Below are 105,112 nucleotides of genomic sequence, written 5' to 3'. Positions count from 1 at the left end.
GATGGCGGCCCTGAGCTTCCATAATGAAAGCGACTTAGGGATAACAACACACAAGAAGGATTTGGGAATTGTTATAGACAACAAACTATGCAAAAATGTGCAATCAGCAGTGGCTAAGGCCAGTAAGGTATTGTCATGCATGAAAAAGGGCATTAATTCTCAGGATAAGAATATAATTTTGCCTCTTTATTAATCACTGGTAAGACCACATCTTGAATATGCTGTGCAATTTTGGGCACTTGTTCTAAAGAAGGATATTATTAATAAAAGTAATATTTTAGCTATGAACAAAGGTTAACTAATTTAAACCTCTTTAGTTTAGAAAAACGTCGCCATAAAGGGGATATGATAACATTTTACAAATATATCTGGGGCCAATACAAACCATTGTGTGGAAATCTATTCATAAACATAAGACACAAGGTGATACGTTTAGACTGGAAGAAAGAAGCAATTTTGCCTAAGGCAAAGAAAAGGTAAGAACAATGAACAGCAACTAGATGCATACTTGCAAAAACATAATATTCCATGATATAATTTTTCAACTGTAGGCTAATAGTTTCTTGATCCAAGGATAAATCTGACTGCCATTCTAGGGTCAAGATTTCCCCCCCTAGTTTGTTGCAAAATTGGAAGTGCTTAAAACTGTTTTTTGTTATGTCTTCCTCTGGATCAACAGCAAAAAACAAATGCGAGGAAGGCTAAACTTTATGGACACATGTCTATTTTCTGCCTATGTAACTAATTATTAAAAAAAAGCACACACATCCAGCAGCTACTGGACCACCAAATAAACTCCATTAAGTCTCCTGAAGTTTGTGGTAATGCTGTATCTACTGTTAAGCCTATTCTCATTGCAAATATAATAAAGGAACTACTTTTCCATGAGTCCCCACTGCACTCAATCCCTACTAAATATCAAATTGCAGACTATAACAACAGAAACATTATTTATGCCTAAATTTTGCAATTCCGTTTTTAGTAAATAAACCAACTTTTCAAGATCCTGAAATTGAACAGGTTAGTTAAATGGATTGCAGCTTCAGGCATAGCCCTTGCACACCAGAATGAGTTTTGACAACTCAGGAGTCTCTTATTCTGGGCTATGGGAATGATCATGATCCTCTTATCGTTCTACCAGACTTCATATTTTCTCGATTTCTTGTGTTAGTTCAATGCAATAGATATGTCACATCTTTGCACATCTGGATTTGGGTAGTTTGCTATTCATCTCTGCAGATCCTTTCAAACTCTGTCAGGGTGGATGTCTAAAGCCATTTTCTGGTATCTCCAGAGTAGTTTGATTACGTTTGGGATCTAGGTGGGCCACTGAAGGACATCGACAGACTCGTCCATAAGCCTCTCTTATCTTGGCTGTGTGTTTATGGTCAGTATCTTGTTGGAAGGTGAACCATAGCCCAGTCTGAGGTCCTGAGTGCTCTGGATCAAAGTTGAGGGAATTCAGCTTTCCCTCAGCTTTGACCAGTCTCCTGGTACATTTAAAACATGCATTACCGTTGGGATAGTATTGCACAGGTTAAGAGCAATGCCTGGTTTTCTCCAGACATGATGCTTGGAATTGAGGTCAAACAGTCCAATCTTTGATTCATCAGACCGGAAAATCTTGTTTCTCAAAGTCTAAGAATTCTTTACATGCTTTTTTTTTTTTTTGCAAATTCCAATCAAGTTTTCATGTGCCTTGTAGTGAAGAGAAGCTTGTATCTGGCCCGTCTGCCATTAAGTTTGGCCATACGGTCAGCTCTAGGAAGAGTCCTGATTATTCCAAGCTTCCTTTTACTGATTATGGAGATATGTGCTCTTGGGACCCTTTAATGCAGGGACAATTTTTTTGCAGCCTCCTGTCTTTGAGCTCTGCAGGCAATTCCTCCGACTTCATGCAGTGGCAGAACTAATGTAGAGAGGGCCCTGGTGCAAGAACATTTTTTGGGACCTTCTCCAGTGCAAGAATGGCAAAAAGATAGATCCCCATCGGTTGTACAACTCCCACAATGCTATGCCAGTTGGGAATATACCATTTGCCATCCTTGCAGGGTTGTTTTTGTGAGCAGTGTTTGTGCATTTGAATGTAAGTGTGTTTCTGTGTAGAGTAAGCAGGACCGCCATCAGGGGGTGACAACCATGACGGTTGTCACGGGCCCGGCGGCCCTGGGGGGCCCGGACTGCTCTGGCAGTCCTGGGCCCCACTTTCCCTCCCTGCACACATAGATAGCGAATATCGCAATCTATGTGTGCAGCCGCGGGCCCCCTGGCTTCCCTGTTACCGCAGAGGGGGCCCAGGCAGCACACTGCCTCTTCTCTTCTCGTCTCTGCTAATAACTCTCGCGAGACCCGGTTGCCATGGCAATGCTCCGCGGGTCTCGCAAGAGTTATTGGAGGAGAGAAGAGGCAGTGTGCTGCCTGGGCCCCCTCTGCAGTAACAGAGAACCCGGGGGGCCCCACCATGCCACCGGACCACCAGGGATGGAATCTCCCCCCTCCCTAGACACAGGTAAGCAGGGAGGGGGGAGAAACTATTTAATTAATTTTTTTTTTATTATGTTAAAATGCCCCCCACACACACACACTACATACACTGACACAAAACACACACACTACATACACTGACACAACACACACACACTACATACACTGACACACACACACACTGCATACACTGACACAACACACACACTGCATACACTGACACAACACACACTACATACACTGACACAACACACACACTGCATACACTAACACAACACACACACTACATACACTAACACAACACACACACACTACATACACTGACACAACACACACACTGCACACACTGACACAACACACACACTACATACACTGACACAACACACACACACTACATATACTGACACAACACACACACACTACATACACTGACACAACACACACACTGCATACACTGACACAACACACACTGCATACACTGACACAACACACACTACATACACTGACACAACACACACTGCATACACTGACACAACACACACTATATACACTAACACAACACACACACTACATACACTAACACAACACACACACACACACTACATACACTGACACAACACACACACTGCACACACTGACACAACACACACACTACATACACTGACACAACACACACACACTACATACACTGACACAACACACACACTGCATACACTGACACAACACACACACTGCATACACTGACACAACACACATTACATACACTGACACAACACACACACTTCATACAATGACACAACACACACACTACATACACTAACACAACACACACACACACTACATACACTGACACAGCACACACACTGCACACACTGACAAAACACACTACATACACTGACACAACACACACACTGCACACTCTGACACAACAAACACACACTACATACACTGACACAACACACACACACACACTACATACACTGACACAACACACACACTGCATACACTGACACAACACACACACTGCATACACTGACACAACACACACTACATACACTGACACAACACACACACTGCATACACTGACACAACACACACACACTATATACACTAACACAACACACACACTACATACACTAACACAACACACACACACTACATACACTGACACAACACACACACACACACTACATACACTGACACAACACACACACTGCATACACTAACACAACACACACACTACATACACTAACACAACACACACACTACATACACTGACACAACACACACACTGCACACACTGACACAACACACACACTACATACACTGACACAACACACACACACTACATATACTGACACAACACACACACTGCATACACTGACACAACACACACACTGCATACACTGACACAACACACACTGCATACACTGACACAGCACACACTACATACACTGACACAACACACACTGCATACACTGACACAACACACACTATATACACTAACACAACACACACACTACATACACTAACACAACACACACACACACACTACATACACTGACACAACACACACACACACTGCACACACTGACACAACACACACACACACACTACATACACTGACACAACACACACACACTGCATACACTGACACAACACACTGCATACACTGACACAACACACACACTGCATACACTGACACAACACACATTACATACACTGACACAACACACACACTGCATACAATGACACAACACACACACTACATACACTAACACAACACACACACACTACATACACTGACACAGCACACACACTGCACACACTGACACAACACACACTACATACACTGACACAACACACACACTGCACACTCTGACACAACAAACACACACTACATACACTGATACAACACACACACACTACATACACTGACACAACACACACACACACACACTACATACACTGACACAACACACACACTGCATACACTGACACAACACACACACTGCATACACTGACACAACACACACTACATACACTGACACAACACACACACTGCATACACTGACACAACACACACACACTATATACACTAACACAACACACACACTACATACACTAACACAACACACACACACTACATACACTGACACAACACACACACTGCACACACTGACACAACACACACACTACATACACTGACACAACACACACACACTACATACACTGACACAACACACACACACTACATACACTGACACAACACACACACTGCATACACTGACACAACACACACTGCATACACTGACACAACACACACTACATACACTGACACAACACACACTGCATACACTGACACAACACACACACACACACTACATACACTGACACAACACACACACTGCATACACTGACACAACACACACACTGCATACACTAACACAACACACACTACATACACTGACACAACACACACACTGCATACACTGACACAACACACACACTATATACACTAACACAACACACACACTACATACACTAACACAACACACACACACACTACATACACTGACACAACACACACACACACACACACTGCATACACTGACACAACACACACACACACACACACTGCATACACTGACACAACACACACACACATTACATACACTGACACAACACACACACACTACATACACTGACACAACACACACACTGCACACACTGACACAACACACACACACACTACATACACTGACACAACACACACACACTACATACACTGACACAACACACACACTGCATACACTGACACAACACACACACTACATACACTGACACAACACACACACACACTGCATATACTGACACAACACACACACACACACTATATACACTAACACAACACACACACACTGCATACACTGGCACAACACACACACACTACATACACTGACACAACACACACACACACACACTATATACACTAACACAACACACACTCTGCATACACTGACACAACACACACTCTGCATACACTGACACAACACACTCTGCATACACTAACACAGCACACACACACTGCATACACTAACACAACACACACTGCATACACTAACACAACACACACTCTACATACACTGACACAACACACACTGCATACACTAACACGGCACACACACTGCATACACTAACACAACACACACTGCATACACTAACACAACACACACTGCATACACTAACACAACACACACTCTGCATACACTGACACAACACACACTGCATACACTAACACAGCACACACACACTGCATACACTAACACAACACACACTCTGCATACACTAACACAACACACACTGCATACACTAACACAACACACACTCTGCATACACTGACACAACACACACTGCATACACTAATACAACATGCACTCTGCATACACTACACACTAACACACTCACTGCATCCACTATACTGACACACTCTCTGCATTCACTACACATTAACACACTCTGCATTCGCTACACTAACACACACTCTGCATCCGCTACACACTAACACACTCTCTGCCTTCACTACACATTAACACACTCTCTGCATTCACTACACTAACACACTTTCTGCATTCACTATACTAACACACTATCTGCATTTACTACACATTAACACACACTCTGCATTCACTACAAATTTACACACACACTACATTCATTACACTGACATACTCTGCATTCACTACACCCTAACACACACTCTGCATTTATTACACACTAACACAAACTCTGCATTCACTAAACTATGCACACACTCTGCATTCACTACACTAACATACACTCTGCATCAACTGTACACACAGCATCCACTACACAAACATCCTGTATTCACAGTACACACACTACATCCACCACAAATTGAAACACTCTGCATTCACTATACACAGACACTGCGTCTAATACACACACTACATCCACTACAGACACTGCATCCACTAAACACATTTCATCTAGTACATACAAACACTACATCCACTACACAAACACACACTACATCACTGTACACACACTACATCCACTACTCAAACACTCTCTGCATTCACTACACATTAACACTCTGCATTCACTGTACACAGACACTGTGTCTAATACACACACTACATCCACTACAGACACTGCACCCACTAAACACATTTCATCTAGTACATACAAACACTACATCCACTACACAAACACACACTACATCACTGTACACACACTACATCCACTACTCAAACACTCTCTGCATTCACTAAACATTAACACTCTGCATTCACTACACTAACACACACTCTGCATCCGCTACACACTAACACACTCTCTGCATTCACTACACATTAACACACACTCTGCATCTGCTACACACTAACACACCCTCTGCATTCACTACACATTAACACACTGCATACACTGACACAACATACACACTGCATACACTGACACAACACACACTACATACACTGACACAACACACACACTGCATACACTAACACAACACACACACACTACATACACTAACACAACACACACACACTACATACACTGACACAACACACACACTGCACACACTGACACAACACACACACTACATACACTGACACAACACACACACACTACATATACTGACACAACACACACACACTACATACATTGACACAACACACACACTGCATACACTGACACAACACACACTGCATACACTGACACAACACACACTACATACACTGACACAACACACACTGCATACACTGACACAACACACACTATATACACTAACACAACACACACACTACATACACTAACACAACACACACACACACTACATACACTGACACAACACACACACTGCACACACTGACACAACACACACACACTACATACACTGACACAACACACACACTGCATACACTGACACAACACACACACTGCATACACTGACACAACACACATTACATACACTAACACAACACACACACTTCATACAATGACACAACACACACACTACATACACTAACACAACACACACACACACTACATACACTGACACAGCACACACACTGCACACACTGACACAACACACACTACATACACTGACACAACACACACACACACACTACATACACTGACACAACACACACACTGCATACACTGACACAACACACACACTGCATACACTGACACAACACACACTACATACACTGACACAACACACACACTGCATACACTGACACAACACACACACACTATATACACTAACACAACACACACACTACATACACTAACACTACACACACACACTACATACACTGACACAACACACACACACACACACTACATACACTGACACAACACACACACTGCATACACTGACACAACACACACACTGCATACACTGACACAACACACACTACATACACTGACACAACACACACACTGCATACACTGACACAACACACACACACTATATACACTAACACAACACACACACTACATACACTAACACATCACACACACACACTACATACACTGACACAGCACACACACACACACACACTACATACACTGAGACAACACACACACACACACACTACATACACTGACACAACACATTCACTAGACTAACACACACTCTGCATGCGCTACACACTAACACACTCTCTGCATTCACTACACATTAACACACACTCTTCATTCACTACACATTTACACACACTCTGCATTCACTGCACTAACACACACACTGCATTCATTACACTGACACACTCTGCATTCACTACACACTAACACACACTCTGCATTCATTACACACTAACACACACTCTGCATTCACTAAACTATGCACACACTCTGGATTCACTATACTGACACACACTCTGCATTAACTGTACACACAGCATCCACTACACAAACATCCTGTATTCACAGTACACACACTACATCCACCACAAATTGAAACACTCTGCATTATACACAGACACTGCGTCTCACAGACACACACTATACACAGACACTGCATCTAATACACACACTACATCCACTACAGACACTGCATCAACTAAACACATTTCATCTAGTACATACAAACACTACATCCACTACACAAATACACACTACATCACTGTACACACACTACATCCACTACTCAAACACACTCTGCGTTCACTGTACACACTGCATCCGCTACACAAACACACACTCTGCATTCACTGCACAAACAGTATCTAATACACACAAACACTACATCCATTACACATATTCTAATTCACTTCCACTATACACACCACATTCAGTCCCGCATCATTGTCAGCGGACTAGGTAGGGCGTGGGCGGGCCCGGGAGGGAGGGGGGGGGGCAGACCTTGTGCTTTGTCAGGGGCCCCAAAATTTCTGATGGCAGCCCTGAGAGTAAGTGTGTGCATATAGGGTGTATTTTGTATGTACTGTTGCCATTGGAATGCAGTCATGTACTTGTGTGTAGTGTCTGCGATTGAATTCCAGATTTATGTTTGTATTAAATGTAGGTGTGCTTTTGTATGTGGAGTTGGTGTTTCTTAACATAATTTAAGTTCTTTATACAAATGTAGTATATTTTAAATGTGGATGTACACTGTGTGTAGTATTAGTGTTTGAGTGAAGGGATGTGTTTGTATATCATTTTGGAGTATGAATTCAGTGGTTTATTTGTATGTAATGTACAAACATTACATACAAATACACCACTGAATCCATACTCCAAAATGTTTGCAAGGGTATGTTTGCATGTTTTGTTGGTGTTTGTATGTTGGGATGCAAGCAAATATATAAGTACACAGATATAAATACACACTGACACAAATATACACACATAGAGATACACACTGACACACAGATACACACACTGGAGCACACACACATCCAGCTACACACACACACTAACATAAAAAAGACACAGATCATGATTTTTATATTTGCAGCCACTCTCCTACATATGTTGAGGAGGGTGACTTTTTTGGGTTGTTGCTGGCTGAGGCTGATGTGGGTCTGCAGCAGCACACTGCTCGTTGCCTCCTCCTCCCTCCCGCATGCTGGTCTCTCCTTATATCTGGAAAGAAGAGACAGGCTGTCATTTCCTCCCATACGGCCGATACTACAGGCGCCTGGTCGAAGTCTTAGAGGGCCGCGACACCTGACCGGGCCCCTGTTTTGTGGTACCTGTGACGAAGTGCCCTTCGCTACTTGGTCCTGGAGAAGCCTGCTTGCCAGCCTCCTCCCCTGTGACTATGACTCTTTGATGTATTTGGCTTTAAAGCCCCTATTCTACCTTCAGACAGACTATTTATGTAGGTTGCTTTATTTCTCTTATGTTTTAGTCACCCTGTACCCATTATAGGTGCAGGGTGTGTGTAATGTAATTGTTTATAGTGTGTGTGTGTGTGTGTGTACTGTGAAATGTATTGCCTGCTCTCCTGTACTGCTGAGGTTTGCTACCAACTAGGTGGATTTGGCTATGGAGCTTGTCTAGTGCCCTCTGTTGGTAGCAACAGCAATATGCACTACCTGAATAGCAAGACTGGTTCATTTGCATATTCGGGTAGATTTGCATATTGCTAATTCTGCAGGCACGTGAGATATTTTCTGTTAAATATTGTCTCCCCCACCCCTTTAAAAATATGCCATTGTGTTATAATAAGTCACTGTATGTTGCATGCTATGATTTGACTGTTTGTAATTTTATTGAGTTTTCACAGCAATGTTAATGTAGTGACCATATCGGCTAGTACCAAGTAAAATATAGTTTTAGACTGTAGTGATGTCCCGAACTGTTCACTGGCGAATAGTTCCTGGCGAACATCGCTTGTTCGCGTTCACCACAAACGGCGAACACATGCTCTGTTCAGTCCGCCCCCTATTCGTCATCATTAAGTAAACTTTGACCCTGGCCTGTACCTTACAGTCAGCAGACACATTCCAGCCGTTCAGCAGCAGACCCTCCCTCCCAGACACTCCCACCTCCTGGACAGAATCCATTTTAAATTCATTGTGAAGCTGCATTCTTAGTGAGAGTGGGGACAGTGTAGCTGCTGCTGATTTGATAGGGAAATTGATAGCTAGGCTAGTGTATTCAGTGTCCACTACAGTCCTGAAGGAATCATCTGATCTCTGCTGTAAGGACAGCACCCCAAAAATCCCTTTTTAGGGCTAGAACATCAGTCTGCTTCTTTTTTTTTTTTTTTTGCTGTGTAATGTAATTGCAGTTGCCTGCCTGCCAGCCAGCCTGTGTGTCAGGCTCACAGCATATACTGTGCCCACTTGCCCAGTGCCACCACTCACTCACTGGTGTCACAATAGCTTGCATTTAAACAAAAAAATTTTTTTTTAATGTAGTATAATAGCAGTCAGTTTCCTTCACTAGTGTGCGTTTCAGGGCCTGCCCAGTGCCACCACTCACTCACTGGTGTCACAATAGCTTGCATTTAACAAAAAAAAAACTTTTTGGACTGTAATAGCAGTCAGTTTCCTTCACGAGTGTGCGTTTCAGGGCCTGCCAGGGCACAGTGTCACACCAGTGCAACTCATATCTGGTGTAACAGTAGTGTACATTTAAAAAAAAAAATTTTTTTGACTGTAATAGATTGAATAGCAGTTAGTTGTCTGCCAGCGTGTGTGTCAGGCTCGCAGCGTATACTGTGCCCACTTGCCCAGTGCCAGCACTCATATCTGGTGTCACAATAGCTTGCATTTAACAAAAAAAAACCTTTTTGGACTGTAATAGCAGTCAGTTTCCTTCACGAGTGTGCGTTTCAGGGCCTGCCCAGTGCCACCACTCACTCATATCTGGTGTCCCAATAGCTTGCATTTAATAAAAAATAAACTTTTTGGACTGTAATATAATAGCAGTCAGTTTCCTTCACGAGTGTGCGTTTCAGGGCCTGCCAGGGCACAGTGTCATACCAGTGCCACTCATATCTGTTGTCACAGTAGCTTGCACGCATAGTACCACTAATGGAAAAAAAAATGACAGGCAGAGGCAGGCCACCCCGCAGGGGCCGTCGTGGTCGTGGTTCTGTGATTCCCTTTGGCCCTAGAATAATGCCCAGTGTTCAGAGGCCACGTACCCTGAACTTGAAAAGTTCTGAGGACATAGTTGACTGGCTAACACAGGACACCCAATCTTCTACAGCTTCCGCTCGGAACCTCGACGCACCATCCTCCTCCAGCTTTGCTTCGGGCACCTCTTAAGTTACCACTCGCCCGCCTGCCGCCACCACCAACATTAGCACCACAGCCGCTTCACTTGGTATGTCAGAGGAGTTATTTACACATCAGTTGGAAGGAAATGAGTGATGCGCAACCATTATTGCCAGAGCATGTGGATAACAGGGATATGTCTCAGTCAGGCAGCATTACACACGTACGGTGTGATAATGATGATGTTGTACCCACTGCTGCTTCCTTTGCTGAGTTGTCAGATACAAGTGAAGCGGTTGATGATGAAGATGCATCCGTGGATATCACGTGGGTGCCCGCTAAAAGAGAAGAAGAACAGGGGGAAAGTTCAGATTGGGAGACAGAGAGGAGGAGGAGGAGGAGACGAGTTGGAAGCAGGAGGAGGTCATCGCAAGGAGCTAGTGGCACAGTCAGAACTAAGAAAATTATTTTAAAAATCTTATTTTCTCCCATTTTTTTTATATTTTATTCATATTAATATTTATCTAAATATTTGATGTTAAATGAAAGCCGTGTTTCCCCTGAATACAATTTATATATAATAAGTGGGGGTGCATTTAATATGAAAGAGGTGAATTACGGTTGGACAGACATATAGCGCAAATGCCAGGTTTCGTTTACGTTTTGTTTTGATCACAACTTGTACATTTGGCTCAGTCCTTAAGGGGTTAAAAAAACAGATGTTTGCTTTCTCACTATGGAGCATTGAGTTTAGGTAGATGTGAAACATTGTTTTAAAACAATTATAGCATAAGGCTGCAACATTAAAAAAGTGAAGAAAATGATTGCATTGCATTTTCCTCCTGTGTTTTCAAACCTTGCCTCCTCTAAAATTTTAAATCTAGCTCAAATAACACTGTTCAACAATAACATTGTTTCCCTTTAAACATTTGTAATTTGTCTCTTATTTGCTACTATACACCACATTAGTATTGTAGAGTGCTGCAAAATATAAATGCATATGAACTTGTTAGTCAATTTAAAGCTGTTGGAGCAAAAATACACTGATATAGTTCTTACTCATAAATTCTGTGACAGGAAGCTTGTAATAAATTGTAGGCCAGGTCTAATATGGAGTACTTTATCATACTTCTGTACTAATTAGGCTATGGGACCTGAATGCAGATCTAATACAGGTGTCGTGCCCAGTGGCGTACACACAATCCATGGGGCCCCGGTGCGAAACTGGTCCGTGGGCCCTCCCCTCCCCTCTCTCCCCCGATCCGTGCCCCCTCATCCCCCCTGACACATAAATACATACAGACACACACACAAACATACAGACAGCCACACACACATACATCCCTCGACAGACACATACATACAGACACACATACATATATACATACAGAGACACAGGCACACACACATAGGCACAGACACACACACATACAGAGACACAGACACATACATACAGGGCCCCATGGATTGTGTGTACACCACTGCATACATAGACACACACACATACAGAGACACACACATACATACAGAGACACACATACAGACTGACACACATACAGAGACACAGACAGACACGCATACATAGACACACACACACACATACTGAGACACAAACACACACAGACATAGACACAGACACACATACAGAGACACACACACACATACATACATACAGAGAAACACACACACATACAAAAAAATCTTCCTACCTTGTTACTTTCCCTGGGGTCCAGTGGTGGCTCAGCCTCCTCCTCCTTCCTCCCGCGCGGGCTCTCTGTATGCTGGGAGGAGTGACGTGCGGTCACTTCCTCCCAGCTCTGATTTAATCACAAGGGGCCCGGTCGCGCTGTTAAAGTGCCCAGCGCTGACCATGTCCCCTCACAATCCATATCCATCGGGTGGCCCTGACAGCATGGGCCACCCGATGGACCCCTCCATATGCGGCTCCAGCGGTTTGACGCACGGGCCGGGGCCGCAAAATGTAGTAGCAGGCCTGGTACCCGGTCGCAGGGGTCCACAGGGCGGCCGGGCCCCCTGCGACTGCGGTATGTAAGCCGCTGGTCGTGCCTATTAATTAGGGTGTGGTCTGTTGCAGGCAGGGTTTAAATATGAATACAAAAAGAGAAGTCCTGCGCTTAGTCCCATTACTGCTGGGCCAGCAGCAACGACTACAATACACATCAGCCCCAATATATAGTAAAAACCACAAAAAAGAAAATGTTACTTGCGCTTTCTCCTTAATCCCTATGTATATTTAGACAAATGGAGGTCATTTAGTTGCTCCAATGGCCATTGGAGGGAATGCCCGCCTGCCAACGTCAAGGCAGACCCCCCTAAGCGGGTCCTAACACTGACCCTTCACCTTGCTTCCTTGAGCTTCTGGCAAAGATATCTCTAATGAGACAGAAAGGGGTATTTTTTATATACACCCCTATACTTATTAACCCTTAATAGGGAACACATGGGATGGGCAGCAGCATTGTAACCAGGCTGTGTGATACAAAGTAAATACAAATACAAAAAGAGAAGTCCTGCGCTTAGTCCCATTACTGCTGGGCCAGCAGCAACGACTACAATACACATCAGCCCCAATATATAGTAAAAACCACAAAAAAGAAAATGTTACTTGCGCTTTCTCGTTAATCCCTATGTATATTTAGACAAATGGAGGTCATTTAGTTGCTCCAATGGCCATTGGAGGGAATGCCCGCCTGCCAACGTCAAGGCAGACCCCCCTAAGCGGGTCCTAACACTGACCCTTCACCTTGCTTCCTTGAGCTTCTGGCAAAGATATCTCTAATGAGACAGAAAGGGGTATTTTTTTATATACACCCCTATACTTATTAACCCTTAATAGGGAACACATGGGATGGGCAGCAGCATTGTAACCAGGCTGTGTGATACAAAGTAAATACAAATACAAAAAGAGAAGTCCTGCGCTTAGTCCCATTACTGCTGGGCCAGCAGCAACGACTACAATACACATCAGCCCCAATATATAGTAAAAACCACAAAAAAGAAAATGTTACTTGCGCTTTCTCCTTAATCCCTATGTATATTTAGACAAATGGAGGTCATTTAGTTGCTCCAATGGCCATTGGAGGGAATGCCCGCCTGCCAACGTCAAGGCAGACCCCCCTAAGCGGGTCCTAACACTGACCCTTCACCTTGCTTCCTTGAGCTTCTGGCAAAGATATATCTAATGAGACAGAAAGGGGTATTTTTTATATACACCCCTATACTTATTAACCCTTAATAGGGAACACATGGGATGGGCAGCAGCATTGTAACCAGGCTGTGTGATACAAAGTAAATACAAATACAAAAAGAGAAGTCCTGCGCTTAGTCCCATTACTGCTGGGCCAGCAGCAACGACTACAATACACATCAGCCCCAATATATAGTAAAAACCACAAAAAAGAAAATGTTACTTGCGCTTTCTCCTTAATCCCTATGTATATTTAGACAAATGGAGGTCATTTAGTTGCTCCAATGGCCATTGGAGGGAATGCCCGCCTGCCAACGTCAAGGCAGACCCCCCTAAGCGGGTCCTAACACTGACCCTTCACCTTGCTTCCTTGAGCTTCTGGCAAAGATATATCTAATGAGACAGAAAGGGGTATTTTTTATATACACCCCTATACTTATTAACCCTTAATAGGGAACACATGGGATGGGCAGCAGCATTGTAACCAGGCTGTGTGATACAAAGTAAATACAAATACAAAAAGAGAAGTCCTGCGCTTAGTCCCATTACTGCTGGGCCAGCAGCAACGACTACAATACACATCAGCCCCAATATATAGTAAAAACCACAAAAAAGAAAATGTTACTTGCGCTTTCTCCTTAATCCCTATGTATATTTAGACAAATGGAGGTCATTTAGTTGCTCCAATGGCCATTGGAGGGAATGCCCGCCTGCCAACGTCAAGGCAGACCCCCCTAAGCGGGTCCTAACACTGACCCTTCACCTTGCTTCCTTGAGCTTCTGGCAAAGATATCTCTAATGAGACAGAAAGGGGTATTTTTTATATACACCCCTATACTTATTAACCCTTAATAGGGAACACATGGGATGGGCAGCAGCATTGTAACCAGGCTGTGTGATACAAAGTAAATACAAATACAAAAAGAGAAGTCCTGCGCTTAGTCCCATTACTGCTGGGCCAGCAGCAACGACTACAATACACATCAGCCCCAATATATAGTAAAAACCACAAAAAAGAAAATGTTACTTGCGCTTTCTCCTTAATCCCTATGTATATTTAGACAAATGGAGGTCATTTAGTTGCTCCAATGGCCATTGGAGGGAATGCCCGCCTGCCAACGTCAAGGCAGACCCCCCTAAGCGGGTCCTAACACTGACCCTTCACCTTGCTTCCTTGAGCTTCTGGCAAAGATATCTCTAATGAGACAGAAAGGGGTATTTTTTATATACACCCCTATACTTATTAACCCTTAATAGGGAACACATGGGATGGGCAGCAGCATTGTAACCAGGCTGTGTGATACAAAGTAAATACAAATACAAAAAGAGAAGTCCTGCGCTTAGTCCCATTACTGCTGGGCCAGCAGCAACGACTACAATACACATCAGCCCCAATATATAGTAAAAACCACAAAAAAGAAAATGTTACTTGCGCTTTCTCCTTAATCCCTATGTATATTTAGACAAATGGAGGTCATTTAGTTGCTCCAATGGCCATTGGAGGGAATGCCCGCCTGCCAACGTCAAGGCAGACCCCCCTAAGCGGGTCCTAACACTGACCCTTCACCTTGCTTCCTTGAGCTTCTGGCAAAGATATCTCTAATGAGACAGAAAGGGGTATTTTTTATATACACCCCTATACTTATTAACCCTTAATAGGGAACACATGGGATGGGCAGCAGCATTGTAACCAGGCTGTGTGATACAAAGTAAATACAAATACAAAAAGAGAAGTCCTGCGCTTAGTCCCATTACTGCTGGGCCAGCAGCAACGACTACAATACACATCAGCCCCAATATATAGTAAAAACCACAAAAAAGAAAATGTAGTCGTTGCTGCTGGCCCAGCAGTAATGGGACTAAGCGCAGGACTTCTCTTTTTGTATTTGTATTTACTTTGTATCACACAGCCTGGTTACAATGCTGCTGCCCATCCCATGTGTTCCCTATTAAGGGTTAATAAGTATAGGGGTATATATAAAAAATACCCCTTTCTGTCTCATTAGAGATATCTTTGCCAGAAGCTCAAGGAAGCAAGGTGAAGGGTCAGTGTTAGGACCCGCTTAGGGGGGTCTGCCTTGACGTTGGCAGGCGGGCATTCCCTATAATGGCCATTGGAGCAACTAAATGACCTCCATTTGTCTAAATATACATAGGGATTAAGGAGAAAGCGCAAGTAACATTTTCTTTTTAGGGTTTAAATATGTGCTGTTTTCTTTGCACAGGCAAATTTGAGCCAGTCAGGATGACTGATTGCAGGGAGAGGAGGCCTGCATACCAAGAAGATGCAATTTTGCTTATTTGCTGTGGAGTTTTGTTGTGGAGTCTGCTGTGTGAAGGTGAAGGGATTTGCTATTTTGGTCAGGAGCACGTAGATGGGAAAGTCATTCTGATGTGGACTACTGTTTGCTGTAAATACCAGTGTGGAAAAATAAAGACATTTCAAGCACATTGTGATGAGCCTGAGTGACATTACAGAAGGGGCGTGGCTGGGCGAGCTGTCATTTTTCAAATGCCGGATGCTGAAGATGGTGTCCCGCCTCAAGTTAAGCTCTGCAAAAAAGACCTGTTGAAACCAGCTCACCGGGTTATATGCATTTCAGCTTGCAATTTTGCCCTAGAGAACAGTGGCTTAAAAGATTTATGTCACACGTTATATCCAGCTTCTAAATAAACCATTAGATATCACTCTTTCTTTTTATCCACAACCATGTCAGATGCTTGAAAACGTTTACCAGAGACAAACGTTAATCCTTCAAAAGCCTTTTTGTGCTGTCAGTTCCAGAAAAGTTTAATAAATGCTTATATTATAGACAAGATACATTCTGCTCAAGGGCTTAGTCAAGAGTAATTTCAACTTTGCAAGCAGTAATATGTTCACCTTTACACTTATTCCTAAATGGCTTGAAATTCCCAATTAAGGGGGCACTATAGTCATAAGAACCACTACAGCTTAATTACATAGTTACATAGCTGAAAAGAGACTTGCGTCCATCAAGTTCAGCCTTCCTCACATTTGTTTTTTGCTGTTGATTCAAAAGAAGGCAAAAAACCCAGTTCGAAGCACTTTTTTTTAAATTCGTTATTTTTCGCAGGCAAGTTAGTGTTAGACATTACTTATATCATATTATATCATAAACATCAGAGAAAAACATTCCGGATATCAATTTACATGCTTTTGTTGAGGTATCATTGTTGACTGCGGGTTTTATTTTTAATAGTAAAGTAGCTTGTCGCCGCTGTGTAAATGTCATAGGTGTATACGTTAATATCTGTAGGTTTCTAAGGCGTATATGGCCTTGTGTTAACAATAAAAAAGTGGTTAAGTGGGTTGTAACTTGATCAAACTGAACGCTATGTGATTACAGCTCCACAGATTGGAGTGAATGTATGTTGGTATTAGCATGGAGCTGGGGTGGGAGGGGGTAGTAGGTAGTAGAGTAGGAGCTTGTGTACCCGGGGTTATCCCGGTCAAGGCCCGCCCTAAGGCCTATGGGCGCCTTGTGCGAAAAATCTTTACAGATATTTACAGCGCCCCCCCCTTCCCGTACCCCCCTCTTCCCCCTTCCCACACACCCTGTCACACACACACACAGACATAGAAACATAGAATGTGACAGCAGATAAGAACCATTCGGCCCATCTAGTCTGCCCAGACAGTCACACATAGGCAGTCACACACAAAAGGCAGACAGCCACACACAAACACACAGGCAGACAGTCACAAATAGGCAGTCACACACACAGAGGCAGACAGCCACACACAGACAGCCACACACAAAAACACAGGCAGACAGCCACACACAAAAACACAGGCAGAAAGCCACACACAAACACAGAGGCAGACAGCCACACAATGACAGCCACACACAGCCACATACAAACACAGAGGCAGACAGCCACATACAAACACAGAGGCAGACAGCCACACACACACACAGGCAGATAGTCTGACACACAGGCAGACAGTCAGACACAGACATTCACACACACAAAAAAGGGCAGACAGTAACACACAGGCAGACAGTCACACACACACACACAGGCAGACAGTCACACATAGTTACCTCTGTTCCTTGTGGAGGCAGACAGGCAGTGCAGCTCCTGTATTCTGGTTGTTGGGGGAAGTGGGGACTCCTTCCTGCTTCCCCAGCAGCAGTTACATGGCACTTTTAGCCGCACGGTAAACCCCGCCCCCGCCACAAATGTTTTTTTTTCTTTATCCTGGCCGGCCATGTGTGAGCTGAGTCGCCGCACGGCGCCCCCTGCTTCATGGCGCCCTGTGCAGCTGCACACCCCTAAGGCCGGCCCTGCTAGTGTCCTATGTCCGGTTTGCAAATTGATTTCTACATAATGGTTTGTATTGGCCGCGAATATATTTGTATAATGTTATCATATCCCCTCTCAGGCAAAGTTTTTCTAAACTAAAGAGGTTTAAATTTGTTAACCTTTCTTCATAGCTGATATTTTCAATTCCTTTTATCAATTTTGTAGCCCGCCTCTGCACTTTTTCTAGTGCTATAGTATCCTTCTTTAGAACAGGTGCCCAAAATTGCACAGCATATTCAATATGTGGTCTTACCAGTGATTTATAAAGAGGCAAAATGATATTCCGAGAATGAATGCATGACAATACCTTACTGGCCTTAGCCACTGCTGATTGACATTGCACATTGTTTCATAGTTTGTTGTTAATGTAGTGATTCTGGTGTCTATAGCCTGTTCCTGCAGACATTTCAATGTACACATTGATTTTTCAGAGAAAAGGCAGTGTTTACATTACTGCCTAGTAATTGATTGGCCTAGATGCTGATTAGTATGGCATTATTCAATGTCTAATCCAAAAATAGGTGCGGTATGGTTTAAAAGCTGTCAAAATATAATATTCACACAATAAGTGCAAGTGATAAATGTAATTTGCAATTATAAAAGGTGCACGGTGCAACCTTGCAAACATTCAAAGTGCAAAAATGCAAAGGTACATTTATATACAGGGAGTGCAGAATTATTAGGCAAGTTGTATTTTTGAGGATTAATTTTATTATTGAACAACAACCATGTTCTCAATGAACCCAAAAAACTCATTAATATCAAAGCTGAATATTTTTGGAAGTAGTTTTTAGTTTGTTTTTAGTTATAGCTATTTTAGGGGGATATCTGTGTGTGCAGGTGACTATTACTGTGCATAATTATTAGGCAACTTAACAAAAAACAAATATATACCCATTTAAATTATTTATTTTTACCAGTGAAACCAATATAACATCTCAACATTCACAAATATACATTTCTGACATTTAAAAACATAACAAAAACAAATCAGTGACCAATATAGCCACCTTTCTTTGCAAGGACACTCAAAAGCCTGCCATCCATGGATTCTGTCAGTGTTTTGATCTGTTCACCATCAACATTGCGTGCAGCAGCAACCACAGCCTCCCAGACACTGTTCAGAGAGGTGTACTGTTTTCCCTCCTTGTAAATCTCACATTTGATGATGGACCACAGGTTCTCAATGGGGTTCAGATCAGGTGAACAAGGAGGCCATGTCATTAGATTTTCTTCTTTTATACCCTTTCTTGCCAGCCACGCTGTGGAGTACTTGGACGCGTGTGATGGAGCATTGTCCTGCATGAAAATCATGTTTTTCTTGAAGGATGCAGACTTCTTCCTGTACCACTGCTTGAAGAAGGTGTCTTCCAGAAACTGGGAGTTGAGCTTGACTCCATTCTCAACCCGAAAAGGCCCCACAAGCTCATCTTTGATGATACCAGCCCAAACCAGTACTCCACCTCCACCTTGCTGGCGTCTGGAGTTGGACAGGAGCTCTCTGCCCTTTACCAATCCATCCATCTGGCCCATCAAGACTCACTCTCATTTCATCAGTCCATAAAACCTTAGAAAAATCAGTCTTGAGATATTTCTTGGCCCAGTCTTGACGTTTCAGCTTGTGTGTCTTGTTCAGTGGTGGTCGTCTTTCAGCCTTTCTTACCTTGGCCATGTCTCTGAGTATTGCACACCTTGTGCTTTCGGGCACTCCAGTGATGTTGCAGCTCTGAAATATGGCCAAACTGGTGGCAAGTGGCATCTTGGCAGCTGCACGCTTGACTTTTCTCAGTTCATGGACAGTTATTTTGTGCCTTGGTTTCTCCACACGCTTCTTGCGACCCTGTTGACTATTTTGAATGAAACGCTTGATTGTTCGATGATCACGCTTCAGAAGCTTTGCAATTTTAAGAGTGCTGCATCCCTCTGCAAGATATCTCACTATTTTTAACTTTTCTGAGCCTGTCAAGTCCTTCTTTTGACCCATTTTGCCAAAGGAAAGGAGGTTGCCTAATAATTATGCACACCTGATATAGGGTGTTGATGTCATTAGACCACACCCCTTCTCATTACAGAGATGCACATCACCTAATATGCTTAATTGGTAGTAGGCTTTCGAGCCTATACAGCTTGGAGTAAGACAACATGCATAAAGAGGATGATGTGGTCAAAATACTCATTTGCCTAATAATTCTGCACGCAGTGTATAAACCAAAGTGCAATGTACACTGTGCAAAAGTGTAAAGTGCATCAAGTGAGCAGGTGAAAAACAAAACTTACTCTAACCCTTTAAAGAAAAGGTATTGGAACTTCACATGAATGATAGGTAAGTATTTCTTCCAAAATTATACATTATATGATATCATAAGGAAAAACAGAAAAAGACAAAACATAATAGTGTAAAACAGAAAATTGGAAAATCCACTCACAAGCAGGGTTAAGATACAATAGCTCCTATAAGTGTGGTTCATAAAAATATTTGTAAATACAGGTGATACTCGAAAAATTAGAATATTGTGCAAAAGTTCATTTATTTCAGTAATGCGACGTAAAAGGGGAAACTGATATATATGAGATAGACGCATTACATGCAAAGCAAGATAGTTCAAGCCGTGATTTGTCATAAGTGCGATGATTATGGCTTACAGCTCATAAAACCCCCAAATCCACAATCTCAGTAAATTAGAATATTACATGCAATCAATAAAATAAGGAGTGTACATAGAACAATATCAGACCTCTGAGAAGTATAAGCATGTATATGGACTCAGTACTTGGTTTGGGCCCCTTTTGCAGCAATTACTGCCTCAATGCGGCGTGGCATGCCTGTGGCACTGCTGAGGTGTTATGGAAGACCAGGATGCTTCAATAGCGGCCTTCAGCTCTTCTTCATTGTTCGGTATCATGTCTCTCATCTTTCTCTTGGCAATGCCCCATTGATTCTCTATTGGGTTCAGGTCAAGTGAGTTTGCTGGTCAATCAAGCACAGTAATCCCACGGCCATTGAACCAGGCTTTGGTGCTTTGGGCAGTGTGAGCGGGTGCCAAGTCCTCCTGAAAAATGAAGTCAGCATATAGCTCGTCTGCGGAAGGAAGCATGAAGAGCTCCAAAATCTCCTAGTAGACGGCTGCACTGACCCTGGACTTAATGAAGCACAGTGGACCAACACCAGCAGATGACATGGCTCCCCAAATCAACACAGACTGTGGAAACTTCAAGCATCTTGCAGTGTGTGCCTCTCCATTCTTCCTCCAGACTCTGTGTCCTTGGTTTCCAAATGAGATGCAAAAGTTGCTCTCATCAGAAAAGAGGACTCTGGACCACTGAGCAACAAACCAGGTCTTTCTTTAGCCCAGGTAAGACGCTTCTGACGTTGTTTGTTGTTCAGGAGCGGCTTGACGTCATATTCCGGCTCCCGCGGCATCAGTAGACAGCCTGTGAGGGAGCAGAGACAGGTTAGAGCTCCCTCGCCGCCTCTCATTAGAACACTGCCTCCCGCCGTCCAGCAGCCCCACTGGACCCCAGGGACGGATCCACGCCAGCTCTCCAGGTAGGAAGGCTGGGTGGATATTATTAATAATTTGTGTGTGTCTGAAAGTGTATGTGTATGTGTTTGTCTGTATATGTGTTTGTCTGTGAGTGTGTGTGTCTGTGTTTGTCTGTGAGTGTGTGTGTCTGTGTGTGTATGTGTTTGTCTGTGAGTGTGTGTGTCTGTGTTTGTCTGTGAGTGTGTGTGTCTGTGAATGTGTTTGTCTGTGAGTAACTGTGAGTAACTGTGTTTGTCTGTGAGTAAATGTGTTTGTCTGTGAGTGTGTGTGTCTGTGTATGTGTGTGCCTGTGTATGTGTGTGTCTGTGTGTGTGTCTGTGAGTGTCTGTGTTTGTCTGTGAGTGTGTGTCTGTTTTTGTCTGTGAGTGTGTGTGTCTGTGTATGTGTTTGTCTGTGAGTGTCTGTGTTTGTCTGTGAGTGTGTGTGTCTGTGAGTGTCTGTGTTTGTCTGTGAGTGTGTGTGTATGTGAGTGTCTGTGTTTGTCTGTGAGTGTGTGTGTCTGTGAGTGTCTGTGTTTGTCTGTGAGTGTCTGTGTTTGTCTATGAGTGTGTGTGTCTGTGAGTGTGTGTCTGTGTATGTGTTTGTCTGTGTATGTGTTTGTCTGTGAGTGTGTGTCTGTGTATGTGTGAGTGTGTTTGTCTGTAAGTGTGCGTGTGTTTATGCATTTGTGAGTGTGTGTCTGTGAATGATTGTATGAATGTGTGTGTCTGTCAGTGTATGAGTGTGTTTTGTCAGTGTGAGTGTGTCTATCAGTGTGTGTTTGTGAGTGTCTGTCAAATCAGTGAGAGTATGTTTGTGATTGATTGTCAGATCAGTGAGTCTGTGTCTGTCAGTGACGTCTGTGTGTTTGTCATTGAGTGTGTGTGACTGTTAGTGTGTATACACCACTGAGTGTAGCGTGGCGGAGCGGAGCGCAGTACAGGAGCTTCTGTTTCCTGTACCCGGCCAGACTGACAGGAAGTGCTCACTGAGAGAGCACTTCCTGTCAGTCCAGCCAGGTACAGAAAACTGAAGCTCCTGTAGAGGATCTGCTCCGCAACGCTACAAGACAGGTAGGAGGCACACCAGGAAGGGGAGAAACACCAAGGGACATAGAAAAGACGGGGGAGGGGAGAGGAACACTAAGGGACAGGGAAGAGGGAGGGGCTAGTTAGGAGGCACATAGGTGAAGATGTTAATTTTAGAGGGGGGGCGGAAAAATGCATCTTCGCCTATGTACCCAAAAATCCTTGCATTGGCCCTGCTGCCGCTTGTGCACCTTTTTCTTCCACACTTTTCCCTTCCACATAACTTTCTATTAATGTGCTTTGATACAGCACTTTGGGAACATCCAACCTCCTTCGCAATGACCTTTTGAGGCTTTCCCTCCTTATGGAGGGTGTCAATGATGGTTTTCTGCACAACTGTCAGGTCAGCAGTCTTTCCCATGATTGTGATTCCTACTGAACCAGCCTGAGAGACCATTTAAAGGCTCAGAAACTCTTTGCAGGTGTTATGGGGTACTTAGCTGATTAGAGTGGGACACTGTGAGCCTAGAATATTGCACCTCTTCACAATATTCTAATTTACTGAGACTGTGGGTTTAGGGTTTTCATGAGCTGTAAGCAGGGCCGCCATCAGGGCATGACAACCGAAACGGTTGTCATGGGCCCGGCGGTCCTGGGGGGCCCGGACTGCTCAGGTCGTCCGGGCCCCACATTCAGTGGGAACATACCGGGTCGCAGGGGGCCCTGCGACCCCGGTATGTTCCCACTGGGCCAGCCTCTTCTCCTGGGGGGCCCAGCAGCCGGTCACCTCAGGGCCCCCCAGAGGCTGGCCCTGCTGACACCCGGCGCCGGCGGGCGCGCGAGGGAGCACTCTCCTCTGAGTGCTTCCTCTTCAGCTCCCTCGCGCACCGTACTGATGCCGGAGCCGGAAGATGACGTCATCTTCCGACTCCGGCATCAGTACGCGGCGCGCGAGGGAGCTGAAGAGGAAGCACTCAGAGGAGAGTGCTCCCTCGCGCGCCCGCCGGGTCACCGGGCGTCAGGAAATTTGAGTGGGTGGGGGTGGCGGGGGGGAATTTGAATGAGTGGGGGGGGGAGAGGGAAGGCAGGAAATTTGAGGGAGGGGGGAGGGAGGAAATATGAATGAGTGGGGGGGAGAGGAGGAAATTTGAGGGAGTGGGGGGGGGGGGGAGAGGGAGGAAATTTGAATGAGTGGGGGGAGAGGGAGGGAAGGGAGGAAATTTGAGGAGTGGGGGGGAGAGGGAGGGAGGAAATTTGGGGGGGGGTGAGGAAGGGAGGAAATTTGAGGGAGGGGGGGAGGGAGGAAATATGAATGGGGGGGAGAGGGAGGGAAGGGAGGAAATTTGAGGAGTGGGGGGGAGAGGGAGGGAGGAAATTTGGGGGGGGGGGTGAGGAAGGGAGGAAATTTGAGGGAGGGGGGGAGGGAGGAAATATGAATGGGGGGGAGAGGGAGGGAAGGGAGGAAATTTGAGGGAGTGGGGGGGAGAGGGAGGAAATTTGAATGAGTGGGGGGAGAGGGAGGGAAGGGAGGACATTTGAGGAGTGGGGGGGAGAGGGAGGAAATTTGGGGGGGAGAGGAAGGGAGGAAATTTGATGGGGGGAGAGGAAGGAAATTTGGGGGGAGAGGAAGGAAATTTGGGGGGGAGAGGAAGGAAATTTGAGGGAGGGGAGGGAGAGGTAGAAATTTGAGGGGGGAGAGGAAGGGAGGAAATTTGAGGGAGGGGGAGAGGAAGGGAGGAAATTTGAGGGAGGGGGAGAGGAAGGGAGGAAATTTGAGAAAGGGGGGAGAGGAAGGGAGGAAATTTGAGGGAGGGGGAGAGGAAATTTGAGGGAGGGGGGAGAGGAAGGGAGAAAATTTGAGGGGGGAGAGGAAGGGAGGAAATTTGAGGGAGGGGGAGAGGAAGGGAGGGCATTTGAGGGGGGAGAGGAAGGGAGGACATTTGAGGGGGGGAGAGGTAGGGAGAAATTTGAGGGGGGAGAGGAAGGAAATTTGAGGGAGGGGGGAGGAAGGAAATTTGAGGGGGGGGAGAGAAGAAATTTGAGGGAGGGGGGAGAGGAAGGAAATTTGAGGTGGGGGGAGAGGAAGGAATTTGAGGGGGGAGGGAGGAATGAAATTGAGGGGGGAGGGAGGAGAATTGGAGGGGGGGGAGAAGGAAGGAATTTGGAGGGGGGGGAGAAGGCAATGAGAGGGAGGGGGAGAAGAAGGAAATGAGAGGGAGGGGGAGAAGAAGGAAATGAGAGGGAGGGGGAGAAGAAGGAAATGAGAGGGAGGGGGAGAAGAAGGAAATTGGAGGGGGGGAGAAGAAGGAAATTGACGGGGGTAGGGGGAGAGATTGACATCCATCACACACACACACACAATGCACCCCTTGCACACAGAAAAACACAATGCATTACACACAGACACACATACACAAGCAATGCATCCCTTACACACAGCAACACACAATGCACCCCTTCCACACACTCAGTGCATCCCTTACAGACACACACACTGCATCCCATACATACACAAACTCACCTTGCAGCCCTTACACATACAAACACAGATTCACACAATGCATTCCTTACACACACAATGCATTCCCCCCCCCCCCCCCCCCCACACCCCTGTGAACAAACTCATTGGTAGAACATGAAGGTGGACCCTGGGACCCAGACCTTGAGCTGTGTAAAGGGCCCTCAAAAAATGGAGCTGCTTCTCCCAGAACATTGATTTTTGTGACCACAGTTACAAACCGCCTCCAGAGAGCCTGTTCTACACCAGACCAGTGGAGCCAGACGGCAGCTGAAGCCCATCATCATCCTCATCTGGTTGTAAGTAGGCAATCTAGTATATTATTCGTGGCACTAATCTCTAATTTACCTCACATTAAAGGGACACTATAGTCCCCAGAACCACTGCAGCTTAAAGGGAAACTCCAGTGCCAGGAAAACAATCCGTTTTCCTGGCACTGGAGGGTCCCTCTCCCTCCCACCCCCCAATCCCCAGTTGCTGAAGGGGTGAAAACCCCTTCAGTGACTTACCAGGGGCAGCGACAGGTCCCTCGTCGCTGCTTCCTCCTCCCCCGCCGCTCCTCCTTCTGCTTACGTCGGCCGGTGAGCGAGACTGATCTCGCCAGCCGGCCGAGGAGACCTAATGCGCATGCGCGGCAATGCCGCGCATGCGCATTAGCACACACCATAGGAACGCATTGAAAATGAATTTCAATGCTTCCCTATGGGGAATAGAGCGACGCTGGAGGTCCTCACACAGCGTGAGGACGTCCAGCGACGCTCTAGCATAGAAAACCTGTGCTATAGAGCAGGAAGTGTCCTCTAGTGGCTGTCTAATAGACAGCCACTAGGGGAGGACTTAACCCTGCAAGGTAAATATTGCAGTTTAAAAAAAACTGCAATAATTACACTTGCAGGGTTAAGGGTAGTGGGAGTTGGCACCCAAACCACTCCAATGAGCCAAAGTGGTCTGGGTGCCTGGAGTGTCCCTTTAATGTAGTGGTTCTGGTGTCTATAGCCTGTCCCTGCAGGCCTTTTATTGTAAACACGGCGGCACTGCAGCACTGTTAGTTAACATAGCAGATCATATGGGTGGGGCACTGTGATGTCACATGGGGGGGTGGCAAACTTTACTTTTGCCTAGGGCGGCAAAAATCCTTGCACCGGCCCTGCAGACACTGCATCCCTGTGGGCGGACTCGGGGGGGTGGGGGGACTCGGGGGGGGGGGGGGGACTCGGGTGCAGGCGCCGGGGGGCCCAGACCTTGAGCTGTGTCAGGGGCCCCAAAATTTCTGATGGCAGCCCTGGCTGTAAGCCATAATCATCGCACAAATCACGGCTTGAACTATCTTGCTTTGTATGTAATGCGTCTATCTCATATATTAGTTTCCCCTTTTACGTTGCATTACTGAAATAAATGAACTTTTGCACGATATTCTAATTTTTCCAGTATCACCTGTATGTTATTCAAAGTCAAACATTTGATTCTAAAGTTACTGGCAAGACATATTCGATAAAAACATATCAATTGCAATATAAGATTTGTAATTTATTTGATTACTTGAACACTATGTACAGTACGCAGGAAGACTTAGAGGATAGGATTAGAGAACATTCTTATGATATGGAAACCAGCCACATGTCCTCTACGGTTGGTAAACATTTAGACTATTGCAATGATGGATGTATGGGCATTTTCACGTATAGTAACAGATAAGAAAGGATAAAACAGCCCTTAAGAGATGGTGATCTTCAACAGAAGTTGTCCATGCATGAAATGTTCTAGATATTTACTTTGTCAACTAGGACACCTTGGGATTAAATGTTGAATGTGATCTCTAACCATCTTATTAAATTCAACTGCTTTCAGGCCCCATTGGGTAGTGTAGTATGATTATTTACATGTAATTATCCTAGAAATCCAATTCATGCTATTTCTGTAGCATGCCACTGTAGTACATATCCTGAAAAAAAAAACATCGCTTCACCCATCCTCCCCCTCTATCGTCCAATATCCCTGCTCCCTTTTTCTTCAGCTACTGGAAAGTCTTTACCCATATGTCTCACTTCCTCAATTCCAACTCTCTCCTTGACCTTCTTCAATCTGGCTTCCGCCCTCTCCACTCTTCTGAGACTGCTCTTATCAAAGTTACTAACGACCTAATCGCAGCTAAATCCAAAGGCCACTACTCCATACTAATTCTTCTTGACCTCTCCTTCTTCAAACTCTTAAATCACCCATTGTACAGCGCTACGGAATTTGTTGGCGCTATATAAATAAAAAAATAATAATAGTCACTCGGTCTCTTTGACTCTGACTCTTGTGGTTTTCCTCTAATCTCTCCCAACGCTCATTCAGTGTCTCCTTTTCTAATGATACTTCCTCCCCTCGTCCTGTCTCGGTTAGAGTCCCCTAAGGCTCTGTCCTTGGTCCCCTTCTATTTTCCCTTTTTACTGCCTCTCTAGGCAAACTTATTATCTCATTTGGATTCCACTACCACCTGTATGCTGATGACACCCAGATATATCTCTCCTCCCCGGACCTCTCCCCTGCTGTCCTGCAACGTGTCACTGCTTGCCTTTCTTCCATCTCTGACTGGATGTCCTCCCGCTTTCTGAAACTCAATCTCTCTAAAACTGAGCTCCTTGTCTTCCCTCCTCCTAATACTGATCCTCCTCTTTCGCTCTCCCTTTATGTTAGTGGTATCCACATAAGTCCATCCTTGCAAGCGCACTGTCTTGGCGTCATATTTGATTCTTGACTCACCTTTGAGCCTCACATCCGGTATGTTGCCAAATCCTGTAAAATTACATCTTAAAAACATAGCCCGCATCTGCCCCTTTCTTAAGCATGATGCTACCAAGGAGCTTGTCCATGCTCTAGTAATTTCCTGCATGGACTATTGTAACCCTCTCCTAATTGGTCTTCCCAAAAGCCTTATGGCTCCACTACAGTCTGTAATGAATGCTGCCGTCAGACTGATTTTCCTCTCTAGTTGGTCCTCTCATACCTCTGTCAGTCTTTACATTGGCTTCCTGTCTCCTATAGGAGTCAATTCAAAGTGCTAACCCATAACTATAAAGCACTGAACAATTCTAGCTCCTCATATCTCTTCACAGATCCATAGGTATGCCCCGTCTCGGTCTCTCCGCTCTGCCCATGACCTTCTCCTGTCCGATGCTCGCACCCGTACAGCCAACTTATGCTTTCAGGATGTCTCGCGGGTGGCTCTCTTCCTCTGGAATAGCCTGCCTACTGCCATGAGACTCTCCCGTAGTCTTCAATTGTTTAAGACGCTTATGGCCTCCCAGAGTAACCTCTACCTCACATACCTGTCTCTTGCTCTCTCCTTCACTCCCACCTTATTTGATTGTGATTTCCTGTCCTAATGTGTTTTATACCCCACTTCCTATAGACTGTAAGCTCGTTTGAGCAGGGTCCTCTTCAACCTATCGTTTCTGTAAGTTTTCTAGTAATTGTCCTATTTATAGTTAAATCACCCCCTCTCATAATATTGTAAAGCACTACGGAATCTGTTGGCGCTATATAAATGGCAATAATAATAATGTAGGTTTGGAAGAAGGTCAGTTTTTTTTGTTTTTCTTCATGAGAAGAGATTCGTTTATCCACTCAAAGTGTGTTACATAACTGTGAGTTAGGTTACTATATGATTTCAAGGAGAGATGGTGCATGAAGGACTTAAGATTGTCTAGTTTATTCAGATTTTTTTGCTTGGGCAACATGGATTCATCTCTAGTGCATTTGGATTTACTTTGGTTTATATTGTACAGGAGCCTTACATTGTGAAAATGTTATTTTTACGTTCTTGTAACAAACTGCTTCTGACCTTTTGATGTGGGTTCTAATTTAGCTTCTTGAGTCTGGACCCTATTAGGTGAATCCTGACTCGCCCATGTGGTAAGCGATTGAACTGGAGTTCTCCCTGTATATTGTCAATCTACCTCCGTAATATTCTATATGGTGTTATAAATTGTATGTAAATCATATCTCCATTGTTTTTAAACTGACATGTTGAGTTGTAGGTTATAATTGACTCACAGTTTACAATAAGATTTATTCATTTGTTTGTATTTTTATATATTTACAAGTGTGAGGAAATGTTTGCTATTTCTGTTACATGCTGTGATTTACTCATTATATATATATATATATATATGGCTGTTTTTTCTTTGTGTATTACCAAAACTTAAAATGAATGACAAAAAAAAAATCAAAAAGTTGATAGGCTAGCTGGATATTTATAATCACCTTGGATAATGGTATAAATTAACATGAAAAAAAAATATTTGGCCTTTTGTACTTTCATTTCATATATATTATGAACTTGATGTATTTGCTTTATTCTGTTTTTTTGCTACGCATGAGAGCAAAATTTAGAAGAGGTTCCCTTTAATCTTTAATTGCTGCTGAATGGAGAATCCATTCCAGAGCTTTATGAGAACTGAAATGAAGCTCTGATTTTAAGGTGTTGTGGATACCTTGTTTGCTATGCTATATGAGGGAAGGAAACAGGGGCTCTAGGAGAATCTTGATAAAGTCATTAGATACACAACATGATGAATGCACGTGTATGTATGACAGGGAAGCTAACCAGTGTTTTACCATGATAACCAATTTTCTATCTCCTGCTATAAACGGCAGATCCCCAATTCCCTCAGTGGCATCCAGATTTTGAAATTGACTTTCAGGTTGCAGACTGGCTTGGGCAGTCGCCAGAACCTCTATGCCAATCAGTAGCTCCACATTCAATGTACGTGTTCTTCCTGTATATAGAACTAAACACCGGTTGCATTTTCAAGGATCTCAAATATTTTCTTTTGGTTAGAGGACTAATTTTGGTAAATTTGTTGCCCTCACCTGGATTTTTTGTTGTTTTGAGACCAAAAATACGTGCAGTGTTTCTAATTCTGTTATGTTATATTTGTTTGGGGGCTGCATTTTCTTATCATATGAAGAAGTGTGTGTTTTTTTTTTTTACCTGTTTACTAAGGAAGAGATGCCTTGGGTGTAGAACAGGCATAGGCAACCTTCAGCACTCCAGATGTTTTGGACTACACCTCCCATGATTCTTTGCCAGCATTATGGGGGATGTAGTCCCAGCATCTGGAGTGCTAAAGGTTGCCTATGCTTAGTGTAGAACATACTCTTGGAGAAAGTCTACTTATTTGTTCCGAATTCCTTCTCCTAATTATAAAGGTTAGGCGGCTTCTTTTTCCAAGTGCAACAGATAAACGATGTTCACCTTTTCTAAGGCCTTTAGTAACCAGATGATGCCAGTAATTCCAAGAAGTACATTCTGCAAAAGCACTTTTCTACTCATGGAAAGTTTGTAAAGTAGATACCTGGATGTCATCCGAACCGTTTTTCCAGCATTAAAGCTTGGACATTGAAGCTTCCACAAACTCAGGGTTTGGTCACAATGTGATTGAGGCGGTTTTTAGTCAATTTAATGTAACACATTTTTAATTTCTGCGGTAATTTATGTATTCTATCCTTTTATTCCCTCCCATTCAAGTTAGCTAGGGTATATACCGATTGTGATGCTGCCATGTTTAAATAAAATTCAATGTAAATTTTTGGGGGGGTAAACCAAGGTTCATTATGATGTATCACACATAGTCATTTGCTTTTACCCATTTATTAACTTACCCCTGATTTTTGTAAAAATGCCTACAAAAGCAGATTGTTCAAAACAAAGAATACTGTGACAAGTAACAGTGACATCACTAAAATACAGATCTGCTTTGTAACAAAAACCAAAAGGCTTTAATATAAAAACAAAAATCCTTTCACAGGTTGATTAACACAAATCAAAAATATGACTGGAAAACAGAGCACTTTAAAAAGACATAAGGTTAACCAAAATAATTTTTGCCATGTTTTATGTATGGTTCGATCTGAAGGTATTTTTTCTTACATGCTCCGGTTTCACCCATGCTTCAGAGTCAAGTCTAGCAGGGTTATTTACTAAGCAGGGAGAACTCAATTTCAAAGTCAAGGTAAAAATAGCCAAACTGGTCAGCTATTCTTTCAATTTGGCTACTTTGGCCTTAAATTTTAAATTCTCATTTTAGTGAATAACCCCCACAGGATTTAAGATGCCAATTCCCAACAAATAATAGAGAGACTGCATTGCTCATGATGTTCCATACATCACAAAGGCTAAATTTCCACACGGACAAGTTTATTCACAAAAGTGCGTATCATGAGGCATTCATAGAGAAATATGCCAAAATAGCCACTTTGAATTTCAAACAATTCATACTTTAGTGAATAAACTTGAGCGAAATTAACAAAAATGGCTGAAAGAGTATGAGGAAGTCAAACAAATCAACAGTGAAAAGTTGAGCAAAAGCAAATACGAAACCTATTTGGCAAGATAACTAAACAATTTCACAGAAACGGCTTAATTATTCCTAATCAAAAGGTTTATATTTTTATGTGCATTAACTCCTCAGGGTCAAGTAAAAATGAGACATTTGAGACTGAATGCCGGGAATAACCAACTATCGATCAGGACGTGCCATGCCAGGCCTAGACTGGAGCATCATGGGACGAGAAGGAGGCCGCATCATAGGGGGTCCAGGCATCATAGGCATGTGAGCTCCCATTGGGGGTCTCATTCCAGGACCTGAGGAGGCAATAAGAATAGAAGACAAAGCTTTTAAAACAGAGAATATTACCAAAAAGTGTCAATAAATAAATGCTACATTTTGGGGTCAATCTTTTCCCTGTAGTTCATATGTCAAAATTTAATGCTTCACTTATTAGGTTTTGGCAGCTTTAACGACCCTTACAGTAAGCATTTGTGTAGGTCCTTAATCCCTTAAGAATGCAGGTGATTGTACACGTCCTAAACAAAAACAAAACCTTGAATTTGAGCTATAGATTTGATCCGTTAAATCAGCGTAACAAGTTCAGCTTATGAGAAGGAATTCAAAATAAATTGGTTTATGCTGATCTACAAAGTACGTAATAAGTCTAGGATTTAACTTTATTTTAGGTAGGTACAAGTCACAAAATACTAGGCATAAATGGAGACAATTACTATTCTTTACTACAATGTCAGGGGGCTCAACCTACCAGAAAAGTGATGGTTATGAGGGACATTTATAAGTCTGGGGCAGACATATTCCTGCAGGAGACTCACTTCGAGACCCTCAGCTCCAAATGTTACCATAAAAAATTCCCTACCATCTACTACAACAACTACTTTGCAAGCAAATTAAGGGAAGTGTGGCTATTCTTATTTGGACAAATGTTCCCTTTACATAGAAAAATGAATAAATACAGACAAATAAGGTTGATTTATGATTCTAACTGGTCTCATGGGTTCAAGGCAAATTACCCTGGTCAATTGGGACCGACCCAATAGACCCCAAAGTGGCTCTTCTAGGCGTATTTTAAAAAAACACTGAGGGAGAATTGATCATTGGAGGTGACCTCAATATTTCACTAGACTTGGGAAAAGATAGCACAGCCTTAAAGGAACACTAGTCACCGAAACAACATTAGCTTAATGAAGCAGTTTTGGTGTATAAAACATGCCCCATGCAGTCTCACTGCTCAATTTTCTGCCATTTAGGAGTTAAATCACTTTGCTTATGAACCCTAGTCACACCTCCCTGCGTGTGACTTGCACAGCCTTCCTAAACACTTCCTGTAAAGAGAAAGTTTATCCTTTATTACAAGTTCTGTTTAATTTGGATTTTCTTATCCCCTGCCATGTTAATAGCTTGCTAGAGCCTGCAAGAGCCTCCTGTATGTGATTAAAGTTAAATTTACAGAGCAAGAGATAAAATTGTTTAAGGTAAATTGCATCTGATTGAAAGTGAGACCAGTCCCCCCCCCCCCCCCCCCCCCCCATGCAGGCTGTGACAATCATAGCCAGGGGAGGTGTGGCAAGGGGCTGCATAAAAAGAAAAAAATATTTACCTCCTAAATGGCAGTGAGTTTAGCAGTAAAACCTGAGAGACTTGATCTATACACTAAAACTGCTTCAACTAAGCTAAAGTTGTTTAGGCGACTATAGTGTTCTTTTAAATCCCAAGTACCTGTCTGCAGCAAAAACACAAATGCATAAAGTACTCACTCTAAACCAACTGATCGATTGCTGGAGAGTCCTTAACCCATCAGCAAAATACTATACTTTTCTCTAAACTTACTAACACTTACACTAGGATAGACATGATGTTGCTGGCTCATCACTCTCTCAACTTACTCCAATCAGCAACCATTGGTAACATCACATGGTCGGATCATGCTCCGATCTCCATTAAATGATTGATTCCTACCAACCCTAGAAGGCAAACCCACTGGAGGTTAATCCCCCATATTATACAAAACGACACAGTTAAGCAATCCATCTCCCAACATATCCAGCAATATTTTCAGGACAATGGTACACCTTACACTTATGTACAGCAGGAGGCGAACACATATGTCTCAAGGGGTAAACTTATAAAATGGGGCTCTCACCAGGGAAAGATATAGAGCGCGTAGAAAATTACTTTAACAAATCAGACTAGAGGCAAACACAAATCTACCCTATTAGACGCTTGAGTATTAAACATTACTCTCCTGGCGCTCTGACCGTAAAATTTACTAAAATAAGTGTAAAAACATTTAGTTAACATAACTGGTATAGAGGTATGCATGGGTTCGTTGCGAAAAGGAAGCTCCCGCTATATTAGTCGCCATCCCGAGCAGCAGTCACATTATGTACTCATTTAATCAGATATTTAGTTAGCCTGTGTTCTGGCTCTCCTCTGGGTGCAGGTGTCAGTCTCTTTATGGTCATAGTGCCAGTTGCCTTGTCATAGATACAGTGCTCCGGTTCCACCGGTACATCTTTGGGCAGAGGGGTCTCTTGCTGCTGCCGTGTCGTCAGACCTGCAAGTTGCAAGAAGCTGTCAGGGTCATCTGTTGAGGTGAGTGTGTGGCTTTCCCCTTTGATGGCAGGTTAGCGTCTCTCAATTTCTTGGCTATAGGTGCCAATTTCCGTTTTTCTATTAGTGCTGAGAACGGTGTGTCAGGGTACACTGCCACTCTGTGACCTTCGTGAGTAACCGTTCCCAGTTCCCTTGATCGGGTCATTATGGCGGCCTGCACGGAGATGTCCCTGGTAACAATAATAACGTCTCTTGGTGCTTCTTTGGGTGCTGCTGCGGATTTCCGCACCCTGAAAGCTGTGGTGATTTGTGCCCTGTCTGTAAGGCCTTTAATGCACATGGCTGTCGTGAGGTCATGGACATAGGGTAGGAGCTGTGCGTCTTCTATGGTTTCGGGAACACCTCTGAGGCGCAGGTTTTTTCGCCTGTGCCTTGCCTCCATAGTAGACACCGAGCGCCTCAGGTCTCATACCTGTGATGTGAGCTCCTGTAGGCTCTGATCTGTATCACAGAGTTTCTTGTCCCTGGCTGTCTCCCGTGTCTCTAGGTCGCGGACTGTGCGGCGCACGTCCTCAACTTCTGTCTGGACCTTCTGGAGGTCCTCTCTCCAAATCTGCCTTAGGTCGATCAAGAGCCTTTTTATATCCCCCTTTTTGGCTGGGGTCTCGTCTGCTTCAGGGTCCGACGAGCTGTCTCGGACCTCTGAGCGAGGTGAGGGCAGTGAGTCATCTTTTTCTGCGGAGGCTTCGGGAGAGTAGTAGGCCTCAGGCGCCAACTTGGGTCTCCGTGGGGGCTCAAAGGAGAGTCTGATATTGGGTTGCCTAGGCATAGCTGAGCCCTGATTCTTTTTTTTTTTTCTTCCCCATGGTCTCTGCTCGGGGGTATTCCTTGTCTCGGGTGTATTCTTTTATGTTTTCCCGTGGATTTGGACTTTTATGTCTATGATTCCGAGCGGAGCTCTGCGAAGAGACGCCCGTTCGGTTCAGCTGCTGGCCACGCCCCCTACTGTGATTATTTTGTATTTGGGCAGTAGAGTTTCCCTTGGGCATCAACATCACCCAAAACGTCTCAGAACTATATCTCATTCTATTATTGTCTGATATCTGGAAAGACCTTGGCAGATGGAACAAACACCATTTCATATGGTTGGGGAGAGTGAATATTATCACAATGAATACTCTCTGATAACTTCTTTTCAATAATCTGTTTGGCGTGTCCCTCTATCATTAATCTCTGGTGACTTCACTGGGACAGAGGCTTAACACACACGGTCAGCCACAGTAATGTAAAAAGCTTTACGCAGCACCCACTTTGAGCACTGCATACAGCTCAACGTTCAGTCTGGAGCCACAAAATTACAGAATTATTCTGTGTACTTAAGGCTGAATAATTCAGTCATGCTTCCTAAAGGGTTTAAAAGGGGAGGCTAACATTGAAGAAAAATTGGCAAACTGTACAATCTTTATTTTGAATATCAATGATCAGACAAGAGGGTCCACAATAGATCAAGAGTTTATATATCACGTAAACAGTTGGAATGACCTACTCATAGCTTATGCTAGTTTATACATACATATTAATTAGAGTTAAGGGCCTAAAATATATTTGTACAGCACAGCCCTATGCTATCTGACACTTAAATGATCATTCTATGGGCATGTTCTGGTGCAGTAGTCAAACAGTTTTGGTCCCACAACTAGTGTTCTACTGGGCACCTGCAATCCTTGCTGCCGATCTCTTCCAGAAGAATCCAGCTCTACAAAACTAAGCAGGGTCACACTTATGACAGTGTAAACTGAATGCTCTAAGCCAAGGAGTGCAATCTTGCATGTGTTTTATTATATGGAGAAACCTTGCTTCTTCTGCAGCCAAGAGCATTTAACCATGGTGCTAGCACTCAGGCTACCAGGCAAGTTGCCAAATGGTACTAAAAACGTTCTACATATCGTGGGATGGTGCCATAGCACTCCTAGTGGTTATGGTACTTAAAGTTTTCATTTAAAACAAAAACAAAAAGAATAAAGCAATTAAAAGGTGTATTGACTACACTAATTGAGACATTGAGCAAAAATAGCAAAATTGATATAAAAAAAAAATCTCTAGCTTGGCCAACTGGGTCTAAAATGAGCAGTTTCTTAGTTATTACACTATTTATCGACTAAATTAGTTGGTGATTTGTTGCATAGAAAGTTTTTTTTTAACTTCACATACTTATGAGTTTTCTGGCTCTAGCAGGTCAAAAGGATCCTGCCTTCACATGATTAAGAAATGGGTGAAAAGGTTTGTCATCAGGGCTTGAGGAGGAAACAAGCATTGTCTAGGTGAAAAGGTTAGATATACTGTGTAATAGTCCTCTTGCACGCAGGTATGTCGATATTAAAGTAAAAGAAGGCAGTTTTATAATTATAGTGTTTCAACAGATAAGAAGTCAGAAAAAAAAAATCTGTGTATCAATTAAGGTTGTAACAGGGTGTACACAGATGCCATTGTCATTTTCCTGTGAGGGGTGAAATAACTGCTAGATTAAGTAGTGTATACTTTGTTATATTACGGCATTTGTAGCAAATAGTACAGGGAATGCTGCCATGGTGTTCATGTTTTGTCATGTTAGTGATTGTGATGACATCAGTTTTGCCACTGATGAATTTATTACTTGTGAAAACATCTACAGACAAGAAACAAACAAAATCTTACCATGCCCGACTGGCATCATTCCAGGAGGAGGTGGCCCCATCATTGGCATCATAGGGGGGCCAGCCATGGGTGGAGCTGCCATCATTCCAGGACGAGGTGGTCCACCTATGCATAAAGTTACATGGAAACATGTTTTTTTTTTATAAATAAACTAAAATGCATTAATCTCTCAATGTTACTAAATCATTTAACTGGATTGAATTTACATCTTGGCTTCATTAGGATAATTGTTTTGTTGTTGCTCACTCCATGTCACAAGACACCATTATTAATTTTTGGTTGTTGCCAAGCCTCTAGTCCTCATTCTGGGAATAATAACTTTCTGATTCTAGATCATATGTTTTTCATGTGAGCCATTCCACAATTCCACCTGCTGCCAAATCTCAGTTAATTACCGTATTTTTCGGACCATAAGGCGCACCGGGTTATAAGGCGCAATATCATTGATCGACTGCCAACGGGTTTATTTTCATACATAAGGCACACCGGGTTATAAGGCGCACGCATCAAATGAAACAAAATGAAATGATTGGAGACTGTGCAGGGAGACTGACAGGTCTCCCTGCAGCTGCTGGCAGCCACACCAGCTCCTCCCTCCCCTCGGACTGACAGGCTGGCACAGTCCGAGGGGAGGATTTATTATAATAATCATTAGGGCTGTCAGCCCGGCCCCAGCTTAATGCGGCCCAACGGGAAATTTCCCAGTATCCTGGTGGGCCAATCTGGCCCTGCAAGCAGTGCAGCTTCGTAGCTTACCAAGGCCGTGCTCAAACATGTTGACAGATTTTTGAGCGCCGTGTACCACATAAAATCGGTTCTAGGACAGAGAGCACAACCATACATTAGGCGCACCGCATTATAAGGCGCACTGTCGATTTTTGAGAAAATGAAAGGATTTTAAGTGCGCCTTATGGTCTGAAAAATACGGTACTACAGATGCCTATAAAACCAAAATTTTTCTGCATTGTAATCCAACTTTATTTCTCCTCTGTTATTCTGTGGCTAAGCATATATAACAGTTTTACATTTTTCTTAGCAGCAATTATACATACCTAGACTAGGTGGTGGCGGAAGCATAGTACCTCCAGCTGGTGGAGCAGCAAAAGGCGTTGGTGGTATCTTTCCTTGTTGAAATGCAGCCGCTGTAATAAGAAATTGCATGAATTTGCAATCCATACATTATGGGAGGAAGACAAAATATATTTTGCAATATTTTAGAGCGGGTCTAAGTAAAAGCTGTCAACTAACCAGATTACAGATATCTAAACGTAAATTGGATAGTATTTTTTTGGAAAGCTGAATGCCTAAAAATGCCTCCAAAATAACCCCATAAAGTAAAAGTTGTCTAAAAGCAAGAATTGTAACATAAGAGAGGGGCAGGGCAATGACAACAGACACTCTGCTTCAGTGCTGTTATTCAATACAAAGCTAAAGGTGAAGGCAGGTATTTGGCAATGAAAATGTACATTTAGCTGGTGTTCAGAAAGGATTAAAGCAGAATATCCATTCTCTCAAATCACAAGTTTATTGCGTGAACTCTTAAGCAAAGCCAAAATAAGTATGCTACGTTCTGAATCCAAATTGGTGGAGAGTGGCAAGTGAAAGGAGCATTTAGAATAGTCATATACCATAACCAAAAACCAAAGTAATCAATAGATTATATTCCATATACATCTGTGAGTTTAACAAAAGGATCATCAGTTAGTATGTCTCATCCATAAATTAATATGGTGCTTCTCCCACTCACTGGTTTTGTCAATCAGGCTTTGTGCCTGCTCTTCCATCCATTTCTGATAGTAATCTTTCACATTCTCCTTGTGCTTCCTTCCACTGCAGTGAGTCTTGCGAACTGAAGGCTAGAAGACAAAAATGATTTACTTGAACAAAATTACTTTCAAGATAAAATAGACTGGTCAGATTTTTGTGTTTACATAATACAGTACACAATAATATAATGGACATGGAAGCTCCTGTGCCACCGCCTAATGGACAGGCATAAAAGCTACCCTCCTGCCCACAGACTTAAATGATATATAGGATATGGGGTTACACTGTGTTAATGATGAGCTGGATGAAAGCTATTATGTTAAAGCTGTTGTGCAGTTAGTTTGTGCTGAAACCAGACTCCCAGGCCACTTATTTGTGACTTCTCATGCCTTACAGAGTAGCTCTGCTGGCGGTCCCAGCTTCAAAGAGGAATTTACGTTGTAAGCCCTGAGATCCCATACAATCAAATTAACCCCTTTTGAAATTGACAATACCACCTCTACCAGTCACGAACATAACTTTAGTTTTACCGATTCGGACGCTTTTTGGATATGTTGTGTGCTCAGATCGGGGCTATTCGGGAATATATTTTTTGTGGGGGTTCCAATGCGGTTGTCATACATTTTGTGATAAGAAAACTTACACACAATTTTTACATATGTGAGAGAATTGGATTAGCTTAATGTGAGCTCAATTATCTTTGAAACACAATGGCTTGTGGGAAGGAAACCCCTGTGATTTTGTATTTTAATAGACATCTGTTTCTGTTCTTAATTATGCTTTCCTTTTTAATATTCCCTTTATTGTTTAACAATAACTATTCTTCATGGACTGATATCGGAGAATTAGACCGAACAGGATGCAGAACCATGTCTGTATACATGGAAAACGGAACGCATGCGTTCCACTGTTGGAACGCATATGCCGAAACCGGAAATGACTGTATCAATGCGTTCCACTCGTGGAGCGCGGAAGTAAAAACACCACGATTGAATAAATTAAGCCGGGAAAACGGCGCGAAATTTGTACTACAAATGAAGAACACCCATAGCAAGAATCTACAGCAACTGAGGAAGCCTCATCAAGAGGAGAAACGCGTTTTGCTACTAGAGACTCTCTCTATAAGACTGCCTACAACTGTAAGGTCTTATTTTTTATATTTTACTTGTGCACTTTATTAATAAAGCACTTTATACTACTTGTACCAACCAGTGAGAGGACATCATTCTATTTATCACCTCCTGTACTAACCTGTGAGAGGACATATTATTCATCACCTTCTGGCAGCATAAAGAAGGGAGTGGGAACCTTAATGCCACAACGCTGAAAGATTGAGCCTTATTCCATAGGCTCCTGCTTTGTGAGTTTATTTTCACACATTTCCCTGATATTTATAGAACATCCAGACAATATTGCACTATGATGTGTCCTCCTGTTTTTTATCTTTAGGGTACCCATTTCTAACAAGAAGAAATCCCATTTTAAATTGTTATCTATTGTAAACAAGAAGAAACTCCACCTTATATTGTATGTATATTTCGTTTATTGTGAGGGCGAAGGGTACTCACTAAGGTGTATGAGGAGCTCTTGGTTTATTTCTATATATGTGTATTCCACTGGTTTTACTGTATTTCTTTATATTCCCCCAAATTATGCTCAGCTAAGTCTTCTGAGTAAAAGGACACCCCCATTGTATGTCTATGGCACTATTTTGTGAAGCTACAGTGCCATATAGGAGACCAAGCCATATCAGTTTTGACCGAACTTTGAATTTTGACGCCGGGCCTATGTGCAATTTCCAAGCATCTTTGCAGGTTTTAAATTCAAACTACCCCACAAAGGCCTACCATTTCTTAAAGTAGACACCCCAGGGTATTTCAAAAGGCATATTTTGAACCTTAGCGTGGGATCATTTTTCCGCTCGCTTGTACCAGGTGTAGTGGTAATAAGCGTTTTTTCTGCCTTTTTGACACACAAAGTGAGTTTGCACAGTATATTTTGCAAACCTTATGTGTACTACCACTGTATAATACTTCATATGTTGCTCAGCTATGTCTGCTGAGTACAAAAATACCTCCGTATGTACCTTTGCCAGGTATATGTGGACATCGGAGGGGCACATTTGGGACACAGCCATTCCATTTTTTTTCAAATTTTGAATTTTTACGCTGTGCCCATGTCCCATTTTAGAGTATTTTACCAGGCTATATAAACCAAATAACCCATAAAGCCATACCATTTCTTAAAGAAGACATCCCAGGGTATTTCAAAAGGCATATTTTGAACCTTAGCGTGGGATCATTTTTCCGCTAGCTTGTACCAGGTGTAGTGGTAATGAGCGTTATTAAATGTATTTTTTTACTTTTTAAAACTATTTTTTTAAACTTTTGTTTTGCTTATTAATTTTTTTAAAGTTTCCTAAACTTTTGTAAAACTTTTTTTTTTTACAGATTTAACATTTTTCTAAGCTTTTTTTTTACGTTAACCCCTAACTAGCAGTAAGCAGCACTAACAGTAAATTCCCAATTTTCCCATAACTCCCACCCACCCTAGCTAGCAAAATATTTAATTAAACAATATTTAAATTAGTTAATTAAATAAATTTAACCCCTGAGGGTTAAAAAATAAATAAAAGTTAATCGTCAGGGGTTAAAAAAAAATTAGATCACAGTATAATACTGTGATCTGTATTTTGATCACTGTAGGCAGTGATCGACTGGCAGGGAAGGGGTTAATTTTTTATTAAAATGGGTAAAGGGAGGGTAAAGGGGGGTGGGATTTTAAATAAACTTTATTTTTTTTGTCACCAGGGGGTAGGATCAACACTGATCCGTCTCCCTGCACTTCACACTGAACCCGGAAGTGCAGGGAGGCGGAGGTGAGTATACACAGCACATGTGCCCGCTCTGGCATGCTGTCAGAGCGGGCACATGTACTGGGGCAGCCGTATCCGGTGCTCCCGGTCTGCCTCTAATGCAGAGGCAGACCGGAGCACCATTAACCCCACGATCGCGGCGATCTGGGGTTAATTTTAACGGGCGACGGACAAGGTCCGTCACTCGTCATTAACGCATTCCCGAGTGACGGACCTTGTCCGTCACTCGTCGTTAAGGGGTTAATTTAAATGTTTTATAATTATATATTTTGCTAGCTGGGGTGGGTGGGAGTTATGGGAAAATGGGGAATTTACGGTTAGTGCTGCTTACTGCTAGTTAGGGGTTAACGGTAAAAAAAAAAAAAAAAGCTTAGAAAAAAATGTTAAATCTGTAAAAAAAAAAAAAAAAACTTTTAAGGAAGTTTAAAAAAAAAAATAATAAGGAAAACAAAAGTTTAAAAACTAGTTTTAAAAAGTTTAAAAAGAGTAAAAAAATACATTAAAAAAATGCTAATTACCACTACACCTGGAACAAACTAGAGGAAAAATGATCCCACTTGAAGGTTCAAAATATGCCTTTTGAATTACCCCAGGGTGTATTCTTTAATAAATAGTATGTGTTTGTGGGGAAGTTTCAATAACCAACCATCTAAACTACTCCAAATTGGAACATGGACACAGCGTAAAACTTCAAAGTAAGAAAAAAAACTGAATGGCTGAGTCTCAAATGTGCCCCTTTAACATCCACATATACCTAGCAAAGGTACATACCGGGGTATTGCTGTACTCAGACGACATAGCTGAGGAACATATGAAGTATTATACACTCATAGCACACATAAGGTTTGCAAAATATACTGCGCAAACTCACTTTGTGTGTCAATAAGGCAGAAAAAATGCTTATTACCACTACACTTGGTACACGTTAGCGGAAAAATGATCCCATGCTAAGGTTCAAAATATACAAATTGAAATACCCTGGGAGGTCTTCTTTAAGAAATGGTGTATTTGGATTATATAGCCTGGTAAAATACTCTAAAATGGGACATGGGCACAGCGCAAAAATTTTAAGTTTGAAAAAAAACTGGAATGGCTATGTCCCAAATGTGCCCCTCGAATGTCCACATTTACCTGGCAAAGGTACATACTGGGGTATTGCTGTACTCAGCCGATATAGCTGAGCAACATATGAAGTATTATGCAGTCGTAGCGCACACAAGGTTTGCAAAATATACTGTGAAAACTCACTTTGTGTGTCAATAAGGCAGAAAAAAATGCTTATTACCACTACACTTGGTACAAGCTAGCAGAAAAATGATCCCACGCTAAGGTTCAAAATATGCCTTTTGAAATACCCTGGGATGTGTTCTTTAAGAAATGGTATGCCTTTATGGTGTAGTTGTAATATGTAGCCTGCTCAAGTGCTCCAAAGTGGAACACGGACGCATCAAAACCCTCCATGAAAATTCACACTTAAAAACGTAAACTTGCCACGTCTCTTTTACAGCACTGTAACATCACTAAATATTGCCAAAGACATACAATGGGAGTGTCATTTTACTCAGAAGACTTAGCTGAGCATAATTTGGGGTGTTTGAACTTAGTGGCACATATGAAATATACAAAATGCCCAGCAAAAATGTAATCCGTATGTAAAAAATGCCCAAAATATTTTTTTACCACATACTTTGGCATATATTGGTGAAAAAAATGGGGGCATGTTAAGGCACAATATGCACCATATGAGATACCCTGGAGTGTCTACTTTTACAAATGGTAGGCCTTTGTGGTTTTTTTTTGAGAAGTCAAACAGTTATAATACCCCAAATGGAAGCATAGGCTCATTAAATCCGTCTCTCAAAATTCTACTGTGAATACTGAAAAGGACAGGTCTCATATATGGCACTGTAGCTTCATGAAATAGTGCCAAAGACATACAAAGCGGGTGTCATTTTACTCAGCAGATGTAACTGAACACAAAATAAAACTTTGTACAGGAATAGCACACACCAACTTTACAAAATACACATGAGAAGTTCTTTGTTATAAGTTTGTGTGCCAAACACCAAAAAAAAAAAAAAACACAATGTTACTCCAATATTTAGCAGAGGTTGGCGGTGAAATGACTACGTAGAAAGTGTCAAAACAACCTTAGGTAAATAGCCTGTGATGTCTACTTTATATAAATATATACTTTTGTGTGGCAATTTTGTTTTCTTTTATGGCTATTAAGCTTACAAGACAAACATACCAAATTCTAAAATTGCTCCACATTAAAAGTTTATTTTACTCCTTGTGCTTTGTGATCTGTAACTCCCCCCCCCCCCCAAAAAAAAAAAAACTTAAAATCCCAGACACATTATATATTCTGTAAATCAGAACAACTAAATTAATTTATTTTTAATTACTTTCTTTAACCTGCACTAATTATGCACACATTATTATTGCAAAAACTGTAAAAATAAAATATTTTTTTTTTTTGCATTTTTCTGTATTTTTTTGAGATATATATTTATTTATATATATATATATATATATATATATATATATATATATATATATATATATATTACATCAAATTAAAGCCCTTTCTGTCCTTTAAAAAACAGTATATAATATGTGTCGGTGCAATAAATGAGAGAGATGCAAATTGCAGTTGAACACAAACAGCAAGAAAATGCAAAAATTGCTTGTGTCATTAAGCGCAAGACAACTTCTGAAGCTGTGTCCTTAAGGGGTTAAACCAAGTCTACATTGCTATTCATAACCAAGACAATTTACCAAATAAACCATGTATGACTGATATGTATCCACTAATAATACACGACATATGTAGCTACTACATATAGGGCTAACAAAATATAAATCAACAGAAGATTGAGAGTTGCCAGGGAGACCGGGATGACCCCCACTGGTCCAGAGGAGTGGGAGAGCACCAACAACAGCTCCAGATCGAGAGATTGGCGTCCCGCATTCACGGCATAAAAACCCAATAAACGTAAAAAGGGTCTTACAGCTCCCTAAGTTACTGAGACATAGGCGGAATAACCATACATAACACATGAAAAGAAGATAAAGACACGAAATCCAATCTCCTAGTAAGGAGATCCACAGAAGAAATGTATTAGGAAGAAGAGTCAACATGCCTAATGAACAGCAAATACACATGGGAAAAGTAGTAAGGAGAGTAGTTGCAATAATTTGAACTAGAGCAGAGATCCTTGGTTGTATGTGGATGGAAAGGTTGCAAATATACCCCAAATACACACACGGAAACATCACAACACTTTTTCCCAGCTTTAAAAGTTGCAAGAATAAAACAGACATCACCCACCAAAACAAAGGGTTACAAGAGTATTTAGGGTTATTTTGACACTTCATTTGGCCAGAAATAATATCCCCACCACAAAAAAGTATACCTTTCAAAGAATTTACTAAAGTTACATACAGAGCATGCAAGGCCTGATCTGGGTCATTAAAATTTGACCTCAACTGACAGAGGTTAACACAGGCATCAACAACAGATACCTGCATCTACTACCTAGAGAGACCTGGCGCATGATGATGACCAAAAGAACATATTGTAAGTAATATGAAGCCATTTTTCTCATCACATACCAGTATGTGCAACTGGCCAAAAACTAGGGATCGACCAATTGTCGGTTTTACAGATATTATCGGCTGATATTCGGTATTTTCTGCAATATCGGTATCGCCCAATAAAGATACCGATATTGCCGATAATACCTCCCAGGACCGCCGGGCTCATTACAAAATAAACCATACATAAATATTAAAAATAAAATTAAAAATGCCTCCTAATTTTACACAAATCACATCCCTTCAGGAACACACACTGCACACTCTGTATATAATGCAGAGTGTGTATATAATACACACTACACAGTCACTGCATTATATACACACACACTACACAAATACACACGGTTCCCCTGTCTTAACACGCTGCATCCACTGCATGTGGCATGTATATTTTGTGCATTTACATTTAGAAATAGTTTATTTTTTCAAAATGGTAAATGCATAGAATATCGGCAAGTTATTGTCTATAGGCCTGAAAGTTCACAGATTATCGGCTCTAAAAAATCAATATCGGTCGATCCCTACCAAAAACTACTATGCTCACAAAACAAGGCTCATGTTTACACAATAAAACAGTGTTTTATTATTGCCAACAGCTGAACAAAGGTTCCATGATATCATATTGATATTCTAATAAGCTGCAGTATTTTATATTGCATGGTTAAAATGACAGAACCACTGCACCAAGACCATTTAATTAAAATTGCATCCTAGGAACACCTCTCGTGGTTGTCATTTATTCCATGGTGCGGTCAATATGTGCAGGACTGGTGTAGGGGTGTCTTCACACTCTAGCAGTTTGAGCAGGGTCCTCTTCAACCTTTCGTTCCTGTAAGTTTTCTTGTAATTGTCCTATTTCTAGCTAAATCCCCCCCTCTCATAATATTGTAAAGCGCTACGGAATCTGTTGGTGCTATATAAATGGCGATAATAATACACAAAGACGCTCCCCGTAGCGATGTATTTAGCCAATATATCTCTAGGAAGAGATGTGGATTGGCGCAGTAGTCCCCACAATATTTTTCTATGGGGAAGCAACATAATGGTCAATCATGTTCTCAGCTGGGATGATGCTGCACATGGATGGAGACCAACAAGGCAAAGGACAAACAACAAGTCAAAATACTGTATTTTACCTCTCATACCCAAAAAGATAGAAAAACACTCTGAGGTTAGAAATATAAGTTTGTTGTGCAAACATTAGAGAGTGTTCATTTAGACCACTTTGTTTATGCAGCACCAGCTGCACTTTCCATGACTGACAGGGTTAATTTTTACCACAATGTGTTTACTTTAGATGTTCTTAAGTCCTACTCTGCTAACGTTAATCACACGCAGGAGGTTGTTTCAGTCTCTAGCAGGCAATAAATAATTCTAAAACTGAACACACTGGACTATGAAGCAATTTAAAACATTTGAACTCTTCTTCCAGTTAGTCTATAGGGTGGCTGTGTAAGCCAAAGCCATAGAAGGTGTGGCTAGGACTGGATAAACCGACACAAAAGTGATTTAACGTCTAAATAGCGGGAAATTGAGCAGTGAATGGGACATGATCTATACACTATAAACGCTTCATTAAAGCACTACTCCTTTATACCGCAACTGAACATGATTAATTCTTTTCAAGTTTCCCTCCCCTTCCCAACCCTTATTACAATGTTTTTATAATTTGCTGTAAACTTACAAAAAAAAAAAAAAACCTATCTGAAAATAATTCCTTTCATTCATTGCACTAGATGTGGATACAAGATTGGCAGGTACTTACGGAATCATGAGTGAGGTAGGTGTCACAGTAGTCACAATAAAACCTGCAAACAAAGACAACACAATTAATCAGTGATCAGATATTTGATTTTTAAAGAAGCTCTACTTTACTATTCGTGCATCGAGCACTAGTCACCGCACCACTTACACCACATACTGTAAATTAAATACGCTCACAATTGCCAACAAACTATAAAAAGAAACGCTCACTCATAAACAATCTATTCGATCATATTTTATAAAAATCTAAAACTCACTTAGGCATGGTTACGATGGCGGCCTCCTCTCTATTGTCGCAGCCGGAAGTGACGTTTGTTTTAAGAGACCGCCGCAGGTATAATTTTAGCTCTCTATTGTCGCAGCCGGAAGTGACGTTATTTTTAGAGACCGCCGCAGTTGTAATATTATCTGGCAGGAAGTGACGTCAATAAACAGGAAGATTCGTTATTATACGCCATTTTTAGTTTGGGTACATCACTTCTGGCAATGCCACATATGTGTGGAATCAAACTAATTGGAAATACACATCTAATTTTGTGCAACCACATTTTACTGACTGTTAGAAAGACAGACTGATTTCTTTTCTTTTAAATTACAAAAAAAACAAACGCTGGTTTCCTCGACGTACGTGTGTTGCTAGGGGTGGAGCAACACGTACCGTGAGTTTTCAGCCGTCTGTCGTGTGACGTCATGACGCAGTGCAGTGCTGAGGAAGCGGGGAGGCCCCGAGCGGCCTGCTGCGGAGCCGGAGACCGGGGCCTGGCGTGACGGGCCCGGCTTCTGTTAACGTGGTGCGTGGGTATAGCAAACCGGGACAAAAAATAAAAAAAATCGCAGGACTAATGAAGACCACCTTCCTCTGGGTCAAAAGTCACACACAGGTGGGGGTAGAGGGGGAGTAGCTCAAAGGTCAACAGCAGCCCATCATAGCCAAGTTAATGGCAGGAGAGGGTGAGGCAGTGACAAGCAGCTTGGTGACAGTGTTCAGTTCCACAGGGTCTCCTCTATTGATTGGTAGAATAAGGTGTGTGAGGCTGGGTTACAGGTATGACCTATCCATACAGTGGGTTTTATGATGTTTGTGTTCAATGCATTTGCCAGAAGTGTTGATGGTCTCTGTATTGTCCTAGGTCAGTGTTGTCATGGAGGGGATGGACGTTGATCTGGACCCTGAACTCTTACAAAAGTTCAGTTGTTTAGGAACCACAGATAAAGATGTTCTGATCTCAGAGTTCCAGAGGCTCCTGGGCTTCCAGCTCAACCCGGCTGGCTGTGCATTCTTCCTGGACATGACCAACTGGTATGTTTTTGTTGTTGTGTTTTTTTCCCCTTTGTTTTTGTAATTATGCAAGGGGACACACATTCAGTTACATATTTAAACATTTATGAAACCAAAAAAAATAGCAGTTTCTCCGAAGTATTCTAGTTATAGATACAAAGAGGCTGCTTTTTTCCCCCAGATACTTTTTCTGATGGTTTGTTTTGCTGTTGCAGAGCTATGTATGAGGGTGCTGCTCTACTCGCTACCTTGTTGTAGTTTGAAATAGTTTGTCAAAGCTCCACTGTCACTTGTAGAAACTGTGCGAAGACCTCCGTGGTGGCATGTTAGTGTCAAAGATATGCTTACCTGATACACCCACCAACTCAGCATTACCATCTTCAGCTCCTTGGAGCTTCGTTTGCTAGAAGCCAGTGTCATTGCTATACTCTTTCATCAATGCAAGAGGATACAAATTGAGAATCTATGAGAGATCCTTCATAGGTGTTTTTATTTATTTTTTAGTTTTAAATTGACATATCAACGATAAGATGCCCGGAGTTCCCATCAGCCATTGCAAGTTATGACTGATGGGAAATAGAAAGATGTGGCTGCTGACTCCACTCATTTTAAAGGAACACTAATGCACTAGGAATACAATTGTTTAGATGACCAGTTCCCTGCTGCCCTCAGGGTTAAAAAGGTGACTTTCATTTTCATTTTCTCCCTTACAGTGCTGGTTTCCTCAGGGAAGCTCCACCTGATTGTCAGTCTCAACGATCACAGCCAATCTCAGCAATTTTAATGGTTTATCAGACGAAAACATTGTGGGGCTTGTGTGCATGTGCGGCAAAATGCTGCACCAATCAGATAGTCTCAAAGAGACTATCTGATTGAAATAGTGGAGTTTTACCCCACTCTTTCATAGAAGCTTCATACTGTGAGCCACTAGAGGCAGGTTAATTCTGCAATGAAAATATTGTCATTTCTGCAGAACAGCAATGTTTTCTACTGCATTGTTAAAATTGGGTAATCATGTCATCCAGACTATTTTATTGAGATGAAGTTGTCTGGGTTACTATTTAATCGCTTTAGTATTTTGCCAAAATGTTTCTCCTGCCTAAGAAAATGTAGATTCTGCTTCGTTTCATGTGCATTTTCTGATTGAAAATACTGCCAGGTAGTGTCACTAATTCTCAGAAAAGTGGATATAAACATAGAGAAAGGCGAATGCTACAAATGTAATAAATTATGCTTGTGTTTGGAGATATGGGAAGAAATGATGGACTATTGGTCACCAGTTAGCTATAATTGTATTCACTGGTTGCATTTAATTTTCTCTTATTTTGGGGGCTTAAAACGTAAAACAATGGAATGAATCTTGATGGGGAAATGAAGAATGGCATGGTCTTGGGTCTACATTGTGATTGGCCTTGGTTTCAAACCACGGGGAGAGGTTGAATGATGAGGTATAGATTCAGGTTGTGTGATGTTTGTAGTAGAGAATTATGTGATCTTACCTTCTACCTGAATTCGGAGCAGATAAGAGAGAATAACGGAGTAGGTCTAGATTTTTAGAGCAATGAAAAATAATAGTATGGAATTGGGGATCTGGTTTTAGCTCAAATGGGAAATTATGGTGTGAGTAAGGGTCCTGATTGATGTGGGGTTAAATTGGAGAGGAATGAACAAAGAGACACTAAGCACCAAAACAACCTTAGCGTAATAAAGTGGTTTAGGTGTATATATCATGCCTCTGCAGTCTCGCTGCTCATTTTTATTTGCTATTTAGAAGTTAAATCACTTTGTTTATGCAGCTCTAGTCACACTTCAGAACCTACAGAGTCTCCCAACACATTTCCTGTAAAGATAGATGTTTAAAGGAACACTAAAGGGTCAGGAACACAAACATGTATTCCCAACCCTACATGGTAAAAACACTATCTAACCCCCCTTGCTTCCCTCCCCCCAATATATTAAAGGAACACTATAGTCACCTAAATTACTTTAGCTAAATAAAGCAGTTTTAGTGTATAGATCATTCCCCTGCAATTTCACTGCTCAATTCACTGTCATTTAGGAGTTAAATCACTTTGTTTCTGTTTATGCAGCCCTAGCCACACCTCCCTTGGCTATGATTGACAGAGCCTGCATGAAAAAAAAAACTGGTTTCACTTTCAAACAGATGTAATTTACCTTTAAATAATTGTATCTCAATCTCTAAATTGAACTTTAATCACATACAGCAGGGTCTAGCAAACTATTAACATACCATGTTTCCCCGAAAATAAGACCTACCCCAAAAATAAGCCCTAGCTGAATTTTCGGGGTGGGCTGCAATATAAGATATAAAAGCCCTACCCCGAAAATAAGACCTAGGCATTTTACCTTTGCGGCCCGGCGGGACTTCCTTCTTCGCTGAGGAGGAGGGGGAGGAGCGTTGCGGGCCGCGGCATCGCGCAGCGTGATGACAACGTGCGCAGCGGCGTCAATCTGCCTTCACGGATCTTCAGCGGAAGGATCCATTCCGGGCGGTGAGGCACCCAGTGGTCGGACTCTTTGAACTGTGAGTAGATCCCGGTATTTTATGTCTGGGACTTAATTAATTAAAGGGGGGGTCGATTAATTAAAGGGGGTGGATTAATTAAAGGGGGGGTGGATTAATTAAAGGGGGGGTGGATTAATTAAAGGGGGGGTGGATTAATTAAAGGGGGGGTGGATTAATTAAAGGGGGGGTGGATTAATTAAAGGGATGGTGGATTAATTGGAGGAGGTGGATTAATTGGAGGGGGGTGGATTAATTGGAGGGGGTGGATTAATTAGAGGGGTGGATTAATTAAAGGGGGTGGATTAATTAAAGGGGGGGTGGATTAATTAAAGTGGGGGTGGATTAATTAAAGTGGGGGTGGATTAATTAAAGTGGGGGTGGATTAATTAAAGTGGGGGTGGATTAATTAAAGTGGGGGTGGGTTAATTAAAGGGGGGTGGGTTAATTAAAGGGGGGTGGGTTAATTAAAGGGGGGTGGATTAATTAAAGAGGGGGTGGATTAATTAAAGGGGGGGTGGATTAATTAAAGGGGGGTGGATTAATTAAAGGGGGGGTGGATTAATTAAAGGGGGGGTGGATTAATTAAAGGGGGGTGGATTAATTAAAGGGGGGTGGAATAATTAAAGGGGGGGTGGATTAATTAGAGGGGGGTGGATTAATTAGAGGGGGGTGGATTAATTAGAGGGGGGTGGATTAATTAGAGGGGGGTGGATTAATTAGAGGGGGGTGGATTAATTAGAGGGGGGTGGATTAATTAAAGGGGGGTGGATTAATTAAAGTGGGGGTGGATTAATTAAAGGGACGGTGGGTTAATTAAAGGGGGGTGGGTTAATTAAAGGGGGGGTGGGTTAATTAAAGGGGGGTGGGTTAATTAAAGGGGGGTGGATTAATTAAAGGGGGGGTGGATTAATTAAAGGGGGGTGGATTAATTAAAGGGGGGGTGGATTAATTAAAGGGGGGGTGGATTAATTAAAGGGGGGGTGGATTAATTAAAGGGGGGGTGGATTAATTAAAGGGGGGGTGGATTAATTAAAGGGATGGTGGATTAATTGGAGGGGGGTGGATTAATTGGAGGGGGTGGATTAATTGGAGGGGGGTGGATTAATTGGAGGGGGGTGGATTAATTGGAGGGGGGTGGATTAATTGGAGGGGGGTGGATTAATTGGAGGGGGGTGGATTAATTGGAGGGGGGTGGATTAATTGGAGGGGGGTGGATTAATTGGAGGGGGTGGATTAATTGGAGGGGGGTGGATTAATTGGAGGGGGGTGGATTAATTGGAGGGGGGTGGATTAATTGGAGGGGGTGGATTAATTGGAGGGGGTGGATTAATTGGAGGGGGTGGATTAATTGGAGGGGGTGGATTAATTGGAGGGGGTGGATTAATTGGAGGGGGTGGATTAATTGGGGGGGGTGGATTAATTAAAGGGATGGTAGATTAATTGGAGGGGGTGGATTAATTGGAGGGGGGTGGATTAATTGGAGGGGGGTGGATTAATTGGAGGGGGTGGATTAATTGGAGGGGGTGGATTAATTGGAGAGGGGTGGATTAATTGGAGGGGGGTGGATTAATTGGAGAGGGGTGGATTAATTGGAGGGGGGTGGATTAATTGGAGAGGGGTGGATTAATTGGAGGGGGGTGGATTAATTGGAGGGGGTGGATTAATTGGAGGGGGTGGATTAATTGGAGGGGGTGGATTAATTGGAGGGGGGTGGATTAATTGGAGGGGGGTGGATTAATTGGAGGGGGGTGGATTAATTGGAGGGGGGTGGATTAATTGGAGGGGGGTGGATTAATTGGAGGGGGGTGGATTAATTGGAGGGGGTGGATTAATTGGAGGGGGTGGATTAATTGGAGGGGGTGGATTAATTGGAGGGGGTGGATTAATTGGAGGGGGGTGGATTAATTGGAGGGGGGTGGATTAATTGGAGGGGGGTGGATTAATTGGAGGGGGGTGGATTAATTGGAGGGGGGTGGATTAATTGGAGGGGGGTGGATTAATTGGAGGGGGGTGGATTAATTGGAGGGGGGTGGATTAATTGGAGGGGGGTGGATTAATTGGAGGGGGTGGATTAATTGGAGGGGGTGGATTAATTGGAGGGGGTGGATTAATTGGGGGGGTGGATTAATTGGGGGGGGTGGATTAATTAAAGGGATGGTAGATTAATTGGAGGGGGTGGATTAATTGGAGGGGGGTGGATTAATTGGAGGGGGGTGGATTAATTGGAGGGGGGTGGATTAATTGGAGGGGGTGGATTAATTGGAGGGGGTGGATTAATTGGAGGGGGTGGATTAATTGGAGAGGGGTGGATTAATTGGAGGGGGGTGGATTAATTGGAGGGGGGTGGATTAATTGGAGAGGGGTGGATTAATTGGAGGGGGGTGGATTAATTGGAGAGGGGTGGATTAATTGGAGGGGGGTGGATTAATTGGAGGGGGTGGATTAATTGGAGGGGGTGGATTAATTGGAGGGGGTGGATTAATTGGAGGGGGGTGGATTAATTGGAGGGGGGTGGATTAATTGGAGGGGGGTGGATTAATTGGAGGGGGGTGGATTAATTGGAGGGGGGTGGATTAATTGGAGGGGGTGGATTAATTGGAGGGGGGTGGATTAATTGGAGGGGGGTGGATTAATTGGAGGGGGGTGGATTAATTGGAGGGGGGTGGATTAATTGGAGGGGGGTGGATTAATTGGAGGGGGGTGGATTAATTGGAGGGGGGTGGATTAATTGGAGGGGGGTGGATTAATTGGAGGGGGGTGGATTAATTGGAGGGGGGTGGATTAATTGGAGGGGGGTGGATTAATTGGAGGGGGGTGGATTAATTGGAGGGGGGTGGATTAATTGGAGGGGGGTGGATTAATTGGAGGGGGGTGGATTAATTGGAGGGGGGTGGATTAATTGGAGGGGGGTGGATTAATTGGAGGGGGGTGGATTAATTGGAGGGGGGTGGATTAATTGGAGGGGGGTGGATTAATTGGAGGGGGGTGGATTAATTGGAGGGGGGTGGATTAATTGGAGGGGGGTGGATTAATTGGAGGGGGGTGGATTAATTGGAGGGGGGTGGATTAATTGGAGGGGGGTGGATTAATTGGAGGGGGGTGGATTAATTGGAGGGGGGTGGATTAATTGGAGGGGGGTGGATTAATTGGAGGGGGGTGGATTAATTGGAGGGGGGTGGATTAATTGGAGGCGGGTGGATTAATTGGAGGCGGGTGGATTAATTAGAGGGGGTGGATTTATTAAAGGGGGGGGGTTCAATGTACATACCAGTACTGTAAATAAATAAGCCCTAGTGTGTTTTTTGTGACTAAAATTAATATAAGACCCGGTCTTATTTTCGGAGAAACACGGTAGCAGGGGATAAGAAAACCTTAATTAAACAGAACTTGCAATAAAGAAAGCCTAAATAGGGCTCTCTTTACAGTAAGTGTTTATGGAAGGCTGTGCAAGTCACATGCAGGGAGGTGTGACTAGGGTTCATAAACAAAGGGATTTAACTCCTAAATGGCAGAGGATTGAGCAGTGAGGCTGCAGGGGCATGTTCTATACACCAAAACTGCTTCATTAAGCTAAAGTTGTTCAGATGACTATAGTGTCCCTTTAAAAACTCACCCTTATTCCAGTCTTCTGGTGTTGGCTCTGCCCTTCATCTGCTTTCTTGGCTGACATCAGAAGTGTATCTGAAAAGACATTGATTACTGCAAAAAGCCTGCAGGGACATAATATATTCACCACAACAATTACATTAAGCTGTAGTTCTGGTGAGTATACTGTGCCTTTAAACTTCCTTTATTGCACAGTCTGTTTAATTTAGAATTTCTAATATCCTGCTTTGTTAAAGGGTCACTTTAACCTTTTTATCCAATTAGCCTTTTTAGACTTGCTATACCCTTTGGTGCATTGCTATTAGCTCCCACTCTCTTGAAATTAAAAAAAAATAAAAATAGTTTTAAAACTCACCTGTAATCCAGCACTGGGCAAACTCCCGGTGTTGATCCCTCTCCTCCAGCTGACGGAATTGGGAGGGGGAACAAGGGATTTTGGGAGGGAATTCTAATTTGAAAAAAAACAAACAACCTGAATACAAGCAACGGAGGGAGGCAGGAGAGAGGGTGGGGAAAGGAAGAGCGCCTGCAAGGGAGGAGATTACATCTGTTGCTAATTCACTGTGAGCACTGACGACAGACACATTGTGACACCCGGACCTCAGTGACATTGTCACCTTCAGGGGTCTTTGTAAATTCTGTGAAGTCCCCAGATGGTGACAGTGCCTCTTTAACCCCTTAAGGACACATGACATGTGTGACATGTCATGATTCCCTTTTATTCCAGAAGTTTGGTCCTTAAGGGGTTAGAAAAACTATATATAAGGGTAGTAAACCACTACCATGTAGCACCTAGCAAAATTGGCGTTACCGGTATAGGTAAACTTACCCAGTACCTAGTGGAGACTCCAGAGGTCTCCAAGGGCCTAACCCCAGGTTATATAATGGAGAAAAGGAGAAACACAGAGAACCGCTGCAAAAAGCAGATGTATCAAACTGCATAAATCTGGAGATAATGAAGTAGTCCAACAAAAGAAAATATATACAGTCAAAAAATAGTGTAAATCTCCCTGTAACAATAAAATTAAAAAATAGACAAAATATATTATCAAAGATATCAAATACCCCTAATATTTAAATATGAGGATATATAAACAGAATAATACACCAAAATGAGCTTTAATAGATCATGCTCTAAGTGTACTCTATCTTAAATAAGAAAAAAAGGGGGAATGGTATATGAATACCAATTAACTACCACTAAATGAATCCTCTAAATAGTAGAAATGCCATATATAATATGGGCTACTATAATAGTATCAAAAATATATACATATCATATAAGAAAAATTAGGAAAGAGGATATAGATATCGTGGAGTTTAGAGTGCCCATGGCATATCTATAGACAGAGCAGATAGAGTGGATATGCAGGAGAAAAGTAGCAAAAAGCTGCTTAACAGACTAGTAGCAGTCTAAATAGCAACAATGTTAATAATTGTATATAATAAGCTGGCTACATCCACTTGGCTATCTAATAATGGTAGAGAAAAGAATCTATCTATTTAAACAAAAGTAATACATTATAGTGCCATACTGTGAAATATGTGGGCAAAAAGTGATGTCCAAAAAGCGGACAGTGTAACGCTTGACGCGCGTTTCAGTGCTCTTACTAGCACCTTCGTCAGAGGAAAAAGACGAAGCCCATATTATATATGGCATTTCTACTATTTAGAGGATTCATATAGTGGTAGTTTATTGGTATTCATATACCATTCCCCCCTTTTTTCTTATTTAAGATAGAGCTACTATATATAACAGAGTACACTTAGAGCATGATCTATTAAAGCTCATTTTGGTGTATTATTCTGTTTATATATACTCATATTTAAATATTAGGGGTATTTGATATTTTTGATAATATATTTTGTCTATTTTTTTGTTTTATTGTCACATGGAGATTTACACTATTTTTTGACTGTATATATTTTCTTTTGTTGGACTACTTCATGATCTCCAGATTTATGCAGTTTGATACATCTGCTTTTTTCAGCTGTTGTGTTTCTCTCTCCTTTTCTCCTTAAGGGGTTAATATACTTTATTTTCAGTAAGGGTGGTCAATAGGCCGAAGTTGTGAATACATTGAGTTTGTTGCAAAAATGTTTGTGAACGTTGAAGAATTTCTAATGTATGATAGTGTGACTGTAACTACGAATTACTTGTTTTTTCTGGTAAACATAGCCTTCTGGGATTTACAAATAAATGCATATATAAAAATGCATATAGTTAGAAATAAATGTTGATGAAGGTCAAGTGTTAAGCTCATGTTTCATGTGTAAGTAAAATGGAAATATAGGATATGGGATGGCCTTGGGGGGGGGGGGGGGGGGTGGGTGTTTTTTCTAAAATTCATTTATTTATTCCTCCCCAAAAGCTATTGTTTTTTTAAAAAAATAAAAAAAATGGAGTAAGATTTTTTTTTTTTTGACAACAGATAAGTGAATACTATATTAACCCCTTCCCGCCGTTACGGCGTTCTATGCCGTCCCGCTTTAAGTGGGCTTTAAAGCCGTTGCGGCTGCATAGAACGCCGTAATGGCTTTGAGCCCTGGAGCGCCCGGTATACTTATCTTACCGGCGCTCCGCTTCGGGAGGACTGCCTCACAGCCCAGGCAGCCCCCCCACGGCAAAAGAAGCCCCCGGGGGCCATGTGATCGTTCTCAAAGAGCGATCACATGGCACCCTATAGCTGGCTGTGGATCTGCCAGCAGGGGGACTGTCTGAAATATCAGACAGTTCCCCTGCTGGTGGGATCTGTAAAAAAAAAAAAAAAAAAATATTAGACGTGTAAAATTTAAATAAATATATTTATTTATTTATATATATATATATATATATATATATATATTGTATTTTAATACTAATATAAGTACATATGTTTGTATTAAAATACACTTAGAATGACGTTACATATATATAATATATATATATAAATACGTATAATTACAATAAAAAATAAAATATTGAAACAAAATTTTATATAAATTATATATACATATGTAATTTCATTCTAACTGTATTTTGTTATATATATATATATATATATATATATATATATATATATATACACATATATATATATATATATATATATGTAACAAAAAACACTTAGAATGACATTCTATATATATCTATCTATATATACAATGCAAATAACCGCAAATCTCTCTCTCTCTCTATATATATATATATCTATATAAATACATATAATTACATTAGTATACACGTAGAATTTAAATACCTATAAATGCATATATATTAAAATTCTACGTGTATATTTAAGTAATCTTTTAACATAATTAGGTGATTTGATTAATTAAAGGACCACTCTAGTGCCAGGAAAACATAGAGTGCCCTGAGGGTGCCCCCACCCTCAGGGACCCCCTCCCGCCCGGCTCTGGAAAGGGGGAAAAGGGTTAAAACTTACCTTTTTCCAGCGCTGGGCGGGGAGCTCTCCGCCTCCGTTCCGCCCCGTCGGCTGAATGCGCACGCGCGGCAAGAGCTGCGCGCGCATTCAGCCGGTCGCATAGGAAAGCATTTACAATGCTTTCCTATGGACGCTTGCGTGCTCTCACTGTGATTTTCACAGTGAGAATCACGCAAGCGCCTCTAGCGGCTGTCAATGAGACAGCCACTAGAGGATTAGGGGGAAGGCTTAAGCCATTAATAAACATAGCAGTTTCTCTGAAACTGCTATGTTTATAAAAAAATGGGTTAACCCTAGCTGGACCTGGCACCCAGACCACTTCATTAAGCTGAAGTGGTCTGGGTGCCTAGAGTGGTCCTTTAAAATTTGATTGACATACCTGACAACACAGGGAGAAAGTGCAGAGAATTTAATTCGCAAGCACTATATTTGACCCTGTAACTCTCCAAGACACCATAAAACCTTTACATGGGGGGTACTGTTTTACTTGGGAGACTTCGCTGAACTCAAATATTAGTGTTTCAAACTGGTAAATTGTATTACAACGATGATATTTTAAGTAAAAGTGACGTTTTTTGCAATTTTTTTTTACAAACGAACGGCACTTTTATGGACTATATTATTGTTGTAATATGTTTTACTGTTTTAAAACACTAATATTTGTGTTTAGTGAAGTCTCCCGAGAATAACAGTACCCCCCATGTACAGGTTTCATGGTGTTTTGGAAAGTTAGAGAGTCACATATAAGGCTTGCATTTCATTTTTTTGACATTGAAATTTGCCAGATTGGTTATGTTGCCTTTGAGAGCGTATGGTAGCCCAGGAATGAGAATTACCCCCATGATGGCATACCATTTGCAAAAGTAGACAACCCAAGGTATTGCAAGTGGGGTATGTCCAGTCTTTCTTAGTAGCCACTTAGTCACAAACACTGGCCAAATATTAATTTTTTTGTTTTTTTAACACAAAAACAAATATGAACGCTAACTTTGGACGTTTTATATTTGACCCTGTAACTTTCCAAAACACCATAAAACCTGTTAATGGGGGGTACTGTTATACTCGTGAGACATCGCTGATTACAAATATGTGCATTTTTGTGCAGTAAAACCTAACAGTATTATGACATTCACAGCTAAAATGTCAGACGGAAATACAAATTAAAAAAAAATATCTTATTTTCTCACATTTTTTTTCATTTTATTCATAATGAATTATGTTCCATATATGAATAGTTAATGATAAATTAAAGCCCTGTTTCTCCTGAACAAAATGATATATTATAAGTGTGGGTGCATATAATATGAAAGAGGGGAACTACGGGTGAACAGACATATAGCGCAAATTCCAGTTTTTGTTAACGTTTTGTTTTGATCAGAACGTGCACTATTGACTCTGTCCTGAAGGGGTTAACATGTTCAGTATTAAAAAAACAAAACAAAATCGATATAACATGAATACTTTTATGAAGGCTTACAAGACTTTATCTATCTGCAATTCCTGTACCATTAAGTCAAGCAAATCCTGGTATACAATTCAGATATTAATAGGGTTCTATCACTGAGAATTCAAAATAAAAATAGGCAAACGGGAAACATTTGCAAAGTCAGCTGTACTTTCACTTTTCAAATTTAATTGTTACATTGGCCTTAAAATAGAGAAACATGCATTTCTGTCTCTAGGAGTACTGCAGGGAAAATGTTTCTGTGTATTTTGCTTCTGATCTCCAACTTGTTGGTATAGTAGTTGATTGAGTTGTTTCTGTTATGTGCGAGGCCTTAAAGGGACACTTTAGGCATACAGATGACCACAATTAAGTGGTCTTGGTGCAGTGCTCCTGTCATTTTAGCCTTGTTTTCATTGCAGGGCTAAACATACCTCTAGTGGCTAACAGGAAGATGGCTATATATATATATATATATATATATATATATAGCCATCTTCCTGTTAGCCACTAGAGGTATGTTTAGCCCTGCAATGAAATGTACACAAATGAATCCACCTCTCTATGATAACTAGAGGTATATGGTAAAGGTGTCCCTAGTCTCAAGACCCTAAATCTCCTGTAAACACCTTCGTGGGTGTTCTGTGCTTATACTCCGTCTAGGGTGATGTCCCCCTCAAGGTCTCAATCGCTGTCTAAGCTCCCTATTTCAATTCAGTGCCCTCTCTAAATGAGATTTAAACCAAAAAAAAAAAAAAAAAAATATATATATATATATATATATATATATATATATATTTTTTTTTTTTGTTTAAATCTCATTTAGAGAGGGCACTGAATTGAAATAGGGAGCTTAGACAGCGATTGAGACCTTGAGGGGGACATCACCCTAGACGGAGTATAAGCACAGAACACCCACAAAGGTGTTTACAGGAGATTTAGGGTCTTGAGACTAGGGACACCTTTACCATATACCTCTAGTTATCATAGAGAGGTGGATTCATTTGTGTACATCCCTATCACCTATCTACTTGTGTATATATACCCTTCACTTTATATTTTTCTTGTGCTTATCTCTCACTGTTTAGCAAATCTCTTACTATTCCTTTTGTGTTCTGATTTTTGCCTCTGGGTGACTACACTAGGCTCTGTTGTAGCCAGCTTGTATACACTTCCATGAGGGCTTATAAACACAAAGGCGGAGATTGCTACTTTTTCTGTTCGTTTTTGTTATTGTTACATTTGTATCCTCTGGAATCAATGTGGCATACTTAAAGGATCACTATAGTGTCAGGAAAACAAAGCGGTTATCCTGACACTTTAGTGCCCTGAGGGTGCCCCCTCCCGTGGCGCTGAAGGTGTTAAAACTCCTTCAGCAGCTTACCTCAATCCAGCGCCAGGCTCCCTCGGTGCTGGTGACCTCTCCTCCCACTCCGACGTCAACTCCCCCGTCTGACGTCACTGGAGCCGCATGCGTGGCAAGTGCCGCGCGTGCATTAGAAGTGTCCATAGGAAAGCATTTTTTTAATGCTTTCCAATGGTCGCTCTGCGCGATGGAGGCAAACTATGCCTCCAGCGTCGCAGATGCGCCTCTAGTGGCTGTCCGGAAGTCAGACACTAGAAGCTGGATTAACCCCAAATGTAAACATAGTAGTTTATTATCTGTGCTGTAGAGGGGTCGGATAACGCAGACCTGAAGGGATTGACTTGTTGGTATGCAAAGCCACTGTGTCAGGTTGATACAGAGATTCACCTATTATAAGTATAATACCATTATATTTCTTGTACCTCCCTATTCTCTTGTTTTTTTTTTACCAAATGATGAATATCAGAGAGGTGCATTAATTTGTTTATATTCCTATTACCTATCTCTTTGTATATACCCTTTTATTTTATTATTTCTGTGTGCTTTTTTCCTTACTATTTAGCATATCTCTCACAATTCCTTTTATGTTTTATGTTTTGTTTCTGGAGGACCACACTAGGCTCTGCTGTAGCCAGTGCTCTTTACACTTCCATGAGGGCTTTTAAACATAAAGGGGGAGATTGCTACTTCTTCAGTTAGTTCTCATATTACCAATCCGTATCCGTTTGTTATGCTTTACTATTGACTACCAATTATTGAGCATCTCACTTAGGGTTGTTTTCCCTTTTATCAGGCTACACTGTTTAATTTGTCCTAGTACCTTTTAGAGTTACTAATAAAGTTCTTTTGTTATTTATTGTATTTTTTTCTTAAGATCTTATTGGAGTGAATTGCAAATTTAACCTTGTGGTCACTTTTTTTTTTTTAAAATATATAATCTTTTTCTTTATTTTTCAAAAACAGATACAAATACAGGTCAGGACACAATATACAATAATTATTTCTGTATACATCCTTAACCTGTTACTCAAATTAGTTCCAATCCAAACCAACAATACATCTTAAAATGCCCCGTGTGCATTATTCAGCATGACAATCTATGCAAAACTTGTGAATATATATCTTATATATAAAAAAAATAGACAACAATAAACGAACAAACGTAAATTACAACGCAAACATGGCCATGCAGATTCTTGAAAGAGAAGATTTGCAATATACAACATATCTTTCCAATTACTTTCCCTTCCTTTCTTCAGCTTCGTTCTGAGGGAGGGGACCTAAGGGAGAGGCTCATAGGGCAAGACCCCCTTCGTCTTACCTGGGGGATTCCCCCATGACACTTTAATAAGAGAAGAGCTATGAATGTTTATAGTCTTATAAAGTTTCTATCCTCTTTAACCAGCTATTCCATTTCTCATAGGTTAATCTTGATACACCTCTTTCCATTTTTAGTTGAAATTTAACGATAAGCCAGGTTGGGGTATTAAGCCCTTTCCAATTCCTAGCTTTAGAGATTTTAGCGTCTAACAGTAAGTGTATCACGAAAGGGGTGTCAGAGCCAAACATCTGTAAAGTATTAATTTTTAGTAAAAAGAGGGCTGAGGTAAAGTTACCAGGCTTGTTCGTCAGTATTGGCAACTTGTTTTTTTTTATCATGTCCCAGAAATTATATAGCGGTGGACAATTCCACCACATAAGTAAATAATCCCCTTTCTGGTCCCCACCTCTCCAACAGGTGAAAATACTGTCTGGAATTTTTTTTGACAATCTAGATGGAACTAAATACCAACAGTTCGAAAGTTTTATATTGACATTCCGCCAAGTTAAGACAATGGATATTACTATAGGTTTCGTTCCAAGCATTTCTCCAATCTTCCCCATTAATTGTAGTATTTAGTTTTAAGGCCCATTTCTCAATAATAGGTTTAATGAGTAGTTCCGCATCTCTGGTACCCAGCTCCATACATCCAGCCAACAACCTCTTTAAAGATGTTCTTTCCGTTAATTTTCCCAGAACCTTCAGTCTTTCTGAATTTGGGGCTAGATATTTAATCAGAAACCCTTTTATTCATAGGTAATTAAAAACCTTGTTGTAGCCTTAAATGTATTCATTATTCAATGTTTGGAAATCTTTAATATTATTATCACTCATCAGATTTCCTATTTTGGAAATGACCCTCTCAGTCCAGTTCTTTAAAGAACCACTATAGTGCCAGGAAAACATACTCGTTTTCCTGGCACTATAGTGCCCTGAGGGTGCCCCCACCCTCAGGGTCCCCCTCCTGCCGTGCTGGATGGAGAGGAACTTGCCTATTTCTCCAGCGCCGGGCGGGGGACTTTCCTCCTCCTCGGCTGAATGCGCATGCGCGGCAGGAGCCGCGCACACATTCAGCCAGTCCATAGGAAAGCATTCTCAATGCTTTCCTATGGACGCTGGCGTCTTCTCACTGTGAAAATCACATTGAGAAGCGCGGAAGCGCCTCTAGCGGCTGTCAATGAGACAGCCACTAGAGGCTGGATTAACCCTATTATAAACATGTTTATAGAAAAAAGGGTTAAACCTAGCTGGAGCTGGCACCCAGACCACTTCATTAAGCTGAAGTGGTCTGGGTGCCTATAGTGGTCCTTTAAAGCTAGATCCTCTATATTAGCTGCGATATACTTTAAGGAAAGACGTGGGATCAACTTATTTTGAATTTTTTGATTTATCTTACATTTTTTCCATTGCTTCAATATATCTTGCAAGATTTTACTTTCTATTTGCACATAGGGGGAGGCCCTCTGGTTTCATCTGACTTGCCAAAATAGTATACTCATATAATTTTTATACAAGTGACACATTTGGTTCTTTACGATTTATTAGTTAATGTTCATAACCTTTTTCTAAATGATTACTTGATTCCTATTAATTCTCTGCTGTGGTGCAACCATTCCACAGCCATTGCTGCATATTCGCAAATCTGAACCCCTCATAGGCGTCCGCATGGCACCCGGGGGTGGAGGGTCCCATCTTTGAGGACACATGATGGAGATTTTCTGTCATGCTTTCCTTTTATGTCTGAAGCTGTGTCCTTAAGTCAGGTCTGTCATACCTGCGGCTCCCCAGGTGTTGCTGAACTACAACTCCCATGATTCCCTGGCTATTTGATCATTGAAAGAATCATGGGAGTTGTAGTTCAGCAACACCTGGGGAGCCGCAGGTATGACAGACCTGACTTAAACGTAAGATGGCCCCAGGAGATTAATTGAGATTAAGTTGTCATGGTAAACCAGATGATTCCTTTAAAGGGTAAGTATAAGCACCATAACCACTACATGTTGTGGTTTTGGTGCTATTCCCCGGTCCTAGGTCAAACAGTTTTTAAGCTGTTTGACCAAAACACCTACAACTTGAACCCTGCCCACTAGATTGCTAACGTGGAATTTTTGGACTAGGGTATGATTTCTATAATGTTTTCCCATGATGTTCTTGAACTTAGTATAAGATTTTGCTTGAAGTTGGAAGTTACCTACGTTGCATGCATTGAACATATTTAACTCCTACAAGTAAAACTTAACTTATATTTTATCTGTCCCAGACTTTTCTAGTGTTGTTTGTTTTTGGTAAATCTCTTCACACAGCAATTTATATTGTTACAGATTCAAAGGAATGCTTCACTTCTCCAAAGTTTTTATTTAATATGCTTGACTATACTGTAATGACGCATAACTTACATTTAGGTGTTATGAAAACTAGATGGGGTGGGGGGAAACTGTGGCTAGAACCTGAAAGAACTCATATCAGATACAAAATGTATACTGCTGAGCCCCTTTTGGTATTCACAGTCCATGATCTCTGTCTGCTCACCCTCTGTTCCTTAGTTGTCCTGTAACCTGTTTCCTCTGGTAGTTGTATAAACTTAATTAACTTTTTACCACTAGGAATCTTCAGGCTGCTATTGGAGCATATTACGACTTTGAAAGTCCAAGTGTAACTGTTCCTTGCATGTCATTTGTGGAGGATGTTACAATTGGGGAAGGAGAATCTGTGCCACCAGACACACAATTCACCAAGACCTGGAGGATCCAGAACACGGGTAAATATTGTCTGTCTATCCATTTTGTCTTGTGTATCAGGCTTATTCACAAAAGTCTGAATGGCGCCATGCTCTACAGTGCCGATCAGAATGAAAAAAACAGACATTGTTCATGCTATTCAAAAATGTTTGAGTTTTGCAGAGAAGGCTCAGAATAAGCCTGATTATGGTCTGGATTTCAGCTGGATTGAACCCTGCTGGATGGCTGAACTGCAGACCTGGCTTGTAAATATATTTTAAAAACCAAACCATTTGCTCGCTGACAGTGCTAGCAGTCAGCGGGTAAAAATTCTATACAAAATGTTTGTGGATTACCGTATATACTCGAGTATAAGCAGAGTTTTTCAGCACATTTTTTGTGCTGAAAAACCCCAACTCGGCTTATACTCGAGTCACTGTCTGTATTATGGCAATTTGCATTGCCATAATACAGACTGGGGGCTGTGGGGGCTGCAGAGCTCTTACTTACCTCTCCTGCAGCTCCTGTCAGCTCTCTCCTCCTCCACGCCGGTCCGTTCAGCACCTCGGTCAGCTCCCAGTGTAAGTCTCGCGAGAGCCGCGGGGTCATAGTGCGGCTCTCGCGAGACTTACAGTGTGAGCTGACAGAGGAGCTGCACGGACCGGCGTGGAGGAAGAGGGAACTGACAGGAGCTGCAGGAGAGGTAAGTAAGAGCTCTGCCAGACCCCCTCCTACACAGTGCTCATTCACTGGACCACCAGGGAGTGAGAGCCCCCCTCCCTGCCATGTATCAAGCAGGGAGGGGGGACGAAAAAAAAATAATATATTAATATAATAAAATAAAATAAAAAATATTAAAATAATAATTTAAAAATAAATAATAATAATTAATAATATAATATAATACATATTAATAATAATTAATTAATAAAAACAATAATCAAAATGCCCATCCCCCCACCAACACATACACACACACACACACACACACACTGCATCACACACACTCACACTTCATTCATATACGCACACTGCACACACACACACACACTGCACACACACACACACACACACTGCATCCATACACACACACTGCACTCATACACACACACTGCACTCATACACACACACTGCACTCACACACACACACACTGCACTCACACACACACACTGCACTCACACACACACACACACACTGCACTCACACACACACTGCACTCACACTGCACTCACACACACACTGCACTCACACACACACTGCACTCACACACACACTGCACTCACACACACACACACACTGCACTCATACACCCACACTGCACTCACACACACACACACTGCACTCATACACACACACTGCACTCATACGCACACACTGCATTCATACACACACACACTGTAAATAAATATTCAATTAACAATTTCCCACCTGCTGCATTTCTAGTCTTATCCTAGTCTTATACTCGAGTCAATAAGTTTTCCCAGTTTTTTGGGGTAAAATTAGGGGCCTCGGCTTATATTCGGGTCGGCTTATACTTGAGTATATACGGTATATAAGAAATCCCAAATGCAATTTTTTTTTTTTTTATTCTTTATATTTGTAGTGCAGTGACACATACATGTTTCAATAATGATATAAGACATGAGAAGCAAGCAGCATATATAAACAAGAGGTCATGATGGACTGCAATTTTTATTAAAATAATAGCTCTGTCATAGTATGTCAGCAATAGTGATAGTGGAGGCTGTATAAACTGACATTATGGTCACACAAGATAAGAAGAGGTAAACAAACCAGCAAATCTAACATGCCTAGGGTTGCATCAAATTATATGAACTAATGCAATTAGAGTATGCTAGACATACAAGATGCAGGTAGTTGGTGCAACAGAGGTTATATAATAGACAGTGTAGTCTCAGCGTAGTAATGCGTAGGTCATTATGTCTTCAGTAGTTACATGTTTGAGTCACACACATTGTTAGAGGAGTTACCACTGGGTATGGATATCACATCAATATAAGAGCATTGTGTGCCTCATGATGTTACATAAGGTAAGACAACAGGTCAAAAGCAAATAAAAAACCAAACATGAGAGCGAGACGTATACTACTTAGGCATGACAGTGGTAGGCCTTTTGCAAGTGAGAGTCCCCAGTCATCCTATGCCCAATATTGGGAAGCAGCTGGAACAGGAGGGTTAATTTCCCCCAAATGCAATTTTTAATAATCATCAATACCCTTCTCCGCAGTACTTCTCACTTTCTTTTCCTTTTAATCTTAGGATCAGAAGCATGGCCCCCTGGGGTGTGCCTACGATATGTTGGTGGGGATCAGTTTGGTCATGTAAATATGGTTTTAGTGCGTTCTCTAGATGCCCAGGAAATTACAGATGTCAGTGTGCCAATGTGCAGCCCAAGCCAGGCTGGCATGTACCAGGGACAATGGAGAATGTGTACAGCTACAGGCCTATACTTTGGAGGTGAGTGGTAGAATGTGTGTTTTTATTTTTTTTTATCTTCTTGTAATTGTTGGTAAGAAGAAATACATGGACGAGATTCTTGTGTTTCTCTTTTTCCTCTGTTTGTTTTCCTTTTTCTTGTTTCTAGTTTCCTTCATCGTCTCTTTAAAGTAAAGGGATGGAGAAGGTGGAAAATATTTAATTGCAACAGAACACAAGGATACATCTCTAACCTCTTTTGATACACCACTGTTTGCTCATTTCACTTAAAGAGTCCCTCCAAGCTCTGTACCCACTACAGCATGCGTTCTAAAATGATTTGACTACATTCAATGGGAGGGCAGTGAGCATAAGTGGTTATGGTGTTTTCAGTATTCCTTTAGCCCCTTAAAGATCAGAGCCTCAACGCCGGCGGGCGGCATAGAACGTCCCTGCCGGCCACCCCACAGTCCCAGGTCTGTGGGGACTGTCTGGCAGCCCAGACAGTCCCCCCTCAGCAAATTAGGCCCCTTGCGGGCCATGTGATCGATCTGTTTTATTGCCAACGGTTTAGACATTAATGGCTGTGTGTTGAGTTATTTTGAGGGGACAGCAAATTTACACTGTTCTGCAGGCTGTACACTTACTACTTTACATTGTAGAAGATTGTCATTTCTTCAGTGTTGTCACATGAAAAGATTCTAATAAAATGTTTACAAAAATGTGAGGGTTTGTGAGATACTGTGTGTGTGTGTATATATATCATAAATAACGTCATAAATATACACGTAGACTTCAAATATATAAATGTGTGTGTGTGTGTGTGTGTATATATATTTAAATTCTACGTGCATATTTAGGTAATTTTATTAATTGCAATTACAAACCTGCCTGACAACCCAGGCAGAAAGTCCAACAAATTAAATTTGCTAGCACTATATTTGACCCTGTAACTTTCCAAGACACCCTAAAACCTGTACATGAGTGGTACTGTTTTACTCGTGTCTCTTTGCTGAATACAAATATTAGTATTTCAAACCAGTAAAACATATCACTGTGATCATATTGTCAGTGAAAGTGACTTTTTTTTGCATTTTTCACACACAAATTGCACTTTCACTGATATCATTGTTGTGATATGTACTGATATTTACTGTTTTGAAACACTAATATTTGTGTTCAGAGAAGTCTCCCGAGTATAACAGTACCCCCATGTACAGGTTTTATAGTGTTTTTGAAAGTTACATAATCAAAAATAAGGCTTGCATTTCCGTTTTTTTCAAATTGAAATTGGTCAGATTGGTTATGTTTTCTTTGAGTGCGTATGGTAGCACAGGGTATTTAACCCTGTAACTTTCCAAAACACAATAAAACCTGTACATGGGGGGTACTGTTGTACTCATGAGACTTTGCTGAATAGAAATATGTGCATTTTATAGCCGTAAAAACGAACGGTATTATGACATTCATAGTTAAAATGCCACGCAGAACTAAAGAAATGTTAGGTTAGAGCTACCCTGCGTGATCGTGAATGTTGGAGCTGAAATGTCCATGCAGCTAGAAGAACATGGGTTGGTCGATACCACCGTAGTCTGTCATTTGTTACGGCTTAGGTATCATGCCCTGCACGATAGAATCAAGAGAATCTGGAAATGAACACACCTACAGAAGTAAGCCAGCCCATTAACCATGAAACAGGAATAGTTAAAAAGAAAAAGTGAAAAGGACATAACTCCATATACCCTTAAGTAATAGATGGTAGGCGTATCTAGATTGTAAAGGAAGAGCCTGACTGTGACTCATCAGTAATATATTATACGTGAACTATATAAAACCGAATATCTATAACCAGAGGTACAAAATAAGAGAATACAGTATACCTGTGAAGATTAAGGACAACAAGTCACCAAATTCAGCTTGCCTGAGTGTGGTGAAGAACCTCTAAACAGAAGTAACAGATAATGTGAGAGAAGTATGTTAAAAAAAAAAAAAAAAAAAAGCGGGGAGCGGAGCCTGGCAGCCATCCTGTACAGACGCCATCTAAACCTGCTCTCCCGAACCCGGAGATAATCTGCCAAAAATCCCCCAAACAAAGCCCCATCGAGACTCGACGGGTACCCGGCACTGACCAGCGATACATACCGCACCGATTGATGCCTTTTTTCCAGGCACCCAAGCAGCTCAGGCAGAGGCGCAAATCCGCGGCCTACCGCGCATAGCCAACCCAAGGCCTAGAGGCCTACCTCGGCGGAAGCCTCCTAGAACATTACGCATCAAACCCGGACACGGGTACCACTACCATGGGCCGCCGCTCACACAAAGCCACAGCTGGCCCCAACACGCAAGGCAGAGATATAGGGGAGATGTGGCTTCGGACTGCGCAACCAGAGTCAGCGCACACCACGCATCGACCCCCAGCCGGCCCGGCACCCGAACCCGACCAAGGTGAGCCAGCCACGACAACGGCCCTCCCGGCGGAACACCCGCTGACACCTGAATCCCAAGATGACTCAGCCCCCACTACTAAAGGGGACCTAAAGGCCCTCCTGATCAACATCCAAAAATTGCTAGCGGCGGATGTCGCGATGGTCAAGGCTGACATACAAAGCGTAACAGAAAGGGTTAGAAATGTGGAGGCAGACCTCACCAACGTACAGGACACAGTGTCCACCCTCAAGGACTCGGTCCAACGACTCCAAGCAGAGCAACATGTACTAGCTGGGCAGATTGCCTCCCTGGAGGACAAACAACGTCGAACGCATATAAAAATCAGGGGTGTTCCAGCCGCGGTCACGACCACTACACACGGCGGCTGCTCACAACAATGCTATCGCAGACAACCGCAAAGAAAATAACTCTGGACGGGATTTACAGAGTGACGAGCTCCGCACACCTACCACCCAACACGCCCAGAGATGTTATCCTGCGCTTACTGACAGTGTCTGACAAGATACTGATAATGACCGCCATAAAAGGCAAAACACCGCTGACATTTGAGGGCGCTCAGCTCTCCTTTTTCCAGGACGTTACTAGAGCCACATTGCTGAGGAGAAAGACCTTTGGATCCGTGACAACTGCGCTGCGCAAAGCAGGCACAGGTGGGGGAACACAGGCGCACTGCTTGTCCATCACAATGGGACTGAGCACCACCTTGCATCCCCATCCGGGACCCCCACCTTCCTGAGGGCACTGGGACTACAACCTTCCACGGCCGTAAGCCAACCGGAGAGCTGGGACCCAGAGGGCAGCTCCAATCCAGGACAGTTACTATGTAACCCACAACCTTTACCCACCTGACCTTGCACAAGGACTGAGCCCAGAGACAATACGCACGGCGTGGTCACAACCGCCTAAGAGAAGATCCAGACCTCCTGTGATGAGGGTAGTTCCAGAGACCACCAACTCTATTGTTTTACCTTTTATTTCTTGGTTGTACTGCTGCAACTCACTCATCACACATTGCATCGCACACATGTCTCTGTGCTCCTCTCCCTCTCTCTTTTTCTCTTTTTTTTTTTTCTTCTCTCCTTCACCACAATGCAACCACGGCCTTGGCGCCCCCGCTCTCACAAGAGCTGCAGACAGCCTCCCACGCACGATAGAACATCGGCGCCCACTCTGGTTTAACACCACTCCGCCCACCCCCGCCACCCCCAGGGATGGGGGATACAGATGCCACACAGGGTACGACGCATACCGGAGCGCCCAACACATGTCAGCCCAATTCGCATGGAACTACTAAGAGCTCCACAGGCAAGTACACATAGGCATCCAAACCCACACACCTGAACCTTCCTGCAACACATATACACCTGCTCCCACACACACCGACACACAAGAGCCCGAACTAGGGAGCATCTTCACACTCTCACACTTGTAGTACACCAGGGGAATAACATACATGTCACCATGCCTGTCACAACCTTGTCGACCCCGGGTATGTCACCCAACTTGCTTGCTATATAAAAATGTGCTTACTACCTTGTCATCAATGTTAACACTATTTCGTTGTTCCGCTCAAAATGTCATACCATTGTTTCCGTGAGATTCTGTTAACTTGCTAAACCAAGCACGCATAAAAAAAAAAGCGTAAATGTACATGAATCGTAATTAATGAAAACTATTGAACGTATGCATAAGGTGGACCATGCGTGAATCAAGCATAAAGCGCCATGCCCCTTGTCAACCCAGGAGTAAGGGGCGCATAAACGAGTAAACGTGTAGGTTTTAGTGCGTACCCAATAGGGGTAATATGGCTGCGTGATGCCTTGATCGATTGAACGAACATATCAGGATAAACATAAAAGCAAAGAAGGACCACTTACCTGTAACAGTAATAATAATAATGATCAGAGAGACTTGGTGTCACGAGAGTCGTACCCCAACACAAGGGAAAGAGGAAGCCCACAAAAGGTGGATCCGGAAGACATATTACCGAGCCTTAGAATGGCCGGACTTAATGTAATATATAACAAGAAACTGGGCCAAGATAAATCAAGGACAGCAATAACAGGACTACTCCAGACAAAGCCAGGTTAGGATACCAGAAATCACAAGTCAAATATGAAGCCGAGGTCAGGGTACCAGATATCTCAAGTCAAATACGGGAAATCACAAGGGAATCACAAGCACTAAACGATGATCTAATAGAAACCAATCGGAAATGAATGGAGGTTAAAACAAGCCTTAAATAGGCTCAAAAGAGTTCCCATTGGTCCACGTCATCTCTGCAAACCCAAACAGCATTGGGTCGCCTAGGTGATGTGATACCTCTTTAAGGTAACAACGTTGTGGCAAAACCAACCTCGCCACTGGGCCATGGAGAAGCCTGTTTGCTAGCCTCCTACCTGCTGACTATGGCCCCTGGGTTATTTGGGGCATATTGTACTTTATATTGCTGCAACTGGCCCTTTTAAAATCATCGATGGACATATTGGGACTTTTTGGGATTGTGGCGAAACCGACCTCGCCACGTGTCCTTGGAGGGGGCCGATTGCCCGCCTCTTGCCATTGGACTATGGACCAGACTTTATGGGAATGTGATGCCCCAGATAGCTATACCATGGAGCCTATTCATAATTAAAGACTATGGGAAAGACTTTAGCTCCTGTTGTACTGTGTGAGTAGGATCTGCGCGCTATTCGGTAGTTTTGTGCGCGCAGATCCCAGCTATCTGGGGATAGGTGAAATGTCTGTGTGTTATGTGTAAAAGGTGAATTTATGTATTTTAAAGTGTTTTACTGTCTTTGTGTCCCCATGTGCTTAATGGAGTCTGTCTCTGTGCTGGGAGATAATTGGATTACTTCTCCAGCACAGAGAAGGCCCTGGAAAGCTAGGGGTTTTAAAAGATACTTTTAGTAACTTTTTAACCCCTGGTCTGATCCATGCCATGTTTTAATATGTTGTTCCCCTGAATGGATTGATTGTGGATATGTAATTTTGTGTGAATGTGATGTATGGTTTTGAAGTTATAAATATTGTGTAAAAAGTATATTTTAAACTGTATGAATAATGGGATTATGTGTCACACTAAGGGGAGGGGATGTGTGGGAGGTAACATCTATGTCATTGGTTCTTTTATGCCTCCCCCTGGGTGTGGCCTGTATGTGTGAGTTGGAAATAAAAGCCAGGCTGGATGAGCCAGTCCAGAGTTCCTGTTTTTACCCTCAAAGTGATGTGTCGTCTCATTATTGGGGGGGAGGATTTATTGCATGCTGTTCCAGTTGACTGCTAGGAGTGCAAGACTATTCGTATGGTTCCTATTCAACGGTCTACAGCATTCCTATGCTTGAGAAGGTTCATATGCTGCATCGGTTCGGTGATTGTGGTGTCTGCCAGAGTGCTTGGAGTCCTCAGGAAGCACTAGGAGCATCCATTAACGGACGTACCAAGTCGGGGTGCCAGGCGATCCGTTACAAACGTCATGGCTTAATTTTATTTTATTTCTAGGGGCTGCAGTTTGTCCTGCAAACAAAGCATTCTAATCATGTGTGGGCGCCAGGTAAAGGCAGCAGCCGATGGGAGACCACTAAGGGCCCAACTTCAAATACATTATAAAAATTGTGAGGCAGGAGATGTTGTAAACATATGTGAGTGTGTGAGTGACAAACCAACATATACCTTGCCAAAACAATTGAGGGGTTAATACTGGAGTAATACTGTTGGGGGAAAAAAAAGATTAGTATAAGCGACTAGAGCTAAACTAGATGGCATGAATATACTTGACAGCATATAATGTGTGAAATTAAACTATTACAGCATTTGAGTTACATATTATAATTCTAATATTGATGATTCTCAAATGTATGTGAATTGAGAACCCAATTCAAGCATGGGTCAAGCATAACGACGCTTGGTAGCAGGAAATTACCAGATACGTAAGCAAATGTTAACCTGAAAAAGTAATTTAGGATATAGCCCGGAGACAGATAAGTGATGAACATAGCGAAGGCAAAGTCGATAAAACCAACTTATATTTCGGAACAGTCATTAAAGAAGCCGCAGCTAGGCCAGACATGACGGTGCCCAATGAGCTTCTAGTGAGGTAAAATAAATACTTGCATACGCCACAACCAGCATGTTTGGAGTTTAGGCAGTTTGTGTTGATGACCTTTTGAAGTTATGTGACGAGACCAATCTCGCCACATTGCATTGGAGGAGCCTGGTTACCCGCCTGTTGGCTTGGGATTATGGACCCTGGGAGATTTGGCCCATTCAATTCAGTATGATAGGAGTTATGTATTTTTGTATCCTTTTTGTGTTTTACTGGTAACATGTGCTCAATGGAGTCTGCCTCTATCCCTGGATATAATTCGATTATTTTCCCCATTGTCTCCAGGATAGAGGGCTCTGTAAAACCGGGTTGGGCCAGATAGCCATGCTGCCAGCCAGGCCCCAAAATATACTTTACTAACTTCTGAACCCCTGGTCTGATTCATGCCATTTTTTTGATATGTTGTTCCCCTGAATGGATTGATTGTGAATATATAATTTTTATGTGAATGTGATGTATATATTAGAAGTTATGAATATGCTGTAAAAACTGTATTTTCCCTGCCTGTGATAAATTACATTAACCCATTGTGTTCAGTAATTATATCACAGGCAGAGGGGAGGATTTTATGTGTTTGTGCTGGGTGTGTTTTATGTTTTACTGTACGGGATTGGTTACATGTTGTCCCTCCCTGTGCTATGTCCCCTTGCATGGGGACTTGCATAAAAGTCTGTGAGTGTTAATTAAAACTGTTCACTGCTTGACCCTCAACACGGAGCTTTGTCTCGTTCTTGGGGGGATTTACTGTATGCTGTTAGAGACTGATAGCCAGGAGTGTAAGCCCCTTGGGTGCTTTTCCTGTTCAGCTGCTAGCAGCTATCAGTGAGGTTCCAGTTCAGGAGTTTGGAGTGCTACTTGGTATCCTGTTCGGGAGTTTGGGGTTCTGCAGTAGCTGTGCCTGTGTCTCTGGAAGGGGAAGATCTACTAAACGGCGGTTTAACCCTTTTATGCCCGGGGTGCCGTTACACTTGCATACACCACAACCAGCATGTTTGGCGTTTAGGCAGTTTGTGTTGATGACCTTTTGAAGTAGATGGTTCTGTGCTGAACCATGATCTTAAACGGGATGGGCTAGGGTTTTTATAGGGTAAACACCTCCCATAAATACAGACCTTTGACCTTAAACATAATAAATAAATATATATATATATATATATATATATACACATATATACATACATACATATAATTACATAAATAAAGATCTAAAATCTAAATAGATATGTATCTATATTTAAGTTCAACGTCTCAGGGAAATGCACTCAGAGGGTTTGTAGTCTTGTGCAACATATCCTTTCTTTTTGTGCAAAGGTACAGTCAACGTTTCAGTCCGACTTTAAGAAAAAAAGTCCAAGTCGTACTGAAATGTTGACTGTACCTTTGCACAAATAAAGGATATATTGCACAAGACTACAAGTCCTCTCAGTGCATTTCTCTGGGACATTGTATTGGGGCACGAAATAGCACAGAGGCAAGAACAGGACTGGAATGTGAGTGCCAGCCCAGGTTGGATATATATTTAACCCCTTAACGACGTAGGACGGTTCAGGACCGTCATCGGCATTTTTCCCTTGCCGACCGACGACGGTCCTGAACCGTCCTAAATTTAAGAGGTACTTACCCGATCGCCGTCGTTCCCCCGGCGGCGATCGGCGGTGCTCCCGGTGTGGGGAGACTGCCTGCAGCCCAGACAGTCTCCCCATGGCGGATTAGGACCCCTGTGGCCATGTGATCGCCCAACAGATTATATTGTGAGAATCACAAGACCCAGACCTACATTTTGATGTATAGTATGTCTCTGGAATATTAACAATGAAGGCACAGTCGCAGTTTAGAAATTGCCCTTCAAATGTGAGCTTTGCAGAGTGGAGTTTCAATGAATGTCAATGGAAGGCGTGAGTTGCAAACAAATGGTCATATTGTGAAAACTATCAGGACTATGGCTTAGCCGTGGACATTTCTAGTGGCAGCAGGGATAGCTGAACGTTTTGATATAAGATTTGTGTAGGTGGGCCTGAAAATGAGGGAGTGGTGGCAGTTTAGAAATCATGTCCTGATTTTTCAGCTTTTGCCAGCTCCCACTCTAGCTTTGCCATTCATTCCTATGGGACAAATTTCGCCACAAGAACGACGATATTCCGTGAACCATTCGGCGAAACGTTCCACAAAGTTGATATATTTTTGTCTATGTAGTGTAAAAACTGTGGGAGGAGTTAGGGTGGCAAATTTGGCTATAATAAGAATAATAAGAATAATAATAATAATATATATGTGAGATAACATTAAGTGGTCTTGCTATGCAAGAACACTTAATAATAATATATATGTGAGATAACATTAAGTGGTCTTGCTATGCAAGAACACTTAATAATAATATATATGTGAGATAACATTAAGTGGTCTTGCTATGCAAGAACACTTAATAATAATATATATGTGAGATAACATTAAGTGGTCTTGCTATGCAAGAACACTTAATAATAATAATATATATGTGAGATAACATTAAGTGGTCTTGCTATGCAAGAACACTTAATAACTATATATATTGTGTATATATATATATTATTATAAAATACAAATAATAAGTCATTTCAATTAAATTAAACATGTAAAAATAATAATACAAATTTAAAAAAAATATATATATCTATACGAAATTTTATTCTAACTGTATTTTGATATTAATATATATATATATTTATATCAAAATACACTTAGAATGAAATTGTATATTTATCTCTGTATATATAAATAAATAAAAAGAATACGAACTATTCATATGTCCATATACAAAATTACATAAATAATTATATAAATATACACGTAGACTTCAAATACCGTATTTTTCGCTCCATAAGACGCACCTCACCATAAGACGCACCTAGTTTTTAGAGGAAGAAACTATGGGACAGTTTGTACAGAATATTTTTTTTCTCCCCTGTCCCATAGTGTCCCCCCCCTCCCATAGTCTTCTCCTCTCTCCCATAGTCTTCACTCACCCCCTCCCCATAGTCTTCACTCACCCCCTCCCCATAGTCTTCACTCACCCCCTCCCCATAGTCTTCACTCACCCCCTCCCCATAGTCTTCACTCACCCCCTCCCCATAGTCTTCACTCACCCCCTCCCCATAGTCTTCATCCACCCCCTCCCCATAGTCTTCATCCACCCCCTCCCCATAGTCTTCATCCACCCCCTCCCCATAGACTTCATCCACCCCCTCCCCATAGACTTCATCCACCCCCTCCCCACAGACTTCATCTCCCCCCCTCCCCACAGACTTCATCTCCCCCCCTCCCCACAGACTTCATCTCACCCCCCTCCCCATAGACTTCATCTCATCCCCCTCCCCATAGACTTCATCCCCCTCCCCATAGACTTCATCCCCCTCCCCATAGACTTCATCCCCCTCCCCATATTCTTCTCTCCCATACTGTCCCCCTCCCCTTGTCCCATAATTACTTACCTGTCTTGTAGCGTTGGCCGGCAGCACAGGGCGCACCGCGGTAGTGGAACTTGAATTTCATGTTCCGGTTTCCGGCGGGACTGAAAGGAAGTGCGCACTCAGCTTGTGCACACTTCCTTTCTGTCCCGCCGGAAACCGGAACATGAAATTCAAGTTCCACTACCGTGGTGCGCCCTGTGCTGCCGGCCAACGCTGCAAGACAGGTAAGTAAACCTTCATATTCGCTCCATAAGACGCACAGACATTTCCCCTCACTTTTGAGGGGAAAAAAAGTTCGTCTTATGGAGCGAAAAATACGGTATATAAATATGCATATATATTTAAATTCTACGTGCGTATTTATGTAATATTTTTACATAATTAAGTTATTTTAGTGATTGCAATTTAAGGGACCTGCCTGCCAACCCAAGCCGAAAGTTCAGAGAATTTAATTTGCTGTCACTGTATTTTACCCTGTAACGTTCTTCGACACCCTAAAACCTGTACATGCGATGATATTGTCAGTGAAAGTGACTTTTTTTGCATTTTTCACACACAAACAGCACTTTTACTGATGATATAATTGTTGTGATACATTTTACAGTTTTGAAACACTAATATTTGTGTTCAGCAAAGTCTCCTGAGTATAAAAGTACCCACCATGTACAGGTTTTATAGCGTTTTTGAAAGTTACAGGGTCAAATATTTTTACATTGAAAATGGCCAGGTTGGTTACGTTGCCTTTGAGAGCGTATGGTAGCCCAGGAATGAGAATTACCCCCATGATGGCATACCATTTGCAAAAGAAGACAACCCAAGGTATTGCAAATGGGGTATGTCCAGTCTTTTTTTAGTAACCACTTAGTCACAAACACTGGCCAAAATAAGCGTTCAATTTAGTTTTTTACTTTTTTCACACACAAACAAATATGAACGCTAACTTTGGCTAGTGTTTGCGACTAAGTGGCTACTAAAAAAGTCTGGACATACCCCATATTGAATACCCTGGGTTGTCTACTTTAAAAAAATATGTACATGTGGGGTGTTATTCAGCGATTTATGACAGATAATAGTGTTACAATGTCACTATTGATACATTTTAAAAATGTATGTTTTGAAACCGCAATATCCTACTTGTACTTATAGCCCTATAACATGCAAAAAAGTAGCAAAAAGCATGTAAACACTGGGTATTTTTAAACTCAGGACAAAATTTTGAATCTATTTAGCAGTTTTTTTCATTCGCTTTTGTAGATGAGTAAAAGATTTTTCACATAAAAGTCAAAAAACATGTTTTTTTTTTAATTTTTCATCATATTTTTTCATTTTTTAAAAATTAAATTACATGAGATTATATAAATAATGGTATGTAAAGAAAGCCCCTTTTGTCCTGAAAAAAACAATATATAATTTGTATGGGAACAGTAAATGAGAGAGCGGAAAATTACAGCTAAACACAAACACCACAAAAGTGTAAAAAGATGCCTGGTCGCAAATGTACAAGATCGCAAAAACAGTCCGGTCCTTAAGGGGTTAAGTTCTACGTGTATATTTATGTAATTTGTTTACATAATTATGTGATTTTATTAATTACAATTGGAGGGACCTGAATGACCACCCAGACAGAAAGTCCAGAGAATTTAAATTGCAAGCCACATATTTAATCCTGTAACTTTCCAAAACACCATACAACATGTACATGGGGGTACTGTTGTAGTTGGGAGATTTCGCCAAACACAAATATTAGTGTTTCAAAACTGTAAAATGTGTCAACGATTATATCATCAGTAAAAGTACAGTTTTTGTGTGAAAAATGCAAAAATTAAATATGAATGCTAACTTTGGCTCACCCCATGCTAAAGTGGCTAATAAAAAAATAACCAAAAAAACAACACAGAACTTCGGGATACGGCTGGAAGTTAATCTAAAAGGAACATAAAAAAATGCAACAATAGTGAAGTACAGTCAACACGTATGTTTGCGCTGAATACAAATGCACTCACAGAATAGAGTAGAATATATCGCTCATAGGGTGCCTCCCCTGGTTGGAATGGGGGGTTAGTAATCCCTTGGCTCCGTTATCAGCTTCCTTAATGATGCTCAGGACTCCAAACGGGTAATGGTAGTAAAATATGTTTTTTATTGATTAAAAGTGAATAATCACCATCAATATAAAATATATTAAAAGAAAGAACGGTATGGTCCTACGCGTTTCGTTCCGCAAGGAACTTCATCAGGGACCGTATACAAAATAAAGTAAAATCAATATGCAATTACAGCATGTGAAAAATACATCCTAATAAAAAAAGACTGGACATGTATTTATAAATACCCTGGGTTGTCTACATTTTTAAATGGTATGCCATGATGGGGTTAAGTTTAATTTCTGGGCTCTAGTGGCTATATGAGTGCCACTAGAGGTGCTCCTAGGCAGTAAAGTGTTTACATTAAAAAGCCTGCAAGCACTGGCTATAGACACTAGAACGACAACATTGAGCTGGTGACTATAGTGTCAATTGAAGTGATAACTTGTGAGTCTCTCTCTCTCTCTCTCTCTCTCTCTCTCTCTCTCTCTCTCTCTCTCTCTCTCTCTCTCTCTCTCTCTCTCTCTCTCTCTCTCTCTCTCTCTCTCTCTCTCTCTCTCTCTCTCTCTCTCTCTCTCTCTCTCTCTCTCTCTCTCTCTCTCTCTCTCTCTCTCTCTCTCTCTCTCTTCCCTTTGAAACACACACTGTCAAAATATATTGTATTTAGGGTTTCTGATGAGGAGAGATGGTCCCCACAGAACATGTAATAACATTGCAAACTAACCATGGCTGAATTCCACTTCTCTATTGCCCTCAAATAGTAACCTTTTCTAAACTCACAATATCCAAGTATTCATTCCAAAGCTGTGTGATCTTGGCAATCTTTCAGAATATTCCAGAAATCCCACTTTCATTTCTTATTCACTTCCAGAATCAAGGACTGTGGGAATGATTTCCCATAGACCACTGGGTTCTAAGCATCATAAAAGAACATTATTTGATTGTTTGTATTAAAGGAAATGTATGCCCTAATGCCCAAAAGATCATACACAAAATACTATTGTGTGTGTAATGTCCAAAAGATCATAAGTCATACATTTCATAAGCATGTATTATATGTTCAAACTTGCTGTAGAAGAAGCTTCAAAAAGACTGTGAAATGAATGTTACTTATCATACAGTTCGACTTCAGATCAAAATATCTGAAAATGGTTATGTTGAGTGTAACTAATCTACTAGGTTTTAAATATGCAAAAGTCATAGCTACAGCCATAAATTCAAAAAAAATTTGATGGAGAAGGTAGCCACTTGTGAGTCTCTCAAATTATAGAACAATCACAATCAAGCAACAGTGATTCAAAGCATTGTTATTATGGAAAAAACTGCTCCCCTTTACATGTCCTCACTAATCAACAAATATACTCCAGCCTGCCCTCTAAGATCTACCATCAATCTTCTCCTAGCAGCTTCTTTTATCACGTCTTCCCATGTTAGACTGCAGGACTTCTCTTGTGGGGCACCAACTCTCTGGAACATGCTTCCCCATGCTGTCAGACTCTCCCCTTGTCTCTCTTTCAACTACAACTTCATCCCCTGGTGCAAACATCCAATCAGAGCCTAGTAGGCTGGCCTGTCTACTAAGGGCTGTTTTTGTCCCACCTATTTGCAGCCCTATTGAACTCAGTTAGAAATAAATAGGGGACTGCCAGGTAGCCAATGACCGTGAAGTAGGAACCTTCTCAAAGAGTCTATTCAGATTGTTGGGACATCGGCCAACAATCTGATATGGCCTTTAGTTTTGTTTTTTGTACGTTTTAATATAGAATTATATAGGTTTTTTTTGTTTTTTATTGCAATAAAAACAGGTGGGGCGCTGCCCCTCTGGACAAGCCTCCACTGGACAAAGGGGATCCTATTAATTTGGAAGGTGAGAGACTAATGCTCACTTTTTTTTAGTAAGCAAATTTTTATTTTTATTATTGACATTTATATAGCTCCAACATATTTCGTAGCGCTTTACAATATTATGAGAGGGAGGATCTAACTATAAATAGGACACTTACAAGAAAATCTAATGGAACAATAGGTTGGAGAGGACCCTGCTCAAATGAGCTTAGTCTATAGGAGGTGGGGTAAACACATTAGGACAGGAAATATCAATCAAATAAGGTGGGAGTGAAGCAGAGCTGGAGGAGAGAGTAGAGTGCTGCCCTTTAGGAGAGAGCAAGAGACAGGTATGTGAGGTAGAGGTTACTCTGGAAGGCCATAAGCTTTCCTAAAGAGATGGGTTTTAACACACTTCTTAAAAGATTGAAGACTAGGGGAGAGTCTGATGGGGGTAAATAGGCTATTCCATAGGAAGGGAGCCGCCTGCAAGAAGTCCTGCAAGCTCGAGTTAGCCGTACGGGTGCGAGCAGCGGACAGGAGAAGGTCACGGGCAGAGCAGAGGGACCGAGAAGGGGCATATCTATAGATCTGTGAAGAGATATGAGGGGCTAGAATAGTTAAGTGCTTTATATGTATGGGTTAGCAGTAATAAAAAGGATAGATTTTATTTTGAAAAATAACTTTTTTTGATTTGAAAATAAATGTTATCTTCAGATTTTAGGTTCAGCTACGGGGACCATATTTGCCCCAAGTAATGCCAACCATTTTATGTCTTTCTGAGAAGTTTGTTTTCTCCAGGGATGACATTGGGGCAAGTCTGGTCCTGTATAAAGGTATATAGACGATATTTTTATTATCTGAAGAGGTAACAAGGAGTCTTTGGAACTTTGTATTATTTCTCTTAGCCAGAATATGTATAATATTAATTTATCTTATGAAATTAGCACGGAACAAATCAATTTTTTAGACCTTTTAATTTATGTGGACAACAATACAATAAAAAGTAAAACTTTTTTTTAAAACTGTTGATGTTAATAGTTTTATAGAGCTGTCATTTTAGGCCCTGGCTAAGTAACATATGAAAAGGTTAGTTTTTAAGGTTGAAAAGGAATTGCACCGAAGAAGAGTATTTTAAACAAGCAGATATTTTAAAAGGAAAATTTATAGAAAAAGGTTATATAAAGGAAGATTTAGAAATAATTGAGACAACCACTTTTGAAATAAAGAGTTAAGGATAATCAAGAATTTGAAAATAAAAAATTCCTCTTATTTTTTATTTTAGTTCTAATAATGGGGCATTGCAAAAGGTACCGTATATACTAGAGTATAAGCAGAGTTTTTTAGCACATTTTTTGTGCTAAAAAACCCCAACTCGGCTTATACTCGAGTCAATAATCTGTATTATGGCAATTTGCATTGCCATAATACAGACTGGGGGAGAGGGGGGCTGGCAGAGCTGTAACTTACCTGTCCTGCAGCTCCTGTCAGCTCTCTCCTCCTCCGCGCCGTCCGTTCAGCACCTCGGTCAGCTCCCAGTGTAAATCTCGCGAGAGCCGCGGCTCTCGCGAGACTTACACTGTGAGCTGACAGAGGGAGCTGCACGGACGGAGCGGAGGAGGAGAGAGCTGACAGGAGCTGCAGGACAGGTAAGTTACAGCTCTGCCAGCCCCCCCCTTCCCCCCACTGAACTGCCAATGCTGGACCACCAGGGAAGGAGAGCCCCCCTCCCTGCCATATATCAAGCAGGGAGGGGGGACGAAAAAAAAATAATGAATAATAATAATAATAAAAAATTATAATTAAATAATACAATAATAATTAAATAAATAAAAATAATAATTAATAATAATACAATTTTTTTTAAATAATAAAAATTTAAATAATACAAAAAAAAAAACACCCACCCCCCACCAAGGCTCTGCAACTCTCACACTCTCACACTCTCACACTCTCACACTCTCACACACTCACACTCTCACACTCTCACACTCTCACACACTCACACACTCACACACTCACACACTCACACTCTCACACTCTCACACACTCACACTCTCACACTCTCACACACTCACACTCATGCACACGCTGCACTCATGCACACGCTGCACTCATGCACACGCTGCACTCATGCACACGCTGCACTCATGCACACGCTGCACTCATGCACACGCTGCACTCATACACACGCTGCATTCATACACTCACGCTGCATTCATACACTCACGCTGCACTCATACACTCACGCTGCACTCATACACTCACGCTGCACTCATACACTCACGCTGCACTCATACACACACGCTGCACTCATACACACACGCTGCACTCATACACACGCTGCACTCATACACACGCTGCACTCATACACACGCTGCATTCATACACTCACACTGCATTCATACACTCACACTGCATTCATACACTCACTGCATTCATACACTCACACTGCATTCATACACTCACACTGCATTCATACACTCACACTGCATTCATACACTCACACTGCATTCATACACTCACACTGCATTCATACACTCACACTGCATTCATTATACACACACTGCATTCATTATACACACACTGCATTCATTATACACACACTGTAAATAAATATTCAATTAATATATTTTTTTTAGGATCTAATTTTATTTAGAAATTTACCAGTAGCTGCTGCATTTCTCACCCTAGTCTTATACTCGAGTCAATAAGTTTTCCCAGTTTTTTTGGGTAAAATTAGGGGCCTCGGCTTATATTCGGGTCGGCTTATACTCGAGTATATACGGTAATTAAAAAACATTGGCATGTTCTTAACCCCTTAAGGACACATGACGTGCCTGACATGTCATGATTCCCTTTTATTCCGGAAGTTTGGTCCTTAAGGGGTTAAAGAAGATCCAGAGGTACTCCCGTTTTTAGATTTAAAACCGAAATTTGTTTTTAGAGGGGCAAATAATTTTAACCCCTTAAGGACACATGACATGTGTGACATGTCATGATTCCCTTTTATTCCAGAAGTTTGGTCCTTAAGGGGTTAAACAGATTTTAACTAAGAGCTTTTTAGATAAAGAGAAAATAGAAGAAGATGGTATTTTTTTTAAAAAGGCAGTAAAGGTTTTCATTACTGTGGTGCGTGTAGAGGATGTTCTTTTAAATCTAATGAAAATAAGATTATTACTCAATTTTTGTCTTCAGTTACCAAAAAGGAATATCAGATAAAGACATTTATTACTTGTTCTAGCAAAGACGTAATCTACATGCTAATTTGTCAATGTGGGTTCCAATACATAGGCAAGACACGCACTTTAAAAACCAGGATTAGGGAACATGTGTATAATATACAGCGTAAATTCATCAATCATAGTGTATCCAAACATTTTTTAGAAGCCCATAATGGAGACCCAAAAGGCACAGAATTTATAGGGATAGAGCAGGTTAAAGTCCACTGGTCTAGCTGAAATGAAATGGATGTTTGAACTAGAAACTATGACGCCAGGTGGATTGAACGTTGATTTTGAAATTAATAAATCTGTATAAAGGCCCTATACTTAATTTGAAAAATAATATATTTTTTTTCTCTCTTTCTGATTTTTAAGAGTTTAGTGTAATGTATAGTTGTTAATCCAATTTTACTATTTATTTTTTATAACAAAAATTCTAATTTTTATCTCTTCATGAATTGAATCTCCATTTAATATATGCATGATTTTATATCTCATTTCTCCGTTATAATATAAAATTAGAATTAATGTTTTAAGTAAAAACACAAGTTATATCGCAAACACAAAGTGTATGTTTTTAAATGTATTTCAATATTGTTATATAGTAGTCCGATATGTTAATTATTTATTTTATTTTATCTTTATTTTATGTTGATATTCTCTTTATTTGCTGTGGATTTTTACCTTTATATTCCACAAGATTGGATTTTTTATAATTATGACAATTCTAACACGTCTTGGTAACCGGAAGTAAAGAGAGATGTCCGGACGTGATGACGCAGGACGCGTCCTGACGTCAAACCCGGAATTTCCTATTTATTTAAAATCTTTTGGAATTTTTATTGAATTTTGGAGTAATAAAGAATTGTGTAACTCCCTGAACCTGCGTTCCTGGTGGAACATCAGATCAAGTTTTGGAAGAACCCAGCATAAGTCCAAGCAGTGATTTGCTCAAGGCGTGTAGTCCGAGACAGCTTTACAAGTGGCTCCACGTATGTGTGTGAGACTAACACAGAATTTTAAAAGTGTCCTATTCATAACGTTATTACCCTATGATGTTTTCTGTTTAATTTCAGAGATTTACTACATTTTGGGTAATCTTATTTAAATTTCTTTGAGTGCTCTCCCCATTCTTTCTGTTAAATAATCACTTCTATCTGTTTAGTGGTTATTGTGGCCTACTAAGGTGATTATAGCACCAGCACTTTATTTACTTTTAGGAAATTTCACTTGTGTATTGTATTTTACTTTGAATTGGCTCCTATAGGATACAGGATGCCAATGTTAGGACTGACCGAGGGGTGAGGTGTGAGAGGTCTGGCAGCAGCATTCATTACAGACTGTAGCAGGGCAATACGGCTTTTGGGAACACCAATCAGGAGAGGGTTGGTGGTACTGGAATCCAAAAGAGGCAATATGTTTGCCTAGAGAGGCTGCATAAAGAGAAAATAGAAGGGGACCAAGGACAGAGCCTTGGGGGACTCCAACCGAGACAGGATGAGGGAAGGAGGTATCATTAGAAAAGGAGACACTGAACGAGCATTGGGAGAGATAAGAGGAAAACCACGAGAGGACAGAGTCACTGTGACCGAGCGTTCAAAGAGTTTGAAGAAGCAGAGCATGATCAACGGTGTCAAAGGCAGCAGAGGGTTCATGAAGAATTAGTGTGGCATAGAGGCCTTTGGATTTAGCTGCGAAAAGGTCATTAGTAACTTTGACAAGAGCAGTCTCCGTAGAGTGGAGAAGGTGGAAGCCAGACTGAAGAGGGTCACAGAGAGAGTTGGAATTGAGGTAGTGAGACATACAGGTAAAGACAAGTCTTTCCAGAAGCTTTGAGGGAAAAGGGAGCAGGGATATGGGATGATGGTTAGAGGGGGTGGACAGGTCAAGAGATGTTTTTTTTTCAGGATAGTTACTACAGTGGCATGTTTAAGGTCGACATGGACAACGCCAGAAGAGAGAGAGCAGTTGATGTGTGTTAAGGTAGGCACAAGATAAGGGGAGAGAGATCTGATGAGGTGAGATGGAACAGGATCGAGCGGGCAAGTGGTGGGGCAAGAGGAAAGGAGAAGCGCAGCCACCTCTTGTTCAGTAGCTGGGTAGGAAAGGCATGATTTACGTGTGGTTGAAAAAGAGAACGGCAGGGTGGGGAGAATTCTTTCCTTAGCTGTTCAATCTTGTCGGTAAAGTAGCATTCAACGCTATTGGCTGTAAGGTTAGTTTGGGGGGGTGGCCATAGCAGGGCGAAAAAGAAAGTTAAAGGTGTCAAAGAGATTGCGGGAGCATGAACTAATGAGAGAGGAAAAGTATGGCTGTTTGGCGAGAGCAAGGGCTGCGCTGTATAAACACAATATGAATCTATAATGGAGAAAGTCTGCCTGGGTGCGAGACTTCCTCCAGGAGTGTTCAGCACAACGGGAACAACTTTGCAGATAGCTTGTTGATTTAGTATGCCACGGTTGGGGGCGTGCCCTCCTCGAGGTGCATGTTTGGAGGGGGGCTGCAGCGTTTAAGGCTAAGGTGAGGGTAGTGTTATATGTGGAGATGGCCAGTAAGGGATAGGAGAGGGAAGGGATGGATAGCAGTTGTGAATCAATATCAGCTGACAGCTGCTGGAGGTCAATAGAATTAAGATTCCTCCTGAGTTGAGGGGGGTTAGGCTGAGGTTGTTGGGTGAGGGGGTACTCGAGAGCAAACTATAAGAGGTGGTGATCAGAGAGAGGAGAGTGTTGCAGATATTAGATGCTGTACATTCATAAGAGAAAATAAGGTTGAATTAGCGCACTGCAATAGCCCAAGGGACATTTGAAGCAGGAAGGTAACCATTTGTCATATAAACTGAAGCATTTTGTACATCTTTTTCCTGTTTAAAAGAACATTAATTTATGAACACTAATAGATCAGGGTGGTGTGGTAAGCAATGCTTTCCTAGATTTCAGTAAGGCTTTTGACACTGTTCCAAATAGAAGGCTCTTAACATGTATAGCTCGGAGGAAAGATGAGGGGTTATGATAGAAACATTTAACACAGCAAAGGAGGAGACTGTATTTAAAAGAAGAAAAACTACCACAACAAGAGGACATAGTCTTTATTAGAGGGACAAAGGTTTAAAAATAATTTCAGGAAGTATTACTTTACAGAGAGGTTAGTGGGCGCATGGAATAGCCTTCCAGCTAAAGTGGTAGAGGTTAACACAGGTTTAAGCATGCGTGGGGTAGGCATAAGGCTATCCTAGACTTAAGATAATGCCAGGGACTAATTAAAGTATTTTGAAATTTGGGTGGACTAGATGGGCTGAATGGTTCTTATCTGCCATCACATTCTATGTTTCTGATCTCTTTTGGAGTTTTTTTTCACATGGAGAAGCTGAACTTTCCCCATTGATTCAATACATCTCTATGAGGAGATGCCGATTGGCCAGGGCTGCGCTCGAATCTCCCCGTGCCTCCTTTCTATTGGAATGCATTGTAATTACCTGAGATCATGATGATGACAGCCAACTAGGCAGATCGGGGGCAGAGCCAGCGCCAGCAGGTGCTTTGTAAGGGGGGCTAATTGGGGGCCAGTGACCTAAATAGTGTTTTTAACACTATAGGGTGAGGAATACACTGTTCCTTTAACTTTAAGTGAAGCAGCTGCTTTGTGGAAACTGATCTGGTGCTGAAATAAGAGTTTTAAGATATATATATATATATATATATATATATATATATATATATATATATATGAAAAAAATGATATATTTATTTATTTATTTTTTTTTTTAAAGGGTGGTAAGGGAGCAGTAATAATTTGAGTTACTAACCCATAATTTACATTTTTAAAAAAAATTATTTTCAAATACTGTGTAATAGATTTGGTTTATTGATGTGAAAAGTTTGATGTCACCGCTGTATGTTGTCCTTTCAAGTAGCACTAAATGATAAACTGATGTTTTCTAGAGGCCCCACTGAATTAATTTTTTCGCTTTATTATTATAATTTCAAATATTGATGTGTACAACATTAACATAAGAGATTTGCCACCAGTGTATCTGACCACAACTTTATCATCCAGTAAGGTAACGGTTTATAAGAACACTGTGACTAAAGGGTACATTTTTCTTATGTGTCTGTTTACCTACAACTACATGAAAAAAAGTAGTTTTGGGTAAAGCGAGTAACCTTAAGGTTGCAATTTTAGTCATAACATTGGTGTGTACTATTATGTCATGTACCAGTTTTTTATTTTATTTTCTTATACTTTGTAATTATTTTATCATAAATGTAATTTTTTATTGAATTCTCCACTAATTTGTTTGACGTTTTCCTCAGGAAACTCATTATTACAACTCATCTATTCCACATTTTGGCTGTGGCATGTTGTTGTTCAGTGCTGAGTCATTCAGTTTGGCAATTTTGCAAGAGTTTTGTCTACAATGCAATCTTTTCTGTCATTTATGCAAAATGAGCAGTGGTATGGATGTGGTGCTTTCTTTTAACTAATGCTAGGTACTATTCGACACCAACAAAGGCATATTTGGACGTGGCATATATAAAAAAAAAATATATATATATATATATATTTGAAATATAACCAGAATATTGCTGATATCTTTCATATGAAATGTCTGTGTTTCTCTTCAGAGATAATATTGTAGTTGATATTGTATATATTCTTCACTTAAGTTGCTGAGATGTTTAGTTCTACGTCGTAATGGGAGTTACAGTGTGCTTTATTATGTTGCTTCATTATGATTTGCCCTTTCTTACAATTCTTTCATATTGAGTTTTATTTCTCTGGGTTTCTCATTTTGCTTATTTTACTGTTTGGGTTTTTCAGGTTTTTTTTTTGGTTTTTTTTTTTATTCGCTCAACAAATATTTTTTCACAGACTCTATATAATATATGTACCAACCTCTTCATGCCTTCAACATCTGTCTTTTTTTTAATATACACCTTTGCTATTCATTTGTTTCTTCTTTCTCCACCCTCAGATGTTATATGGGTTATTCTCAGCGTTGAAGCCGGGGGCCTCTTGGGTGTCACTCAACAGCTCTCATCTTTCGAGACAGAGTTTAACACTCAACCTCATCGCAATCTGGGAGGAGACTACAATCCATTTGCTTCCCCTCAAAAGAGTCGATCACCTGATGGGGAGGACATGGGGAGCTGGGGGCCTGAGACAGAGCCCTCTGAAAGCGAGCAGAATGGACTTTCTCAGACCTCTGTAAATATATGTTCAACAGATCACCCGGCCAGCCGTTCTGTAGCTACATATAGAGAGGTGAGGGTGAGGGTGTTGGAGCATTATTATTGCCTGGAAAGCTGGACACATAATGTTAATCCATAGACTTGGTGTAAGGTTTTAGGATTTATACAGTGTTGCAGGGTTGATCATTTTTTATTTGTATATGTATGTTTATATACGTGTGTGTGTAATTTTTTTTTTTTATATATATATTCTCACTTTTTGGGTTGTTTTTTTTTTTTGTTATAATAAAAGAACAGATGAACATGACATCACACCTTTGCTGGAAACATCAGTTTCAAGGCTGCCCCCATTTTGCTTTGACCAATACTACTGAACGGAAATACACAATCTTTGGGGACTGTTTACTAAAATAGTAGAGAGACATAGAAAATTTACACCAATACAACATGATTGTATTAAAAAGAAAAAAAAGAACAGTGCAAGGATACAGGTTGTGCCAAAATATAGAATACCAAATGGTAAAAATGCACCAATAAATGTAGACCACAAAATGCACAAAAAAAAAATCCAAAATAAAAAATACCAGATCTTTAAACACAGTCCTAAAGTGACAATCCTTCAAATTTTCTTTTAAATAATCCTATTTCTCTTGAACTACATTTAAACAACTCCAGTCTGATAATGACTCCTTTACACATATTCTAATTTTAGAAAGGTCTGTTTTTCTAAAATCTAAAACGTTTGTTTTTGTGTGGCGTGACTCAGTCAATGTTCTTATATTAAACCACACTTACTGATTGATGATCAATGGATCCAAAACTTTCCCCTACAGTAATATGTGATACCAAATCTCCATTTGTTAACACTAAATCTAGTATGACCTCCTTACGAGTTTGCTCCTTACCGACTTGTTTTAGAGACAATTCCAGTAGGGAGTTTAGAATATGTGTGCTCCTGACACAAGCAGCTATTTTGGTTTTCCAGTTCACATCAGGAAAGTTCTTAGTTCATTTATTTCAGTAATGCAACGTAAAAGGGGAAACTAATATATGGGATAGACGCATTACATGCAAAGCAAGATAGTTCAAGCCGTGATTTGTCATAAGTGCAATGATATTATGGCTTACAGCTCATGAAAACCCCAAATCCACAATCATGCAATCCATGCAATCAATAAAACAAGGAGTGTACATAGAACAATATCGGACCTCTGAAAAGTATAACCATGCATATGGACTCAGTACTCGGTTTGGGCCCCTTTTGCAGCAATTACCGCCTCAATGCGGCGTGGCATGCAAGCTATCAGCCTGTGGCACTGCTGAGGTGTTATGGAAGACCAGGATGCTTCAATAGCGGCCTTCAGCTCTTCTGCATTGCTCAGTCTCATGTCTCATCTTTCTCTTGGCAATGCCCCATAGATTCTCTATGGGGTTCAAGTAAGGCGAGTTTGCTGGCCAATCAAGCACAGTAATCCCACGGTCATTGAACCAGGCTTTGGTGCTTTTGTCAGTATGGGCAGGTGCCAAGTCCTGCTGGAAAATTAAGTCAGCATCCCCATAAAGCTAGTCTGTGGAAGGAAGCATGAAGTGCTCCAAAATCTCCTAGTAGACACGGCTGCGTTGACCCTGGACTTAATGAAGCACAGTGAACCAACACCAGCAGATGACATGGCTCCCCAAATCAACACAGACTGTGGAAACTTCACACTGGACTTCAAGCATCTTGCAGTGTGTGCCTCTCCATTCTTCTTCCAGACTCTGGGTCCTTGGTTTCCAAATGAGATGCAAAAGTTGCTCTCATAAGAAAAGAGGACTTTGGGCCATTGAGCAACAGACGAGGTCTGTTTTTCTTTAGCCCTGGTAAGACACTTCTGATGTTGTTTGTTGTTCAGGAGCGGTTTGACAAGAGGAATACGACCTCTGAAGCCCATGTCCAGGAACCGTCTGTGTGTGGTGGCTCTTGATGCACTGAATCCAGCCTCAGTCCACTCCTTGTGAAAGTCCCCAACATTTTTGAATGGCCTTTTCCTGACAATCCTCCCTAGGCTGCGGTCAGCCATGCTGCTTGTGCACCTTTTTCTTCCACACTTTTCCTTTCTACATAACTTTCTATTAATGTGCTTTGATACAGCATTTTAGGAACATCCAACTTCCTTCGCAATTACCTTTTGATGCTTTCCCTCCTTATGGAGGGTGTCAATCATGGTTTTCTGCACAACTGTCAGGTCAGCAGTCTTCCCCTTAAATGTGATTCCTAGTGAACCAGACTGAGAGACCATTTAAAGGCTCAGAAACCCTTTGTAGGTGTTACGGCTTACTTAGCTGATTAGAGTGGGACATTGTGAGCCTAGAATATTGCCCCTTTTCACAATATTCTAATTTACTGAGATTTTGGATTTGGGGTTTTCATGAGCTGTAAGCCATAATCATCGCACTTATGAGAAATCACGGCTTGAACTATCTTGCTTTGCATGTAATGCCCCTTTTACATTGCATTACTGAAATAAATGAACTTTTGCACGATATTCAAATTTTTCGATATATATATATATATATATATAATATTTATACACACACACACACACACACACACACACACACAACCCCCATCACTGGTACACACACCATATATATTCGCATCTAAAGTGCCATCAAATCTAATAGACATTAAACTTTTGAAACCTGGAATCCGAAAAGATTTTTTTGCTTTCGAATGTAATGCGCTTTTATACAAGAAGATACTACTATACAACATATAGGTCAATAAACAAGGAACGCTTTATGACAAAGATGTGAGGTACAGCTTAACTGTACACAGAAACCAATTCTTGCATCCCTGTTACAGCGATGCGAATTTCACCCCAGCGACTTTGCGTCGTATGCCTGTCGTATCTAATACGCCGTTCATACTCGAATCTAAAGCGGATTCAAATTTTAGAGACTTTATTTTGCTATTAACCTCTTGACGACCGATGACGGTTCAGGACTGTCATCGGAAACATCCCCTTGAGGACCGATGCTGGTCCTGGACCGTCATAACGGTCTTGGGGTACTTACCTGATTGCCGGCGTTCCCCCGGCGGCGATCAGCGTTTCTCCCGGTCCAGGGGGACTGCCTGTCTGCCCAGACAGTCTCCGCGAGGCAGATCAGGACCCCGCGGCCACGTGATCTCTCAATAGGTGCCTGTGTATCTGCCTGCAGGGGGACTGTCTGTGCTGACAGGCAGTCTCCCTGCATCTGTAAAATAAAACTAAAAAGTTAAAATAAAATCAATCAGTGTAAAAAAATAATAATAATATATGTGTGTGTGTATATATATATATATGTATATATATTATTATAAAATATAAATAATACATAAAATTTAGAATAATTAAAAAAAATAATAATTTTATTCTAACAGTATTTTGATATTAATATACATGTATTTATATCAAAATACACTTAGAATGAAATGATAGATATATATCTATGTATAAATAAAAATAATCCGAAATATACATATGTCATATACATAATTACATAAATAATTTCATAAATATACACATAGGCTTCAAATATATAACTATGTGTGTGTGTGTGTGTGTGTATATATATATATATATATATATTTAAATTCTACGTGCATATTTATGTAATATTTTTACATAATTAAGTAATTTTATTGATTGCAATTTGAGGGACACGCCTGACAATCCAGGCCGAAAGTCCAGAGAATTTAATTTGCTAGCACTGTGTTTAACCCTGTAACTTTCTATGACACCCTAAACCCTGTACATGGGGGGTACTGTTTTACTCGGGAGACTTCGCTGAACACAAATATTAGTCTTTCAAAACAGTAAAACATATCACAGCGATGATATTGTCAGTGAAAGTGAAGTTTTTTGCATTTTTCACACACAAACTGCACTTTCACTGGTGATATTATTGCTGTGATACGTTTTACTGTTCTGAAACACTAATATTTGTGTTCAGCAAATTCTCCAGAGTATAACAGTACCCCACATGTCGAAGTTTTATAGTGTTTTTGAAAGTTACAGGGTTAAATATAAGGCTTGATTTTACCTTTTTTTTTTTTTTTTTTTTTCATTTAAATTTGTCAGATTGGTTATGTTGCCTTTGAGAGCGTATGGTAGCCCAGGAATGAGAATTACTCCCATGATGGCATACCATTTGCAACAGAAGACAACCCAGGATATTCAATATGGGGGTATGTTCAGCCTTTTTTAGTAGCCACTTAGTCACAAACACTGGCCAAAGTGAGCATTTATATTTGTTTGCGTGTTAAAAATGCAAAAAATGCTAACTTTGGCCAGTGTTTGTGACTAATTGGCTACTAAAAAAGACTGGACATACCCCATATTGAATATCCTGGGTTGTCTACTTAAAAAAAAAATATGTACATGTGGGGTGTGATTAAGAGATTTATGACAGATAATAGTGTTACAATGTCACTATTGATACATTTAAAAAATATATATATATTTAAACAGCAATTTCCTATTTGTACTTATAGCCATATAACTTGCAAAAAAAAGAACAAAAGCAGGTAAACACTGGGTGTTTTTAAACTCAGGACAAAATTTTGAATCTATTTTGCAGTTTTTTTCCATTAGCTTTTGCAGATAAGTAAAAGATATTTTAATTAAAAGTCAAAAAACTTGTTTTTTTTTTCTTTCAATTTTCACCATATTTTATTATTTCTTTTTAAAGTAAAATATATGACATGATACAAATAATGGTATGTAAAGAAAGCCCTTCTTGTCCTGAAAAAAAAACCCATATATAACTTGTATGGGAACAATAAATGAGAGAGCGGAAAATTACAGCCAAACACAAACACCACAAAAGTGTTAAAACCGCTCTGGTCCTTAACGTACAACATCGCAAAAACAGGCCGGTCCTTAAGGGGTTAAAGGTGCGCATTAGAGTAAATACGGGCTATATATATATATATATATATATATATATATATATATATATATATATATAATCTTTCTAGTGATATCTGCTCCATATTCTAAAGATACATACTTTTTACTGATAACTTCCTTTTGAAGGTAGAGAAAGTGTAATAGTTTTCATAGAGGACAGGTTGTGTATTTTTGGGGGTTTTTTTTGTTTTTTTTTTGAATGATCAGAATGATCTGTTCTTTTTTTCTTAAATGTTTCAATGATCGGTAGAAGTTAAATTAGACTTTATAACAATTTAAAAAAAATGTATCATGGATAGCTAATTTCTAACAATGTTCTATTCCTATTTTCTTTTTCTTTTCTTTTTTTTACAGAGTGTGCATGGGCCTTATCCATTTGGAGAATCCTAAAAGAAATTTAATTTTCCCCTAAATGCCCGTGTCTATATATTTTTTTTCTTCCACCCAGACATTCTGAACCAAGATCACTCTGCTGAAGGATATTTGAGGAAGATGGTCTGGTACCCTGTGAAATATGTTCAGGGTGCTTCCTTTTTTTTCCTACTGCTGAAAGAAACCCTGCATACCAAGCTTACCATTTATATTTCCTATTCAATGGAAGCATATATAGTGGAAATCTGAGGTAGGAAGGAAGACGGGTGCAAGAAGTTTTGGGTATAGGGAGTGGTGTGGACTTTAAATTTGAAATTCTACAAGTCCTAATCCATGAAGGATTACAAGGATAAAAATTACACCTTCTTTTTCATTCTTTCACATACAGATCGCGATAGTTTTGCATTTAGTTTCAGAGCCTGAACTATGGTCATATTCACAACTTGAATTGAACTGTCCAACTCCAAGGAAAATTCATATTCAAAATTAGATTGGCCAGTAATTACTATAATTCTAATATATATATATATATATATATATATATATATATATATATATATATATATATATACATACATACATACACTGAGCCCTTTGTGATGTTGAATGTCTTCTGCTGTTGATAAAATCAAGTTCATTGGAGTACCCATCCTTTTATAGTTCTTCATATAGTTGATTGTTTAGTGTTTCTTATGCATTCTCAGTTAATTGATAATTTCCAACATGTTATAGAAACTGCCCTATATGTGTGGTAACATAGCAAGATATATGCCCACTGCAACTTGATTTATTAATATATAAAAAGATAACTACATCAAGATGGCATTTTCAAAGAAGAAAAATTAAATATAATTATTTACTACATTTTTGTTATTACCTTTACAAAAATTCTTAGTATGAAGTAAGGGTAGGGGGGCTTGCATTAACAAAAAAAACTAGACTGATATTACTTATGTTATTTTCAAGAACTTGGTTCAGCCTCACTTGTAATTATGGTTTGGTGGTAAGGCACTAAATCTTGAATATATTTTAAATTTATTTATTGGCTGACAAGGACAGGTCAATGGTCAAATGTTGAGTCATTTTGGTAAATGCAATTATGCTTATGTAAGGACAATGATCTTTATTAGTAAAGGACTAGGACAAAAAAAAAAATAAAACCTAAGAGCCAAGTTCTTGAAAAGCTGTAAACAGAACACATATAACATATCTCTACTAAATAAATTTATTTCCTGGATTAAAAATAGAAAATCAGAGTTTGCCAGTAAGCAATCAATCTGGATTGCAATGTAAAACATTTTACTGACTCCAAAATATACAAAATGTAGAAATGCTATTGTTGGTGTTTTAGCATCACAAAATGTTGATCTCTGTACCACATCCTTGTTGATTGACGATGACAGTGGGTATGTTTAAAGTGCTTAGTTGTACAATAGTTGTGCATGTCTCTGCACAGACATACATCACAAAATCATACAATATACACAAACGTTCTTAATATGATGTCTTTGTTTTCCCCATGATTAGTTAGGTTTAGCTCCAGGTTAACGGAGATGTACAGTCTTCAGGACCATATTTTTGGCCCGTTCTTCATATTGTTGATTAATCACTAAGTGATTCAGTTATTTTTATTGATCCAACTGGGTTTAATTGAAAATATTCTAAAACCTAGGCTACAGTGGAATATTGGAGAAAGTGTGATTTGCATATATTGGTGCTTGAGGACACAAAGTAAATATTACATTTATGAAAACATCAGATGACTAGATTGTTAGTGAAGCAAGTAAATTAACGTTGAATGTTTCTGAAACAAGGGCACCAATGTATATTAAAAATTGATTATACATTATATATACCTTTAAAAAAAAACAAAAAAAAAAACCACACTCTAAACACCATAATTGCTATGACCATTTGGAGCGGTTATGGTGCTATGAGTGCCCTGGTGTTTCCCCAAGGTAAGTAGTCAAACCATTTTAGTACAGTTTGACAGTTTACCAGGATTCTGCCATGTCGTTGCAGCCCTTGCTGCAGGAGAATCTAGTTGGTCATGGAGTGTTAGCTTAGCTCTCTCAGCCATTGACCACAATCCTGCTTTATGGGACATCCAGTTTCTGCCGAAGAAAAGTAGATGTGCTCAAAGTGTACTAAAAGGTTTGATTACTTGCAGTGAAATGTCGCCACGGCATTCTTTGCACCTTAACCACTACATCCGGCTCTAGTGGTTGTGGTGCTTGTAGCGTTCCTTTCATTTTGAATACCTTGAAATCCTGCTCTATTGGATGTCCCTCTTTGACTGGCATTGAAAACACAGTCCATGTTCTAGACATTATTGAAGATGGGGGAAAAGCAGTATTTTGCTCTCCAGCCACTATAGGCATTTTTAATATATACAAATGTGATTTACAGCTGTAATCTAGGTCCACTACAAGGCTATTATCCCAACTGCCAACTATTTTTTGCACTTTTCATATTTTATCAATGAATAAAAGCCTCAATTGCTCTGATAACAATTAACCTATAGAACTTTCCATTGTGTGTTTCTTCTGGCAGTGATGTCCTTCAGATTGCAATTGTCTGGCCACTAAAAGATTTTCACCATTTAGTCTTCGAATATTTTTAACAATACAAATAATAGTGCAGACAATGAAATTGATTTCACCAAAAAAATCTAATTAAAATTAGTACATTGTTATTGTCATTTATATTTTCAGGTTTCAACCGAGAGGGAATATAATTATTTTCCTTTTAAGTTTTACTCTTCCTACATTATAAAGTAAATGCTGCGACTACCCTTACATTTTCAATTCAAAGTTCCATTACAAGGAGCATGCTTAAAGAGCCCTGCCTCTTTTAAAGAAAGATTACTGGTTTATTTTAATGTTGACACAGGAAAAAAATAATAAAATCTTGGTTTCTCCTATTTTTTTATGGTGTGAGCGTGTAATAGGTAGGACGTGTGTTCAGGGTCAGGCATGCATGAAATGAGTGTGAGGAGTGACTGGGTTTTGGTGGGCGGGAGGGTGGTTTATTATGCTTGGAAAATAGAAAATAAAGTTAAAAATAAAAAAAAATTCTGAAAAATAAGGAATATTTTTCCTTAATGTGTAAAAGGTTATTTCTATCAATAAATTAACATGGAAAAATCATGTCTCTGATGGTTTTTTTTTTTTTTTGTGGTTTTTTTTTTTCTCATTTCGCAATAATGAACTTTCAATTATATTTCAATGCATGACATATAGTGTCTACTCTACACCAAATATAATGCTAACATTCTAGTTCCACTAACGACAGTTTCTGCACATATATGACTTTGGTTTTATATTTCTAAACTTGTATTGTAGATGCTGCTTCTGGTGTATCATGCCTTATGTGTATTTAGAGGAACAATATTGTTTTAAATACATACACTATATGGACAAAAATATTGGGGAAACCTGATCATTACACCTACAGGAACCTTTATAAGATTGGATTCTAAATACTTGGATATTAATGTGGAGGTGCTATGTAGTTATACCAGTAATATGTAGTTGGTAGCTGCCAGTATAACCACTTTCACTCTTCTGGGAAGACTTTGCACAAGATTTTGGAGTGTTTCTGTTGGAATTTTATCACATGACAGGAGGCATGTTATTTTGCATAACTCTCTTTACTAAAAACTCCAGCAGCACAGTACATAAACAGAACAACCAATCAAAAAACAGCTATAAATGCCATGAAAGGCCCTGCCAGCCTAAACTCCTTCTTTCTTTGCTGTTCCTGCTGGACAGGTCAGAGTATTTTGTGCTTGTGATTTCTTACAGTGTTTAGCTAATATTCTTATTAATCGTATTTGTGTTCTCATTTGCTTGATGCTAATTTTTTTTTGCCCCTACTACTGTCTACTGCCTTTTCAATACCTTATTTGTAGTTTCTTTCAGCCTTCCCTGTGGCCTTCTGCTTTTCCTCCACCTCAGATTTGAACCTGGGGCTTTACTTGCTCTCTCCCCGTCGCTCTATTCTCTCTGTTTTTGGTCTCTGTTTAGAACATATTGGGGGATTCTGTGGGTAGTGGGACACCCAGCGCTATATATTAATGAAAGTTGGCGTGCCAGTAAATGCATGCCTCATCGCCAGTTGCCTGCGTGCATCGGCCGTCTTGAATCTTGCGAGTACAGTTTTTCGTTCCAGATTGGGATTAACATGATCTGGACACTATTTACCTATACTCACCTGCTTCCACTGCTTTGAGTCTACCATCAAGGTACTATACAACTACAGTTGCTCCATCTGCTACAAATACTGTCAATTCTGGATCAGCTGCTTGTCATATACATTCACTGTGGCTGAAGGTTTATTATACAGCAGTAAGTGTTCTGTGCCAAGCATTATAGTTGCCATTAGTGAGTGTCCTCTGTTGCACACGACATGGAGTGGGGCCCCAGATACCATATGATGTGCTCTGCTTAAGCAGACTCTACAGGGGTGAGCCCCTTTTTTATTATTATTATTATTATTGCAATTTATATAGCGCCAACAGATTCCGTAGCGCTTTACAATATTATGAGAAGGGATTTAACTATAGATAGGACAATTACAAATAAACTTACAGGAACAATAGGTTGAAGAGGACCCTGCTCGATCGAGCTTACATTCTATAGGAGGTGGGTGTAAAACACATTAGGACAGGAATTTGCAATCAAATAAGGTGGACTGCCCTTTAGGAGAGGGCAAGAGACAGGTATGTGAGGTAAGGGTTAGTCTTGGAGGCCATATGCTTTCCTAAAGAGATGAGTTTTAAGGCACTTCTTAAAAGATGCAAGACTAGGGGAGAGTCTGATGGTGGTAGGCAGGCTATTCCATAGGAAGGGAGCCGCCCGCGAGAAGTCCTGCAAGCGCGAGTTGGCCGTACGAGTGCGGACAACGGACAGGAGGTGGTCACGGGCAGAGCGGAGAGACTGAGAAGGGACATACCTATGGATCTGTGAGGAGATATAAGAGGGGCTAGAGTTGTTCAGTGCTTTATAGGTGTGAGTTAGTACCTTGAATTGACTCCTATAGCATACAGGAAGCCAATGTAAGGACTGGCAGAGGGGTGAGGTGTGAGAGAAACGACTAGAGAGGAAAATCAGTCTAGCAGCAGCGTTCATTACGGACTGTAGGGGTGCAGTACGGCTTTTGGGAAGACCAATCAGGAGAGGGTTACAGTAATCCATGCGGGAGATTACCAGAGCATGGACAAGCTCCTTGGTAGTATCTGGTGCAAGAAAGGGGCGGATGCGGGCTATGTTTTTAAGATGGAATCTACAGGATTTGGCAACATGCTGGATGTGAGGCTCAAAGGTGAGACCAGAGTCAAGTATGACGCCAAGACAGCGCGCTTGCAAGGATGGACTGATGTTGGTACCACAAACTTGAAGGGAGAGTGAAAGAGGAGGATCAGTATTAGGAGGAGGAAAGACAAGGACCTTTTTCTCATGGTACCTTAACAATCTATTCACCACTGAAGATTATTGAATCCAGACATGTTACATAAGACACTCCACCCGGGGTGAGCACCCAGTCAATCATACATATGTTGTGATGAGGCAGGATTTCAGGTATGATGCCTCTATTATAACACCTCAATACTTTTTTCACATAAGGAAGCATGTACAGACAGTTTAGTGCTGACCATAGGAGCAGTTCTGGCGTACGACTGGGGTGAGCCCCCAATATCAATACCTGACAATGTTGGCAACAACTGCGACGGTTAGCCCCTCTAGAGAATGGTACTGTCATGGTTCTGATCCGGTCACTGATTTAACCCCTTAAGGACACATGACATGTGTGACATGTCATGATTCCCTTTTATTCCAGAAGTTTGGTCCTTAAGGGGTTAAACATAAATTGTCTGGAATTAATTGCTGAATCTTTTGCCATCCACAGCCTAGCCAAGGGTGTCTGCAATATTTTTACAGCTCAATACATCAACCACCTAGACAAAGGCAGATCCCGAGCATTGATAGACATCTACAGATTCTGCCTCATGCAAAAACACTCTTCGTGCAGAATATCTCCCGAAGATCACCAATCTCACAGCAGACTGATTTTCTCACCTCTGGTGGAACAGAAGTGACTGGTGACTAGACGGCTCATTGCATGTTGATCTACTTGCCTCCAGGACCAACTGACAACTAGGTCCTTCAGTTGGCTTCCGAATCCAGACTGTGAGGCGTAGGATGTGTTCCTCCAACATTAACTGTGCAAAGAAACCTACACCTTCCCACGGCTCACCATGCTGGCAAAAGTACTCCATTACACACACCCTCACAGAGTGTCTCTTCTTGTCATCGCTCCCCTTTGGCAGAGCCAGATCTATTAGAACTGTCTGACAACTATCCTCTCTTCTTACCATCATTTCCCCTTCTACTGATGAGACCTTGCAGGGAGCCACACCCTCTTGTGAGCAGAGGCTGGTCCTAGTAGCTTGGACGCTTTTATGGGATCCATGGACTAAAATACAAAGAAAGAGGGTAAGTAGAACAAAAGTGCAACAGAAAAGTGCAGGCAAGTCACTAAAAGTATCACTCCCCAAATCCCATTAAAAACAATTAAAACAAAACTTGTCTATACACAACAGGTACACAATATAGGGCACCACAGTCACTTATTGTGGTGTTATAGTTACCGCTCAATACATGGTGGTATTATTTTTTGTTTCCAAATGCATTTTACCATCTATTGAGCGGTAACTATAACGCCACAATAAGTGGCGGTGGCGCCCTATATTTTGTACTTGTTGCAGAGCCACAAACTAAAGATCTTTTATGGGACTCATGGGCTCCCAACACTAAATTATGCTACATGTCTACTTGGAATTCTTGGAGTAGTTGGTATTTGGAGATGGGTTCAGATCCCTTTACAACACCTGTTCCTGTCATCCTGAACTATCTATCCCACCTCTTTTCGCTGTTCGTTCATTTCGGTCTATAATCTGTTATGGGTGGCGGTACAGAGACCTGTATGCCTGATGATGGTAGGAGTTACAGTGTGGAAATGAACAATCAGGGTCTGGTGCAGGGTAACCACATGCCCCCTGGTGTTGAGCATCAGGGTTTGTGCGGCCACATACCAGGACCCTAATGCAGCTTCTGAGGATCCCAGGAGCTTGATAATATGCAGATATGTATCCAGTACTAGAAACAAGGCGAGACTAGAAAAGGGAAAAAAAATAGGAATAAGGGCTGCGCCTGGTAAAACTAGATAAAATAGTCCAAATAAAATAAATGGGTAAAAAAAGAAAAAGAAAGTCTTATCTAGAGACGTCTGTAGTGGTTGTATGGCAGTATTCAGTCCGGAGCAATTATCCTTATTATGTTCTTCCTTGTGGGTCAGCTCATATGCAAGAGACAAGAAATATAGGAAGCCAAATAGTGTAGTATGTTGGTAATAGTAGAGATAAAAATATAAAGAATCTTGAATGCAAACTCACATTTATAAGAGCTAAGACCCGCTCTGGTGTAAAGGGCGTACAGCGGTTTGATCCCCGCTTATGGGATATAAGGTGAGTTTCCTTCGTCTGTGTTCCTTCCGTCCGTGGTATAATAGACACTCGGATAGAAAGAAACAGCCAGGGGGCGGAGCCAACTGCCGAGCCGACAAGTCGCACCCGCAGCGAGCTCCCGACGAAAAGCGACCTAAAAGACCCCAAAACCCGAGATATCACCCCCCAAAAGCGCAGACTAGCCACCCGAGTAAGCAGTGGTTATGGGCAGGAAAAGCAAGAAGCCTAAGCCCGACTTGCCCCGGGTGGGCACCAGCATTGGAGAACTGTGGCGGCGAGCGCAAAGTGCCCCAGACCCTGTCATGGCCGCTTACATGGACGGCCTCGAAGACTCCGACGACATGCTCTCTGAGCCGGACGAGATCTGTCTGCCCGCCGTACGAGCTCCGGAGAAACCTGCCACAAAGCCTGCTACACAACCCGACTCAGCTCCGGTCACGAAATCAGAGATGAGGGAGCTGCTGGCAGAGCTCCGACAGAACATCCAGGAGGATGTGGCGGGCATGCGGAGGGACATAAAGGGCCTCACTGACCGCATGGCAACCGTGGAGCAGAACTCCCACACGCATAACAGGCAGCTTGCCGCACTCCAACAGGAGATGACTTTAATGCAACGACAACACATAACGATGGAACAGACCATGGCATCAATGGAAGACACAAGACGTGCCCAGAATCTCAAGGTCAGAGGCATAGCTGAATCTGTCCCAGAAGCTGAACTCCCCCACCTCGTGAGGCGCCTGGTGAGCACTATATTACCACCAAAACAGGCCAAAGGAGTGGGCCTCGAGGGCTTATTTCGGATCCCTAAACCACCAACGGCCCCACCGACAGCAACTAGGGACTTAATTATCAAACTCCAGAAACGACAGGACAAGGAATTAATAATGGCCGCAATCCGAAACACCGCGCCGATCATTTTTGAGGACATGACATTATGGATCTACTCCGACCTATCAAGGGGGACTATGGCCTGGCGCTCTACTCTAAGGCCTTTCACCGCTCTGCTCCGCGAGCGTGACGTCAAATACAGATGGCGCTCACCTTGCAAACTCCAAGTGCTCCACGGGGATGCTACGCACCTCATAACGAACTTACAAGAGGCTGAAGCCCTCCTCCCTACACTGGGCCTTCCAGCGGATGCCATGAGACGACCTCCCACAACCCGCAAGCCACACAAGTGGAACCCAGCTACCTCTGAACCCTTCGTTCCAGGCGGGCCCACCCGCACGACGCAGACTGCAACCACCACCTGAACCATTAAGAAAGGGGACTGTCAAACCTCTATGGCTGCTCATAACACTGCTGCCTTGTTCTCTTATTTTCTTAATTATTTTTTATTGTTTGCCTTTGTGTCTTACCTATATCTATCTCTGCTATCCTACTTACTACTTTCAGATAGCGTTTAATTGAGTAATCTGTACATAGTAGTATGCTTATACATGCGTTGGGGGGGAAGCACCCCGGGGACATACCCGCTAAAATGACTCCCTAACCGCCACAATGGTTCCAACGAACAGCGCGGGTACTGCCTCAATCTAGGCACGCGCAGCCCCATTACAGGCTTATACCAGGCCTCTAAGCCACCACTCGACTTCACCCATACACAGACACAATTAGCGCGATAGTGTCTCGGACCTATCAAACCCAAAACACACACAAGCCTATACCCGTAGACTCTCATCTTACTCATGGGTCTAGTCCCAACAATGCGGTAACCGATACACATAGTGGACCCACGATGGGTTTAGCGCGATAAGCCTTATTGACCCTACTGTGTCCCGCCTACCAGACGAGCGACACCGCTCTATATGCCGTAAGACTATAGAATTTATTTTGTTATTGAGATCTTATTTTATTAATCATTTGTAATTAACCTGTTTTAATGTTCAGGAAAAGCCTGTTTCTCAAGTTCCACATACTTAAAAATGTGCAGACACCT

General features: G+C 41.3%; 2 protein-coding genes across 3 annotated transcripts; one reads left to right on the top strand and one right to left on the bottom strand.

The window, feature by feature from the left end:
- Positions 1-31,919: 31,919 nt before the first annotated feature.
- SNRPC (small nuclear ribonucleoprotein polypeptide C) lies at positions 31,920-48,244 on the bottom strand. The gene is made up of 6 exons (XM_063444403.1): positions 48,149-48,244; positions 47,893-47,935; positions 39,630-39,738; positions 38,935-39,024; positions 37,883-37,987; positions 31,920-32,928 (listed from the first exon to the last, which is right to left on the bottom strand). Exons 1-6 carry the CDS (start codon positions 48,154-48,156, stop codon positions 32,804-32,806), a joined length of 480 nt encoding a protein of 159 aa, XP_063300473.1. The 5' UTR covers positions 48,157-48,244; the 3' UTR covers positions 31,920-32,803.
- Positions 48,245-48,560: 316 nt separating this feature from the next.
- On the top strand, positions 48,561-96,165 carry ILRUN (inflammation and lipid regulator with UBA-like and NBR1-like domains). 2 transcript variants are annotated; one of them, XM_063453027.1, is made up of 6 exons: positions 48,561-48,682; positions 49,022-49,191; positions 65,463-65,617; positions 67,858-68,055; positions 90,120-90,409; positions 95,625-96,165. In XM_063453027.1, the coding sequence occupies exons 2-6, from the start codon at positions 49,034-49,036 to the stop codon at positions 95,658-95,660; spliced, it is 837 nt and encodes a 278-aa protein (XP_063309097.1). In that variant the 5' UTR covers positions 48,561-48,682; positions 49,022-49,033; the 3' UTR covers positions 95,661-96,165. The 2 variants fall into 2 exon arrangements, with proteins under 2 accessions (XP_063309097.1, XP_063309101.1); XM_063453031.1 differs by lacking the exon at positions 48,561-48,682 and adding an exon at positions 48,878-48,936.
- Positions 96,166-105,112: the final 8,947 nt, after the last annotated feature.

This window comes from Pelobates fuscus, chromosome 1, assembly GCF_036172605.1.
Source record: "Pelobates fuscus isolate aPelFus1 chromosome 1, aPelFus1.pri, whole genome shotgun sequence".
Taxonomy (NCBI): Eukaryota; Metazoa; Chordata; class Amphibia; order Anura; family Pelobatidae; genus Pelobates; species Pelobates fuscus.
This window is presented reverse-complemented; position numbering and strand designations above follow the sequence as displayed.

Excerpts from the sequence above, each read along its gene's own strand:
- SNRPC (XM_063444403.1), bottom strand. Across the intron at positions 39,739-47,892 it reads CCTACCTCACTCATGATTCC|CCTTCAGTTCGCAAGACTCA; the intron begins GTAAGTACCTGC and ends TTTGTCTTCTAG. Across the intron at positions 32,929-37,882 it reads AATGATGCCAGTCGGGCATG|GTCCTGGAATGAGACCCCCA; the intron begins GTAAGATTTTGT and ends TTGCCTCCTCAG.
- ILRUN (XM_063453027.1), top strand. The coding sequence starts at position 49,034 with ATGGAGGGGATGGACGTTGATCTGGACCCTGAACTCTTACAAAAGTTC. Across the intron at positions 49,192-65,462 it reads TTCCTGGACATGACCAACTG|GAATCTTCAGGCTGCTATTG; the intron begins GTATGTTTTTGT and ends TTTTACCACTAG. Across the intron at positions 68,056-90,119 it reads TACAGGCCTATACTTTGGAG|ATGTTATATGGGTTATTCTC; the intron begins GTGAGTGGTAGA and ends CTCCACCCTCAG.